The sequence below is a fragment of the Arachis ipaensis genome, chromosome B2 (assembly GCF_059453495.1).
Source record: "Arachis ipaensis isolate K30076 ecotype BB chromosome B2, ASM5945349v1, whole genome shotgun sequence".
Lineage (NCBI taxonomy): Eukaryota > Viridiplantae > Streptophyta > Magnoliopsida > Fabales > Fabaceae > Arachis > Arachis ipaensis.
The window spans coordinates 6,001,185-6,123,752 of NC_142437.1; the positions used below are offsets into that span (position 1 = coordinate 6,001,185).

At 34.1% G+C, this 122,568-nt stretch overlaps 7 protein-coding genes, 2 long non-coding RNA genes and 1 pseudogene across 13 annotated transcripts; 6 read left to right on the top strand and 4 right to left on the bottom strand.

Moving 5' to 3' along the window:
• Positions 1 to 13,610: 13,610 nt before the first annotated feature.
• LOC107624111 (uncharacterized) lies at positions 13,611 to 16,000 on the bottom strand. Its single transcript, XM_016326575.3, has 3 exons — positions 15,232 to 16,000; positions 14,092 to 15,144; positions 13,611 to 13,994 (listed from the first exon to the last, which is right to left on the bottom strand). The coding sequence occupies exons 1-3, from the start codon at positions 15,889 to 15,891 to the stop codon at positions 13,773 to 13,775; spliced, it is 1,935 nt and encodes a 644-aa protein (XP_016182061.1). The 5' UTR covers positions 15,892 to 16,000; the 3' UTR covers positions 13,611 to 13,772.
• Positions 16,001 to 17,080: 1,080 nt separating this feature from the next.
• On the bottom strand, positions 17,081 to 22,250 carry LOC107624098 (uncharacterized). Of its 2 annotated transcripts, XM_021116804.2 has the most exons (5): positions 21,371 to 22,241; positions 20,023 to 21,270; positions 18,963 to 19,607; positions 17,851 to 18,870; positions 17,081 to 17,604 (listed from the first exon to the last, which is right to left on the bottom strand). In XM_021116804.2, the coding sequence occupies exons 3-5, from the start codon at positions 19,575 to 19,577 to the stop codon at positions 17,275 to 17,277; spliced, it is 1,965 nt and encodes a 654-aa protein (XP_020972463.2). In that variant the 5' UTR covers positions 19,578 to 19,607; positions 20,023 to 21,270; positions 21,371 to 22,241; the 3' UTR covers positions 17,081 to 17,274. The 2 variants fall into 2 exon arrangements, with proteins under 2 accessions (XP_020972463.2, XP_088361061.1); XM_088504935.1 differs by having other exon boundaries at positions 18,963 to 21,270; positions 21,371 to 22,250.
• Positions 22,251 to 27,475: 5,225 nt separating this feature from the next.
• LOC107624196 (vacuolar-sorting protein BRO1) lies at positions 27,476 to 28,330 on the bottom strand. Its single transcript, XM_088505571.1, has 3 exons — positions 28,285 to 28,330; positions 27,852 to 28,222; positions 27,476 to 27,754 (listed from the first exon to the last, which is right to left on the bottom strand). The coding sequence occupies exons 1-3, from the start codon at positions 28,328 to 28,330 to the stop codon at positions 27,476 to 27,478; spliced, it is 696 nt and encodes a 231-aa protein (XP_088361697.1).
• Positions 28,331 to 28,351: 21 nt separating this feature from the next.
• Positions 28,352 to 29,716, top strand: LOC148572905 (uncharacterized). The gene is made up of 3 exons (XM_088505572.1): positions 28,352 to 28,553; positions 28,674 to 29,110; positions 29,192 to 29,716. The coding sequence occupies exons 1-3, from the start codon at positions 28,352 to 28,354 to the stop codon at positions 29,714 to 29,716; spliced, it is 1,164 nt and encodes a 387-aa protein (XP_088361698.1).
• Positions 29,717 to 39,937: 10,221 nt separating this feature from the next.
• On the top strand, positions 39,938 to 41,578 carry LOC107624211 (uncharacterized). Of its 2 annotated transcripts, XR_001616782.3 has the most exons (5): positions 39,961 to 40,075; positions 40,543 to 40,635; positions 40,714 to 40,828; positions 41,105 to 41,174; positions 41,303 to 41,578. It is a non-coding gene; the product is annotated as an uncharacterized LOC107624211 (long non-coding RNA). The 2 variants fall into 2 exon arrangements; XR_001616774.3 differs by lacking the exon at positions 40,543 to 40,635 and having other exon boundaries at positions 39,938 to 40,075.
• Positions 41,579 to 50,268: 8,690 nt separating this feature from the next.
• Positions 50,269 to 52,875, top strand: LOC107626686 (uncharacterized; annotated as a pseudogene).
• Positions 52,876 to 52,902: 27 nt separating this feature from the next.
• On the top strand, positions 52,903 to 55,836 carry LOC148572906 (uncharacterized). The gene is made up of 4 exons (XM_088505573.1): positions 52,903 to 53,305; positions 53,552 to 53,782; positions 54,656 to 55,281; positions 55,627 to 55,836. Exons 1-4 carry the CDS (start codon positions 52,903 to 52,905, stop codon positions 55,834 to 55,836), a joined length of 1,470 nt encoding a protein of 489 aa, XP_088361699.1.
• A 9,771-nt stretch (positions 55,837 to 65,607) lies between these two features.
• LOC107626687 (uncharacterized) lies at positions 65,608 to 68,167 on the bottom strand. 3 transcript variants are annotated; one of them, XM_088504933.1, is made up of 3 exons: positions 67,371 to 68,167; positions 66,274 to 67,278; positions 65,608 to 66,167 (listed from the first exon to the last, which is right to left on the bottom strand). In XM_088504933.1, the coding sequence occupies exons 1-3, from the start codon at positions 68,127 to 68,129 to the stop codon at positions 65,886 to 65,888; spliced, it is 2,046 nt and encodes a 681-aa protein (XP_088361059.1). In that variant the 5' UTR covers positions 68,130 to 68,167; the 3' UTR covers positions 65,608 to 65,885. The 3 variants fall into 3 exon arrangements, with proteins under 3 accessions (XP_088361059.1, XP_016185071.1, XP_088361060.1); XM_016329585.3 differs by having other exon boundaries at positions 65,795 to 66,167; positions 66,274 to 67,296; positions 67,371 to 68,151; XM_088504934.1 differs by having other exon boundaries at positions 66,049 to 66,167; positions 66,261 to 67,296; positions 67,371 to 68,151.
• An 8,027-nt stretch (positions 68,168 to 76,194) lies between these two features.
• Positions 76,195 to 79,416, top strand: LOC107628140 (uncharacterized). Its single transcript, XR_015905169.1, has 3 exons — positions 76,195 to 76,779; positions 76,859 to 77,182; positions 79,142 to 79,416. It is a non-coding gene; the product is annotated as an uncharacterized LOC107628140 (long non-coding RNA).
• A 7,452-nt stretch (positions 79,417 to 86,868) lies between these two features.
• Positions 86,869 to 97,793, top strand: LOC107626688 (CBL-interacting serine/threonine-protein kinase 9-like). Its single transcript, XM_088504819.1, has 15 exons — positions 86,869 to 87,101; positions 87,605 to 87,667; positions 88,502 to 88,573; positions 89,131 to 89,238; positions 89,911 to 89,985; positions 90,799 to 90,852; positions 91,278 to 91,403; positions 92,023 to 92,112; positions 92,649 to 92,771; positions 93,363 to 93,473; positions 94,678 to 94,794; positions 95,308 to 95,364; positions 96,621 to 96,695; positions 97,522 to 97,598; positions 97,691 to 97,793. Exons 1-14 carry the CDS (start codon positions 87,090 to 87,092, stop codon positions 97,594 to 97,596), a joined length of 1,158 nt encoding a protein of 385 aa, XP_088360945.1. The 5' UTR covers positions 86,869 to 87,089; the 3' UTR covers positions 97,597 to 97,598; positions 97,691 to 97,793.
• The last annotated feature ends 24,775 nt before the right edge of the window (positions 97,794 to 122,568 follow it).

Below are 122,568 nucleotides of genomic sequence, written 5' to 3' on the forward strand. Positions count from 1 at the left end.
TAGAGAACATGCACGATGCTTGCATGTGTTCCGGACACCATCCAAAGTATTGTGATAACATTATAATCACCTTCATTCCTCTTCATTCCCACTTCGTTACTAGTCCTTCTCCCTCTCTCAGCTCCTCCTTCACACTTCTTATCACAGTTTTTCCTTTTTCCTCTACATGGATATGAACGGGCTCGCCAACAGTTATCCGTCCACCAACAGTTATCCGTCCGCCAACGGCCATCCGAACAGGCCCGTCGAAAATGGTTATCCCAACGGCAATGATGGAGGGAACGACAATGACGACAGCGACAGTAGCAGCAGCGATGATGGAGGCAGACGAGGAGGACATCCTTGAAATTGTTACCTAGATTTTTTTTATCAATAGCAGATATATAAGAAGAGCAAGAATGACATCAAAGTTTCACTGCATTTTGTAAGAACAAATCTAATGAATGAAAACAAGGACATTAATGTGACATATTCCTGACTAATTGTTTCAAATTTGGCACCCATTACTGACTTGATAATATTTCATGATTCACATTATAAGTGTGAGTGTGTATAAAGGCGAAAAAGGTCACCAGAGTCTAATGTGTAACAATACATATAGTAAACCTGAAAACAGAGGCCCCCATGGTACACAATGCTATCTTTGCTCTTTGGCTCCTATCCCCGTGCTTACCTGTAGTAACAGAAGTGATGTGAGATCATTAATATATTTGAATACTGCATATTCAGTTATTCACCAATAGCAAAAAAAGCTAAACATTCTACTTTTTTAATGAGAGTACATACGGAGTACGTATATAAAATGTAATAACTCAACAAATATTTTTTAATGGGAATTTTTTTCATTCTCTTCAACAATGAGAAAACTTATTTTTCTTTCTTTCTTAATCCTTCTAATTCATCAAACCATCAACATCACAACTTAAACAGTTTAGAGCATGAGATTTCTTTCAGTTTTTTTTTTCCTCCCTAATGCATATTGTGCAAATGCCTCATTATTGGAAATAACACCAATCACACATGTCCTGGCATAAGACTTGATTTCAGAAATATTATATCAAACATGTTTTTTCCAGTTGTCAACTTGGAGGCTTTTGCTTACAATGTGTTTGATGAGACCGATCCCGAACCTTTAACGGATCAGTATGTGCTTTGGAATTGGGCTAAGTTCGAGATTTCTGAAGAAAATCTCATATCCTAAATTATTCAATCTGTGATATTGATGATTTGATGACCAAAACGAATTAAGAAAGAGAAAAATAAGTTCTTCTCATTGGTAAAGAGAATGAAAAAAATTCTCCTATCTGCTGAATTATTATACTTTATATTGTATGTACTCCTTATGTACTCCCACTAAAAAAATTACAATAAATAAAGCTACATTTACTATTGATAAAAAAAATAATCTAAATAACAAAAGTTACAAGTTAAATACAAATAGATAGAGAAAGTAAAAGAATGGATTTGACTTAGATCAAAACCTCATATTTAAATATTTACTGTTTTAGATCAAAGGTATAAATCTTCATTGTTAAGTTACCATGATGTGTTTTTGTTGTGACTCATGGTGGCTGCAATTTAAGAGAAATACAACTCTCTCTCTCTAAATCTTTTTTCCAAATGTTTGAATATATAAAATTGTTATCTATTTATGGGATGAAAGTATTGTCCCTTTTTTTTTTGACATTGTAGCTACTTCAATGTGCAATAAATGTAGCATGTACTGCACTCGTGTGTTACATTGTTAGTAGTTATTTAAAAATAACTAACTTGATGGAAGTTAGTTTTCAGAGAAAGAAAATCAGAATTCTAGTTTTTCTTTTTGCGAATGAAATTCCTCTTCTCCTTTCACCCATTAAGTAAAGTCTTGAAGAAGGAATGAAAAAGACAAAAGGATGGATAGATTAGCAAATTCTCCGAATAAACTCCAATCAATAAATCGGGTTAGTAGCTCTATCAATTCGTATTTGTGAGAAAAATAAATTTCAAAATTTTTATGACATGAACGGTGGTTTTAGAATGTATCATTGACACTATATTAAACTTGCATATTTTTGTGATAGGAGCCCTGCGGATTCTGAGTTCTAACATTTCCAAAGCTTCTTGACAAAAAAATAATTACTTTCTCTTTTAATTTGCTTTTTTTTTTCTTTTCCAGAGTTTTGCCTTTGGCTCTAAAGCATCCCGGGTTTCATCTTTTTCCAATGGTTGAAAGTTGAAACTTGGAACAAAGTCAATTTCATTCCCTAGTGCTTGTTTTAGTGCCAATAAGTTGATAAAAAAATATATTTTTTAATAAATATATTTTTTAAAATTTTTTTGAGTGTGTTTAGTAAATTTTTAGTAATAAAAATAAAAGTATTAAAAATAATATTTTTTTAAGTTATTTACATTTTTTTAAATAATTTTTTTCTTAAAAAAATATTTTTATATAATAAATAAACAAAAAAATATTTTTATATTATTGTTCTCAAATATAATAGATAAATAAAAAGATATTTTTGTATGAGATATTTAAACTAAAATTATTTTTACTTTTGCTAAAAAATCTTTAGAAAAAATATAACTCAACAAAATTATTTAAACTAAAATTATTTTTCACTCGGATATGACTAATGTTTTTCTTTAATCTGCAATCTATATGGTAAAATTCATTCCAAAATTCTAAAACCAGAACAACTTAGCTAACAAGTTCATAATTTTAAAGTAAATTCCAGGTTCGATTTTGCTTTGTCGAGTTTTCATCATATAAATCAAGTTTCACCATTTTAACCAAGCACTATGCATTTGAGGCTTGGTGTTACCATATTAGAACTTATTTATATTATACACATTTACCCTTTTCTTCGTTGTGCTTTTCAATATCCATACACTCCATATAGAGATTTCAGAGGTACTCATTACACGAAACATAAATTATGTAATTTAGTGGAATATATTGTAATTCTGCAGATTACTCTGCATCTCTATTAGACTATATTGTAATAGAGGATGGTATAATATGCAAGTTACTCCACTTGAGCTGTTGTTCAAGCTGTTACTTTCATCCCAAACATAAATTTCAAAAAAACACTTGAAAGGATTTGTACTCCACTTCAAAAAAACCTCTTTATAGTGTAATTACAGTCTTATTGGTGCTTATATGTGAACAATAGGTAAGGGAGGCTTAATGTAATGCTAGGGAGAAAAAAAAATTGTTGAAATAATTCAAAATTATCTTATTTAATATTTATTTACGAGAAAGTTTAGGGAGTCAGTATTTTTATCAAAATTTGGCCAGCAAAAAAAAAGTGAGTAATCTCATATCATTAGATAAAATCTCACACCATTAAAAATACTAATAATGATTAATTAATGGCTACAAAACACACAATTTGCTGATTTCTAATACTCCTCTTTATTTATTACAGAATGTATTAAATAAAACAAAAAATAATAAATTTTAACCCTTTTTTGACTAATTTTTTTGTTATAAAATATTTTCGATTCACGAATTAGTGAATTACCCAAACTCAAATACTGGATTTATCCAATGACACTAATGATGACCATAATACTCTCAAAACTCCTCTATGCAACCAACATATCCAAGGTTTGTTTAATATTTTTTAGGCTTTAGATTATACTATTTATCTTAAGTATGTAATAATTAGGATAAAGCACATTTACACAGCTACAAGCCTTCTCATATTTTGCATAAGTATGTATTTGCTAATGCATGTGATGATGTGAAATAGGTACATTTGGGTGTAATTTTATTGTGTTTCCTGTTTCATTCTGTCTGTATATTGATACGGTATTTTACAACCACACTTATTAATCAGAAGTGCATTGGGTCGTACCAAGTAATATCTTACGAGAGTAAGGGTCGATCCTATTAGGATTGATGGACTAAGCAACAATAGTGTTTGATAGGCTTAGTTAGACAAACAAAAATTGGTGTTGAGATGCAGTATAAAAGAGATTAAACAATATAAAAAATATTGAAGAAGGGCAAGTAATTAAGTTGGAAATAATATATGGAGAGGGCAGTTAAGGCTTTAGAGTTATCTATTTTCTAGATTGACTTTTCTTATTAACTATTTTAATTATGTAAGATTTAATTCATGGCAAACTATTTATGACTAGACCCTAATTCCTTAGACTTTCCTAGTCTCCTCTAAAATTCATCAACTGCCAATTTCTTGGTCAATTAATTCCAATTAGAGGGTGATGATCAAATCCTAGTTTATATGCCACAAGAATCCTAATTATTCAAAGATAAATGAATTATATGTCACATATCCCGTTAAATACAAACAATTAGAAATTCAGGATAATATGTTTTCAAGTTATTGTTCAAGTAAAGAGTTTTTCCAAGTTTTACAAAAACTCAAATAGAACGTGGGTCATACTTCCGTTCCACCCAAATTCATAAAATAAAGAACGAAAACAATTATTGAAATATAAATCAAAACATGAATTAAAATAGAAAAATAATATTATCAATCCATATAATAGACAGAGCTCCTAACCTTAACAATGGAGGTTTAGTTGCTCATGGAAAAGAGAAATTAAGGATTCAGGTAAAAATGTACCCCCCTTTGCAATCTGATGGCATCAGATCCCTTTTTATAACTAATCCTAATAAATTTAAAATCTAATATTTAAAATTAAACTTAAAATAATATCTTTTCCTAATTTAAGATTTGAATTTAAATTCAAATTAATTAACAAGTCTTCAGCTGATGGGTGGGGGCCACTTGATTTGTCCATTCTGCAGCTTCTAATATGTGATTTCTGGGCTAAGAACTGGGTCAAAACAGCCCAGAAATCGCCCCCAGCGTTTTTCTATATTTTCTGCACGTGGCGCATGTGACGCGTCCGCGTCGTCCATGCGTTCGCGTCATTTGTGCAGATTCCAGTCCACGCGATCGCGTCAGGCACGTGATCGCGTCATTTCGATTTTCTCCATTCCGCGCGGTCGCGTGAGCCATGCGTCCGCGTCGGTATTCGTTGGTCATCTTCTTGGCTTCTTCTCTTTCTCTGCAGAAACTCCATCAAATTCCGCCAAATGCTACCTAAAATAAACAGTATTGCACAAAATTCAAAATAGCATCCATAGTGGCTAAAATATAATTAATTCTTAATTAAACTCAATAAATTAGATGCAAATTCACTAGGAAAAGATAGACAATATACTCACGCATAATGTATCTTGTATTAAACGTGACAAGGTATTGTTATGAACCTCTGATTAATTAGAGTCGGTAACATGGAGTTCTTTAAAGTAGGAAACTGAAGCTCATCGCGAAAAAGAGAGTTAACTTCAATTAATTTCTTCAGTTTAGCAAGCAGTATTCCAATAAGAAAATGTTGTATCCACATATAGCTGCTCATTACTTTTGCAACTTTCATTTAAAAACAAAAATTTTAACTGTGTAAGCTAGAACATGTTAAATAAATCAAAGAACCAAAATAAAATTTGTTATTCATATATGATGTTAGACTAGGAATTTAAGAATGTAAACTGTTCTTGTATGGATACCTGGAGGGAGAGCTCGGTCTCTGGGAATCGACGCCGAGTTGTTATTTTCGGTGCCGACCTTTGAGCTTTGTGGTAATCCGAGCTTTACTCCAAGAGGATGTCCAATCGCATAGAGCTTTGAGCAAGAAACAGGGGGAGTGTACCTGCAAAGGCACTCCGAAACTTAAGTCAGTATTCTGTATTATTCGAACTTACTGAAGAAAATACTTTACCTTGCTTTATATGATGGACCTTTCGTCTGTTACGGTTTTGGCATTAAGGTCGGTCTTAAAAATGGTGGATAACGTATCCGAGTTATGTGCCGTTTGATCGTCGGTTATGATAGAAGCATTTATCTACCCGAGTTATAGCTTGTAAATAATGATCATATCAAGTCTGATTGTAATGTATAACGCCGAGTTATAATGTAAAGTGCCGAGTTATAGTGCATAATGCCGAGTTATTGTATATAATGCCAAATTATGATATCGGATTTGTAACGGCCGTATCATAGCCCCCAAGCTTAGCCTGACTATATTTTGATAAAGCATGTTGAGTTTTTTTAGTTATAACTCGGCGATTTGAGTTATAGGTATGGAGCCCCCAGATCAACTTACTTTATTAAAATAATGAATAATTTGAATTTCAGACGTGATTTGAAGTTAACATGTATTGGAAAGTGTAGTAGTCTTGTCATTGATTGTGCCTTTGATTTTTCCAATGTAATTTTGAACCGTTGATTTAATAGATGCAACGGTTAGATTTTTTCATGGAACTGAATAGTTAATTTGAATAGTTGATGAGACGATTTTGATAAAAGTGAATTGGTTGGACGAGAATATTGAGTTAGTTCACCGTTGTTTGGTGATTTGATTGAGTTTGATTGCGCATGTGTAAATGATGCAACTTTGAATTGAAGAGTTGTCGCAAATGGATCAGTGTTTGTACTTGTATGATATGTGATTGAGTTTGTTGACTGTTGATAGTCATAGTTCGGAATTGAGTATTGAGTTTGATTGCGCATGTGTAAACGATGCGACTATGAATTGAAGAATTATCGCGAATGGATAATTGATTAAAGATTGTGTTTGATTGCGCATGTGTAAACGATGCGACTTTGAATTGAAGAATTATCGCGAATAGATAATTGATTGAAGATCGTTGATATAGATCTGATGATAGTTGATATAGATTTGATAATGACTGATAATGATTGATATAGCTCGGATAATGATTGATATAAATCTGAAAACGGAGATAATAGATATAGATTTGAAAATAGAAAAAACAGATATAGGTCGGCGAATAGAGATAACAGATATAGGTCGGCAAATAAAGATGACAGATATAGATCGGCAAATAGAGATAACATGTAGATCGACAAACAGAGATAACAGATATAAATCTGCAAATAGAGATTACAGATATAGATCGGCAAATAGATATAACAAATGTAGATCGAAAAATCAGATATAGATCGGCAAATAGAGATATCAGATATAATTTGGCAAATAGAGATAACTGATAAAGATCGACAAATAGAGATAACTGATAAAGATTGGCAAAAATATAGATAATTGATATAAATTAGAAAGTAGAGATGATAGATATAGATCGGCAAATAGATATAACAGATGTAGACCGAAAAATCAGATATAGATCGGCAAATAGAGATGTTAGATATAAATTGGCAAATAGAGATATCAGATATAAATTGGCAACTAGAGATAACTGATAAAGATCGGCAAATAGAGATAACAGATGTAAATCAGAAAGTAGAGATGACAGATATAGATCAGAAAATCAGATAACATATATAGATCAGCAAATAGGGATAACAGATATAAATCGGAATATAGAGATTATTGATATAAATAAGAAAATAGAGATGACTGATATAAATCGGATAATAGAGATGACTGTTATAGATCGGCGAATAGAGATTTTTTATATAAATCGGCAGTTAGAGATGATTGATATAAATCGGACAATAGATATAGATCGGCAAATAGAGATGACTGATATAAATTGAAAAATAGAGATGATAGATATTGATCGAAAAAATAGATATAGATCGGCAAATAATTATCCCAGAGATGATTTAAAAAATAGAGATGACAGATTTTTTATCGGAAAAACAGATATAGATTGGCAAATAAATATAACAGATATAAATTGAAAAATCGAGATGACAGATATAGATGAGAAAAACAGATATAGATCGACAAATAGATATAACATATAAATTGGAAAATCGAGATGACAGATATAGATCGGAAAAATAGATATAGATCAGCAAATAGATATACTAAAGATGAATTGAAAAATACAGAGATGGCAGATGTTCTTGCTGAGATTGGCCGGTGTATAACTCGTCCGCCGGTGAATACTTGTAAGCTCTCGGTCAAGATAAGGTATACGTCGGCAATGAGAGAACAAGGGGGTGGGTACCTGCAAAAGACACTCCGACGCTCAAGTCAGTAAGTGTTTAAGAGGTATATAATAATTCTATGAATATAGAATGTAAGACATGAAATGAAAGTTATCATGTGTTATGTTGTGTTTATAATAATTCTATGAATATAGAATGTATTATTGAGATTAGATATAGAAGGTTCTTTTTATAGGCATAAAATTGATGAATAGAATTGATGTTATGACCGTTTGGTCATTAAGATAGAAATGATGGTCATTAAGTCGGTAATGAATGTGTCAGTTACAAGCAAAAGAATAAATGATAGTTAACGCCGAGTTATAACTCATAATGCATAATAAAGACTGAGTTATAAGGTGACGGATCACAGCCCCCAAGCTTTGTCTGCCGATCATATGATCCAGGCTAAGCTTAGAAAATAAAATGAGTTATAACTCGGTTAAAAGATAAGTGAATAATGATATGGTGAACCCCAAGCTTAGTCGGGTTATTATGTCGGCACTTATTCAAAAAATAATTGAGTGATAAGAGTTATTCAATCAAGATAGTTTGTGTGGGGGATACTTTTCCGCTTAAAAATAATTTTAGCATTTGATTGTATATGAACTGAAAAGTTCAGAAATAGACATCCATTGACGGAAACGATTGTATGATCCGAGGATATAATGGTTAATTGCTTGGAAATTTTTTCAGCCCACAACAACTTATTGATAAATTTCTCGCTCAAAGCAATTAGTTATTGAATATTTACAATTTATAGTGAAGGTCTAACATGAATAAGATAAATTGAGAAAATGAATAGGTATAAAGTCGCAACATATATTAAATAATATATATTGTAAAAGTAAAATAGTTCAAAGTAAAAAAATATACCTTGAAAGTTGATAATTGTAGAGAAGAAGACGACATATATGAATGTCATACATGTCAAATGTGAATATTTAAATTTTGTTTTGTAGGACATGCTTTAATTTGATAATAAAGCAATAAGATAACAATTATTGAATTATACATTTAGCATAATGTTTCTAGCAATTATAGTATGACAAGAAATATTCTTCGTGCAATAATAGTAAATTGTCTATTTAATTTTCTACAATAAACAAATAGTAACATAAAATTTAATAGCATAAAATGAATAGTGTAACAGTTATATATAATTGATATATAATTAATTTTTGATGGAATCTAATTTTAAGATTTGAACTCATCATTACTGTCATTTAATTGTATAAATAAAATCATTAAGCAATAAGAATATAGTACCTAATGAAATAAAAATTCAATTGACATGGTTGTTATATGTCATTATTGTATAAAACATATATTGAGGTTTGAATATAACTAATAAATCAGTAAATATTAGTTACACAAAATATAAATGCAATGAATAAAATAAATAATGTTATTTGTGTAAGTAGAGAACTTTGAAAAAGTAAGCAAAATTGATAAGTGAGTTTGTGCTCGGATTGATTGAAAACCGAGTTTGTTCTCGGATTGATTGAAAGCCGAGTTTATTTTCGGATTGGTTTATTGATCGATTATGAGATGTGAAATATTATGATACGTAAAAATGAAGCAATTTGAATGTATAAAGTACATACTTTATAAAAAGTTACGATAGATTAAAATTTGATAAGAGGTATTAAATAAAATATTAAATAAGATTGTTGAGATTGGTTCAAAAATTTGAATGTAAATCAAGTTTTATGAACCTAAGGGGAGTGGGAATTATTTTACTCGTCCCCACAGACGGCGCCAATTGTTCTTGCTGAGATTGGCCGGTGTATAACTCGTCCGCCGGTGAATACTTGTAAGCTCTCGGTCAAGATGAGGTATACGTCGGCAATGAGAGAACAAGGGGTGGGTACCTGCAAAAGACACTCCGACGCTCAAGTCAGTAAGTGTTTAAGAGGTATATAATAATTCTATGAATATAGAATGTAAGACATGAAATGAAAGTTATCATGTGTTATGTTGTGTTTATAATAATTCTATGAATATAGAATGTATTATTGAGATTAGATATAGAAGGTTCTTTTTATAGGCATAAAATTGATGAATAGAATTGATGTTATGACCGTTTGATCATTAAGATAGAAATGATGGTCATTAAGTCGGTAATGAATGTGTCAGTTACAAGCAAAAGAATGAATGATAGTTAACGCCGAGTTATAACTCATAATGCATAATAAAGACCGAGTTATAAGGTGACGGATCAGCAGATAATGATCGGAAAAACAGATATAGATCGGCAAATAGATATGCCACAGATGAATTGAAAAATAAAGATGACAGATAATGATCGAAAAAACAGATATAGATCGGCAAATAGATATGCCATAGATGAATTGAAAAATAAAGATGACAGATATTGATCGGAAAAGCAGATATAGATCGGCAAATAGATATACCAGATGAATTGAAAAATAGAGATGACAGATATTGATCGGAAAAGCAGATATAGATCGGCAAATAAATATACCAGATGAATTGAAAAATAGAGATGACATATATTGATCAGAAAAATAGATATAGATCGGCAAATAATTATACTAGAGATGAATTGAAAAATACAGAGATGACAGATAATGATCGGTAAAACAGATATAGATCGGCAAATAGATATACCATAGATGAATTGAAAAATAAAGAGATGACAGATAATGATCGGAAAAACAGATATAGATCGGCAAATAGATATGCCATAGATGAATTGAAAAATAAAGATGACAGATATTGATCGGAAAAGCAGATATAGATCGGCAAATAGATATACCAGATGAATTGAAAAATAGAGATGACAGATATTGATCGAAAAAGCAGATATAGATCGGCAAATAAATATACCAGATGAATTGAAAAATAGAGATGACAGATATTGATCGAAAAAATAGATATAAATCGGCAAATAATTATACCAGAGATGATTTGAAAAATAGAGATGACAGATTTTTTATCGGAAAAACAGATATAGATCGGCAAAGAGATATGCCATAGATGAATTGAAAAATAAAGATGACAGATAATTATCAGAAAAACAGATATAGATCGGCAAATAGATATGCCATAGATGAATTGAAAAATAAAGATGACAGATATTGATCGGAAAAGCATATATAGATCGGCAAATAGATATACCAGATGAATTGAAAAATAGAGATGACAAATATTGATCGGAAAGCAGATATAGATTGACAAATAAATATACCAGATGAATTGAAAAATAAAGATGACAGATATTGATCAGAAAAATAGATATAGATCGGTAAATAATTATACTAGAGATGAATTGAAAAATACAGAGATGACAGATAATGATCGGTAAAACAGATATAGATCGGCAAATAGATATACCATAGATGAATTGAAAAATAAAGAGATGACAGATAATGATCGGAAAAACAGATATAGATCGGCAAATAGATATGCCATAGATGAATTGAAAAATAAAGATGACAGATATTGATCGGAAAAGCAGATATAGATCGGCAAATAGATATACCAGATGAATTGAAAAATAGAGATGACATATATTGATCGAAAAAGCAGATGTAGATCGAGAAATAAATATACCAGATGAATTGAAAAATAGAGATGACAGATATTGATCGAAAAAGCAGATATAGATCGGCAAATAAATATACCAGATGAATTAAAAAATAGAGATGACAAATATTGATCGAAAAATAATATACCAGATGAATTGAAAAATAGAGATGACAGATATTGATCGAAAAAGCAGATATAGATCGGCAAATAAATATACCAGATGAATTGAAAAATAGAGATGACAGATATTGATCGGAAAAATAGATATAGATCGGCAAATAATTATACCAGAGATGATTTGAAAAATAGAGATGATAAATTTTTTATCGGAAAAATAGATATAGATCGGCAAATAGATATGCCATAGATGAATTGAAAAATAAATATGACAGATAATGATCGGAAAAACAGATATAGATCGGCAAATAGATATGCCATAGATGAATTGAAAAATAAAGATGACAAATATTGATCGGAAAAGCAGATATAGATCGGCAAATAGATATACCAGATGAATTGAAAAATAGAGATGACAGATATTGATCGGAAAAGCAGATATAGATCGGCAAATAAATATACCAGATGAATTGAAAAATAGAGATGACAGATATTGATCGAAAAAATAGATATAGATCGGCAAATAATTATACTAGAGATGATTTGAAAAATAGAGAGATGACAGATAATGATCGAAAAAACAGATATAGATCAGCAAATAAATATACCAGAGATGATTTGAAAAATACAGAGATGACAGATAATGATCGAAAAAACAGATATAGATCGGCCTTTTTCGGGCCTTAATGATTTACTATATGACCTTTGTTTACAAAGGTGCAGGTAAGTTTGAAACCATTGGAAGGAAATGGGACCTATAGAAAGAAGGGTGTTTATTTCGAGGCCCCACGGTGGGCGCCAATTGTTCTTGTATGGATACCTGGAGGGAGAGCTCGGTCTCTGGGAATCGACGCCGAGTTGTTATTTTCGGTGCCGACCTTTGAGTTTTGTGGTAATTCGAGCTTTACTCCAAGAGGATGTCCAATCGCATAGAGCTTTGAGTAAGAAACAGGGGGGAGTGTACCTGCAAAGGCACTCCGAAGTTTAAGTCAGTATTCTGTATTATTCGAACTTACTGAAGATAATACTTTACCTTGCTTTATATGATGGACCTTTCGTCTGTTACGCTTTTGGCATTAAGGTCGGTCTTAAAAATGGTGGATAACGTATCCGAGTTGTGTGCCGTTTGATCGTCGGTTATGATAGAAGCATTTATCTAGTCGAGTTATAGCTCATAAATGGACGAGCTATAACGGATGACGCCGAATTATAGCTTGTAAATAACGATCATATCAAGTCTGATTGTAACGTATAACGTCGAGTTATAATGTAAAGTGCCGAGTTATAGTGCATAATGCCGAATTATTGTATATAATGCCGAATTATGACATCGAATTTGTAACGGCCGTATCATAAACAATAAACATATACCAATGATAGTAATATGAGCTGTGAATTGAAGAATTAAAAATGGAAAAATATGAGTATGCGTACTGATGTGAAGAAAAAATATAACAATTCCCTCCTTAGAGTTGAGGGTGGAACTCCAAATGAGATCTAACCAAATTCCTGCCTCTACTACAATATTGTAGTCCTTATATATATTATTTTGCTCATCACTAATATTTAATTATTTTTTAATTAGTATATTATATATTTGTATCATATGAATCTTTTACACACAGATTAAAAGAACCAAAAAATAAAAACAGATTTTTGAATCAGTGCCGGAAATACCTTAGTTTAACTAAACAACTACAACTACTACTACATTAAATTGTTTTTGCAGTCATGACCATATCAATCTTGTAACTATATCAAAACTAGGATGTCTTATCTAAAATTCGTTGAAAGCCAAGCAAAATATATACATTATTGTTCTAAAAGTGATTCTCTATAGGAAAAGAAAAGAATAAACCACTCTCTTTATTACCAATTTACCATATGTCACAAAATTTGATACGTTGACTACCAAACATGCAACAATAACTAACAATGACTACGAGATCAGAGGCATACAAATCACTACGAATTAGTAGTGAAGAATAAGAAGGAATATATTCACAAATCAACAAACATAAAATTACGAGGATAATATATTCACAAAAATAGTTCTAAGCTTCTAGCTTGGACAAACAAAATTCCAACATCCAATTTAAAAAAGAAAATAGAAAGTTCATTCCTAAAGCTTGTTTAGTTTTTCTCTATGTCAACGTTGCTGCCTCAAAGGTTGGCCACAAGATTTCCATCCTTAATCATGACAGGCCCAGCCTCGGAGAGAAGGTCCAAGCATGGTGGCAGACATCCCTCTGAAAGCAGGGATTGAGCCTCACAATAACCTCTAAGAAATTTATGAGAGACATCAATACAAGTAAATTTAAAACGGCGGGTTTTCGACTTCATACTCCACAATCGATGTAAAGCTCTCCGAGAAAGATTTAAAACCTACATCATCCCGATCAAAAAATTCAACAAATGAAGATTAACAAAAATCAGATGCGCTAAGAAAAGATTAACTGAAAAGGTAGATGACGATTCATACAGGAGATGCAGCAGAAAATGATATATAACGGGAACCAGGAAATTTGCATTCCAATTCAGCAATCTGAGCCGTTAATATCTCGCGCAGCATCTGGACGCAGCTTATTGACAAGTCAATGGTGGCAGATGTCTTCTCAGCCTCATGCGTTAGTTTTAAGAACCAATGTGAAGCATCATTCAAGGCGTCTATGGCCATGCGCTGGCCAAAGGTGTTGGTGAGATCGCAGGAAAGAGCAATGTGGGTGGAGAGGGCTCCCAGGTTGAAGAGAACAGAGGCCTTCTCCAAATGGATATTGTGCTGAGAAGAGTCCTGTTGTGGGTTGAAGGCATCGTACCAAATAAAGATAGGTGGGTTGGGTGAGGTAGTCATAGGGAACAAAGGCTCAATCATGCAAAGGCATTTCAAATAGCGGATGAGGCAGTCACGGCGCATGGGTAGAGAGAGGTCGTCACGCAGCATTTCACCACGCAATTTGTTTAGCATTTGGAGAAGGCCTTCTACTCTCTCTGCCATGCTCTCAGAGTATTTGAGCACAAAGTAGTTGCGCAGGGACTCGTAGAAGTCTAAGGGCTCACTCTTCTTAAAGGGAAATGCCAGAATAAGTGACGAGGACGAAGAGGAAGAGGAAGAGGGAGAGGGAGGGGAGAGGATTGAGAAATTTGTTGGATAAGGAGGAGGCATGTCCCATGGGTTAGCCACCAGCTTTCCACCTTCCATAATCTTGAAAGGGCTGTACTCGGATAGGATGAGGTCAAGGTCTATTCCATCTACCTTGGGTATCGACAGGTCCGCGCGGCTGCAACTCCCGCTAACTAATTTTTCAGTTACAGATTCTGCATCATGATCAAGAGGACAGGATTGGACCAGTGAGGATGTTTTAGGTAACTGGGATTTGGGTAGGATGGATGATCGCCTCTGACAAGCCTCCACCCGAAAGAATTTCATCTTCTGGTAACAATGGGTTATCCAAGTTCGGTCAAATGAGAAGACATGTTCGGTTGCAGCCGAATCACTTAGTATCAGATCGTATGCTCTCTGATAATTCTCAAAAACCTATATCATCATCATCGTCGTCGTCGTCATATTGAAAATCTAAAATGAAAAAAATAAATGTAAAATCAATCAAGAGTCAAGACTGACCGATTTAAACGAAACGGCAATTATATGTTGTTGGAGAGCGGACCTGGCGGCGTTGTTGTTGTCGTGGAGTTGTTGCTGTAATTTGAGCTCGGAAGCCTGAGCGGAGAAGAGGTGGTGCAGAGTCTCGGTGAAGAGGAGAGTCAAGTCGAGGGTGGCGGAGATGTCCTTGGCGAAAACCTTCCAGAGTTCCGAGAAGAATTTGGCGGCGGCATTGAAGGCATCCATTGCAAGGTGACGGCCAAGGGCAGTGGTGCGGTCGCAAGAGGCTCCAATCTGGCTGTATATGGCGCCAAGGTTGAAGAGAACAGCAGCCTTCTCCAATTGGATGCTGTTGCGCTGCGAGGAGACTCCATTCTCATGCTCAGAGTAGAAGGCGTCGTACCAGACAAAGACGATGGGGTCGGAATGGGAGTCGGAGGAGATGGCGGTGAAGAGTGGGTCAACCATGCAAAGACATTTGAAGTAGTGAATGAGGCAGTCACGTTGCATGGGAAGGGAGAGGTCCCCTCGCCCCACCATGTCGCTGCGGCATTTGTTTAGGGTTTCCAGAATGCTTTCAACACTCTGTGCATCGCTCTCTGAATATTTTCTCGCTACCAAGTAGCGTAACGGCCGGTACAGATCCACCGGATCACTCTTCTTCAGTGGGATTGACAGCATCTTGTCCGGGTTCGGGTTCGGGTTCGGGTTCAGCAATCCCGCATCCCCTTGGTCGTGGCCATGGTGACGACGATTGAGTATATGATCAGGAAGGTGAAAATCGATGAAAATTGGAACCACTATGTATGTGATTTATTTCAAATTTATAAATAAAACTTCCACTAGTTAATTTATGTTAGTATTTAAAACTTTTTAACACAACAGTTACATTGTCTCAAAATAATAATAATTCGGGGCCAAACACTAGTTAGCAAATTTGGGACAAGTAAAACTGTAAAAGGTATAATGGATCAACATGAATAGCAAAATGATGTAAAACTACAATATTATTTTAGGCAATTACTCCCATGAAGATGCCAAAAACATCTTCTCATCATGATCTTTGTTTAAAAAGTATAATTTATTTATTTAGCAACACTTTAAATAAAGGTAACACTTTTACTTCAAATAAAATCAAGCCCTACAATCTATCATCTAATGGTCAAAATGATATATCTTCACATGATGATAATCATTAAATCTTCATTGGAGTAGCTACCATTATTTTACATGGTCCAGATATTATATAAACTGCAAAGTCAGATAATCAAACTTTGGGGATTATCATTCTTCACTAGTTCAACCAACAATAATACAAATCCTTTAAGTAAAGAGTTGCAAATAATAAATAATAAGACTAAAAGAAGAAAATATGCAGTTAATAACTATTCTAATGAAAAGCCAACAAAAGAAAAACTTATTTCAATTATACTTTTATGACTAAACTATGAACCGAACAATTTACTGAAATGAATTAAAGCCAAAAAAAAAAGTTTGAACAAAGCAGGATGAATAATCTTGATCCCACGTAACATCAATGTCATTATTAATCTCATGATCATCATCTCCTTCATAGAACAAATGTTGACAGAGGCAAAGTTTTTTCAAAATACAAAGTGGGGAAGCCCAAAAAATTAGAAGAAATTTTGTTCATCCACACAGTAAAATTGGATTTTGTACATAATTATTCAATACCAAAGAAGAAATTCATTATTTTTTTTGTTTTATTACTTTGAATTTGGGATTATCAAGGTTATCATAGAAACACATATCATCAGAAAAGAAATTTTTACCAGATGACATCAAACTAATTTAATCATGAATATTTACCAACAATACAAAATGATTAGTGAACCTTCAACCTGGGTAAGAAAGAAAACCGCAATAAACAAAGCAGAACTCATCAATGGATCTTGCAGCACATCATAAAATTGTGTAGATAGAAACAATAAATTTTGAAGGAATAGTTTTGAACAAGAGTAACTAATTCCTAAAGCTTATTTAGTTTAAAAGAAAAAAAAAAGTTAATTCCTAAAGCTCACATAGTTTTTCTCTATGGTAATGTTATTGTGGTGGTTTGGACTCCTGCAAGTTCATGTCCTTCAATGCCAACCTTAGTGCCTCTAAGGTTGCATTGGCCACAAGATTCCCATCCTTAATATTGACCGGGCTGATCTGTGAGAGAAGGTCCAAGCATGGTGGTTGACATCCTTCTACAAGCAGGGATTTAGCCTTACCATACCCTGAAAGAAATTGTTCAGTGATATAACCAAGATCAGTTACAACAGGGCAGGTTTTCATCTTCAGATATTGAGGTATCGAGGATTGAACAAGATTCTCAGCCAAAAGCTCAAGTGTCGACAGATCATAAGCTTTCTGATAAAGCCGAGGAACCTGCATCATCCCAATCACACAATTTAACAAATCAAGATTGATATCAATTAAAATAATCAGCTGAAGAGCTAGATGATGATATATACACGATAGAATTAATTTACTTCATGAAGGTTCAATTGCTTTTATTTAGACCCCAAAACTTTGCAAAGGTGAGTCATTAGCAAAGTTTGAAGATTAAACAGAGACAATTGAAATTTTAAGAACTAAATTTAGATTCACGTGCTAGTTCATATTATCGCCTACCGGAGATGATGATAGATCAGAATAGGAATGAGGACAATTCCATGTCAACTCGGCAATCTGAGCTGCTATTATCTCTTTCACCATCTTGGCCCGTTCTACTGACAAGTCACTGGTGGTGGCAGATACCTTCCCAGCCTCAAGCCACAGTTTCGAGAACCAATGCGAAGCATCATTTAAGGCGTCCTTGGCAAGGCGATGGCCTTGGATGGTGGTGAGATCGCAGGAGAGAGCAATTCGCTTGGAGAGGGCTCCCAGGTTGAAGAGAACAGAGGCCTTCTCGAAATGGATGTTGTGCTGAGAAGAGTTCTCTTGTGAGTTGAATGAATTGTACCAAACAAAGATAGGTGGATTGGGTGAGGTAGTCATGGGGAACAAAGGCTCAATCATGCAAAGGCATTTCAAATACTGGATGAGGAAATCACGGCGAACGGGTAGAGAGAGGTCATTACGCTGCATTTCACTGCGCAATTTGTCTACCGTTTTGAAAAGGCCTTCTACTCTGTTTGCCTCGCTCTCAGAGTATTTAAGGGCAACATAACTGCGAAGGGACTCATAGAGGTCCAAGGGCTCACTCTTCTTCAAACCGAATGACAGCATACCTGACGAAGAAGAGAGGATTGCGAAATTTTTTGGATAAGGAGGAGGCATGTCCCATGGGTTAGCCACCAGCTTTCCACCATCCATAATCTTGAAAGGGCTGTTCTCGGAGAGGAGGAGGTCAAGGTATATTAGTTGTTGCTTGGGTGTCCACAGGTCCGAGTGCCTGCAAATCCCTCTAACTAATTTTTCGGTGATGGATTCTGCATCATGATCAAGGGGACAAGATTGGACCGATGAGGATGTTTTAGGTCGCTTGGGTTTGGGTAGGATGGATGATTTCCTCTGAAGAGCCTCCGCCTGAAAGAATTTCTTCTTCTGATGAAGATGAGTTATCCAAGTTTCGTCAAATAAGCAGACATGCTTGATTGCAGCCGAATCACCAAGTATAAGATCATATGCACTCAGATAATGCTTGCAAACCTACATCATCATCATCATCAACATCATCCTTTTGAAAATCTAAAATGAAAAAACAAATGCAACATCAGTAAGTGTCAAGAGTCAAGACAGACCGATTTAAACGAATCGTCGTGGAGTTGTTGCTGTAATTTGAGCTCGGAAGCCTGAGCGGAGAAGAGGTGGTGCAGAGTCTCGGTGAAGAGGAGAGTCAAGTCGAGGGTGGCGGAGATGTCCTTGGCGAAAACCTTCCAGAGTTCCGAGAAGAATTTGGCGGCGGCATTGAAGGCATCCATTGCAAGGTGACGGCCAAGGGCGGTGGTGCGGTCGCAAGAGGCTCCAATCTGGCTGTATATGGCGCCAAGGTTGAAGAGAACAGAAGCCTTCTCCAATTGGATGCTGTTGCGCTGCGAGGAGACCCCATTCTCATGCTCAGAGTAGAAGGCGTCGTACCAGACAAAGACGATGGGTTCGGAATGGGAGTCGGAGGAGGTAGCGGTGAAGAGTGGCTCAACCATGCAAAGGCATTTGAAGTAGTGGATGAGGCAGTCACGTTGCATGGGAAGGGAGAGGTCCCCTCGCTCCACCATGTCACTGCGGCATTTGTTTAGGGTTTCCAGAACGCTTTCAACTTTCTCTGCATCGCTCTCTGAGTATTTTGTTGCTACCAACTTGCGTAACGGCCTGTACAGCTCCACCGGATCACTCTTCTTCAGTGGGATTGACAGCATCTTGTCCGGGTTCAGCCATCCCGCATCCTCCTTGGTCGTGGCCATGGTGACGTCGATTGAGTATATGATCAGGAAGGTGAAAATCGATGAAAATTGGAACCAATGTATGTATGTATGTGATTTATTTCAAATTTCAAATCTAAAACAACAAGCAAATTTTGGAATATATATTTTTCTTCTTTTGGTAACGAATATATATTTTCCTTATATCAGATTAATAAATAAATGGGCCATTTGTTAGTAAACTAGCTAATAATAATAATAATGGTCACTTTATTAATAAAAATCAGACTATATATATATATGGATGTATATGAAGGTACTGAAGTTGAAAGAGATGAAATACGGTTATTCATTGGAGAAATAGATCGTGTAAAGGGGGAGGTGTTTGAAAGAAATCCAGTTCCTTAATAAGTGCACAGTTTGTTATTTGGTGGAAACTCACTTCCAGTCGACACGTGAAGTTGATAGTTGAGAGTTGTTAGATGAACAAGTATAATCCATGATACCTAATTCAACAGTAACATCACATCACAACATATTACAAAGAACTAAATTATAAAATCCTGGTTTCATACTTCTGAGTTACTCTTCTAGTGGTACTAGCACTGACTTAGAAACTGCCAAAAACAGTTATTAGTTTATATGCACAACCAATTCACAGTTCAATTAGTTTAGAAACTGCCAAAAACAATTATTCACAATACACATATATGAATATGTTTGCCTGCAACACTATTGTTGAAAGGGAAAATTACTTTCTCAGTAGCAAAGAAAAGTAGAAACGACTCACTGTCTACTTCAGCCAATTCTAAAAACAGCTAATATACTAATTGTTTTTCATTAATTTCATCTGAAAACCACCACAGAGTGCACCATTTGTCAAACAATACTCACTTTATGATCCAAAGAGGATAAATTTCTTAGCGCAACAAAATACATAGTCACCAATACATGGAAGGATGAAAACATACTGCCAAATACTTGATAGTCAGTAGTAGTGTATGCTTGTAGGTAAATAACCTAAACTAAAATCATGGGTTAAATAAGTAATGAGTGAGCAAGGTAGAATGATCATGACAATAACAGTTTATAAAAAATAAAACACCAGTCACAATTCATAAATGATCATGACATAGCAGTTTCCTCAATTGAGAGCCTAAAATTCTCTCTCCAATTTCATTAATAGAATCTGACTACAATGCCAAAATATACTACCATTGCATCTCTAGTTTCTTCAGATCCAATAGAATATAAGTAATGAAGGCAATGTGACTACACATTTTTAACTCTATTCTAGTCATGTAAAATCATAGGCTGATGCTCTTAACTCGTTTGTAAGGTGTACTACCTGAAATACAATGGTCCTTAATTTATCAAACAATGAACACAATCCCTCTTTCAAAAAGTATAATAAAATAACTTCTATTTTTAGAAAGACTAAAGGTGAAAAGAAATAAAATGATACTACTCTAAGGAAAATTAAAAATCAAAAAAGATAACAGAAATGTTCAGTGAGTATATGAAACAAAATTAGGTCAATCATCATTAACAACCTCATGATAAACAACATAATGTGATTGAATGTATATATTAAGTAAGAAACAGCAAGCAGGCATTTCAACTTAATTTTGGAGGATACTCTCCTACTTGTCTAAAGAGCTCCACATACTGCAATGATTTTCCAAATACCCTGAAAATGTGAAAAAAGAAAATTAATACCATATGATGCCAAATATCTTAATACCATGATGTTATGACAGTTCAAAGACCCTAAAAAGGAACTACATAACTGATCTTTTTGCTGAACCCACACATTAGCAAGATAAAGGATTTCACTCAGTGAGAAACTTGATTCATGGAATCATCAGAAATCTGTTGAAGCTGCACAATTCTTCACAAACTCACTTGAAGATTCAAATTTAAGAAGGTTCCAGCTTTCAGCAGAACATTCCAAAAAACAGCATCACCAAAAGCACCCCACCATGAATCTTCAAATTGTTTAACCACAAAAGAAAAAACTGAAGCAGACCCAGAAATTCTGCCAGCAATCCAGCTCCAAAAACTCATAAAGTTTGATGCTTTATGATGTTTCCCTTCAACAGAACCAAACAAAGACTAGAACTTTGAATGCAATCCACTTCATATCTCAACAAACCAGCTCAAATCAGACACTGTGGTAGTGGTCCAAGGTTGTTGTTGTTGATGTTGATGTTATCTATGTTGGTGCAGCAGTCAGAGTGTGGCTTTTTATGTATATGATGATGAAAAGGGAGAGGTTGGAAGAGTAGCAAGGGCATTTGGGTGGGGGGTAATGGTAATAATAACTCACACAACAGCACAAGAAGCTGAATCAGAACCAGTTGTCATTTTGGCAATCTCACTGACTGAGACAACAATTTTTGTTTGTTGAGAGAATGAGGATAGCAAAGTGTTGTTCTTTTTCCAATAACAACCGCTTTCTGCCTCACTCAGCTCTGAACACCCAAAAGAAGCATCAAGTTTGGAACAAAAAAAATCTCAAAGAGAAAGGTTCCCATCACCACCTTGCAAATGCTCATAATAACTTCCATTTTTTATTTTTTATTTTCTCTCTCTCTCTCTCTCTCCGAGTTTGGTGTGCAGCATTTGAGTATGGATCATGATTATCTCATCATCTGGTGGGGAAGGTTTAACCAAAAGCAAACAAAAATTCCAAGATTATAAAGAGAAAGGCTAAATATTTTTGGAAGAAGAAAAGAAAAATGTTTTCATTGTTATTATTATTATTATTATTATTATTATTATTATTAATTATTAATAACTTAACTTATGTTTTGGTGTTATTAATTTAACCATGTTCACTCAGACATGACTAATATTTTTCTTTAATCTGCAATCTATATAGTAAAATTCATTCCAAATTCTAAAACCAGAACAACTTAGCTAACAAGTTCATAATTTTAAAGTAAATTCCAGGTTCGATTTTGCTTTGTCGAGTTTTCATCATATAAATAAAGTTTCACCGTTTTAACCAAGCACTATGCATTTGAGGCTTGCTGTTACCATATTAGAACTTATTTATATTGTACACATTTACCCTTTTCTTCATTGTGCTTTTCAATATTCATACACTCCATATAGAGATTTCATGAGGTACTCATTACACGAAACATAAATTTGTTCATCATATCATCTATGAACACCATGATAAGTAAGTCTTTCTTTCTTATTTTTACATATCTGATAATATATTTACTGATTAATTAAAATGCAAATAGTCTATAGTGCACACCCTCCATCTACATAAAAACTTATGAACATTTTTAGGAACATTTTTAATGTTGTTAGTGTGAGGGACTACAAGATGTAGAAGATCGACTCTTATTTTGGGTATGAAAGTAAAAGTAGTGATATACTCTAACATTGTAATTTTTTGTATTTTTTAAAATTGTGGAAGGTAAAATTTTTTATTTTTTTTTAACACAAATCGGACTGTCCGATTTATGTACCTCTCACAAATCGGCCAGTCCGATTTCTGTATTTTTACAGATCAGATAGTCTAATTTCTACTTCTCTAATTAAACAGTTTCACATTTGAGAATAATACTCCAGCGGTCCACATTTCAAAAAAACATCATTGCAACTCCAATATCAAAAACAAAAAGTGGTAGAAGATCATGTTCATTAAAAGCAAGATGAGGCTTCTCTTGGCTAAACTCATGTCTTTTAAGGGGACGGCAATCGAAGGATTCTGCATCGGATAATGGGTCAGTTCGAGAGATAACGGGTCGGTTTAGGGGGCATGGATCTCTGTTCTGGGCCTGGGCTAGTTTGTTGGCCCGGGTCCCCGTCCAAAAAAAAAAAGGGGGAAGGAAATAAGTCTTTCTCTCATTGTCATTATCAAATGCCCAACATTAGTAATTTAGTGGAATATATAGTAATTCTGCATATTACTCTGCATCTCTATTAGACTATATTGTAATAGAGGATGGTATAATATGCAAGTTACTCCACTTGAGCTATTGTTCAATTGCTGTTACCTTCATCCCAAACATAAATTTCAAAAAAACACTTGAAAGGATTTGTACTCACTTCTACGGAGTTAAACCTCAAAGTAGTCTCTGAGATTTACAAAATGCACCGATTTGGTCCCTGACTTCCCAATTGCACTATTTATGTCCTCGAGATTAAAAAAAATACACCTAGTTAGTCCCTTCCCCTTTTTCCGTACAAACTCCTTCCCAGCAGCAGTGATGTGGCAATTGATTGCCACGCTGGAGTGTCTAATAGTTACATGACGTGGCAATCAAAAGTGTGTAACCCAATGTGGTCCCTGAGCCCCTTTTTAACCCTAACTGCTGATGGAGTAGCGTACCACTTCTTCTTCTTCTTCTCCTTTTTAACCCTGGTCCCTGAGCCCCTTTTTAACCCTCCTCCTCCTCCCCTCCTCCTCCTCCTCCTCCTCCGTGTCTATTTCTTTGTCGTTGCTGTGCGGGTTGGAACGATGGTTGGACGTGCAAATGAATGAGATGGGAGTTCTATTCGATCAACGACAAGGGCGCCTAGTCGCAGCAGAGCCTCGCGAGTGCCAGAGCGGTGTGGGTGTGGGAAACGCCCTGTGTCCCGATGGTCTGGAACGGATACCCACCCAGACAAGCCATTCTTTGGATGTCCGAATTACAACGTGAGTTTGTCTTTAAGAATTGTTGATTTTTTTTATGCCAACTCTAAAATCCTTAAATTTACTGCTCATAGAGTAGTGGAAAAAGGTGGTGTAAGTTTTTCCGATGGGCAGACGTTGTAGAAGATGATAATGGAAATTTTGAAGATGCTACAGCATATAACAATGAAGAAATGAGCGTGAGTCTTGCTTTAAGGATTGACAATTTGGAGGTTGAATTAAGGATCTAGAAATATATAATACAAATGTTAGGATTGATGGTTTTTTTTCCTGTTAGTTGTTGTACTAGTTGTGATTGTAAAAATATAACAACTGTGTGTTGTTTATGAATGTATCGGCAGTGTTTGGATTATTGGTGTGGTCTGTGTAAATAGATTACAAAGATAATAACGAAACTGAATAAATAGAACAGAACAAATAAATTGATAATAGCATATTTTGATTATAATTAACACATTGTCAAACACTATCAATGAAGTAGCTCCTAATAAACACCATAATACAGCCACCAAAAAGGAACACAATTAAAATTCCAAGTTTAAAGATTTATAACTACCAAAAGTAAAAATAAACCATACAGTCTGGTTATGTGCTTTTCCTGAATGAAAATAACGAAAAAAACAACTAATGCCTAAATTCCATATGTAATCAATCAAACATCAGCAGCTAGTATATCCAATTATTTAGAGTTTTTCTTCCTTGGTGCTTTGAACCCTGGAGTTGGAACAAACTTCAGAAAGCTTGCCAACCTAAAAGATGTTGCTGCACTTGCTCTTTGCATGAGATCAACAGAAACAGTTAATGGTGGTGGTGAGTTTCTCCTTTTGCATTCAATAATTTTTCATCAACCAACACAAAATTTTCAACTCAAATTCACAACAATGGATACCTTAACAATATAAAAAATAAATAAAAAATATTTTATTCATTGCATGCATACCTCTGTGTCAGGGGGCTTCGCGAGGAAGTTTTGCTCCTTCCTTCACCGATTTTGAACCAACGATGAGCAGGTTTCGACAATTTCCAATTTGCTTCACCACATAAACCCTCACCAGGACTAGGGAATGCCAGGGTTATGGAGCTTTCAGTTCGAATGAGATGAAGAAGATGAAGTGACGAAGTGATCTCTTTGAATATGGGAATTTTAACTTTTGGTAACTCCTTCCTACTTGAAGCGGTGTTGTTTTCTTATTTTAGCACCAAAATCTAATACGACGCCGTTTTCTATTGTCCAGCGTGGCAATCAATTGCCACATCACTGCCGCCGGGAAGGAGTTTGGACGGAAAAAGGGGAAGGGACCAACTAGGTGTATTTTTTTTCTAATCTTAAGGACATAAATAGTGCAATTGAAAAGTTAGGGACCAAATCGGTGTATTTTGTGAATCTCAGGGACTACTTTGGGGTTTAGCTCCACTTTTACGTCTTTATAGTGTAATTACAGTCTTATTGGTGCTTATGTGTGAACAATAGGTAAGGGGGGCTTAACGTAATGTTAGGGACGGAAAAAAAAATAGTCAGCCTAAACAGTCTAAAGTTATCGTATTTAATATTTATTTATTGCAAAGTGCATTAAATAAAACTAAAAATAATAAATTTTAGCAGTTTTTGATTAATTTTTTTGTTATCAAATATTTTCTATTTACGAATTATCCAAACTCAAACACGGGATATATCCAATGACACTAATGATGACCATAACACTCTCAGAACTCCTCTATGCAACCAACATATCCAATAGTTTGTTTAATATTTTTTAGGCTTTAGATTATACTATTTATCTTAAGTATGTAATAATTAGGATAAAGCACATTTACACAGCTACAAGCCTTCTCATATTTTGCATAAGTATGTATTTGCTAATGCATGTGATGCTGTGAAATAGGTACATTTGGGTGTAATTTTATTGTGTTTCCTGTTTCATTCTTTGTCTGTGTATCTTATATTAAACGTGACAAGGTATTGTTATGAACTTTTGATTATATGGAGTTCTTTAAAGTAGGAAACTGAAGCTTATCGCGAAAAAGAGGGTTAACTTCAATTAATGTCTTCAGTTTAGCAAGCAGTATTCCAATAAGAAAATTTTGTATCCACATATAGCTGCTCATTACGTTTGCAACTTTCATTTAAAATAAATCAAAGAACCAAAATAAAATTTGTTATTCATATATGATGTTAGACTAGGAATTTAAGAAGGTAAACAATAAACATATACCAATGAAGTAGTAATATGAGCTGTGAATTGAAGAATTAAAAAAAATGGAAAAATATACGAGTATGCGTACTGATATGAAGAAGAAATATAACAGGGAAAAGTCTAGGGGGCCAGCAACTTTGTTAAATTCTGGCCAGTATGTAACCAGCAAAGAAAAGTGAGCCATTGAATGAAATCTCACATTAATCTCACACCATTAAAACCATCATTGATGGCTATTTAATGGCTAGAAATCACAAAAGTTGCTGGCCCCTAGCATTGCTCATACAACAGTTTTTTTCTTTGAGTTGAGGGTGGAACTCTAAATGAGATCTAAGCAAATTTCTGCCTCTATTACAATAGTGTAGTCCTTATATATACTATTTTTCTCATCACTAATATTTAATTATTTCTTAATTGGTATGTTATATTTTTGTATCATATAACTCTTTTACACATAGATTAAACGAACAAAAAAATAAAATAGATTTTTGAACCAGTGCCGGAAATACCCTAGTTTAACTAAACAACTACAACTACTTCTACATTAAATTGTAATTGCAGTCATGATCATGATGTTGTTCATTGCTGCGATTACCATCATTCATATCAATCTTGTAATTATAATAAGAACTTTTGGAATAATAAAAATTTATCAAGACTAGGATGTCTTATCTAAAATTCGTTGTACATTATTGTTCTAAAAGTGTATCTCTATAAGAAAAGAAAAGAATAAACCACTCTCTTTATTACCAATTTACCATATGTCACAAAATTTGATACGTTCTAACTACCAAACATGCAACAATAACTAACAATGACTACGAGATCAGAGGCATACAAATCACTACGAATTAGTAGTGAAGAATAAGAAGGAATATATTCACAAATCAACAAACAAAAGTACGAGGATAATATATTCACAAAAATAGTTCTAAGCTTCTAGCTTCGACAAACAAAATTCCAACATCCAATTTAAAAAAGAAAATAGAAAGTTCATTCCTAAAGCTTGTTTAGTTTTTCTCTATGTCAACGTTGCTGCCTCAAAGGTTGGCCGCAAGATTTCCATCCATAATCATGACAGGCCCAGCCTCGGAGAGAAGGTCCAAACATGGTGGCAGACATCCCTCTCGAAGCAGGGATTCAGCCTCACAATACCCTCTGAGAAAATTTTGAGTGATATCAATACAAGGAAATTTAAAATGTGAGGTTTTCGACTTCAACTTCGACAAAAGATATCGAGGTATCGAGGATTTAGCAAGATTCTCAGCTAAAGGCCCAAATGTCGACAGAAATAAAGCTTTCTGATAAAGCATAGCAACCTACATCATCCCAATCAAACAATTTAACAAATCAAGATTAACAAAAATCAAATCCACTAAGAAAACTTTAACTGAAAAGGTAGATGACGATTCATACAGGAGGTGCAGCAGAAAATGAGTTATAAGTGGAACCAGGAAAATTGCATTGCAAGTCAGCAATCTGAGCGCTTAATATCTCGCGCAGCATCTGGGGGCAGCTTATTGACAAGTCAGTGGTGGCAGATACCTTCTCAGCCTCACGCATTAGTATTAAGAACCAATGTGAAGCATCGTTTAAGGCGTCTATGGCCATGCGCTGGCCTTGGACGGTGGTGAGATCGCAGGAGAGAGCAATTTGGGAGTCAAGCGCTCCCAGGTTGAAGAGAACAGAGGCCTTCTCGAAATGGATGTTGTGCTGAGAAGAGTTCTCTTGTGGGTTGAATGCATTGTACCAAACAAAGATAGGTGGGTTTAATGTGGGATGATTTGCTGTTTAAACGTTTGAACTGCTATAAAGGAGATGGTTGGCTTTGCGTGCAAGGCATGCTGACAAAAAATAACTTTAACTGTGCATTCTGTTTGGTGTATGGCGCACATATTCGGAATGAGAAATTGATGATGTGGGAGGAGTTGTGCTATATTGTGGGTTTGTGTCAGGTTCCGTTTTGCTTTATGGGAGACTTTAATGAAATACTAAAGTTGGAGGAAAGAAAAGGCGCAGCTAGTTTACCGGCTTCTGCAGAAGACTTTAAGGAATGGGTGCAAGATTTACAGCTAGTGGATCTACCGCTTACTGATCGAAAATTCACATTGTTTCGAGGTAGTTCTTGTAGCCGAATAGATAGGATTCTTGTCAGTTTGGAGTAGCTTGAGGAGTTCCCAGATACTCGTTTGAGAGGTGGACCTAGGGGGCTATCAGATCATTGCCCATTGATTCTAGAAGATGCGAGACTTAGTGCTGGTCCAAGACCGTTCCGAAGCCTAGACTCCTGGTTCACACATGAAGGGTTTCTGAGGATGGTGAAGGATGAGTGGAGGAACTTGGGTGATGAACAGTTTACTAGTAAGCTGAAGGCGTTGACGGTTCCGCTGAGGAGATGGCACAAGGACAATTTCGGAGACATTGACAATAGGATAAAGAAATTCGAGGAGGAAATTAAGAAGATTGATGACGTGGTTAGTGCTGGCAGTCATGATGGAACATTGGAGGCTAGAAGGAAGGCTCTTGTGACTTGCTGTGCGAAGTGGTATGCCAGAAAGAAGGTTCATTGGAAGCAAATATCCCGATCTCAACATGCTAGGGACATGGACAAGAACACCAGATACTTCCATAATATAGCATCGGCTAGAAGAAGGAACAACAGAATCGAGTCCTTGGTAATTAATGGCAGAGTAGTGAGGAACCAGGCCAGAATAAAAGTTGCAATTACAGGTTACTATAAAGAACTATATCGATAGGAGCTCTATCTAAGGGTTGGAATCCGTGATGGGTTGGTAAGGAGGATTAATGAGGAGGAAGCAGAAGAGCTAGAGGTGATACCATCACCCGAAGAAGTTCGAGAGGCAGTTTGGGATTGTGGGTCCAGTAAAGCGCCAGGTATTGATTGCTACAATATGAACTTCATAAAGAAATGTTGGGGTGAGATTGGCCAAGAGTTTACTGCAGCTATTCTGGATTTTTTCCAAAGTGCGAAGCTACCAATAGATGCCAACGTAACATGGGTGGCGCTAGCTCCGAAATTTGTGGGAGCTAAGGAAATTAAAGATTTAAGGCCAATTAGCATGGTTGGTTGTGTCTATAAGGTGATATCCAAAATCTTGGTGAGAAGAATGCGGTCAGTAATGCCAGGCTTAGTGGGAGAGACGCAGTCTGCGTTTGTCAAGGGTCGTAAGATACATGATGGTGCGCTCATTACTTGTGAGACGGTCCAATGGCTGAAGTCGCGTAAGAAGCAGGCAGCAATTATCAAACTAGACTTTTAGAAAGTTTACGACAGAGTGAGATGGAGTTTTGTGGATGAGGTGCTCCAAAAAATGGGGTTTGGCTTTCGGTGGAGGGCTTGGGTGAAGGAATGTGTGACCACAGCATCTATGTCAGTGTTGATTAATGGATCACCAACCAAGCCGTTCAGGATGGAGAGAGGACTGAGACAAGGAGATCCGCTGTCCCCTTTTCTGTTCGTTCTGGTTGTTGACGTTTTGCATAGGATGGTGGGTGAGGCAATCAGGAATGGGCGCATCTCTCCACTGTTGGTGGGTAGGGACAACATAGAATTGTCGCATCTCCAATTTGCGGACGACACAATTTTATTTTGCCCACAGGATACAGAAACAATACTGAACTATAAGAGGCTTTTACGTTGCTTCGAGTGGATGTCTGGCCTGAGTATCAACTTCGAGAAGTCAAATCTGATTTTGGTTAACTGTGAGCAGGGCTGGGTGACGAATATGTGTGGTTTGTTGGGTTGCGCCGAAGCTACTTTACCAATAAGGTATTTAGGAATTTCGTTAGGTGCAAACCCACGGTTGGTGAAGACATGGAAACCGATCATAGACAAGGTGGAAGATAAGCTCAGTTTGTGGAAAGCCAAGTCCCTCAACAAAGCTGGTAAGCTGGTTCTAATAAAATCCGTTCTGAATAGTTTGCCGATTTACTACCTAAGCTTGTACAAAATGCCAAAAGCGGTTGCAGACAAGATTATCGGGCTACAGAGAAGGTTTTTATGGAGTAAAGAAGATGGGAAAAACGGTTTACCACTTGTGAAATGGGAGATGGTGCAAGCTCCGAAAAAGTTAGGCGGATTGGGGGTGGCGATGCGTTGATTAGAAATACGGCGCTTCTGTTCAAGTGGTGGTGGCATTTTTCGAAGGAAGACTGCCCGCTATGGAAGAAGGTTGTCTGTTCTTGTAATCTCTTGAATCCTTCTGTGATGTTATCAAAACAGTCATTACCTGCAAGAGGAGGGCCATGGAAAGATATTTGTCAGCTTAATTTTAAAGGGCCATAGGGGAGAGATATGATGATCAGTGGTTTGGCTATGGAGTTGGGAAATGGTAGACGTATTCATTTCTGGGAGGATGATTGGCTACAAGGTGGTCCGTTGAAAGATAGTTTTCCGAGACTCTTCTCTGCCTCAAATCAACAAGGATCTATGGTAGGGGATTGTGGGTTCTGGGATGTGATAGAGTGGGTGTGGAACTTTCAGTGGAGGAGAGAGTTATTCCAATGGGAACTTGAGTTGCTCAATCAACTTCATGATCGTTTGCGAGTAGTAAGAATGTCGCCTAGTAAAGAGGATACAATTGTATGGAAATTTGATAAAACATGTATCTATTCTACTAATTCTTTTGTGCAGGTGCTGCAGAAAGAGACTCTCCCAGAAGACATCACAAGCTACAGCTTCACTAGTGCCATTTGGAGAGGATTGGTTCCTCCAAGAGTAGAGCTCTTTGCGTGGTTTGTCCTAATAGGCAGGATCAACACTAAAGAGAGACTGAGTAGGCTAGGAATCATGCGACATAGTGATACGATTTGTGTGTTGTGTAAAAAAGAAATAGAATTTGTGCACCATCTGTTTCTAGGTTGTGAATTTTCTTGGCAGGTGTGGTGTGCTTGGTTGATGGGTGCAGGCAGAGCTTGGGCTATTCCGGGGACTGTCAAAGAACTGTTTGAGAGTTGGATGGAAGTGCCTGGTCGTAGTTCTGAGAGAAAGAAGTGGCAGATAGGATTCTTTGCGGTTATCTGGAATATTTGGTTAGAACGGAATACCAGAATCTTCCAGAAATTGGAGACAGGTGTTGATGGAGTCAAGCATAAGTCGTTTCTGAGTTATAAGGAATGGTGTGGCGTTGATCCGTTTGGTTGTTGATGGCAATGCCGGAGATGACAACGGATTCTACCCCAGAGTTATGTCTCTTTATTTTGGTTTCTGTTTTGTTATCTTTTCATGTTTGCTCCACTCTAATGTGTTGAGCTCACTTTCTTCAAAAAAAAAAGTCGCGTAACGGCCGGTACAGATCCACCGGATCACTCTTCTTCAATGGGATTGATAGAACCCTTTCCGGGTTCGGGTTCAACAACCCCGGATAATTGTTGCTCATGATGACGGTGTCTGACGATATGATCAGGACGACGAAGCAGAAAATCTACGAAAATGGAAACATGCATCTAATATATGCGCGCAAGTGTCGGATACTGTGATTTATTTTCAATGTAAAAAATAACTAAATTTTAGAATAAATATCACTATTTTACTTTTATTACAATAATTAAAATTAAAAAATAAATAGGTCATTTGTTAGTAAATGATTCAATAATAATAATAAGGGTAAAGTTCTGTATTCATCCTCAACGTTTTGGAAAAATCTTTGATCCTTAATATTTTAATTATTTTATTTTTATTTTAAAATATTTAAAGTAGTATTAATATTATTTTATTATTTATTAACATTATTTAATAAAATTGATGTATTATTAATAATATTTTTATTAAAATTACATTTACTAAACTTCTTTTTACCTTTTTAACAAGTTCAAATTTTATTTTGCTACTTCTTTTTTCTTCCTCCTCAAACTTCTTTTGGAGAATTAATAATATAAAAGAGAGAAAAAAAAGAAAATAGAAGAATAAAATTTGGGTTTGAGAAAGTAAAGGCAGGAGAAGAAAGTTGAGCAAACATAGTTCTAACAAAAACATTATTAATAGTACATCAATTCTGTTAATTGTTAGTGATGAATTTGACGGTAAGATAGCATCGATATCATTTTAAATATTTTAAAATAAAAATAAGATGATTAAAATATTAGAGACTAAGTCTAAAATAAAACTCATCTAAATATTAAGAACTAAAACCGTACTTTATTCTAATAATAATAATAATAATAATAATAATAATAATAATGTGTACATTTATGAATAGAAATGTATAAATACAACTATAATGACAAAGATATACCAATATAAAATATTAACAACCAAGAGTGAAGAGTGATACAACGAGACCACAGTACAAGCTAAGAAATGATGTAATATAGCTAGGTAAAGCAAAAACATTGGTACAAGAACTAGCTTCTAAGGTAAAGCTCAATAAGATCATCAGGTACATAAATAGGATTCTCACTAATGTATTTGAGGAAATTAGATATATTCTCTATACAATCACTTAGAAAGATTGCCCTTTCTCAAATTAGACAAGTCTAGAGTGCGAAACAAGTGAAGCTCAATGAGTGTCTTTAAATAAAGGAACAGTACTTCTTGGATGAGAGTGAAGTTCAGTGATCATTCGACAATTTTCATTACTAAAATGACTGATAACCATATGAAATGTCCCCTCCCTGCGTGCAATTGAAAAAGAATAATATAAATAAGGAATATTTAGGCAACATAAATAGAAATAAATAAACCATAAATGTAGCATAAAGAAGGATCACCTGCTTGGTTCAACCAATTCAACAATTCGAGATATGATGGCTGATCGAATAGTATAAAAAAAATTCATCTTATAAACTTCTCATCCAGCTAATTGATCTCTGAATCTGTTTAGCATAGGCCTGCAAATAATGGGATATAATATAAGGTGAATGCTATGGTGCCTATCACATTGTACCTAAGTTACTAAAAAGAGTAAATAAATAATATTTAATAAATTTTAGATGATTTACTTTTTACTTTAAATATTTTATTTTTTACTTTAAACAATAAGTTAGGTAATTTAGACACCATAACAAAAACACCATAGAACTCACTATAATATAAAGGAAACAGTGGAACGAACACATCCATATCTTATAAGTATGTCAATGATCACATACATGACTCACCTAACGATAATGCCTAAATTTAATACCCAAGAAAACAAAACAATGCATATGATACATATATATGATATAAACATGTTAAGTAATAATCAATTGATGGAACAATGAAGTTAAGCAATTTCAGGACCAAAAAAATGCATTCAACCAAATTGCTTTGATTAAATTTGAATATCAACTAACAAGTAAAGTGACATCAGAAGAAAAATTACTCTACCAGATGACATCAAACTCATTTAATCATGAATAGTCATCTATCAACAATATAAAATGAGAGGTAAATCTTCAACCAGGTTAAGTAAGAAAACCACATGATCAGATGATATGGAAAATTGGGTCAACAAAATCAGAAAAATTGGAAGAAAAAGAATTAACAAAGAGGCAAACCCAATTAAGAATGATATTAAATTATCCAATTTTAAATTAAAGAACTAAATGAGTCCTTCGATTCCAGAAGCAATTGCATTGAGAATTTATGAGATTAGACATATTTCATTTCTATTTTGTCTAAATATTTGAGAATAACTAAATAGGTAAAAGAGGAGAAAACATAACCACGGTCTACCTTCCAAAACTGCAATGAAGAAGGCAAACCTCATCAATGGATGCAGCAGCACATCAGGAAAATTGTGCATATACAAACAATAAATTTAGAAAGATTTGAGTAACAGTAGAAGCAATAGTTTTAAGCAGCAATAATTAATTGATCTCAAACAAGAAAAGAAAACGAGGACATTTGTTAAAATGAAAAAGAGTACTGCTAGAGAGCCAATGGTCTAAGTGTATAATTTGTACAATGGGCTAAATCTTTGGTCCAATATGAATAAAATGAACATCACCCATACTATCCAGAATAACCATCCGGGTAGCTGATTTTGGGATTCACTAAGGATTGAACTCTTGACCTTTCGAATCTAGAGCTCTGATGTCATATCATGAAACCACTCATCCCAAAAGTTTAACCTGATAGAAAAAGGTAACACTAATGATTATATCTCTAATACTGAATAAATCTCCATTGTACACATTGTACAAAATTTCCATTAGCTCCTTATACTTTCTCAATGAAAAAATATAACCACAAAAAGATATACTTTCTTCCACATTCCAGTCAAAGGAAATATCTAATCTACTATTTTGCAAGGGGAAAAATAGAAAATAAATTAGAGAAAGAAGGAGCGACCATACCTTGTCATAGTTTCACATAACTTTAAAATTGCTTTATTTGGAAAACAGTATTTAAGAGTATACGAGGGTCTTTTACCAATCTTTAGACACAGAGGAAGGTTCAAAAAATTATATATAAAATTGCAAAAAATCGTGAAAGAAAAACGAGAAACTTGGATTCGGTTAAGTGCATAAAGGATAAAGACGGAGATATTTTTGCTCAAAATGAGAAGTTCAATAAAAGGTGGAAGAGCTACTTCTACGAGTTATTTAATAAAGGACAAAAAACTCTTCCGAGTCTTGATCGGTTGTACACGAGAAAAGAAGATCAAAATTCTAACTACTACCGAAAGATTCGAGACTTTGAGGTAAAAGAGGCTCTAAAATGGATGAAAAATAACAGAGCAGTAAAACCTGATAATATCCCAATTGAAGTTTGAAAGGACCTTATAGAAAAAGGCATCAATTGGTTAACCAAGTTTTTTAATGAGATTTTAAGATAAAAAAAGATGCATGCCACATGAGTGGAGAAAGAGTATCTTGGTACCTATCTACAAGAATAAGAGAATATACAGAATTGCGAAAACTATAGAGAGATCAAACTCATTAGTCATATCATGAAGTTATGGGAAATTGTGATATAACGAAGGTTGAGACAAAAGACACAAGTAACAGAGAACCAATTAAGTTCTACACCAGGCAGATCCACCACTAAAGCTACATACCTGTTAAAAAAGATGATGGAGAGGTATCGTAGTAATAAAAGGGACCTACATATAATGCTTATTGATTTGGAAAAAGCATATGATAGGGTGCCAAGGGAGGTCTTATGAAAACTTTTGGAAATAAAGAGAGTAAGGATCGCATATATTCGTACAATTAAAGATATGTATGATAGGACTAGAACCGGTGTGAAGACTCAAGGTGGTGTGATAGAGGAATTTTTTATTGGTATAGGATTACATCAAGGATCATCCTTAAGTCCATATCTTTTCACATTAGTTTTGGAAGTTCTCACAGAGCATATCCAAGAACCTATGCTATGGTACATGTTTTTTGCCGATGATATCGTCCTTATGGAAGAGTCAAAGAAAGACCTAAATAAGAAGTTGGATTTATGGAGAGAAGTTCTAGAAGTGTATGGTCTGCACATAAGCCATAGCAAGATAAAATATATGGAATATAAGTTCGGTCGTCAAAGGAAAAACTCTAATGTACGAAAAGTTAAAAATTTTAAGTATCTTGTGTGTATTATACAAGATAATTGAGAGATTGAACAAGATGTAAATCATATGATTCAATTGCAGGTTGGACAAAATGACAGAGTGCGTATGGTTTTATGTGACAAAAACATGCTTTAAAACTTAAAGGTAAATTCTATCGCACTGCTATCATACTGGATATACTTTATTGTACATAATGTTGAGCGGTCAAATGGGAACACGAACATAAGTTAAGTGTAGCAGAGATGAAGATGTTGAGATGGATGAGTAGTCATACACAATAGGATAGAATAAGGAACGATTAAAAGTAGCATCTATTGTGGAAAAGATGTTAAAATCACGTCTCAAGTGGTTTGGACATGTGAGAAGAAGATCGATAGAAATTGGATGAGATGGAAAATATACAAGAGGAGAAGACAGAGGAAGACCTAGAATAACCTTTTATTGAGGTGATCAAATAAGATCTACATGTAAATGGTTTCTCTTTAGACATGATATATGATAGAGTTTAATTATTACATCGATTGATCTATATAGTCGATCCCACTTAGTGAGACAAGACTTTGTTGTTGTTAATATTGAAAAACAACATTCACATTTACCAAAATATATGCATATTTGTTGCTCTATCAGTAGTATCTCTAAGATAAAAGAAAAGACTAAACTACTCTCCGTAGTACATATGTCACGAAATCTGGTACGTTTTACCTACCAATATGCGACAAAAACTAACAATGACTACGAGATGAGAGGCATACAAAAGAATTTAGCATCAACGAACAAAATTTCAACACCCAACTTAAAAAATAAAAATAAGTTAATGCATATATTTAAGTTCATGCATGAATATAAATACAATTTTTCCCTTTTTGACAATGACACACATTTTGAGGATGTAAGAAATTGCTAAAGGAATTTGAAAACGGCAACTTTTTTAGTGTCATATATCAAAATAAATATTGAGTATATGCTAGCATATAAGTTGATAATTTTCCATGCTTACATATAATTACAACAGAAAGTCCCAAAGATCCAACCTCCAAGTTCCCTATAAATACCCACCCTCTATTAGCTCCCTTGCTTAAGTATTGAGTATTGGAGTCCATTGAGGTACCTCTTGCTCTTCTGAGCCATGACATGGAGCTAGCACTCCCAAAATTTGTCAGATAACCAAAGTCAAGAATATCATCAATGGATACATCAGCACATCAAGAAAATAGCATAAACACAAAACAATTAATTACGGTTTCACTGATTTTGATAAACATAGCTAGACTTTTATCTTTTAAAAGTTTCATAAATTTTTAATGATAAGTGCCAAATTAAATATTTATGTCTCACTTTTTTGTAAAAATTAACACTCATAATAATTAAAATTATTCACATCAAATACATTATCTTCTCTTAGCACTCTCCATTAACATCTTTTTTTGCTACACAAAACAATACCCTCTCTTCATATATATATATATATAAGCCACTGTTCTATATTATTTATCGATCTAAATTAATATTTTTTATATAAAATAACTAAAATACTCTTATTATATATAATAATGAGTATTTTAGTCATTTTTTATAACAAGGGTGTTCTTGTGTGAGTGGCCGACTCCAAGGTATAGCTCGTTTTTCTGATGCTCGAACTCGTTTTTTCTTGAAGTGGGAAGGTACTCCAACACTCAAGTTAGTAAGAGTAAGAGATAAATATGAAGTTATTCATTCTACCTGTGACCTAGTGAGTTACTTGTATTTATAAAGTTGTGTTTAGGACTGTTACAAGTATTTTCAAAGCTGCTCTGTAGAAAGATTTCTATGCAGATTTAAGTTGGCACGTGGTTGTTTGATTTTAACACATACTCCCCTTACTCCTGATATAGAACGTGTGTTTATTTAGTTTTAATAAGATTTCGATTTCTAGTTTTACCTTAATCGAGTTATAACCAACAGATCAAAAGGTATTGTAGTTATTTTTTTATAAAAAAATATTAATTTATACTGGTTTAAAATTTAGTTTATCGATTTTTTTGGACAAATCGATTTGTTCGATCTAATTTTGACAAAAATAATACGATTTAATTAATTATAAAAATTAAATTTTAATTATTAAAAAATATCTAAAAAAAAAACGTTTTACGCATCTTTATCTGAATCATCCTAATTTACATCCCTTCATTTTTATCCATGTATATTACCTTTCTTTGATAAAAATAAAAATTAAGAAGTCACTTGCTACCCCGCTGTCGCGGTTGTTTTCCTCTCATAATCGGTGCCGACATCATCATCGACCATGCTGCCAGCAATATCACCATTGCGGTCCCCACATGGGGTACATTTTCCATCTCGGTCTTGCCTTCCGCCTCCATCTCGCCCTTCGCCTCGACGCCACCCATGATAAAAAGTTATGAGTAGGTCATTGTCGAAGAGATTGCCGGCAAATATTCACCCTGAAATTTAAACATCAATGTGAAATTTTTATTTAGATTATTTTTTTTATCAATTGTAGATGTAGGTTTGTTTATTGTAATTTTTGTAGTGGGAGTACATAAAGAGTACATAATATATAAAGTGTAATAATTCAACAGATATTCTTTTAAAGGGAATTTTTTTCATTTTTTTTAACAATAAAACTCTTTCGATTTCTTCTAGTTTATTAAACCATCAACATCACAGCGTGAACAACTTAGAGCATGACATTTTCTTTAACTTTCTTCTTCCTCCTTAAAGCATATTATGAAAATATCTCATTATTGGAAGCGACAGCAATCACACATGTCCCAATAACAGAAGTTACTAGGGTTTTACATATACTATATCAGAGAGAGTTTTTTACTGCTTGTCAACATGGATGTTTTTGCGACCAATCCCAAACCTTTGCCGGATCAGTATGTGATTTGGAATCGAGCTTAAGCTTTTCTGAAGAAAATCTCATGTTCTTCAAGCGGTGATTTTGATAGTTTGATGAACCAGAAAGTATTAAGAGAGAGAAAAAAAATTATTTTTATTGTTGAAGAGAATGAAAAAATCTCTCTTAAAAATATCTATTGATTTATTACACTTTATATACTATGTACTCCTTATGTACTCCCACTAAAAAAATTATAACAAATAAATCAACCTAAAAAATGATCTAAATAACAAAAACTACAAGCTAAGTAAAAACAAAAAGAGAAGGTAAAAAGATGGATTTGGCTTAGATCAAAGACCCATATTTAAATATTTGCTATTTTAGATTAAAAGTATAAATCTTCATTATTAAGTTACCATGATGTGTTTTTGTTGTGACTGGTGGTGGCTGCAATTTAAGAGAAATACAACTCTCTCTCTCTCTTGAAATATTTTCTTCAAATGTTTGAATATATAAAAATTTTATTATATTCTATTGGTAAAAATTAATAAATAAATCTATTGGTAAAGAGAATTTTTAATGCTTTTTTGGGTGTATTGCAAATAAAAAAAATTATTAAAAAATTTATCGAAAAATTTGACGCTAATTATTGACAAAAAAAATTATTGATGAATTTGGCCAATCAGTGTTTCTCTAATAGATGGTCAGAACTGCATCTGGGTTTTAGAGATCAGAAATTGTCGAAGAAAGAACAAAATGTTTCTTTTGTTTTTTTCGGACAATCGAAAAGTAAAGAAATTGTTAATATATTTAAGATAATGATGTATTTACAAAATACTGTCTCAATTCATCCTATTTCATCATATCCGGGATGGGATATGGTTTCGAAGAATGAACTTGCAATTATGAATGAAAAATTTGTCAAAAACAAAAAAAAATTGTTAGTAAATTATAAACAGTAAAAAATTTGTTAGTAAATTAATATTTGTCAATAAACAAAAATTTATCAATAAAAGAGATAAAATTGTAATTTTATCTGTAATTAGCTGTTTTTTGGTAGTAAATAATCAAAGAATACTTTATCCTCGGAATAAATATTGGACCAAAATAAATATTCACTCTTAAATTTAAGACTAAAAAACTTTTATATATAGCTTTTTTATATCTTAATTTGTATCTGTCTACTCAACTCAAGATATTTTTTGAGTGGCTTTTAATTTTAGAGAAAAATAGTAATAAGAGATTCTCCTTTCTTCTGCCAGTTCCCAACCTTCTTGCTGCTGCCGACAAAGGTAGGCATCCTCTTTGCATCATTGACTCTGTCGATTTGATTTTACTTTTGGCTTTGATTTGGGATTGACTTTTTTTTTTTTTAATTTTAGTTTTTTTTTTGTGATTTTCCTGACTTGCATCATATAAATTCTTATCATCTAATAATTTACTTTTGTTTTTGCATGATACTATGTATTTTTTATAAGCTAATAATATTATTAATTAATTGATTAATTACGTAGAGGAATAATATATATACATAAAATTTAATTAACCTTATGGACCAACCAATGGAGTTGTGTGATTTTGATCCAGAACAAGACCTTGACAAATTAGTAATGACAACTATAACGAAAATGTTCCATTTTAAATAAAATAATAAATTTTGACAACTAATTTGATTGGTAAGAGATCAGATTAGGACAATGGAAATCACTTCCTATCTTTGTGATAATAAGGTTGTAATCTGAAGTTGCTTGTTATGCAGTGGTTTTAGATTGCCTACTTCTCATGTTGTTCATACTGTTGGACCAATCTACAATTCTAATAGTAACCCTGCTTCTCTTTCAAGTGCTTATAGGTAGCTTCACATTGTGTTTGTGTTTACTTACTCCATTTGGTGTGTGTTTGTTTATTATTATTACTCGTTGATTTGCAGGAATAGTTTGAGGGTTGCGAAGGATAAAAACATTCAGTATATAGCATTCCCAACTATATCATGTGGTGTCTTTGGACAAGTTAGTTCGCTCACAAATATGAATGGTCATTATTAGGTGCTCAATCTCATAGATTTAGGTTATTAATAGTGATTAATTATTGATGATCACACAGAATTAATAGTCGGTGGAAAAGTTTATGTTGTAATTCTTTGAAAAAAGTCCCATTTTTTTCCCCTGAAGCTAGGCAGTGAGAATCTGATATTTATGCTTCTACTTCTTTTATAAGGAAACTCTTCAGTTTCTTTTGGATATCCTTAATTGTTTTTTGAAATAAGAATATGTGACAAATTCATCACTATTACATAAGACTAAAATGCTGTATTATTTCAGATATCCTTATGATGAGGCTGCCACGGTAGTGATTTCTGTCGTCAGGGAGTTTCGAAATGAGTTTAAGGAGGTATTCCATTTCAAAATAACAATTTGAAAGCTAGGAGCTTATGCTTTTTGCATTGCATAGAATGAGATCTTTTACTATATTTGGTATCCAGATTCATTCTGTATTTAATGTTCAATATTTTGTTGCAGATCCACTTTGTTATGTTCTTGCAAGATATTTATCAAGTTTGGGTAAATAAGACAAATGATCTGATGAAAAATTAGCACCGTAGAATCATGGAGAGTCAACTATTTCAATGGCTGTATATTAGAATAATTAAGTGTAATTGTCCATGCATTGTAATCATTAGATGTTCATGATGCTTCTGTTCTATGAAAAATCATAGCCTTTAGTAAATTCATTATTTATTATTTTGTTAAGTTTGTAAATTCATTACCTAATATTTAGTATAAATTTTATTTTTATATTTAAAAGTTTATTTGTCTTGTTATCTATATTTTGTATAAATTTTATTTTTATATTTATTTGCATTAATTGTTTACTATTTTTCAAAGAAAAAAATAATTAAAACATATCTATTAAAATCGACGGAATAGTTGTCGCTTTTTAATTTTAAAATAGACAACAAAATCCAAATATAGACATAGAATTTGTCGGTATATGAATAATAAAGTCGATGGCAACTGTGACGACTTTATTGGATCCAATATCGACGGCAACGTTGTCGATTTTAGGGATCCAATATCGACGGCAACGTTGTCGATTTTAGTAAGCATATTATAGACAAAAATATTGTCGATTTTATTGGATCAAATATCGACAAAATTGGCGTCGATTTTATATAATAATATCGACGGCGATGTTGTCGATTTTAGTGAGAATGTAAAATTCTCAAATTCATATTATAGATAGAAGCGTTGTCGATTTTATTAAATTATTATCGACGGTCATCCAAGCTGTCGATTTTATTAGTATTTTACAAAATCGACAAGTTTAATAGCGACCAACTCCGCCGTCTATTTTGCCGTCGAATTTTAATATTATCGACGGCTAAGCCGTCAATTTTAACGATATTTCTTGTAGTGTGTGTGATAATTCTTTGGATTCGGTTTTGGAATAACAATTTCATTGTAAATTCAGTTTTTTTTAGCATAATTATTATTTAGTCTTGATCATAAAATAATATGCTGGTTGTGGTATTATACTTCTATCCAATATTATAACTAATTTCAAAGAAAAAGTATACAAATAAAAGTTTTAATCTCAATATATAGTTATTAGGGTTAGAAGTGAGTCAAGCCAGTTCATGAGTCAGTTTAAGTTTGACTCATTAATAACTTGATAAGCTAAACTTGTGAGCTAGTGAGCTAAGTTTGAGCTTAGAATTGAGCTCATAAATTAAATGAGTCGAGCTTGAGTTTGGATAAGCTCATCTCATTAGCTCGTGAGTTGGATCTATTATAATTATTAATACACATATCCTATATGCATTTAATCTATAAATAAAAAATTTTATATTTATTTTTTATATATAATTTTAATGTAGGATATAAATAAAAAATTTATAATTTATTGATAGATAAATAATACATAAAATTGATCATTTTGAATATTTTTAAAATATATAAGTTATAATTTATTGATATAAACTTATAGATTATGTTACTATTATTTGAGCCAGCTCGTGAGCTTTTGATGAGTCGAGTTTGAGTTTAAAAATAGGCTTCATTATTAATGAATCGAGCCGTGAGCCAAGCTCAATTTTTATGAGTCGAGTTTGAATTTGGTCTAATTCGACTTAGCTCCGCTCACTTTCAATTCTAAATTCTAATAGTTATCTTTTTTTTCTAAATCTAAAATAATTGTCCATTTATAATTACGCACGTACACACCTAAATTAAAAAATGTTAATAAGAAATAAAAGTAGAACGATGTAAAATTATTTTATTAATTATTTTACTTTTATGCTAACTCAATCTCTTTTTATTTACTATTGTAATTTACTTTCATTTAATATAGTAATTGGTGGAAAAAAAATTTAATATGTGTTACGGACTGCCACAGTCTAACTGGTTTACCCGATGGGTCGGAACACCACCTCCGACCCAAGTCCCGAAGCATCCTCCACATAGGGAGAACCCGACGGGTCGGTCCTCGGCACCCGACCGAAGCACGCGCGACTTGCCATCAAGCGGCTTAAGTCACCACACCCAGCAACCGGTCGGGTCGGTACCCTCGGGGCAGCACCCGAAGCCCCGATCCGAAAACCGGAACGACCTGACTCTATCCCCGTGAGGATTAGGATAGCTCACAGAAGCTTCCTGGCCAGTGGGCTAGGTCACCTACGGGCCCACCCAAGCACAGTATATAAGGGAAGAGGCCAGCTCTCCCCCCAAGGTACGTAACATCTTACCTAATTTGGCTGTCTCCTCAGACGGACACTGACTTGATCGTCAGAGTGTCCTTGTAGGTGGCCACCCCACCGTCCACACCGCCTCCGGCGACGCCAGCTCTCAGCCCGCATCTCTACACCTGCTCCGAGTCAGCCCATGGTCTCACCCGCTCATCTTCTCATCACCACTCGACCCGTCGAGCACCCAAGGTCTCCCAGGTAACGAACATTGATGCCATCTGTGGGGACCCTGGAGCAGACATGGAGCGACTCCCCACGTCGGAGGAACTTCGTGAAGGAGGAGGGGCCCGCCTGAGTAGGGCGAGTTTGACAGCTCGCGCCAGCGAACAACCACGATTCTCCGTTCAGCCAAACCAACCAATCTACACCAAGACCCTTGAAAGACGTCCCTTCGGAGGGACGGGAGCCGACAGTGCCAAGATTATGCAGGAGCTTAGACACAGAGTACAAAACCTCAAAAGGGAGCTAGCAGCGAAGAGTCGATCCCACGGAGACGTCAGCTGATCCCACGGAGACGTCATCCGATCCCGCACCCGCTCCCCCTCCCGAAGATACGAGAATCGAGAAAGGAGCCCGACAAAACGCGAAGATGAAGCACATACACAGGCGACCTCCCGACCTACCCAAGATAGGTCTGAGATCCGCGGGGAGTCCCAAAAGGGAAAAGCCAAGAAACGGCTGGAACCCATCATCATGGGATTTATGGATGCATACTCTGGTTATAACCAGATTTTGATACACCCAGAAGACCAAAGCAAAACAGCTTTCATAACAGAACATGGTAATTTTTGTTACAAGGTAATGCCTTTTGGCTTAAAGAATGCAGGTGCGACATACCAAAGATTAATGGACAAAGTATTCCAACAACAGATATGAAGGAACGTGGAAGTCTATGTAGACGATATGGTGGCAAAAACGCCTGCACAAGGGTCACACTGTGACGACCTGATAGAGGTCTTCAACCAACTCCGAGCATATAACATGAAGCTCAACCCAGACAAATGTGCTTTCGGAGTCCAAAGAGGAAAATTCATTGGCTTCATGCTAACCTCAAGAGGTATAGAAGCCAACCCAGAAAAATGCAGTGCAGTACTGACCATGACAAGTCCAAAAACAGTAAAAGAAGTCCAGCAATTGGCAGGCAGAATAGCTGCCCTATCACGTTTCCTACCCGCAGTGGCAAATCGATCTTATCATTTCTTCCAAACATTCTCCAAAGGCAAGAAATTCACATGGACAGATGAATGTGAAAAGTCCTTTACGGAACTCAAACAGCTCTTGACGTCACCTCCAATACTCCAGAGACCAGAGTCAGGTAAGCCGTTGTACTTATATTTATCAGTATCTAACCATGCCATAAGCTCGGTCTTAGTGATGGAAATAGGAAAACAGCAAAACCCAGTATATTTCATCAGCAAGGTATTACAACCAATAGAAACAAGGTATCCAAAGATAGAACAGCTAGCGCTGGCGCTAGTCACCACGGCAAGGAGGCTGCGACATTACTTTCAAAGCCACACAATCATAGTACGAACAGACCAACCACTAAGGCAAATATTAACCAGACCCGAACTCGCCGGATGTCTAATAAATTGGTCAATCGAACTATCCGAGTTCGACATTCAGTATGAGTTGAGAAAAGCTCTGAAGTCACAAGTACTCGCTGACTTCGTGTCAGAAATGACTAATGAGACCCAACACATAGCAGCCAGTTGGAGCATACATGTAGACGGAGCATCAAACAAAGAAGGAAGCAGAGCTGGGGTACTGCTAAAAGAGGGAGAGAAAGTGATAGCCGAGCAATCACTTCAATTCCGCTTCAATGCAAGCAACAACCAAGCGGAATATGAAGCTCTGCTAGCAGGACTAAAACTCGCCCAACAACTCAAGATATCTCAAATAACAGCCTACTGCGACTCAGCACTTGTAGTACATCAAATCAAGGGCGAATACCAGGTAAAAGATCCTTTTCTAGAGAAATATTGGCTCATAACAAAGGATCTCATTTCAAAGTTCAATAAATTTGATATTATTCATGTAAACCGAGAACAAAACACTAGAGCCGATGTGTTATCCAAGTTAGCCACAACAAGGCAGGCGGAGAACACACCGGCCCTGTCACAACTAACACTCGACAAGCCGAGTTTTGAGCAGGACACAATCTTAAGCATCATGCAGGTACCAGACTGGAGAATGCCTTTCCTCAATTACATCACCACAGGTGCAATACCAGATGATGAGTCGAACTTGCCGCTCTTCCAAAGAAAAGCAAGTTTCTATACAATACTCGAAAACACCCTGTACAGACGATGATACTGCCAACCACTCCTCAAATGCATCAGCAGGGAGGAGGCCGAGGATGTCATGGCTGAAACACACGAAGGAGTGTGTGGAAACCACATCGGCGGCCTAGCATTGGCTGGAAAGATATTGCGAACAGGATACTATTGGCCGACGATAAAAAAGGACTGCATCTCTAAAGTCAAAGCATGCGATAATTGTCAAAAGCATGCCACCCTTTCAGAGACCCCGGCCGAAGAGCTCCACACCATAGAGGTAAGCTAGCCTTTCGATAGGTGGGGATTGGATATCCTCGGACCCTTCCCGAAAGCACAGGCCAGGTAAAGTTTCTTTTAGTATCAATAGACTATTTCTCTAAGTGGATAGAAGCACAACCACTAGCACATATAACGGCAGAGAAAGTGCGATCTTTCTTATGGAAGAACATTATATGTAGATATGGTATCCCAAGAGAGATAATCTCGGATAACGGGAGACAATTTACCGACCATAAGCTCGCTTTCCTTTTTAAGAAATTTTAACATTAAACATCATTTCAGCTCAGTCGAGCACCCACAAACTAATGGGCAAGTTGAATCAGCTAACAGAATTATCTTGCAGGGCTTAAAGAAAAAGCTCGGCGAAGCTAAAGGGGAATGGGCTGACCTCATTCCAGAAATTCTATGGAGCTATAATACCAGCATCCAATCTGCTATAGGAGAAACTCCTTTCAAATTAGTGTATGGCGCTGAGGCATTGATCCCCGTAGAGGTCAGCATCCCAACGCTAAGAACCGAGCTTTACGATCAGTCGAATAACCGGCAAGCCCGAACAGCTAAGCTTGATCTCGTCGAAGAATAAAGAGACATCTCAGCCATAAAGCAGCGAGCCAGAAAACAATATATAGAATGAAGACACAATAAAAGAGTAATTCGTAGATCCTTCAATGAAGGAGACCTCGTGCTCAGACGGACAGAAGAAGCTCGAAAACCTCCAGCACATGGCAAGTTGGCAGCAAATTGGGAGGGACCTTTCCGAGTTCTCCAAAACCTGGGAAAGGGGGCTTACAAACTAGGAACCCTTAAAGGAGATCAACTCCCAGGAACATGGAATGTCTCCTCACTAAGGGAATACCAATCATAATATATGCTATAAATACGCAAATGATGGCACTCTTTTTCCCCTCCGAAGGTTTTTTCCCAAAAAAATACATGGGTTTTACTCGGAAAGGGTTTTAACGAGGCCGGACGCCCCAAATCATCACACCAATGTACCATACATTACAAATCAAAACCCTTTTTTATCTTGACAGGCACCATACAATCAAAGTAAATCCGAGCTTCATACTCAGAAGTCAACATGCGCATGCCGAGCATATTACTCAGAGAAATACAAACAAATAAAAACAATCACCAAGTTATCCAAGCGAATCTTAAGGGCTCATTCAACCACAACCCCTATATTAGAGCCTCTGCTCTCCTTATTAACAATTCAATCAGACAGAGAATGGCTTCAGCTATCTTCAATACATACACGCAATTGTTTTCATAATACGATATATCATTATAATAACTTATCCAAAATATCATATTTTATAAAACAAAATAAGTCATTATCAAAACCGAGCTATATACTCGGAACCCAAAATATCACTACCGAGAACAATACTCGGAAATCGTTCAACAAAGCCAAAACAGTCACAAGTTTAAAACCTACTACACCATGTACAAAATAAAAAGAGTTAAATGCTAGCAAAGCCTAATCTGCCTTATCACCCATGCTGGATCCCTCGCTCTCACTTCCAGCAACAGCCTCGTCTTCCACAAGCTCACCATTCACGACCACCTTCATAACGTCAAGCTTTGAAGGATCAGCTTCCGGGTATAACACCTTGACCTGGGAAATAGCGCGGTCAAAACCTTGAGCAAAAGCCTCATAAATCCCGCCTTCCAATACTTTTATTCGAGCAGAGAGCTGATCATTCTCGGATTCCACGACCTTCAACTTTTCAGACGAGGCCTTCTAGAGTTTCCTCTCATCAGCCAAATCCAACTCTTTCTTCTCCATGGAAGCAGAGAGCTCGGCAATCTTTTGGTCTTTTTTCTGGATGATCCCAGACAGCTCTTCTACCCGAGAAGCCTCCTTCTCCTCCCGATCTAGGGCAAGCTCCTGTGCTCGGCCAATGGCAACGATCCGGGAACCAATCACCTACAAAAATGAAAACAAGTAAATAGGTGACATCAACAAAAATTTACAAACACAACAAAATAACCTATACCTGAAGAAATCGGCTAACACCAGCTCAGCCAACTTCATTAATCATTTTCATGTCATCCGGGAAACAGCAAAGCTCATCAGCCATGGTACCAAAAGGATACAACTTCGCCCACAGAGATCTAGCGTGCATGTTCTGATCATACCCATGGAGCCTCTTCTGTGATTCATATGCAGACTCGACCATCTGCAGAATCATGGACGACTCCCCCTTACCTTCTAAAACCTCGGCAAGGCTACCTTGACCTTGCCCTCTCTTCCTTTTTTGCTTTTGCCAAGGGCCATATTGAATCAAAGCAGCAGGACCTTTCCCAACGTTAGATGAAACCTCTTTCTCCCCTTTCTTGCGTTGATTAAAGAAAAGCTTCAAACCTGCCGTGGTGATGGTAGGAGCTTTCTCGCCTGCAAATCAAAAACAACCAAGGTAAGGAACAACATATCAAAACATAAACATAGAACAAACGTAATGAAACAGATTACCTATGTGATCATACACAGCCTGCCTATCAGTATCCCATTTCAACATCTCGGCAACAGATAACAAACCTTTCGGACCCAAGGATTTAAACAAAAAATCCATCACAATATCATCATCAGAAAGCCTATCATCTACGTCCAAAGCTTGATACGGCTCGGCACACCAAAACAACGGAAATCTCTCGACTAAATGCTCATTCAAATAAAACGGGAAGTCTTCGGGAACACTCCTAACCCTAACAAACATGGATTTAAAATCCTTAAACGAAGACTTATATAAACCAAACACAGCACGACGAGGATAACTGCTAAGATTTACCCATAACCCCCTATTCACCCCTTTTGCCTAGAATAAAGAGAAAAACAGCCTCAAAGACGGCGGACGCTCCAACAGTTCCATCAAAACCTCGAATGTCCGGATAAAACCCCAAGAGTTAGGGTGAAGCTGGGTTGGAGTACAGTTCAACCAATACAACACCCCACACTCAAATTTGATAAAAGGAAGCCTCACACCCAACTCAGTAAACAAACAACTATACATAAAAAAGAAGGACCAGTCGTCAAGTCGGTTGCACACTCGATCATCTCTTTCACAAGGTAATAACTCTATTTTAATACCACTACCCACCCTAACCCAGGAATCTGATCCCAACAACCTCACTGACTCCTCATCGTCAAACTGGGAGACATACCCCTTCACTCTAGGATCCACCCAACCATACAGGTCACCCAGATTACAGTCCTCCATCACAGGGAACGAAACAAGAAAGACAGAAAAGCAAAAAAAGAAATAGAGGAGGAGTTAACACTGACCTTTCTTACTCATTCTCAGTCAGGCAGAAAACACAAACTTTTTTCCTTTTTCGAAACAAAGAAGTATGAGGGAAGGAAGCAATGAAAACTACCAATAACTCCCCACCAGGCACAAACGGTTACAATACCAAGCATTTAAAGCTAAAATTGTTAGAAACAAGGAGCATTAAACCCACTACAAAAACCAATGGACAGGGGTGCCTAGAAAAACGGAGCAGTTTCACATCAATCATGTCACAACTAAGCCGAGCTTGGGGGCTGCAAGGGGAATATGCGACAACAACTCAGCGACCGAAGATTACGCTACTCCTGGTCCGAAAGCTCGCCTTAGTCCTGTCCAAACCAAGGCAAGCTTGGGGGCTATGATACATCACCCTTATCCTTGGTCGACCGAAAAGCTCGGCACGTGGGCAACTAAGCTCGGTCCCGCATCAGCCGCCCGGAATACTCGGCACGAAAGCAGACAAGAACGGCCTCACCCATCTGAAAATAAGAGACGTGCTCAGCAAACCTAACCACCAAAATAGAATATCATAACCAACCTACAAACTAGGACTTATCCACAGCAAACGGGCAGAATAACGCCTATAAAGCCGAGCTAATATCCTCGGCTAAGTCTTAGGTTCCATTCTCAATCTTCATACTTACTTAATTACTCTCACTTGAGATTACCACTAACTTGAGCGTCGGAGTATCTTTTGCAGGTATTCCCGCCGCGGTGTTCGTTCCAGGCCGACGTATAGCTCTTCCTCTCCGACAGATGCTTGCTCGGAGTCACTAAGCTCGACCACCCCAGTGCCAGGACGAATCAATAATAATAATAATAATAATAATAATAATAATAATGGTCACTTTATTAATAAAAATCAGACTATATATATGAAGGTATATGTCTATATGAAGGTACTGAACTTGAAAGAGATGAAATACGGTTATTCATTCGAGAAATAGATCGTGTAAAGGGGGGGTGTTTGAAAGAAATCCAGTTCCTTAATTAGCGCAGTTTGTTATTTACGTCAGTATTGTTTATCTTGAATTTGAAATGCTTTCTGGTTGTTAGGACTGTGTAGTGGTGATTGACGATATATGATCAGGACGACGAAGCAGAAAATCCACAAAAATGCAATCATACCTGATACGTCACCCTTATCCTCGGTCGCCCGAAAAGCTCAGCACGTGAGCAAATAAGCTCGGTTCCGCGTCAGCCGCCCGAAAAGCTCGACACAAAAGCAGGCAGGAATGGCCTCACCCAGCCGAAAACAAGAGACGTGCTTAGCAAACCTAATCACTAAAACAGAATAACATAACCAACCTACAAACTAGAACTTATCCACACCAAACGGGTAGAATAATGCCTATAAAGCCGAGTTAATATCCTCGGCTAAAGTCAGGTTCCATTCTCAGTCTTCACATTTATTTAATTACTCTCACTCGAGATTATCACTAACTTGAGCATCAGAGTATCTTTTGCAGGTATTCCCGCCGTGATGTTCGATCCAGGCCGACGTATAGCTCTTCCTCTCCGACGACTGTTTGCTCGGAGTCGCTAAGCTCAGCCACCCCAGTGCCAGGACGAAACACTTGGTGCCCACCGTGGGGCCGGAATATATCTGACCTCACCATCTATTTTATTTAGTACCTTACCTTATTTTACAGGATTCCCTATCCTTGGACATGGCTGACAATGGGAACCCCCAACCCACATAGGCAGAGCTCTTAGCTCAAATCGCCGACCTCCAGGCAGAGGTGAGGAAGATAGCTGAACTCTCTGCACAGAATAACGAAAAGCACGAAGGAGAAAGCTCTAAAAGCTCGATGCAGGGCAATATAGATCCCCTGAATGTCACTCCACCAAAGGAGAAGCTCACCCTCGAGAACCCCTTTTCTGACGAGATCACTAAGTTCCAGATGCCGAAGAACTTTGTATTACCTACGTCACTAGAACCATACAAGGGGGTTTGGTGACTCCGGAGCTCATATAAAAAAGTTTCAATCCGTGATGTTTTTAACAGCGCTAACAATGAGCCCGTGCTTTGCCGGGCTTTTCCTACTTATCTTGATGGTGCTGCATTACTGTGGTTTTCTAAATTATCTGCAGGTTCGATTTCCTCCTTTGAAGAACTGGCGAGATCCTTTATTGATTATTTTGCTGCATCCAGAATTTATATCCATGGATCAGACTACCTAGGCACAATCAAACAAGGCCAACATGAGAGTTTAAAGAATTACATGACCAGGTTTTCCGAGGCTACCATGGAGATCCAAGACTTAGATCCGGCTGTCCACCTTCATGCCCTCAAGGCTAGCCTCTGACCAGGAAAATTCCGAGAAACCATTGCGATAACAAAGCCAAAAACACTTGAGGAGTTCCGAGAAAGGGTTGCAGGTCAAATGGAGATTGAAGAGCTCCGCGAGGCCCAAAAGCCGGATAGACCACCACAAAGGAGGGATGAGAAAAAAGCTTTCCGATCACCAGGCAACAGGGATACAAAGAAGCCCTTCAAGCTCACACCAAAATACAACACGTATACCAGGTTCAATACCAAGAGAGAGAACATAATAAAGGAGATTTTGAATGCCAAAATCGTGAAGCCGCCAGCTCGAGCAAGAAACTACCAAGACCAAAGGTTCGTAGATAGGAGCAAGCATTGCGCCTTCCATCAGAAGTTCGGCCGCACCACGGATGACTACATTGTCGCGAAAGACCTTCTTGAAAGACTGGCGCGACAAGGACTCCTCAACAAATACGTCGAAAGCCGGAAATCCAGAAGAGCAAGCTCAGACAGGGAAGAGAACAAACAAACAGTGACAGACAAGAACAAAAAAGAACAAACAACCCCTGACCCGCCAAGAGGCATCATCAGCCACATATCAAGAGGATATGCAGGCGGAGGTGAAACAAGCTCAGCCAGAAAACGAAGTTATAGGGCAATGCTGGCAATCGAGGGAGCTCTGCAACCAAAAAAGAAGGAAGACCCAGATGTCACAATATTCTTCAATCAATCAGACTTCAGATCGGCAAGTCCTAACCTTGACGACCCAGTGGTGATTTCCATCCAGGTCGGAGAGCTGTTGGTAAGAAAAACACTACTAGACCCAGGTAGTAGCGCTGATGTTTTATTTTATTCTATATTTAAAAAGATTCAATTATCAGAAAAAATGATACAGCCCTCCTCGGGAGAACTAATTGGCTTCTCCGGAGAAAGAGTCCCCATCATGGGACACATATGGCTGAGAACCACAATAAGAGAGATCCCTATGTCAAAGTCCATTGATATTCAATACCTAATAGTAGACTGTTATAGCCCTTACAATATTATAATCGGGAGACCCGCCTTGAATATATTCAAAGCGGTGGTATCCACATTACACATGTGTGTTAAGTTTCTAGTGCAGGAAAATAAGATAGCTACAGTGTACGCCGACCATCAAGAAGCTCGGCAGTGCTATAATGCTTGTCTGAAGCAAACCCATCCGAGGGAGATAACTCGGCCCCAGGTCTAATCCATACATAGTTCGGCTAACACTACAATGTTAGTCGATCTCGACCCGAGAGAAGACCTCAGCGAAAGACCTCAGCCAACGGACAACCTTCACAAATTAACATTAACGGCAGATGAAAAGCAGTACACACACATCGGAGAAGCATTAGAAGGGAATGAACGAGTAAGACTTGTACACATACTGCGCCAGAACGCCGACCTTTTTGCATGGACACCAGACAACATGCTGGGAATAAGCCCAGAAGTCATCTGCCACAAACTAGCAATTGACAAAACAGTCCGACCAGTGGCACAAAAGAAGAGAAACCTTGAAGAAGAGAAAAAACAAGCAGCACTTGAAGAGACCAAGAAGCTCCTCAACGTAGGTTTCATCAGAGAAATTCGCTTCACCACATGGCTATTAAACATGGTAATGGTAAGGAAAAGTTCAGGTAAATGACGCATGTGCGACGATTTTACAAATTTAAACAAAGCTTGCCTTAAAGATGCATATCCATTGCCTTGTATTGATAAGTTAGTTGATAACGCTTCTGGTTTCAAAGCCTTGAGTTTTATGGATGCATACTCTGGTTATAACCATATCTTAATGCACCCAGAAGACCAAAGCAAAACAGCTTTCATAACAGAGCATGGCAATTTTTGTTACAAGGTAATGCCTTTTGGCTTAAAGAACGCAGGTGCGACATACCAAAGATTAATAGACAAAGTGTTCCAACAACAGATAGGAAGGAACATAGAAGTCTACGTAGATGATATAGTGACAAAAACACCTGCGCAAGGGTCACACTGTGATGACTTGATAGAGGTCTTCAACCAACTCCGAGCATATAACATGAGGCTCAACCCAGACAAATGTGCTTTTGAAGTCCAAGGAGGAAAATTTCTGGGCTTCATGCTAACCTCAAGAGGTATAGAAGCCAACCCAGAAAAATGCAGTGCAGTGCTGACCATGACAAACCCAAAAACAGTAAAAGAAGTCCAGCAATTAGCAGGCAGAATAGCCACCCTATCATGTTTCCTACCCGGAGTGGCAAACCGATCTTACCACTTCTTCCAGACGTTCTCTAAGGGCAAGAAATTCACATGGACAGACAAATGTGAGAATTCCTTTACAGAGCTCAAACAACTTTTAACATCACCTCCAATACTCTAGAGACCAGAGGCAGGTAAACCGTTGTATTTGTATTTATCAGTATCTAACCATGCCATAAGCTCGGTCCTAGTGATGGAAACAGGAAAAAAGCAAAACCTAGTATACTTCATTAGCAAGGTATTACAGCCAATAGAAACAAGGTATCCGAAGATAGAACAGCTAGCGCTGGCACTAGTGACCACAGCAAGAAGGTTGCGACATTACTTTCAAAGCCACACGATTATAGTACGAACAGACCAACCACTAAGACAGATATTAACCAGACCCGAGCTCGCCGGACGACTAATAAAGTGGTCAATCGAACTATCCGAGTTCGACATCCAATACGAGTCAAGGAAGACCCTGAAGTCACAAGTACTCGCCGACTTCATGTCGGAGATGACTAACGTAACACAATACATAGTAGAAAATTGGAGTATACATGTGGATGGAGCATCAAACAGAGAAGGAAGCGGAGCGGGGGTACTGCTAAAAGAGGGAGAGAAAGTGATAGCCGAACAATCACTATAATTTCGCTTCAACGCAAGTAACAACCAAGCGGAATATGAAGCTCTGCTAGCAGGCCTGAAGCTCACCCAGCAACTCAGAATACCTCAGATAACAGTCTACTATGTCTCATCACTTGTAGTACATCAAATTAAGGGCGAGTACCAGGTAAAAGATCCTTTGTTAGAGAAATATTGGCTCATAACAAAGGATCTCATTTCAAAATTCAGTCAATTTGATATTATTCATGTAAACCGAGAACAAAACACCAGGGCAGACGTGTTATCCAAGCTAGCCACAACAAGGCAAATGGAAAGCACATCGGCACTGTCTCAGCTAACACTTGACAAGCTGAGTTTCGAGCAAAAAACAGTTTTAAACACCATGCAGGTCCGAGATTGGAGAACGCCTTTCCTCACTTACATCAAGACAGGTGCAATACCAGATGACGAGCTAAACTTGCCACTCTTCCGAAGAAGAGCAAGTTTCTTTACGGTACTCGAAAATATACTGTACAGACGAGGACACTCTCAACCACTCCTCAAATGCATCAGCAAGGAGGAGGCCGAGGATGTCATGGCTAAAACGCACGAAGGTGTCTGTGGCAACCACATCGGCGGCCGAGCATTGGCCGCAAAGATATTGCGAACAGGATACTATTGGCCGACGATAAAAAGGGACTGCATCTCTAAAGTCAAAACATGCGACAATTGTCAGAAGCATGCCACCCTCTCGGAGACCCCAGCTGAGGAGCTCCACACCATAGAGGTAAGCTGGCCTTTCAATAGGTGGGGATTGGATATCCTCGGACCCTTTCCGAAAGCGCCAGGCCAGGTAAAGTTCCTTTTAGTATCAATAGACTATTTCTCTAAGTGGATAGAAGCACAACCACTAGCACATATAACGGCAAAAAAAGTGCGATCTTTCTTATGGAAAAACATTATATGTAGATATGGTATCCCAAGAGAGATAATCTCGGACAACGGGAGACAATTTACTGATCATAAGCTCGCTGCCTTTTTAACAAATTTTAACATTAAACATCGTTTCAGCTAAGTCGAGCACCCACAAACTAATGGGCAAGTTGAATCAGCTAACAGAATTATCTTGCAGGGCCTAAGAAAAAAGCTCGGCGAAGCCAAAGGGGAATGGGCCGACCTCATCCCGAAAATCTTATGGAGCTATAACACCAGCATCCAATCTGCTACAGAAGAAACTCCCTTCAAACTAGTATATGGTGCTGAGGCACTAATCCCAGTAGAGGTCAGCGTCCCCATATTAAGGGCCGAGCTTTATGACCATTCAAACAACTTGCAAGCTTGAACAACCGAGCTCGACCTCGTAGAAGAAGAAAGATACATCTCAGCCATAAAATAACGAGCCAGAAAGCAGTACATAGAACAAAGACACAACAAAAAAGTAATTCGTAGATCCTTCAGTGGAGGCGACCTCGTACTCAGGCGAACAGAGGAAGCTCGGAAACCTCCAGCACATGGCAAATTAGCAGCAAATTGGGAAGGACCTTTCCGAGTTCTCCAAAACCTTGCAAAACAGGCTTACAAGCTAGAAACCCTTAAAGGAGATCAACTTCCAGGAACATGGAACGTCTCCTCACTAAGGGAATACCAATCGTGACACATGCTGTAAATATGCGAATGATGGTACTCTTTTTTCCCTTCGAAGGTTTTTTCCCAAAACAAAAGGGTTTTACTCGAAGAGGGTTTTAACGAGGCCAGACGCCGCAAATCACCACACCAATGTAATTTACATTGCAAGCAAATACATTTTTATTTTTGACAGTTAGCATACATTTCATTCAAAATTCAAAATAATCCGAGCCTCATACTCGGAAACCGAAATTCGTATGCTGAGTATATTACTCGGAGAAATACAAACAAACAATATCAAATTGTCTAAACGAAACCTAAACGGCCAACTTCGCCACACCTCCTGTACCAGAGCTACCGCTCTCCGTATTGTTTAGCCTGATCTTCTAAAAAATGGCCAAAGACAGCCATCTTCAATACATACGTGTAATCTCTATCGCATCACAAACATATTACTAAGAGCATACTTTTTCCAAAATATCATATCTTATAAAAGGCTAAAACAGTCACCGTCAAAATCGAGCTATATACTCGGAAACCAAAAGATCACAACCGAGAATAATACTCGGAACTAACCAAAAAAGCCAAACAAGACAAGTCTAAAAAACCAAAATACCACATACATAAGCTTACAAAATAAAGCATAAAACAAGAAAAGGGGTTGGGGGCTTAATCTGCCTTATCGCCAATACTGGACTCCTCACTACCATCTCCAGCAGCAGCCTCGTCATCCACAAGATGACCATTAACAACAACCTTGGTCCCATCAAGCTTACTCACATCAGACTCAGGAAACAAAACCCTGACCTGAGACACAGCATGCTCAAAACCCTCTGCAAAGAATTCATATACCTCAGCCTCCAATTCCTTAATCCTCGATCCCAAGCGCTCGCTTTCAGCCTTAGCCGTCTTCACCTCCTCAGCGGAAGAAAGCTGAAGACGCTTTGTCTCAGCAAGCTCTGACTCTCTCAACCTCAGAGAAGAAGACAGCTCGACAATAGTCTTCTCTTTTTCTTCCACAACTAGGGATAACTCGGCAGCATCCAAAGCAGTCTTACTCTCCCTTTCCAGAGCAAGCTCTTGAGCTCGCCCAACAGCAACAATACGAGCCCCAATCACCTAAAACGCAAAACAAAAGGGTCAAAATAGGATAAAACATAAATAGAAATCAGAAGACAAACAAAAACCCACCTGAAGAAAACGGCTTACACCAACATGTCCAACACCATCAATCATCTTCATATCATCCGGAAAACAGCAGAGCTCATCAACCATAATAGAAAAGAGATACCGCTTACCCCAAAGAGACCGGGCATGAACATCCTCCACATAATCGTGCAACTTTTTTCGGGATTCATATGCCGATTCCACTCTCTGCAACTCTAGAGACGACTCCCCCTTTTCCAAGAAAGTCTCAGCAATTTTTTCCTTTACATGACCTCTCTTTCGCTTTGGCTTAGGGGTCACCTCAGGCTGACATACAGGACCCTTCTCAGCATTAGTAGCCGAGCTTTCCTTCTCCACCTTTTTTCTTTGGTTGAAAAACAACTTCAGTCCAGCAGTAGTGATAGTAGGAGCCTTGTCACCTACACAATAACAGGAAACATGAAAACAAACCAAAAGCAATACAATACCAAAACAGTTAAAATCTGCATTACCTAGATAACTCAGAACAGCTTGCCTATCGGTATCCCACTTCAACAACTCGGATACAGACAACAGACCTTTTGGACCCAACTTCTCAAACAAAAATTCCATTAAAATTTGGTCATCAACCGACCTATCATCCACATCCAGGACTTGCATCGGCTCCGGACACCATGACAACGGAAATTTCTCAACAAGGTACTCATTCAAATAAAAGGGAAACTCCTCGGGAACGCTCCTAACCTTAACAAACATGGTCTTGAAATCTTTAAAAGAGGACTTATAAAGACCGAAGATAGCACGACGAGGATAGCTACTCAGATTAACCCACAACCCACGACCAACCCCCTTAGCTTGAAACAACGAGAAGAATAGCCTAAGGGACGGAGGACAATCCAAAAATTCCATCAAAATCTCGAACGCTCTAACAAACCCCCACGAGTTAGGATGAAGCTGACTCGGGGCACAGTTTAACCAGTATAGAACGCCACATTCAAACTCAGTGAAGGGAAGCCTAATTCCTAGTTCAGTAAACAAGCAACTATACATATAGAAAAAAGCCCAGTCACTACAATGATGAAAGACACGGTCATCAGAATCACAAGGCAGTATCTCTATCTTAATACTACTACCACTCCTAACCCATACGTTAGAACCTAGAACTTCAACCGACTCCCTATCACAAAACTGAGAAGCATAACCCCTAACCTTAGCGTCAACCCAACCATAAGGGTCACCCCCACCAACACCAGCCTTTTCTTCTTCCATGCAACAACATAAAAAACCAAAATGAGAAAGGAAGAGGGAGCAGGAACACGAATCAGCACTCACCTTTTTTGCTCATTCTCTCCAAATCGTAGATTCCCCAAACAAGAAACAAGAAGAAATCAAAATAGGCAAACAGGCTTATTACAAAGCAGAAGAAGCAGTTACATATGAAGCGTTACCTTCCAATCCAAACCATTCAAATACCCACGATCAAAAACTCCACCAATCACACGGTCAGGGGCGCCTTGAAAAACGTAGCACTAATCACATCAATCACTCATTAAAGGCGCGAAGAACAAAGCAAGCATTTAATGCTGTAAGCGTTTCAAATTCACCCATTGAACTAAGCCGAGTTTGGGGGCTGAGGGGCACGGACACAAAAACGAATCCTTGGCCGAGGTATAAGACATTGCCGAGGAAAAAGCTCACCTTCGTTCTGTCTAAACCAAGGCGAGCTTGGGGGCTATGATACGTCACCCTTATCCTCAGTCGCCCGAAAAGCTCGGCACGTGAGCAAATAAGCTCGGTTCCGCGTCAGCCGCCCGAAAAGCTCGGCACGAAAGCAGGCAGGAACGGCCTCACCCAGCCGAAAACAAGAGACGTGCTTAGCAAACCTAATCACTAAAACAGAATAACATAACCAACCTACAAACTAGAACTTATCCACAGCAAACAGGTAGAATAATGCCTATAAAGCCGAGTTAATATCCTCGGCTAAAGTCAAGTTCCATTCTCAGTCTTCACATTTACTTAATTACTCTCACTCGAGATTATCTCTCACTTGAGCGTCGGAGTATCTTTTGCAGGTATTTCCGCCGCGGTGTTCGATCCAGGCCGACGTATAGCTCTTCCTCTCCGACGACTGTTTGCTCGGAGTCGCTAAGCTCGGCCACCCCAGTGCCAGGACGAAACAATACCTATTCTTTGAGGTTAGATAGAAAATGATTTTTGTAAGGTGATGTCTATGGTGACTTGGATTTTGGTGACTAGAAGTGGCTAAACGTTGACTGACGAATAGTAAGATGACACCTGATAAAGAGTTTTAAAGTCAAATATGTAAAATGAGATAAAAAACTGATTATTACCGAAAGGATAAATATGTAAAAGAGATATAAAAAATTATTATTTTGGTGCGGGCTGTGATAAACATGGACCAAAAATAAGATCGAAAGATAAATTGGGCAGGTAAATTTTTATTGCAAAAAGAAAATGGAAAAAAATTGTCATTTTTTAACTTCGTCAATCCTAATGGTATATATGTTGGGTTGGGTAGTTTGAGCAATGAGAGGGAATAAATGAATAATAAACAATGCTACTCTTACTCTCATGAAAAAAATAGTATGTTTTAGTATGTTTTTTACCCAAAAAATTAAAATGAATATAATTCCACCAAAAACCGGCTCAAATAGGGTTATAGAAAAATACAATAAATGGTGACTAATATTTATTATAATAATTCTATGTAAATAAAGAAGTATAAATTATAAATGTATGACATAAATTAAAATAGGTGAATTATGCTAACCTTAATATTTAATGTATCACATATGTTATACGAGGAATGAGATATTTTTTGTTTTACAAAATATTTTAATCACAAAATTAAAAACAGACAATGATAAATTTAGAAACTTTTAATAATAGGGATAGAGTATATATAATATAATAATAATTTTTATAAAAAATATCATATATACATAAAAAATTAGTTATCAAATTATATATTATATATTTGTGTATAAATGTATGTGTTATTTAACTTATTTTTAATATATATTTTGTATTTAAATATATATTCTTATGAATAATTATTTTTTATGCACAATAATTATTATTATTATTTTAATTATATTTTGTTATTATAAAATAGCATTAATCTTCAAAATGTCTAATTATCAAATTAAAATACTAAAACACTAATATAAATAACAACATATAATTTAAAATTTTATTTTTTTTAAGTTTCATATTTTAAAAAGATTGAATAATTTTTTTTAATAATATAATTGAAATATCTTTTTTTCTACATATATCACTAAATGATCATTTAAAAATTCACATCCCATACAATTAGGTCTTGATGATATTCATAGTTTAGAAAGTTCTTTCAATTAATGTAGTTGTTACAAAAAAATAACTACGCAAAAGATTCGATGATCCCAGAAGGTTTGGACCATTAAATAGTTTCATAACAAAACATGTTTTTTAAATTTTTCAATCATTGCTAAATAGTTCGTTTCTAATTTTAATTACAAATTAACCCCATATATTTTATTTAATCATAAAAACTATATTTTATTTTATAAATTATTATTTCATCATTCATCTATTATGTTTATTAATAATAAAAAACAAAAAACAATAACGAATTAGATCTTACCTTGATTGTAATAACTTTTTGGCAATCCCAATCGATTAAAATTTTATCTTTGATCCATTACATTCTGTCGAAGATTTTGAAATCATGTTTCTTAGAAAATTAATCGATTGGATTAACAAAACAATCAGGTTTCCCATAACTCAATCGATTGGACTTCAGGTTACTAATGGTTTCATATCGTTTTTATAAATTTTGAATCGCACCGTGACTAATGGTTTTTAAGATAAACTTTTAATCGATTGAAATTGCCAAAAAGTTATTATGATCAATGGAATATCTAATTCGTTATTGTTTTTATTTTTTATTATTAATTAAACATTATAAACGAATGATAAAATAATAATTTATAAAATAAAAAATAATTTTGTTAATTAAATAAAATATATGAGGTTAATTTGTAATTAAAATTTGAAACGGACTATTTAGCAGTTATTGAAAAACTTAAAAAATATGTTTTGTTATGGGATCATTTAATGGTCCAAACGTTTTGGGATCATCGAATCTTTTGCGTAGTTATTTTTTGTAACAACTACATTAATTGAAAGAACTTTCTAAACTATGAATATCATCAAGATCTAATTGTATGGGATGTAAATTTTTAAATGATCATTTAGTGATATATGTAGAAAAAAAGATATTTCAATTATATTATTAAAAAAAATTATTCAATTTTTTTAAAATATGAAACTTAATAAAAAATAAAATTTTAAATTATATGTTATTATTTATATTAGTGTTTTAGTATTTTAATTTGATAATTAGACATTTTGAAGATTAATGCTATTTTATAATAACAAAATATAATTAAAATAATAATAATTATTGTGCATAAAAAAATAATTATTCATAAGAATATATATTTAAATAAATTTTAAAAGTTTTATTTTATTACACAAATAAATTTTCCGCATTTGTATTCTTAATGAATTTCAAATAAAAGCTTTACTGTCCAGATCTTTAGAAACTCATCAATTTTTTAGTTTACAAATGTAATAAAAGAAAGAAAATTAATTTTACATTTTCATCTTTAATTAAATACTTGAATTATTAAATTAATCTTAATTTATTATATTATTGGATAAATTATTTTAAATATTAAAGTTAACATAATTCACTTATTTTATATTATATATATATAATTTAGATTTCATTATTTATATAGAATTATTATAAACATTGGTCACTATCTTTTATATTTATCTTGAACTTATATATTTTGAGACGTCTTTTAATAAAATTATATTCATTTTATTTGTTTTGAAGACCTACTAAAAGTAGTTGCTTATTATTTATTTATTCTCTCTCATTATTCAAATTACCCAACCCAACATATCACCAGAGTCCACGAAGCAATAAAAAAATCAAATATTTTTCATTCTTTTTGCAATAAAAATTTTTCTGCCCAATCTATCTTTGGATCTTAGAATTTTTTAACACAATAATTTTTACATATCTCTTTTATATATTTGTCCAAGTAGTAATAACCAGTTTTATTCAACTTTATATATTTGACTTTTAAAGCTCTTCCCACGTGTCATCTTATTACTCGTTAATCAATCTTTAGTCATCTTTAATCACAGAAATTCAAGTCACCACAGACTTTACCTTTTTGTAAATAATATAAATAATGGAGTTTAGAATTAATTTAATAAAGTAAAAAAAAATATTTTATCTTAAATTATCTTATAAATTTTAATATTTGGATAATAAATTTAATAAATTAAACATCCAACTATTGTTAACTATACATGAATAAATCAAATAAAAAAATAATTATCTAATTAAAAATAATCAATATAATTATCTACATATTTATTGAATTAAACATTTAATATATCTATTATTTATATTGTTTAGTATTTTTATTATCTATCTATATTTCTTTTATTTCATTTTGTGTCTATTGAAAATTTGGAATCACACATGCTCGCATGTGATACTCTCATTTATTTAAACAACTCATGGTAAGTCTAAATCAAAATCATCAAGTGAAATAATTTATTAGTATAAAATATATATTAAAATATAAATACATATTAAAAATAAATAAAATTATATATATAATATATTTATATATAAATATATTAGTAATTAATTTTAATATATAAATAATATTTTTATTATTTTAAATGTAAAAAATAAGTAAATTTTGAAATAAATGTCAATAATTTAGTTTCATTACATTTAAAATTAAAAAATAAATGGGCCTTTTGTTATTATACAGAATAAACTTGGCCTTTTTAAATAGTCTATTAGTTAAAAGATTAGGGTATAAGCTTTACGAAAGAAAGTAATTGTTTTTTTTGTAAAAGTAAATTATTTTTAATTAAAATTTTTAACTATTAATGTATATTATATATAAAACAAAACAAAAAAGTTCAACAGCCAAGAATAGTTAAAATAGTAATTTTTATGTTAAAAAAATTTACAAATTATAAGTATAATTATAGTACGTGATTAATAATTGATATAAATAAATTATATTTTATAAATTATAAATTAAAATTTTTTATAACTTAATTTAATATTATTTAATTTTTTATTGTATTTATTATTTTAAATTCTAATTCACAAAATAAATTTTTTAAATATACTCGTGAGTTTATTAGATTTTAAACAGACAGATCTCAAATTTAAAAAGAAAAAAATTATAAAAAATAATAAAATTTTAATTATTTATTTATAATATGAGCTAAATTTTTAATCTTTTTTTTTTATTTTTTTAGTCACCAAAAAAAAAAAAAAAACTCAACTCAATCCATTTTTATTCGTGGAGCCCTGTGAGACCCTTCATTGATAGTGATGGCTATATGTGGTATACGAATTCAAAGTAGAGATTAGGATCCAATAAAAAAAAATGTAGTATTAATTAGAATTGTTTAATATTTTTTAGCCTTTTATCATCTTTAAATTTTTTTAAAATCTGCCAATGAGTTATCATTCAAATGGCATAGTCTTTCCATACTCAATTAAGATGTTGCGGGTTCGAGTCTCATATCTTTATTAAAAAAAATTAAATTAAATCTTAAAAAGTATTAACTCCTTTAGGTGTTACGTTACATATCCCATTTGATCAGACTAATTATGCTTATAAAATAAGAGTGTATCTAAAATAAGTTCAAATAATTTGTGCATATTAAATACAAATTTTTTTAATTAAATTTGATTTGTTAGTTTAGAATCGTGACTTTTCTACCGCATGTTATTTATTTTTATTTTTTTTCATTTCATCATTCCTTAGTCCTACAGATTTAATCCTATAAAATCTAATCCATTTTTTTATTGAGCAAAACGTACGAAATAAATTACATTGAGTTTTTTTTTATAAAAAATACGGTGAAAAATCTTCGGGTTATTTTTTTATAAATTAATAAATTATTAAATTTTATTAAATAAAAATTAAAAGATGTTATAAAAAAAATATTGATAGACTTTAATAAATATAAAATATATTAATACATAAATAAATAAATATTGTTTTTGTGTGATGCACTTTCGAAATATAATTCGTCTTTTGTGATGTTGTAATACGTCTATTTTTTAATGTATTTTTTTATAACATTATTTAATTTTTATTTAATAAAATTTAATAGTTTATAAAAAGTGACACATCTAATGCATATAAATTGTTGGATTTCATTTTAGATGCACCTTAAATAGAAGAAAATATTGCAGTTAATAACTATTCTAATGAGAGGCCAACAAAAAAGAGGTACTTAGTTCAATTATACTTTTATAATGACTAAACCATGAACCGAACAATTTACTGAATTGAATTAAAGCCGAAAGAAAGTTTGAACAAAGTAGGATGGCTAATCTTCATTTGGCCCAACATAGCATCAAAATTATTGTTAATCTCATCATCATTCAGAGAATGGCAATTGCTGCTTCTAGTTTTTCCTTCATAGAACTGTTGACACTGGTAAAGTCTTGCCTTACAAAATATAATGAGAAAGACTAAGTGGAGAATCTCCTATAATAGAAGAAATTGTGTGCATCCACACTCAGTAAGATTGGATTTTGTACATATATAGTAAAAAACCTGACAAGAAAATTATTCAATACCAGAGAAGAAATTCCTTTTCTTTTTTGTTTGTTTACTTTGAATTTGGGATTATCCAGGTTCTTATACAAACAGATATCATCAAAAAAGAAATTATTCTACCAGATGATATCAAACTAATTTAATCATGATTAGTTTACCAACAATACAAAATAAGTGGTGAACCTTCAACCTGGTTAGGTAAGAAATATGAATAATGCAGATCTCATCAATGGATCTAGCAGTACATCAGAAAAATTGTGTAGATAATAAATTTTGAAGGATTTGAATGACAACAGAAGCAATAATTTTGAACAAGAGTGATCACTTGATCTCAATTTTAAACCAGAAAAGATTACGGAAAAATTTCTTACAATAAAGAATAAAATCATAAAAAAATCTACTATCTTCTACATTCTAATTAAAGGAAATACTTAATCTGCTATTTTTCAAAGGGAAAAATAGAAAATAAATTAAAAAAAAGAGTGAGAGACTATCCCATGCCACTGTTTCACAGTAACTTCCCAACTGTTTTATTTGCAAAACAAGATCATTCACAACATGAACTGATACTAAAAAGAAAATGAAAGCTTTCATGACTAACTAGACAGAATTGCTTGCATATTTGGGAAAGAGTAATCACCCAAATGTTAGTTCAAAAGAAACACTTTGGTTTTCAAAAGTATATACATTGTTCTATCTGACATATCTCTAAAAGAAAAGAAAAGAATAAACTATTCTACTTATTAGTTACTACATATGTTACAAAATTTGATACCTTCTATCTACCAATATGCAACAATAACTAACAAAGGCTATGGGATAAAAGGCATACAGATCACTACAACTTAGTGAGGAATATGAAAGAATATATTCACACATTAACAAACAAAATTCCAACATCCAATTTTAAAAAGGAACTAAAAAATTAATTCCTAAAGTGGGTCACAAGATTTCCATCCTTAATCATGATAGGGCCAACCTCCGATAGAAGGTCCAAGCACGGTGGTAGACATCTCTTTGGAAGCAGGAATTGAGCCATAGAATACCCTGATAGAAATTGTTCAGTGACATCAATAGGAGCAGTTTCAACATGGCAGGTTTTCATCTTCCACTCAAGATATTGTCGCATCGAGGATGGAACAAGATTCTCAGCTAAAGGCCCAAATGTCGACAGATGATCATAAGCTCTCTGATAAAGCAGAGTAACCTACATGATCCCACTCAAACAATTTAACAAATCAAGATTGACATCAATCAAATGCGCTAAGAAAAAATCAGCTGAGAAGCTAGATAACGATACATAGAGGATATACAGGTAATGATGATCGAACAGAACAGGAATGAGGAAAATTCCAGTCCAAGTCAGCAATCTGAGCGGATACTATCTCACGCAGCATCTTGGCACAGTTTACTGACAAGTCAATGGTGGCAGATGCCTTCTCAGCCTCAAGCGACAGTTTCAAGAACCAATGCGAAGCATCATTTAAGGCGTCGTTGGCAAGGCGATGGCCTTGGATGGTGGTGAAATCGCAGGAGAGAGCAACTTGGGTGGAGAGGGCTCCCAGGTTGAAGAGAACAGAGGCCTTCTCGAAATGGATGTTGTGCTGAGAAGAGTCCTGTTGTGGGTTGAATGCATTGTACCAAACAAAGATAGGTGGATTGGGTGAGGTAGTCATGGGGAACAAAGGCTCAATCATGCAAAGGCATTTCAAATAGAGGATGAGGCAGTCGCGGCGAACGGGTAGAGACAGGTCATCACGCTGAATTTCACTGCGCAATTTGTCTACCATTTTGAAAAGGCCTTCTACTCTGTTTGCCTCGCTCTCAGAGTATTTGAGGACAAAGTAATTGCGCAGGGGCTCGTAGAGATACAAGGGCTCACACTTCTTCAAAGGGAATGCCATAATATGTGACGAAGACGAAGATGGGGGGATTGCAAAATTTGTTGTATAAGGAGGAGGCATGTCCCATGGGTTAGCCACTAGCTTTCCACCATCCTTAATCTTGAAAGGGCTGTACTTAGAGAGGAGGAGGTCAAGGTATATTGGTTGTTGCTTGGCTCTCCACTGCTCTGCGCTGCTGCAAATCCCTCTAGCTAATTTTTGAGTGACAGATACTGCATCATGATCAAGAGGACAAGATTGGAGCAATGAGAATGTTTTAGGACGCTGAGATTTGGGTAGGATGGATGATCGCCTCTGACGAGCCTCCAGCCGAAAGAATTTCTTCTTCTGATGAAGATGAGTTATCCAGGTTTCGTCAAATGAGCAGACATGTTTGTGTGCAGCCGAATCACCTAGTATCAGATCATATGCTCTCTGATAATGCTTAGAAACCTACATCATCATCATCCTATTGAAAATCTAAAATGAAAAAATAAATGTAAAATCAATCAAGAGTAAAGATTGACCGATTTAAACGAAACGGCAATTAGATGTTGTTGGAGAGCGGAACTGGCGACGGCGGCGTTGTTATTGTCGTGGAGTTGTTGTTGGAGAGCGGGACCGACGTCGTGATTGTTGTTATTGTCGAGTTGTTGCTGTAATTTGAGCTCCGAAGCCTGAGCGGAGAAGACGCAGTGCAGCCACTCGGCGAAGAGGAGAGTCAAGTCGAGAGTGGCGGAGACATCCTTGGCAAAAACCTTCCAGAGTTTGAAGAAGAATTTGGCGGCGGCATTGAATGCGTCCATTGCAAGGTGACGGCCAAGGGGGGTGGTGCGGTCGCAAGAGGCCCCAATCTGGCTGCATACGGCGCCAAGGTTGAAGAGAACAGAAGCCTTCTCCAATTGGATGCTGTTGCGCTGCGAGGAGACCCCATTCTCATGCTCAGAGTTGAAGGCGTCGTACCAGACAAAGACAATGGGGTCAGAATCGGAGTCGGAGGAGATAGCGGTGAAGAGTGGCTCAACCATGCAAAGACATTTGAAGTAGTGGATGAGGCAGTCACGTTGCATGGGAAGGGAGAGGTCCCCTTGCTCGACCATGTCGCTGCGGCATTTGTTTAGGGTTTCCAGAACGCTTTCAACTTTCTGTGCATCGCTCTCTGAATATTTTCTCGCTACCAAGTCGCGTAACGGCCGGTACAGATCCACCGGATCACTCTTCTTCAATGGGATTGATAGAACCCTTTCCGGGTTCGGGTTCAACAGCCCCGGATAATTGTTGCTCATGGTGACGGTGTCTGACGATATGATCAGGACGACGAAGCAGAAAATCTACGAAAATGGAATCATACATCTAATATATGCGCGCAAAGTGTCGGATACTGTGATTTATTTTCAATGTAAAAAATAACAAAATTTTAAAATAAATCTCACTATTTTACTTTTATTACAATAATTAAAATAAAAAAATAAATAGGTCATTTGTTAGTAAATGATTTAATAATAATAATAAGGTAAAGTACTGTATTCTTCCTCAACGTTTTGGAAAAATCTTAAGTTTGATCCTTAATATTTTAATTATTTTATTTTTATTTTAAAATATTTAAAGTGATATTAATGTTATTTTATTATTCACTAATATTTAATGAAATTGATGTATTATTAATAATATTTTTGTTAAAATTATATTTACTAAATTTTTTTTTTATCCTTTTAACAAGTTCAAATCTCATTTTGCTACTTTTTTCTTCTTCCTCCTCAAACTCCTTTTGAAGAATTAATAATATAAAAGAGAAAAAAAAGAAGGAAATAGAAGAATAAAATTTGGATTTGAGAAAGTGAAGGCAGGAGAAGAAAGTTGAGCAAACATAGTTCTAACAAAAACATTATTAACAGTACATCAATTTTGTTAATTATTTGTGATAAATTTGATGGTATCGATGTCATTTTAAACATTTTAAAATAAAAATAAGACAATTAAAATATTAAAAATCAAAATAGAATTCATCGAGACATTAAGAACTAAAACAGTACTTTATCCTAATAATTATAATGTGTACATTTATGAATAGAAATGTATAAATACAACTATCATGACAAAGATATACCAATATAAAATATTAACAACCAAGAGTGAAGAGTGATACAATGAGACTACAGTACAAGCTAAGAAATGATGTAATATAGCTAGGTAAAGCAAAAACCTTGGTACATAAGGTAAAGCTCAATAAGATCATCAGGTACATGAATAGGATTCTCACTAATGTATTTGAGGAAATTAGATGTATTATCTATACAATCACTTAGAAAGATTGCCCTTTCTCAAATTAGACAAGTCTAGAGTGCGAAACAAGTGAAGTTCTTGGATGAGAGTGAAGTTCAGTGATCATTCGACAATTTTCATCACTAAAATGACTGATAACCATATGAAATGTCCCCTCCCTGCGTGCAATTGAAAAAGAATAATGTAAATAAGGAATATTTAGGCAACATAAACAGAAATAAATACACCATAAATGTAGCATAAAGAAGGATCACCTGCTTGGTTCAACCAATTCAAGAATTCGAGATATGATGGCTGATCGAATAGTATAAAAAAAAAAAAAAAACTCATCTTATAAACTTCTCACCCAGCTAATTGATCTCTGAATCTGTTTAGCATAGGCTTGCAAATAATGGGATATAATATAAAGGAAACAGTGGAACGAACACATCCATATCTTATAAGTATGTCAATGATCACATGACTCACCTAACGATAATGCCTAAATCTGATACCCAAGAAAACAAAACAATGCATATGATATATATATATATATATATATATATATATATATATAAACATGTTAGGTAATAATCGATTGATGGAACAATGAAGGTACGCGATATCAGGACCAAAAAAATGCATTCAACCAAATTGCTTCGATTAAATTTGAATATCAACTAACAAGTAAAGTGACATCAGAAGAAAAATTACTCTACCGGATGACATCAAACTCATTTAATCATGAATAGTCATCTATCAACAATACAAAATGAGAAGTAAACCTTCAACCAGGTTAGGTAAAAAAACCACATGATCAGATGATACGGAAAATTGGGTCAACAAAATCAGAAAAATTGGAAAAAAAAGAGAATTAACAATAAATTGCATCATCAGGAAACTCTGCAGATACAAACAATAAATTTAGAAAGATTTGAGTAACAACAGAAGCAATAGTTTTAAACAACAATAATTAATTGATCTCAAACAAGAAAAAAAAAAAACGAGGACATTTGTTAGAATGAAAAAACATAACCACAAAAAGATGTACTTTCTTTCACATTCCAGTCAAAGAAAATAGAATCTACTATTTTGCAAGGGAAAAATAGAAAATAAATTAGAGAAAGAATGAGCGATCATACCTTGTCACAGTTTCACAATAACTTCAAAATTGCTTTATTTGGAAAACAGCATTTAAGAGCGTTAGGAGGGTTTTTATCTGTCTTTAGGCATAAAATAACGAGAAAAAAATATATATAAAATCGCAAAAAATCGTGAAAGAAAATCGAGAGACTTGAATCAGGTTAAGTGCATAAAGAATAAAAACAGAGAAATTTTGGTTCAAGATGAGAAGATCAATAAAAGGTGGGAGAGCTAGTTCTACGAGTTATTTAATAATGAACAGAAAATTCTTCCGAGCCTTGGTCGGTTATGCACGAAAAAAGAAGATCAAAACTTCGACTAATATCGAAGGATTCGAGACTTCGAGGTAAAAAGCTCTAAAACAGATGAAAAATAACAGGGCAATAGGACCCGATAATATCCCAATTGAAGTTTGGAAAGGTCTTAGAGGAAAAGACATCAGTTGGTTAACCAAGCTTTTTAATGAGATTTTAAGGTCAAAGAAGATGCCAGATAAGTGGAGAAATAGCACATTAGTATCTATCTACAAGAATAAGGGGGATATACAGAGTTGTGGAAACTATAGAAGGATCAAGCTAATGAGCCATACCACGAAGTTATGAAAAATGGTGATAGAACGGAAGCTAAGACAAGAGACACAAGTAATAGAGAACTAATTTAGTTTTACACCAGGAAAATCCACCACTGAAGCTACATATCTGTTAAGAAGGATGATAGAGAGGTATCGTAGTAACAAAAGGGACCTACATATAGTATTTATTGATTTGAAAAAAACATACAATAGGGTACCAAGAGAGGTCTTATAGAAGGTTTTGGAAAGGAAAAAAAAAGTAAGATATCATATATTCGCGTAATTAAAGACATGTATGATGAGACTAGAACTAGTGTGAAGAATCAAGGTGGTGTGATAGAGGAATTTTCTATTGGTATATGATTACATCAAGGATCATCCTTAAGTAGTCCATACATTTTCACATTAGTTTTGGAAGTACTCACAGAGTATATCCAAGAGCCTGTGCTACGATTTATGCTTTTTGCCAATGATATCGTCCTTATAGGATAGTCAAAGAAAGACCCAAAAAAGAAGTTGGATTTATGAAAAAAAGTTCTAGAAGTGTATGGTCTGCGCATAAGCCGTAGCAAAACGGAATATATGGAATGTAAGTTCGACTGCTGAAGGAAAAACTCTAATACAGAAGTGAAGATCGGAGAAAACATCATACAAAAAGTTAAAAGTTTTAAGTATTTTAGATGCATCATATAGGATAATTGAGAGATTGAACAAGATGTAAATCATAAGATTCAAGCACATTGGTCAAAATGACAGAGTGCGTATGGTTTTATGTGACAAAAATATGTCTTTAAAAACTGCTATCAGACTGGATATATTTTATGGTATAGAGTGTTGTGTGGCTAAATGGGAGCACGGACATAAGTTAACTGTAGCAGAGATGAAAATGTTGAGATGGATGAGTAGTTATACACGATTGGATAGAATAAGGAATGGAGATATAAGAGAGAGGGGGGGGGAGAGAGAGTTGGAGTAGTACTTATTGTGAAAAAGATGGTAGAATCGCATCTCAAGTGGTTTAGACATGTGAAAAGAAGATCGACAAAAGTTGGATAAGATGAAAGATGGATAAAGGGAAAAAGACAGAGAAAGACCTAGAATGACCATCTATAAAATGATCAAACAAGATTTACATATAAACGATTTCTCTATAAACATAATACATGATAGAACTCAACTGTATCATTTGATTTATGTAGCTAATCATACCTAATAAGACAAAACTTTGTTGTTATTGTTGTTGGAAAACAACATTCACATTTACCAAAATATATGCATATTTGTTGCTCTATCAGTAGTATCTCTAAGATAAAAGAAAAGACTAAACTACTCTCCTTATTACATATGTCACGAAATCTGGTATGTTCTACCTACCAATATGCGACAAAAACTAACAATGGCTACGAGATCAGAGGCATACAAATTGGCGAGGAATATGCAGGAATATATTCACATACTGACACATATCGACCGACAAAATTATGAGGATAATATATTCACAAAGAGTTTAGCATCAACGAACAATTTCAACACCCAACTTAAAAAATAAAAAATAAGTTCATGCATATATTTGAGTTCATGCATGAATAAAAAAAAAACAATTTTTCCCTTTTTGAGGATGTAAGAAATTGCTAAAGGAATTTGAAAACGGCAAATTTTTTTAGTCATATATCAAAACAAATATTGAGTATTTGCAAGCATATAATTTGACAATTTTCCATGCTTACATATAATTACAACAGAAAATCCTCAAGATTCAACCTCAAGTAAGACTGGAAGTCTGAAAGTGAGTCAAATCAGCTCATAAGTCAGTTCGAACTCGACTCGTTAACAGTTTGATAAGCTAAATTCGTGAACTGGTGAGCCAAGTTTGAGCCTGAAATTAAACTTATAAATTAAATGAGTCGAATTTGAGTTTGAATAAGCTCAACTCGTAAGCTGGTTCGATTATATATATAATTATTAATACACATATCCTATATGCATTTAATATATACTTTTAATATTATATATATATTAATGATCTTAATTATTTAAAATTTTATATTTTTATATATAATTTTGATGTAAGACATAAATAAAAAAATTATAATTTATTGATATAGAATTATAAAGTATATTCCTATTATTTGAGCTATGAACTCGAGCCAGCTCGTGAACTTTCGGTGAGCCGAACTTGAGTTTAAGAAATAGACTCGATTGTTAATGAAACGTGAGCCAAACTCAATTTTTATGAGCCAAATTTGAACTTGGTTTAACTCAGTTCAACTCGACTCACTTGCAATCCTACCGAGTTAAACCCCAAAGTAGTCCCTGAGATTCACAAAATGCACCGATTTAGTCCCTGACTTTCTAATTGCACTAATTAAGTCCTCCAGATTGAAAAAAATGCATCAACGTGGTCCCTCTCATATTTTCCGGTCATGTTCGTTGTCGGCGAGAGTGATGTGGCGAATGAGTGCTGGCTGATGTGGCAAATGAAAATTTTTATGACCCAATTTGGTCCCTGACCCCTTTTTAAACCCTAACTCACAAGTAGCATAGCAGTTCTTCGTCACCTACCTTCTTTCCTGGTCATGGAAGCACATCTCCCTTAATTCATCATCAGTGGTCAGAGCTCTCAATCCAACTTCCAAGCTCCTCTCCGGAACCAACCACCAGCACTCAACTACCTTGTCATATCCCAACTCCTTAAAATAGTTCCTGATGAAGAAGACATCAAGTGTATCCTCATCTAAATCTCCTAAGCAAGCTCTATTGTCAGGTGAGTAAACTAACTTTCCATCACCATTCTTCTTAAACGTTCCACCATGATGGAACATTATATCCAGCAACTTTTCCATCTGTAATGAAAAAAAAAATATACAACATTATTACTAACATATCGCATCAGCAAACAACAACAGATCATATTCCAAAAAACCCTAACTAACAACTACTTCAGTCACTATACCATTATAGAAATGCCCATATTTTTTGTTTGAAAACAGAGCATTCCGATAACCCCTACCCGCACCACCCAATGCAAAAACCCTAGCTACTAACATAGTATCCATGGTTTCCCATCAATCTACACCAATTTTCCAAGTAAAATCCATAACGATGGATACCTTACCACTATGTAAAACAGAACAAGACTATCTAATATACTGCATGCCTACCTCTGTCACAGGGGATTTCACGCAGAATCTTTGCTCATTCCTTCACCGATCTTCAGCCAACATTGACCAGGTTCCTCTGAATTCCAAATTGTTTCACTCCGAAAATCCACACCAGGGCTCTCCAATATCAGGGTTTGGTGCTTTCAGTTCAAGGGAAAATGAAGAAGACGAAGTGATCTTTGAATATTGGGGGAGGAGGGTTTGAACGTTTTGTACATGCTTACTTGAAACGGTGTCGTCTATTAGTGGGTTTAGCGCCAAAACCCAACACGACGACGTTTTACACTCCTCCAGCGTGGCACTCATTCACCACGTCACTCCCGCCGGCAACGAACATGACCGGAAAATATGAGGGGGACCATGTTGATGCATTTTTTTTAATCTGGAGGACTTAATTAGTGCAATTAAAAAGTCAGGGACTAAATCGATGCATTTTGTGAATCTCAGGGACCACTTTGAAGTTTAACTCCAATCCTACCTCCAAGCTCCCTATAAATACCCACCCTCTACTGGCTCCCTTGCTTAAGTATTGAGTATTGGAGTCCATTCAGGCACCTCTTGTTCTTCTGGGCCACAACATGGAGCTAGCACTTCCAAAATTTTTCAGATAACCAAAGTCAAGAATATCATCAATGGATACAGCATTACATCAAGAAAATAGCGTAAATACAAACAATAAAATTAAAAGGATTATCATCAATGGATACAGCAGCACATCAAGAAAATAGTGTAAATACAAACAATAAAATTAAAAGGATTTGAGTAAAACAAAAGCAATGGTTTTAAACAAGAATAATTAATTGATCTCAAACAAGAAAACCATAAGAGGACATTCCTTAGAATCAAAGAACATAACTAATAAAGACGTACTTTTTTTACATTCCAGTGAATTTATTACTTAATTAATCACGGTCAGATCGAATTTTATAACTCAAAAATATTTACTGAGTCCAAATATCACATTTAAATTATTAAATTATCATTATTAAAATTTTTAATTATTTTTATCTATATTTAATTTATTCTTTAATTAATTACGGTTTGATCGGATTTTATAAACATAGCTAAACTTTTATCTTCCAAAAAATTCATAGACTTTCAATGACAATTTGATAAGGGCCAAACCAAATATTCATGCCTCACTTTTCTATAGAAATTAACACTCATAATAACTAAAACTATTCACATCAAATTCTCCTCTTAACACACATATATATATATATAAGCCAATATTCCGTACACTTCTGCCAAATAGTGTACCTAATTTAAATTAAAAGTAGTTAAACATCTTATTTTATATATTATATAGCAGAAAATAACAATCTTAGTTGGAAGCCACTCAGACATTTAAAACATAAAGATGTTTTTTAGTAATTAAAATTTAATATACATAATTGATTAAATTGTGTTATTTTTGTTAAAATTAGATCAAATAAATTAATTTGGCCAAAATATCAATGAACTAAATCTTGAATCAGTCTAAATTAATATTTTTTTATAGAAAATGACTAAAATAATCTTATTATGTATATATAATGAGTATTTTAATCATTTTTTATATAAAAATATTGTAGTTATTTTTTACTAGCGGCTCAACAGACACAGTAGTGTCTGTTCAGCTACTTTTCTATTGTTTTAAAAAATTAATTTTTATATTTTATTTTTTAAATTATAAATTTCATAAAATAATTTAAAAATTAAGAATAAAAAATATTTCAAAAATAGATATAAAAATTTTTAGAAGTTATTTATGTAAGACCCTAAATTTTTAAAAGTTATTAATAAATTATTATGATGTATTATATTTATTTAAGACTATATTTTAGATATTTTTATATAAAAATTGAGTAAACTCTTATTTATTATTTAGAGTTCTTATAATTTAAAAATAATGAGTATTTTATATGCCTTAATTTTAATATATAAATTTTTAACCTTATTTTATAAATAAAAGAGAATTAATTTACTTATCTCTAATTTTTATTAAATTAGTATTTAATTAAAAATAATTTACAGATTAATAATTAAAAGATATTTTTAAAAATAGATACTTTATACTTAATTTGGTTTTTAATTATTATTTTATCTTTTTTATTTATTTTATAAAATTACATTATTACCCCTATCTTTATTAAAATTTCCTAATCTACCTCAAATCCTAACTAAATAACACCCCCATCCCGCACACGTGACACTCACTCTCTCACACCCCCCTCACTCACGGTCACACAGGCACACACCCACTAAACACGCAAACAATAACACAGCAACTTAGAAAGAAGAAAGAAGGAAGAAATGAAAGAATAAAGGGGAAAAGGGGAGGGGGCTGCGGAGAAGGAGAGGAGGAGAAGAGGGAGTCGTGATAGGGGAGAAGAGAAGAGGAGGGAGACGCACCGGAGCTGGTGGGCCTCGCCGCCGCTGACGCCACGCCGTCGCGAGACTAGAGGAGAGGGAGATAGAGCGCGACCTTGAGAGAGAGGAGTGGTCATCGTCACTGAAGAGGAGCCGCACTGCCACTGCACCACGCCTCGCCGCCACCATCGCGTCATCGCCGCCAGCTTCATCGGATCTCTGCCGCCGAACCCGTTCATGCTGCCGCCGTTGGAATCGCGAACAGGGGAGGGTGAAGATGCGCGAAAGGGGGCGTCGCGGAGTTGCCGTCGCCATCGTATTGCTGGGCTCGCCGTCGTCGCGTCTGGGTGGCTGTTGCGCCGCCGTTCATCACTGCCCAGTCACCGTCGAAGCTTTGCGTCGCCGTTCTGACCGTCAGAAACCGCCGGTGGAGCCACTGTCTTCTTGGTAAGCGTTATCGTCTCTGAAACCTTTGAAATCAGTTTTCTGTCAGCCTATTAGAGTAACTGAGATGATGTTAATGTAGGGCTGAGTTGTGGTTCTTGCATGCTGAGTTCAGTAGCCGTGCATGCGACATCAAGCTGCCGCGTCGTCAACGGAGTCGCCGCCGTTCCGTTTTCTCGGATACTCGTAGGTTCAGTAAGCCTTTCCCTGTTCCGATTTCTTTTAGTCACTATTCTGTGATATGTTTCTAAGGTCCTTGCAAAGTTAATGCTTTAGGTTTGAGTTCGGTTCTTGCTTGCCATGATTAAAGTTGCTGTGGTTGAGGCTGTGTTGTTGAGGGCTGTGAGAAAAAGAGTTTCTGTCGCGTGAAAAAGAGTTTCTGTCGCGTGGTTAAATCGTAATCGAGGTAGGGGTTTTTTTTATACAAACTAATTTATTTTAAATTGGAATTGTTTTAAATAGATATGACTTGCTAAATGTATCTCTGGTGATTATGTAAGTCTTATGCATGATCTGATTTGTCTTGGATGAATATGGTTGTCTGTTGAATTGAAATAATGTCTGATTTCGTTAAATGGAGGTTTCTGATTGTTTTGATTTGAAATGATCTTTAATATTTGAAAGTTTGAATTCGGTCTTATTGGAAATTGATTTGGTCTTGAACCCATTAGAAAGGGGTTGCGGAAAGGGTTGGTTGGGACCCGAAAAGGGTGGCAAAGTCCAAGTTTTAGGGGAGATGCTGCCAAATTTTTATGAAAATTAAGATTCTGTTTTAAAATATGATTTAGAAAAAGAATGAATTTGAGAGGTTCCATTGCTTGGTTCTTGATTTATTAAGAAATAGATATTTCGAATTTAATCTGTTTACAGGAAGTTTATGTTTAAGATTGATTTAAATATGAAAGAACCTCTGTTTTAAAGTTTTACTAAAGAAGTACTTTTGGGAGAATTTTTAGTGAATTTTAGAAGAAATTGAACCTTGAGTAATTAAGTTCGTTTTTCTTTTAAAGTACTTTTTAAATTTTGATTTAGCAAGATTAAACAATTCCGGGCCTTTGGGAAGGTTACCGGTTTAAGAATGAAATGGAATTGATTTGGAACTTAGTATTTTAAACATGTTTTGGTTTTTGTTTTAAGTCTCTATCTCAATTGACTTCAAATTAAGTAACTATGATTTTAGAGATTTCTAAAGAATTTAAGAAACGATGTAGGCTATTCTTCCATAGAGTCTTGAGTCTTTGCCAAGGTTATTAATTGACAACTCTAATTTAAAATAGTTTAACGGATGATTTAAAAAGCAAAAGATTTGTGTCTTTTTAAAGAGGATTGATTTTAAAAGAAAAATGGAATATGAATTTGGAACAATTGAGATATGAGGATTCTGAATTTTGAAACAAAAATGAGTTTGTTTTTCTGGTTTTAAAGAAAAAAGTGACTTGTGGCTTGAATGATAATTGATTTGATATGAATTGTAATGAAGTGCGGAAATGATGATGAATAAATGAATATGTGGCATTTGCACTTCTTTTATCTGAGATACGAGTTTCCTTGGGTAAAGTACCGTGGCTTGCCACCACGTGTTTCAGATTGAGACTCGATACTCTGTTGACCCTACAACGTAAGGGTGACCGGGCACTTATAAATTTCCGGGAATGGTACCCCCATTGAGCGATTTGATATATATATTAGAAAAAGCTATGCATAGACTCATGGGGATGCGCGTCGGGGGACAATCCAAGGGTTTAGCAAACCGGACTTGTCGAGTTGGCTTGATAACTGACAGATGAGACTCATCAGCCATAGGGCAGGCATTCATCATATGCATCTATGTGACATTGTTTGGGTGTGTATATTGTAATTGGTTTGCCTATGTGTATAATTATGTCTAATTGCTAATTGCTCTATTTGATGTAATTGCTTGATTGTGCTTAAATATTCCTACTTGTGTTTGTGACTGAAAATTGGTTGGATTGACTGTTGTTTGAATTGTTTGGGCCTAGGGTCGTGATTGGTTATGAGATGTGTCGAAGGCCGTGCTTGGTGTGTGTTTTTGGTTTAGAAAAGTATGAAAAACTAAACTGGTTCAGCATAGACTTAATGAACCTATGCTTGGAACAGTTTGGTCATTCCTGCTGTCTAAAAAAAACTTTTAAGAAGGCTTTTGGATTTCTGAGAAATTAATAGCTTTTTCTTTTAGAAAGGATTTCGCATTTTGAATATTAAATCTTTGGCTTTTGAAAAGAAGCATAAGGCGGTTATTAATCATTGTACTTTAAAAACAGTTTTATTTTCATATCTTTTTATAGCAATTCTGTAATCCTATAGTGAGAACCCTTTCGATGATGATGTTCTCACTCCCCTACAGGTCTTTTCTTTTTAGGTTATGGACGACGAAGTTCGGAAGATCTTAGTTAATTCGTTTCTGTTTAAATGCTATGTTGTGTTGTATTAGTTACTTTTTTTCCCTCGCCTTTATTCTTACAAGTTTTTATAAGAGGGATAGGAATTTGATTATGTAATGTTTGTAAAATTAATTTTATGTATATATATTTATATGTATCCTTTGTAAGTATTGATATTCGTATGGATGTATGTTACTTGTTAAAAAAATCCTTTGAGCGGTTATACGATTTAAGTTTTAAACAGGCTCATATTTCAGTATTAAATATTATAAGAGTCGTCGTAACACTCGAATTATCAGAGTGGCGTAGCCGGAAGCGTGACATTCTGATAGTTAAGGTGTTATATTATGGTATCAGAGCGGTCTTTCCTGTAGAGCATGAGGAATGGACCGACTATACTTCAATTGCATACGCTGAGCGTTTGTCATGTAATAGGTCTCGTTCAGATAACGAGAATTAGAACTTTATGCACATGACGGTTTATTGATTAACTCCATTAGTCTTGCATTGTATAATTCCTGGTATTAAGTTTGGCCGGCTTAACACTAGTAAATTATGTATATGAAAGTACCAATGGGTTATCATAGACGATATGCGAGTCATAAATAACGCGAGTCGCGAGTTTTGAGAACGTTAGAGTTTTGTATAAGATTATTAACTAGTGAAAAAGTATAAGATGAGGTATACGTTATTTAGAGTGAATATCGTACCTTTCAAGTAGTTAAAGTTTTGTATTTATAGAGATGTGTTATAAGCAGTTATTTAACAAGTCTAGTATTCCGAAATTGTTAAGAATGTCAGCCTAATTTTGTGATAACTGTTCCTGAATATATTCAAATGATTCTATTATAATTGAGATTCTCTCTAACTAAATATAAGTTACCTTTATTATTTCACTTGGATTCTGATTTATAAGTATAAGTCACTTAATAAAACAAGACTCTGTTGTTTTTATTGTTAAAAAACAACATTCACATTTACCAAAATATATGCATATTTATTGCTCTATCAGTCGTATCTCTAAGATAAAAGAAAAGACTAAACTACTCTCCTTAATACATATGTCATGAAATCTTGTACGTTCTACCTACTAATTTGCGACAAAAACTAACTATAGCTACGAGATCAGAGGCATACAAATTGGTGAGGAATATGGAGGAATATATTTACACACTGACACAGACGAAATTATGAGAATAATATATTCACAAAGAGTTTAGCATCAACGAGCAATTTCAACACCCAACTTAAAAAATAAAAAATAAATTAATGCATATATTTAAGTTCATGCATAAATATAAATACAATTTTTCCCTTTTTGATAATGAACCACATTTTGAGGATGAAAGAAATTGCTAAAGGAATTTGAAAACGGCAACTTTTTTAGTGTCATATATCAAAACAAATATTGAGTATATGCAAGCATATAAGTTGACAATTTTCCATGCTTACATATAATTACAACAGAAAGTCCCAAAGATCCAACCTCCAAGTTCCCTATAAATACCCACCCTCTACTGGTTCCCTTGCTTAAGTATTGAGTATTGGAGTCCATTGAGGTACCTCTTGCTCGTCTGAGCCACGACATAGAGCTAGCACTCCCAAAATTTGTCAGATAACCAAAGTCAAGAATATCATCAATGGATACAACAGCACATCAAGAAAATAGCATAAATACAAAATAATTAATCACAGTTTGACCGAATTTTATAAATATGATTAGACTTTTACTTTTTAAAAAGTTCATAAACTTTCAATAATAAATGCCAAACCAAATATTCATATCTCATTTTTCTAAAGAAATTAACACTCATTATAATTGAAATTATTCACATCAAACGCATTATCTCCTCTTAACACCTTCCATTGACATCTTTTCTTTGTTACACAAAACAATACCCTCTCCTCATATATAATAAGAACAACGCATTATCTCCTCTTAACACCTTCCATTGACATCTTTTCTTTGTTACACAAAACAATACCCTCTCCTCATATATAATAAGGGTGTTCTTGTGTGAGTGACCGACTCCAAAGTATAGCGCGTTTTTTTATGCTCGGACTCGCTTTTTCTTTGACAAGAAGAATGATACGTCGGTTTTCTCCAAGAACGGCGGGGTGGTGGGCACCTACAAAGACACTCCAACGCTCAAGTTAGTAAGAATAAGAGATAAATATGAAGATGAATAACGTGACCTAGTGACTCACTTATATTTATAAAGTTGTGTTTAGAACGGTTTACAAGTATTTCCAAAACTACTTTGTGGAGCTTTACCTAATAACTGTGTAAGGTGACCTTGTTTAGAGAAATTTGCAAATAGATTCCTGTGCAGATTTGGGTTGACATGTAGTTGTTTGATTTTAACACGTACTTCCTGTACTCCTCATACAGGATGTGTTTATTTAGTTTTAATAAGATTTCGATTTATAGTTTTACCTTATAGCCAACGGATCAAAGGGTATTGTAGTTATTTTTTATAAAAAAAATATTAATTTATATCGATTTAAAATTTGGTTCATCGATTTTTTAGTCAAATTAATTTGTTCGATTTAATTAATTATATAAATTAAATATTAATTATTAAAAAATATCTTAAAAAAAAGATGTTTTAAGCATGAGTCATCCTAATTTACATCCCTTCATTTTTATCCATGTATATTACCTTTCTTTGATAAAATTAAAGTCACTTGCTACCTCACTGCTGTCATGTTGCTTTCCTCTCATAATCGGTGCCGACATCATCATCGACCATGCTGCCGTCAACGGCCTCAATATCACCTTTGAGGTTCCCACATGCATGATGTCGTCGTTGTCCTTGTCGTCGTTACCCTCGCCCTCGCTAACTGGCCTCGTCTATCTCAGCCTTGTCCCTGTCCCGCTTCGGGCTCCACCTCCATATCTCACCCTCCGCCGCGATGCTGCGCATGATAAAAAAGTTGTAACTAGGTCGAAACATCAATGTGAAATTGTTACCTACATTAATTTTTTTAGTGGAAGTACATAAGGAGTACATAGTATATAAAATGTAATAACTCATATATCTTTTAAAGGGAATTTTTTTCATTTTCTTTAATAATGAGAAGAACTTATTATATCAAACATGTGTTTATTCCTCGTCAACATGGATGTTTTTGCCAATGTGTTTGATAAAGCTGATCTCCGGATCAATATGTGCTTTGGAATGCAGCTGAGGCCATAGATTTTTTAAGAAAATCTCATGTCCTAAGTTGTTCAAGTTGTAATGTTGATGGTTTGATGAATCAGAATGAATTAAGAGAGAGAAAAATAAGTTCTTCTCATTGTTGAAGAGAATGAAAAAAATCTCCTTTAAAAGATATCTGTTGAATTATTACACTTTATATACTATGTACTCTTTATGTACTCTCACTAAAAAAATTACAACAAATAAGACTACATCTACTATTTATAAAAAAAATAATTTAAATAACAAAAGTTACAAGAACTTATTATATCAAACATGTGTTTACTTCTCGTCAACATGGATGTTTTTGCCAATGTAATTTTAGAGGACAAGCACGATGCTTGCATATGTGTTCCGGACACCATCCAAGATATAGACTTATTTGTTGTAAGAAGAGTAAGAATGACATCAAAGTTTCACTGCATTTTGTAAGAACAAATCTAATGAATGAAAATAAGGACATTAATGTGACATATTCCTGACTAATTGTTTCAAATTTGGCACCCATTACTGACTTGATAATATTTCATGATTCACATTATAAGTGTGAGTGTGTATGTATAAAGGCGGAAAAAGGTCACCAGAGTCTAATGTGTAACAATACATATAGTCAACCTGAAAACAGAGACCCCCATGGTACACAATGCTATCTTTGCTCTTTGGCTCCTATCCCCGTGCTTACGTGTAGTAACAGAAGTGATGTGAGATCATTAACATATTTGAATACTGCATATTCAGTTATTCACCAATAGTAAAAAAGCTAAACATTCTACTTTTTTTTAATGAGAGTACATAGGGAGTACGTATATAAAGTGTAATAACTCAACAAATATCTTTTAATGGAAATTTTTTTCATTCTCTTCAACAATGAGAAAACTTATTTTTCTTTCTTTCTTAATCCTTCTAATTCATCAAACCATCAACATCACAACTTAAATAGTTTAGAGCATGAGATTTCTTTCAGTTTTTTTTTTCCTCCCTAATGCATATTGTGCAAATGCCTCATTATTGGAAATCACACCAATCACACGTGTCCTGGCATAAGACTTGATTTCAGAAATATTATATCAAACATGTTTTTTCCAGTTGTCAACTTGGAAGCTTTTGCTTACAATGTGTTTGATGAGACCGATCTCGAACCTTTAACGGATCAGTATGTGTGCTTTGGAATTGGGCTAAGTTCGAGATTTCTAAAAAAAATCTCATATCCTAAATTATTCAAGCTGTGATATTGATGATTTGATGAACCAAAATGAATTAAGAGAGAGAAAAATAAGTTCTTCTCATTGTTAAAGAGAATGAAAAAAATTCTCCTATCTGCTGAATTATTATACTTTATATTGTATGTACTCCTTATGTACTCCCACTAAAAAAATTACAATAAATAAGGCTATATTTACTATTGATAAAAAAAATAATCTAAATAACAAAAGTTACAAGTTAAATACAAACAGATAGAGAAAGTAAAAGAATGGATTTGACTTAGATCAAAACCTCATATTTAAATATTTACTGTTTTAGATCAAAGGTATAAATCTTCATTGTTAAGTTACCATGATGTGTTTTTGTTGTGACTCATGGTGGCTGCAATTTAAGAGAAATACAACTCTCTCTCTCTCTCTAAATCTTTTTTTCAAATGTTTGAATATATAAAATTGTTATCTATTTATGGGATGAAAGTATTGTCCCTTTTTTTTCTTGACATTGTAGCTACTTCAATGTGCAATAAATGTAGCATGTACTGCACTCGTGTGTTACATTGTTAGTAGTTATTTGAAAATAACTAACTTGATGGAAGTTAGTTTTCAGAGAAAGAAAATCAGAATTCTAGTTTTTCTTTTTGCCAATGAAATTCCTCTTCTCCTTTCACCCATTAAGTAAAGTCTTGAAGAAGGAATGAAAAAGACAAAAGGATGGATAGATTAGCAAATTCTCCGAATAAACTCCAATCAATAAATCGGGTTAGTAGCTCTATCAATTCCTATTTGTGAGAAAAATAAATTTCAAAATTTTTATGACATGAATGGTGGTTTTAGAATGTATCATTGACACTATATTAAACTTGCATATTTTTGTGATAGGAGCCCTGCAGATTCTGGGTTCTAACATTTCCAAAGCTTCTTGACAAAAAAATAATTACTTTCTCTTTTAATTTGCTTTTTTTTTTCTTTTCCAGAGTTTTGCCTTTGGCTCTAAAGCATCCCGGTTTTCATCTTTTTCCAATGGTTGAAAGTTGAAACTTGGAACAAAGTCAATTTTGTTTATCTATACTACTCTTTTCTTAGTTTGATGTTATGATTAGCTTGTTTCTTTTTCTGAACAATCAGCCATAATTAATTCATATTTGTTTTGTATAAAATAGGTTTAGTTTGTGACCGACAAAAAAAATTTTTGTATTCTGTCGGTAAAAATTAAATAAATTTGTCGGTAAAGAGAATTATTAATGCTTTTTTGGGAGTATTGCAGACAAAAAAATATATCAAAAAATTCATCAAAAAATTTGACGCTAATTACTAACGAAAAAATCATAAAAAAACTTGATAAATTTGGCCAAATCGTAATGCAATTACCAATGAAATTAAAAATTTGTCAAAAATAAAAGAAAATCTGTTAGTAAATTATAGACAACAAAAAATTTACTAGTAAATTATTATCTGTTGAAAAATTTGTCAATAAATAAAAATTTGCCAATAAAAAAGATAAAATTGTAATTCCGTCCGGAATTAACTGTTTTTTGATAGTGAATAATCAAAGAGTACTTTATCCTCATAATAAATATTCAAAGACCAAAATAGATATTCATTCTTAAATTTATGACTAAAAAACTTTTGTATATAGCTCCTCCATATCTTAATTTGGATATATCTACTCCACCCAAAATATTTTTTGAGTGGCTTTTAATTTCAGAGAAAAATAGTGCTAAGAGATTTTGGAGTCTGAACATGTAATATTGAACATAAATATTCTATGAACTACCATGTGTGTGTGACAATTTTTTGGATTCGGTTTTGGAATAACAATTTCATTGTAAATTCTTTTTTTTTAAGCATAATAATTTAATCTTGATCATAAAATAATATGCTGGTTGTGGTATTATACTTCTAATCCAATATTATAACTAATTTCAAAAGAAAAAGTATACAAATAAAAGTTTTAATCTCAATATATAGTTATCCTTTTTTTTCTAGATCTAAAATAATTGTCCATTTATAATTACACACACTACAAGAAAATAGAGTTATTTTAACACTTTATTTTTTAACACCATAATTAAATGTCAAAATTAATATATATTTTTGACAAATATCATAAATGCCAAATTTTTTATGTTTTCTTGATGAATAATTTGACCGTAGAAAATTACTCATCAATTTTGACACTCATTTATTTTCAATTTACTCCACTATTTTTCTTCTTCTTTGGCTCTGTTAATTTTGACATCACACTGCTCTCAGTTTAAGATTATACTACTCATTCTTTATCTTCAAAATCTCAAGTTATTCTTTAGTTTCAAGATCTCATCTCATTCTTTGTTAAAATTTTTTGTTGAGAATATTTTATAGTCAATAAGTGTCAAAATAAATAGTATTTTTGACAATTAATAAGTATCACAGAAAATATGTTCTCAAAATTTTCTAACAAATTATTTTTGACAGTTAATATTTATCAAAATAAGATTTAAATTTTTTTTACAATCACTTATATGTTAAAAATACTATTTTTGACAAAACTTTTATTAACATATTTTCATAGTTAAAATAGTGTCAAAATTTATTTTTTTGACAAATTTTAATTTTCTTTTACACATTATAACCCTCAAAAATAATCTATATTGTTGTAGTGAGCACGTACACACATAAATTAAAAAATGTTAACAATAAATAAAAGAAGAACGATGTAAAATTATTTTATTAATTATTTTACTTTTATGCTAACTCAATCTCTTTCTATTTACTATTGTAATTTACCTTCATTTAATATAGTAATTGGGGGAAAAAAATTTAATATGGTATATTGAAATATGAATAGTTGTAATAGGTGGTTTTTCATATTGTTAGACAAATCTAAATCGGTATATAAAAAATAAAAAAAAGAAGAAAACAAACAAACAAACAAAAAATTTAGAAAAAAAAAAAAAGGAAGTGTAAGAACACATGGTTGAGGAGAGAAAGGAGAGGCTGCACTATTGCCGCTGCCCGCCGGTCTAGCCACCGCTACCGAAGCCTGTTGAGCCTCCGCCAGCAGCCTGATTCAGATTGAGCCACCTTTATAATAACATGATATATACATGTTCTTATAACATATTTAATGTATGTTTTAAAAATATTAATAACTATTATTAGTTTTATACTTTTTTTGGTCAAATCATTTTTTCACTATTCTCTATTCATCTTACAACAATTTTGGCTTTTTGAGCTTGCATATATTCATGAACCGAAAACCTGAATATTTTTCTTGAAGAAAAAGAAAAAAAAAATCAATAATGATCTCCAAGAAGAAGGGTAGAGGAACGGAAACAACAAAAATTACAAAGACAACGACAGCGACAGCAACAACGAAGTCTCGCACCCGTGTTGGCAAGTATGAACTTGGAAGGACTATTGGCGAGGGAAGCTTTGCGAAGGTCAAAATTGCAAGAAACGTTGATAATGGCCAAAGTGCTGCCATTAAGATCCTCGTCAAAAATCAGATTGTGAAACACCCTAGGATGATGGAACAGGTAAGAAACCTTGCGCGTTATATTATGAAATTATTTATCCAAAAATTTGATCAGTTAAATAGAATTAGGTAAATAGTTATATATTATTAGATACAACATTTATAACATCTGAACTTTGTAAATAAGAGATACATAGATCTTTTTGTACTGAATTCGAATTGTCGCTAAAAAAATCAATGTATTTCTGTAATTAAATTCAATAAGGAATTTAATTCTCTTTATAACAAAAAATAAAAATTTATTTGTCTTCTTCGTTCATATAATTAACAGAGAGTAACATGTAATTAACATGTCAAATCAATAAGTCGTGTTAAAAACAAAAATTTGAGAAGTATATTTTAAAAGATTGAACATTATCAGAATAACTTGTAAGGTATTACATTCTTTGTAGGAGCAGGGATTTTCTTTCAATATATACTTTTGATTATTATTATTATTATTATTATTATTATTATTATTATTATTATTATTATTATTATTATTATTATTATTTCTTTTGGCAGCTGAAGAAGGAAATCTCTACGATGAAGATGGTCCAACATCCAAACGTGATCAAAATTTATGAGGTATGTACCAATGCAGTTTTACTTGAATCTTCTTTACAAGAATAACAGAAAGTGTGCATTTTGAACAAATATTGCAGAAAGCCAGAAACTAAAAGTAGTCTTTTCAACTGGGGCTTGATGCCCTGTTTATGTCTTAAAATGAATTGTATGGTGTCTATTATTTAGTGTATATTTTTTTATCTAAATTATTTTTTATGGTGTCTTAATGTATAAATTTGTAATTGTCTATTATTTATGACCTATTTTTATGTTGTCTGTACTATAAATCATTAAATCATAATCACTAAAAACAAATCAGTAATAGTAACTGACCCCGTCAAAATATTAAATTATTAATTCAATTGATTGATTCGATAATAATAAAATAATTATGTAAGATTATATTTTATTATTAAATTTATTTGTCTTCAAAATAAAAAGTCAATGAGCTATTTATCGGTTTCTCTAATTTTAAAATCGCCAATTCCACAAGTGACAAGTCTTATATAGCTTACTTCAGGTTAAAAAGAAGTCTTTATAAGTCTTATGTGCAGCATTTCATAGTTGAATTCAGGTTGGATCACTGCTAACCGGTTTAAAATTCTTTTAGAAAAGTATATATTACACATAATTTCTTTATTATTTTATTTTATTTTTATTATAAAAAATTCAATCTTCACTCTTTACCAAACTCCATTTTTCACCGTAGTATTATTCTTGCATTTCACCATATACATGACATCTTAAAATGGTGTGTATGCTATTCCATTTCCTTGTATCTTAACAAATTGGATCATATAATATTACTAAATATATTATTCTAAGTCAATATATGTGGTCTCTGTTTAAGCATAGGTGATGGCAAGCAAAACAAAGATTTACATTGTCTTAGAGTTGATCAAGGGAGGAGAACTATTTGACAAAATTGTAAGTTTCTATAAAATCAAAGTAATAAAAAATATATAAAATTAAAGTAATGAAAAAATTATATTATTTATAAAAATAAAGTTTAATTACTTCATCAATCTTTATAATTTTACTAAATTTTTAATTAAGTCTTTATATATTTTTTTTTTCAATTAGATTTTTATACTATATCAAATTTTGTAATTAAATCCCTACCGTAATAAAAATGTTAAAATTAACGGAATATTCTTTTAAATAAAACGAATATGACTAACATTCGACTGAATATTCCATGTTGTTTCACAAAATATTTTATTAATTCTAATATTTTTGTAATTTAGTTACAAAATCTTCTATAGAGACTCAATTGAAAAAAAAAACCTATAAAGATGGACCTAATTAAAAATTCGGTAAAACTATAAATACCGACAAAAAAATTCAAAATATTGAAACAACAAAAGTTTCAAAGATAGCATTTCTTTTAGCTTGTTAACATTGATGTTTTTACTTTTTACATGGATCTTGCATGAAAATCCATAGAAATAATTCCTCTGTTAAATCTTAATTTGATTATCTAGGCCAGAAAAGGGAGACTAGAAGAAAATGAAGCAAGAAGCTATTTTCATCAATTAATCAATGCAGTTGATTATTGCCACAGTAGAGGAGTTTATCATAGAGATTTGAAGGTATATACCCTAACTACATTAGTATTTTTTTTCCCACCTTGTAGTTGAATTAATAGACTGAGAGTATTATTAAAATGTCCTTTCTTAAATAATTTTGTTTGATATTTAATTATTTATATAAAGTCGTTTTAAATTTTTTTTGGGAAATTTAACAAGGTATTTTGATAGTAAGAAAAGGAAAATTCAAATCCTCTTTAATGAGATAGAATTTACAATTTTTTTCATTAGAAAAGAAAGATACAAATATATTTTTCCTTTTTTTTTTGTTTCCTCTTATATTGGTATTTGGATGTGTATCCAAACTAAAAATTTTTAAATTAATGCAACTGATTTAATTTAATTACTTTTTAAGTTAAATTCCAAAATATTTTTAAAATTCTCTATCCAAACATACTCTGAGGGGGTTTTGTTTCAGCAATTTTCTTTTTTCCCCGCTGAAAATATCAATAATTTTATATATTTGTATAAATTTCATAAATAATAGAAAAATATTTCAATTTTTTGGAAAAAATTAAACAGGATAGCTTCTTAATAATTAGTGTTTTTTAAAAAACAGAAAGAAGTACATTTAACAATGATGTGAGTATGAGTAGGAATCAAATTTAGCCAATTGTATGTACTTAAAAAATAAATAAATAAATAAGAAACACTCATGTTCAATGTATTTTGCAGCCTGAAAATCTTCTTCTGGACAAAAAAGATATTCTTAAAGTTTCAGATTTCGGATTGAGCACATTCGTACAGCGAGTAAGATAATGTTTTTATGGATGTTATGAAATTTTACTTTATTATTGCACCTGCCAAAAATTTATAATTGGGTTTAAATCTTATTTTCAAGAAAGAGAGATAGAACCATACATCTTTGTTTCTACTTTTATAAATGAACAAAATACAGAAAATATATATAAAAAATAAATTCTCTAACTTTGTACATAGGAGTGTTTCCATAAATTTAACCATATCCACAAATTCACATTATTTATCTGTATCTAATTTTTAATTTACGCATATGATCCAATCCACAGAAAAATAAGATCAGGTCCACTCTCTAATCGAATCGAATCGGATCGCAGATCTCACATCTATATCCGCAATTCTAATCCACATATCAGTAGATCCACACTAAATAATAAATAAATAAGTAATCTTTATGTTTTATTTTAATTAATAATTATTATTACTCATATATGTTATATTATTTTTTGTTATTTAAAAAATTAGTTTAATAATATTTTAGAATAAATATATTTAAAAATTTGAAAAAAATTTATTAGAATGAAAAAAGAGGTTTTATTATTTTTTTATAAAAAAAATATTTTAATATATTTTTATTTTACAGATATATTTGATATCTAATCCAAATATAAAAATTATAAATATAGAATCCGATCTAATACAATAAATTTAGTGTGGATTGAATTTATATTTTGACTATATCTAATCTAATTCGATAAACAAACACCCCTATTTATAAGTATTTATGTTCATGTCTCAATAACCAAACAAGATCTTGCTTATAATGTGTCCTAATTATCTTAAATTATTGGTTATTTGTTGTAGGAGGATAAACTTCTGCACACTACCTGCGGAACCCCTAATTATGTTGCACCTGAGGTACCTATTTTGTGTGCTTATACCTACAATTTAATTACTTCTGTAGACTCATATAAATTTATTCAATTTTCAATTAGATTTTAAAAATTATAATTAAATTTTCATATATATTATATAAAAAAATTGTAACTAAATTCGCATAATAATTTAATTTTAATACACTTATAATATAAAGAATTTTATATATACATTTATTCAATCTAATTTATGTATTTAAATAATTTTTTTAAATAATAAATTTAAAAATTAGTTAATTTTACTAATGGGACAAGTAATATACGACTAATTTTATTATATAAATATTTCTAATTATATCTATTTGGTTGAAAAATTGTAATCAAGTGTCTATATTAAATATGTAAGTCCATTATATTAGAATGCACTATATAAATATATAGAGTGAATTACATTTATACCCATATTAGGTGATCCATAATGGAGGTTATGATGGTTCTGCATCTGATATATGGTCTTGTGGAGTCATTCTCTTTGTACTCATGGCTGGATACTTGCCTTTTGATGAACCAAATCAAATTGCACTTTTCAGAAAAGTAAGTACTATGTCTATCATATCATATTGAAGTTTCTTTATGCATGTTATTTCATTATAGGGCCAATATATGGAGATTTAAGGGCGAGTTGGTTTTTGTTTTTGTTTTTATTATTTATTCATATTGTTTTTTATATTTTTGTAGAAAAAAAAATAGAAAATATGGATAGAAAGTAAGATGTTATTTTTTTTCATTTTTTGCCAAAATATTTAAAAAATAAAAAAATACTAAAAATAAAAAAAAAACATTTTTTCAAACTAAGTAAATTGATTCAAAACAAGTATCTATTATAATTGAGTCAAATAAGTATGATTTTTTTGTTCTTTGTCCTATGATTTTACAAGATAGAAATCTTTTTTTTTTTTTGCCATGTATGTCTTTTATTATTATTATTTTTTAATAAAAGATGGTATATATACACAAAAAATAGTTATTAATTTAATTATTATGTATTTATGTATAAATATATATGTTATTTATCTACATATTTGAGCCAAGTAATGTTAATTAAGCCTCATGGAATTGATCATTTGTATTGCTTATCCTTTGAACTTCAATCATTTCTTCATTTATCAGAAAAAAAAAAAAAGAGCATCTCAATTTTGTATATTTGTTTCAGATTGAAAAGGCTGAATATGTTTTTCCACCGTGGTTTTCGAAGGAGGCAAAGAAACTACTAACTCGCATTCTTGATCCAAATCCTCTCACAGTAAGTCTTAAATTAGTTCTTTTATTTTTAGAATAATTAGATAACTAGATTTTTAAAGAATTTTGTGATAGATTTATAAATTTTTACAGAAAATAAAAGCAACAAAAAAAATTTAAATAATTTTTAATGGATTAATAATTTTTTTTATAAAAAATACCAAGTAAATTCCCAAAAATCACAATAATAAATTTACATGTTCTTAGAAAAAAATTATCATTTAATTAGTTTATTTTGTGTCCATTCTGTCAAGGACTTAAAGTCCAATACTCCAACTTTTCAAGGATTGCTAATTAATTTTTTAGAGTCTTATAGTTATAATTTTATTTATTAAGAAATTGTTTATTAGAAGTTAAAGTTACTTATTATATTATTAATATTTTTATATGCTTGATTCTCTTAGTTGTTAACTTGTTAATTATATATAATATACCCATCATGTTGGTTATCGATTTTTGTAATTCTAATGTGGTAAAAGAATTTTATGTTCTATGTTTATACTTATTTTTCCTTCTAATGTAAGGAGCTGCTTTTTGCAGAGGATAAAAATTTCAGAGATATTACAAGATGAATGGTTTAGAAAAGGATACAAGCCACCAATATTTAAAGAGGAAGAAGATATAAATACAGACGATGTGACTGCTGCTTTTGATGATTCTAGGGTAATTTTTTTCTCCCCCCTTTTTTTTTCTTTCTTTTTTAAAAAAAAAACCATGTATATAGTTAAAAATTAAAATGTATATTTCTTCCGGTTATGAATGTAGGAAATTTTTTATTCAAACCTTTTATCTAATATTATAAGTGTTTTGACTAGCTCAAGAATGTTTTAATATTTTTTTAGTAATATCCTAAATTAATTCTTAAAAATTTTTTATTTGGATATTTTAATTCTTAAAAAATTTTAATCATTAAATTGGTCTTCAAATTTTTACTATAGAAAAAACGATAAATAGTTCAATCTTTTATCTTGAAACAAATAAATTATCGATTAATTGAAAATACAAAAGTGTATACCGACTTCTAAAATGTAAGACATCTAAGTTCTTTCGAAAGATTTATTTATTTTTATATATTTTAAATAGAAAAATTTAAAAATTATTCATTTTTTTTACTTTATTAGATAAATTAGTTTTTACATCGGATTTAAAGAAGTGATTTCCTAATCTATGTGTTTATGTCAAAAGTAACTTGTATTTGTGCATAAGCAGATTTGTTCATAAAATATTGTAAGTAAAATTCTGTCTGATTTGTAGGAAAATCTGGTGACAGAAACAAAAGAGAAACCGGCCTCACTGAATGCTTTTGAGCTCATTTCAAGATCAAAGAACTTTAACCTTGAAAGTATGTTTGAGGAGAAATCACTAGTAAGTAAAAACAATGATATAATTTGATCACATAAAAAAATTGAGGGAAAAATGAAAAATTTCACTAAATTTATAACGAACATGTACATAGTACATGATAAAAAAAAATTTATAGATTTTTGGTTTAATTATTATGTTGGTCTCTATAATTTTGTAAAATTTTTAATTAGGTCTCTGTTCTTTTTTTCCTTTTAATTGAGTCTATGCACCAAAATTTTTTTTAATTGGGTCTCTATACTTTTTTTTTCTTTTATTTGAGTCTTTGCACTAATTTTTTTTAGTTGGATCCTTATAAAATTAAGTCAATTACTGCTAAGAGGGACCTAATTGAAAAAAAATTAGTGCAGGGACCAATTAAAAGAAAAAAAGTATAGAGACCTAATTAAAATTTTCGCAAAACTATAGAGACTAACAAAGTAATTAAACATAATTTTTTTAACTAAAAGAAATAATCTTTATGTTTTACCAAAATTGTATTTTTTACCGAAATATTATCCACTATATAATAAAGGCATAGTTTTTATTTATATTTGACAAACTGTATGCTCAATTTGATCCTTATGTGTGCATCAATTTGGTTTCTAAATTTTAAAATTTTATGGCTTTTAACATCGAGACTTAACATTTTAAAGATTTCAAAAAGCAAGTTGAGTCACACGTGTTATTTCAAATCCTAAATTTATTATGAATGGGAGTTTACTTGAGGCGAAAATTACTATTACTAATATAGAAGTGTCTAATTGAATCTTAGTATATAAAAACCTTTAATATTAACATTACATAATAATTAAACTCATTCTTTTCTTTTTACACTATAGGAAGTTGTGAAGTATGCCTAATTGTCACTGTAACGGAAAATATTTTTAATGAGAATAATATAATAATATAATGGTTATTATATATTTTATTAATTTTATATTTTTGTGATAATTATATATTTGTTGTTATTATTATATGTTATAATGGTATTTATGTATTTTTTGTGACCACTAAAAAGATTTTTATTAACAATTGTATAATTGTCGTTAAAAGTTTTTAGTGACAAAATATATAGGACGATTAATGTCAAATTTTGTCGGTAAATATATTAGTGATTATTTTTATTATCGTTAAAAATAAAATAAATAACCGTTAAAAGTAATTTTTTTTAGTAGTATAATATTTAATTATTTGTCAATTTTATTATTTAAACTGAATATTACAGGGAATGGTGAAGAGAGAAACACATTTTACCTCACAGTGCCCTCCAAATGAAATTATGTCTAAAATTGAGGAAGCTGCCAAGCCTCTTGGATTCAATGTTCACAAGCACAATTATAAGGTAATTAATTATGCATCTCTAAACACTAATTACACACAAATATTAAGTATTAGTTTCGGTGGAGAAGGAGAAGCATTTCAGACATTTAGAATGAATTTGGATAGTTCCTGTAACACTAAAAAAACACCATTATTTCTTTTAGTTAATTACTTTTTAGTAATAATTATATATTTGTTATTATTATCATTATATTATAATGACAAGTAATAGATTTTTATGACCATTAAAAAAGATTTTTTTTCTGACAATTATTATAATTATCACTAAAATTTTTTTATGACAAAGTATAAGATAATTATTGTATAATAAGATAATAAAATAGTAAAAATTAAATAAAAATAAACAATATCATCGTAAAATTGGTTTAATATCTTCTGTATCTTTATTGTCCACAAATTTTAGGAGGATAAAAAGAAATACAATTATATGTATACTTAATTATCTCAATTATCAAATTGGTCGAATTGTGCAAAATGTCAAATAATATTCTAATAACCTAACATCAATTTGCAGATGAAGTTGCAAGGTGATAAGAGTGGAAGGAAGGGGCACCTTTCAGTGGCTACTGAGGTATATTGCATGGTTTGAATTTTGAAATCTTTTTAATATATGAGAATAAATCACATTATTTTTCTAGAGAAAAATTAATTAGCTTGATGCATTAAGAAATGTAACGGTACGTTTAGTTTAATTTGTATTTTTATTTTTTTTAAAAAATTATGAAAAAACAAAAGAATAATTAAAATAATAAAATTATATTTTTTGGAGTTTATTTTTTATTTTTTTCATAAAATTCTGAAAATAGAAAACACACTCTAAAAGTGTGTTTGGGACTTTGGGTTGTGTTTTTATTTTTATTTTTAGTATTTTCAGTTTTTAAAATTTTGTAAAAAAAGAAAATAAGAAAGAAAAACAAAAAAAAATATTTTAATTATTTTTTTTATAAATCCTAAAAACAAAAAGGTTTAATTACTCTGTTGGTCCCTATAGTTTCATGAAATTTTTAATTAGGTCCCTATACTTTTTTTTTCTTTTTAATTGGGTCCCTGCACTAATTTTTTTTTTCAATTAAGTCCCTCTTAGTAGTAATTGGCTTAATTTTATAGGGACCCAACTAAAAAAAAAGAATTGGTATAAAGACCTAAATAAAAAGAAAAAAAGTGTAGAGACCCAATTAAAAAAAAAAGTTAGTGCAAGGACTCAATTAAAAGGAAAAAAAAATATAGAGACCTAATTGAAAATTTCGTAAAACTATAAAGACCAACAGAGTAATTAAACCAAACAAAAAATAAAAAACTAAAACATAAACCATACAAACCCTAATTTTTTGAGGCAAGGATTCTGCCTCCCTTTTTCTAACGGCATTGACAAAGTTGTGTTCCTAACTTGAAAATTGGTTAGTTATATTTTGGATTTCATTGTACTCTTTTATTTTAGTTTTTTTTTTTTTAGTTCAAAAATACTATATATATACTAAAAATTAATTATTATATATTTATATATAAATATATATTATTTTATATTTTTATATTTTAATATATTTTTTTATACGAAGAAATAATTTAATGACTAATTTTTTTATATATACACGTAGCATAATTCTTTTATCCTATAAATAGTTGCAATAAAAGATATACTATCGCCGAGGTTGTCACAACTGCAATAATATTATGATTGAAAGCGCAATTTAAAATCATGACCTTAATTATTCAACCACTTAACAACTAAATTGTTTGAAATAAATGTTAAATAAGAGTTTTCTAAACCTTTATTTTTAATGTGTACTTAATATTTTTGCATAAAAAAATTATTGCCTATGGCTACAGGTTTTCGAGGTAGCACCCTCCTTGCACGTGGTGGAATTGCGAAAAACAGGGGGAGATACGTTGGAGTTTCACAAGGCATGTGTTTAACACTATTCTCTGTTTCAAAATTAAATAAGAGTTTAATTAGAGATAGAATTTTGAGAAAAAAAAAATAGATAAGTCCCTAATTTTATAATTCAAAAATACATAAATTTTTTACTAATTAAAAATATAGAAATGTCTCTCACGTTTTAAAATATGAGATATTTAAGTTCTTTAATTTAAAATATCTAAAGTCAAATAAATTTTTCAAAAGAATTTAAATGTTTCACTTTTTAAAAAGTGAAGGACATTTTTGCATTTTCAATTAGTCGAAGACAGGAAAAGAGCTAAGTTAAATTTTAGAGAGAGGCTAAAAATTAATTTCACAATAAAAAAAGAGAAAAATAAATTTTTTAAAAATACCAAACTAAAATTTATACACAATTTATAAAAAAAAATTTTGAAGTTTGGGGCCGATTACCCCCTTTTGTTGCATGTTGCATGAGGCTCTGTCCCCCATTGAGAACTTATTTGTTTTCGTGATAAAAGTTTTGGGACTATTTGTTGTTTTATCTAAAATTTTTCAGTTAATGAGAATATATCTTTTTAAAATTATATTTTATTCTAAATTTTAAATTTTTAATTGTAAATTTTAAACTCTAAATTTTAATTTTAAACACTAAATTCTAAAAAAATAAAAAAATTACAATGAAAAATAGACTAATATAATAATATTGACTAATTAAAAATTATTTATTTATTATTCTTTAACTAAATCGCCCCTTTCAGCTTTTTTGATATCTTGAAAAATTAATTCACTAGGATATAAATTAATGATTAAGTTGGTGACTTTACTCAATGTTGATTTACATATAAGCAGTTCTACAAAAGCTTTTCATCAGGGTTGCAAGACATAGTGTGGCATTCTGAAGAGAACAAAATTGACGAAGAATGAAGGTATGCACTTCTATGATATATTCTTTTTCCTTAAAAATGGGAAAAAAATTTGGTGTTTCTAATTTATTAATTCATGTGTTAATGTGCCGCAGGTGTTATATATATGTAGATATGAAATTAACCCGGTTCTTGGGAGAGTATGCGTTAAATTGGGAGAATTCTGAAAATAAATTGGTGCATCATTTTTGGATCTGCATTCTCTCCAAGATATCTCCTGAGCTTAAGTCATTAGCTTTAAGTAATTTTTTTTTTCAAAAAAAAAAAAAGATAACGGGATTTATTAGCTTGATAATTCTTTGTATTTATTTTTGAAACGATTTAACTGTAAATATTTTTGGGAATTTCTCCCAATACCTATACTTTTAGTGAAGGTGTCCATATTTATTTGTGTATTCTATTTGTTAATTTCAAAATTTTAATTTTAATCTACAAATTTTAAAATTATTAATTTTTTTTATTGTTTATGGTATTTTTTCATTAGAGCTTTAATCTACATTCCTTATTTTTAAAGGATTATATCATTCTTATTAAACGTTAAAAGTTAAAATCAATCATTGTCTACTCGATGCCGTCATAACTCATAAAGCCGTGTTGTGGATGGATTATATTAAAAAATAAAATAAATTACTGTGAAAAAGTTTATGATAAATTTATATTGATTAAATTAAATGTATTTATTTCATACTATCTAAAAATTGTTACAATTTAATTCTAAAATATTAATTGATCTCTATGTATACACAAGTGTATTGTTACTCTTATAAATTAATTAGCATTAGCAGTATGGTAAGAATTTTTTTTCTTACATAATGTCAGCTTTCCTCGCTACAAAAAAAGGTAGATAGCGACGGTTGTTTAGCAGCGGTTGAAACCGCTGCTAAATAGTATTTGCCAGCGATTCTTATAAAAAATTTGGAGTAGGCTACTAAATGATCTCATTTTGCAGCGATTTTGTTATAATCACTGCAAAATGTCGAGTAGATAAATACTTAGATACCCGTTTTACAGCGATTTTTGTGGCGTATTTAGAATAAGCTATCAAATTATCTCATTTTGCAGCAGTTTTGCTGTAATTAAAAAAAAATACTTTATCTATAACAGATAAATAAGATTTTAGCTTAAGTAAAATTTATTATTTCTTCTAATTAAAAAATCACTATTTTTTTAGTTTTTTGTATATTTTTTACTTTGATTTGGATTCGTACAAATTTTAAAATATTTAGTTTACCCTTAATTAATTTCCGTCATTAATTTATTTATTATTAATTAGGAATTAGCTAATTGTCAAACAATTATCTGCTTTATAATATTTAAATTATTATACAAAGACACGTAAATAATTTCATATTTAAAATATTCTCGCAAAAGAAGAATCTCAAAAATTTAAAGAGTAACTAAATATGTGGTGCAACCATATACTATTATTAATAACTATTTTATTATTATTAACTAATTAATTATGGCGTGTATGTGATTGATTGGAACTTATTATTCGTCCGCATCATGAAGTTGATGGGGTTGAAGCTAGCAACAAGTAACTATCAACCACAGTCCATACATAGATACATCTGAAAATATATTTAGTTGTATTTATAATGATATTGATATTCATTAATTAGATCAGTTTGTAGTTGTAGCATATAGCATTTATATATTGCAAGCGTGTGTACAATACACCACATCCAGTAACCTCTAGAATTAAAGGAATAAAAATAAAGGGAGTTGAATTAAAGGAATAAAAGAAATTGTGATTTTAAAAACCGTAAGGGTGCGTTTGTTTTTGAGAAAATGACAAGATAAGACACTAAGAATAAAATATAAAAAATAGAGATACAAAATTTTATATTTTTATATTCTGTTTGATGATAAATTAGAACAAATTTTAAAAATATAATTTATTCTCATTTTTTTCATTCAAAAAATTTGAGAAAAAAATATAATAATAAAAAATATAATTATAAAAAATCAACAAGAATAATGAAAGAAAAAATAAAAAATAAGTTATATTTTTTTGTTAGTATTTCTGTGTCCTTTCTGTTAAGATGGACACAAAATACACTAATTCAGTGTCTCTGAACATAATATCTCTATCTATGTCTCATCTGTCAAATAAAATTTTATGTCTCTGTGTCCCTGTCTCACTGTTCCATTTCTAAAAATAAATACAGTCTAAATGCTCTAGTGACGCCCAACATAAAAATGAAGAGATTTTTTTTTTCTGTTTTTGTCTCATTCTAATAATAATAATAATAATAATAATTGTAACACCCTCACTATCAGAAGTCACGCTTCCGGCTGCGCCACTCTGATAGCAAGAAGTATTACGACTACTTTACATACTAAATACTAAAATAGGAGTCTGTGACTCGACACTGTATCGCTGATTTCTTCGAAAACCGGAAATAAATACTATATCTTAGAAAAAATACAAGCAGGCATAGATTCATATACAAAACTCCTTATATAATAACTCATAATACAATTTACATATAAAACATACAACTCCTATCCCTCTTACAAATTTGTAATAACAAAGACGAGGGAAGAAAATAAGCTAATTAATACAAAAATATATAAACCAAACGCAGTATAACACTCCTTAATGCCTCTTCATTTGGTTCCTGAAAAGGTAAAGCTGTAGGGGGGCGAGAACCTAACCACACGGTCTCACCACGGAGTTTCAAAATTGTCATAAGAAGATATTTTATAAGAAAACTGTTTTCAAGCTCAGTGATTATCATTGCCTTATGAATCTTTTAAAAAAACCAATAGGTAATTGTTCAAAACCTTTTCAAAGAAACAATGTTTAATCTTTCAGAAATCCGAAACCTTTTCTTTCTTATAAGAAACTTACAATCAGAAACCAATCACGCAATCAAACAATACAATCATTAATATAGCACCAAAGTTCAATCTCAAATGTAGCACGCTAGGACAAACACAGGCAAGGCAGACAAGGAAAGCACAAGTAGGCAGCAGTTACAGCAAATAGTCCAAGTAGCAGTTACGAACAGTTTAGCAATTAGGCAAACCAAAACAAGTTCAAACTCAAGCAAAGCATACAAGTGCATATGATGCATGCCTGTCCTATGGCTGATGAGGCTCATCTGTCGGTTATCCAGCCAACCCGACAAGTCTGAATTGTACTTAGACTGTCCCCCGACGTGCATCCCCAAGAGTCTATGCATAGTTTTTCTCAAATAATCAATATTACTCAATGGGGGTAACATTCCCGGGAATTTATATAGTGCCCGGTCACACACTTACATCGTAGGATCAACAGAGTATCGAGTTTTCAACCTGGTACACGTGGTGGCAAGCCACGGCACTTAATCCAGGGAACCTCGTATCCCAGATATTTCAAATTCATAAGCCATATAAATAATTCAAAGATCATATCTCAACATTTTTAACATCATAATCATTCATCAATCCAAATCTCATTTCCAACTTCATTCAAAAACCATATTTCAAGGAAAATCCTCATCAATCCTCATCATCCTTCTTTCCATCCCATTCATTAACAGTCCTAATTCAAAACATAATTCTTTCTTTGATAAATAAATCAATCTTGAAACATAGAACGTTTAAAAACAAATCTTTTTAATTAATTACTTCAAATAAAGCTCCCAATTTTATAAAATTTCGGCAGCATTTCCTTTAAAACTCGGACACTGCCACCCTTTTCGGGTCCCATCCAAACATTTCTCAAATCCTTTCTCAACCATTTCCAAATCTCAATCACTTTCCAAAATTCAACCAATTCCAGTATCAAAGTATTTTCAAATCAGACGAATTCCAATAATAAAACTCTTTTTAAAGTCAAACCAGCTCAAGTATTAAATTATTTATAAAATCAGACCGACTCAAAATCAAACCGGTTTAACTTCAAACCAAGAAAAACCACTTTTCATAATAACCAAGTAAATAACTTTCCAAATCCATTTCTTATCAACAACCGTACTTCACTCAAGCAATCAAACACCCAATAATTCAGTCCAACAAACCATCACATCCACAAGACAAATGTAATCACAAAAATATATCTCTTTGCATCAATATCTATTTATCACAACTCTGTAATGTAAATTAGATTTTAAGAAAAACCCCTACCTCGATTTAGTCAAAGCTCAGTAGTTAGACTCATCAATTCCTCTTTTGTTTATTTTCAGACAATATCAACAGCGGCATCAAGAATCGCGGCAACAACACTTTTCTGACATAAATTGGAATTTAAAGCGAAATTGATATTGAGCGGAACAGAACGAAATTAGTAATGGAACATTTACGATAAATTGAAATAGAATCAAATAACCTCACCACGAGAAACAAAGCAGCAGTGACTCTCTGAACCGATCAGGCGGCAGCTCCGGCACTTCCCGAAGCTCCGGTGGTTCAATAACAACCTTAATTACAACGCGCAAATACCGGAATCCAAACCTACGGTACCAGCATCTCAGAATCTCCAACAGATTGCAACGGAACATTGATTTTCAAGAAGTTTCAGAAACAAAGTGCTTACCAATAAGACAGGGGTTCCGGCGACAGTTTCTAACATACACAGGCTTCAAAGGCGGTTTCCGTGGCAGCAGCGCTCTCCGGCGGCAGAGGCACGGTCAGAAATCGTGGCCCGAAGCTTCGGAGGCGGCGGATTTGATGAGGATGGCCGGCGATAGGAGCGGCAACTGTGCGCGGTGGCTGGACAGGTCCCGATCCTCCCTTCCTCCCGGATCTCTCTCCTCTGCCTCACCCATAGACAACGGCGCTGACAGCAGCAGCAACGGCGACGGACTTCGTGGCGGGGACGACTGCTCCGCAACAGTTTCCTTCACGCGTGTTCCCCTGTTCACGACTCAAACGGCGGCGGATCTGAAGATGATAACACGTGGTGGTTGCAGCGGCGTTCAGACTCCAGCGACGGCGTGTAGTTCTGGCGGCGATAGAGGCGCGAATGGCGGCGACGGGCTTCATCGCCGACAGCGGCAGCGACTGGCGCAAGGATGGCGACGCTACGACGACGACGACGTGAACGCGGACCGCAGTGGCGGCGACTTCTTCCTCTCAACTCACTTTTCTTCTTCTTCTCCCTCTCCGCTTCTCTTTCTCTCGTCACTCGCTTTCCCTTTCTTCCTTTCTCAGTTCCCCACTTCTCAAGTTCCCCCCTGCCTTCCTTATTTCCCCTTTCTTTTCTTATTTCCCCTTTCTTCCCCCGTTTTCCTTATTTTCCCTTTCTTTCCTTATTTCCCTTTCTCCCGTAGGTTAGGTTAAGAAATAGGAAAGTGAATGACGGTAGGGTTAAGTTAGGGGGTTCGGGTTTGATTTAATTAAAGTTAGGATTAGGGTAGTTTAGGTAATTTTAATAAAATTAGGGGTATAGAATATTAATTAAAAATTTAATTTAATCCTTTAGAATTATTTGAAAATGTTATTTGATTATTAATTTATTAATTAACTTTTAATCAAATATTTTAATTTAAAATTAAATTTAATATAATTAATTTTCTTTATTTATAAAATTAAAGTATTAAATTATAGAATCTCTATTATTTAACTAAATTGTATAAAATTTTTATTCTTTTACAACTGTTAAGCTGCCTAATTTAAATATAGAAAATTATTCAATAATTATAATATTAAGTAAAATTTCTAATTTAATTGTCAAAATTTAATTTAATTATTTTTAATAAAATATTTTCTGAAAATAAAATTTTTAATGAATAAATAAATTAAAATTAATTTATGATAATATTTTTTTTGAAAATTATGGATCTTACAATAATAATAATAATAATAATAATAATAATAATAATAATAATAATAATAATAATAAATTACGATATATTTTGGTTGAATCTCACAATGTGAGAATAACGACTATATTATTCATCCATATATAATTGTCTAAAACCTTTTTTGTTTATTCATTAATTAATTTTAACTAACTAAACTAACCTTTATTCTTTTTCTCAAACTCACTATTAGTTCTGAGATCACTCTAAGTTTATAATTTAAATAGTTGAATATGACCGCTAAAAATAATTTTTTGAGGATGTATACTTTTTAAACCTTAAGTATGTAAATTACATGTAATAGTCTCTTATTCATTTTGTTCCTTACCATTTGAATATCCAATTGAAAGTGTTTTATTTTATCGTATAGAACTGTATTGGTAGTTAACATGATTGTGCTCATATTATCATAGAAGATTGTAAGTGATGCTTGAAGACTAATATGCAACTCTTTTTTTTTGAATTAAAAGGAGCTCAACACAACAGAGTGGAGCATTAAAAAGAGCTACAAGTTCATGAATTAGGAAATAAAACCAACTCTATATATCTTATGAAAGCAACCACCTCCTTGTTAACTTTGACTTGGGATCAACAACCAACGGTTTTACCTCCAAACTATTTCTCAGCAGAAGCAAAAGACTTGTTTATAATTTCCCGCAAGCTGGATGCTTTGTTTCGAAACAGCCTGGCATTCTTTTATATCCAGATTGTCCAGACAACAGCAAAGAACCCAAGGAACCACCTCTTTCTCTCGACCTTCCATATTGCCATGTTTGTCCAGCTTTCGAAGTGGTCCTTTAGAGTACCGGGCGAGCACCAACTCCTACCAAACGCATGCAGCCAAGCACACCACACCTGCCAAGTGATATCACACCCAAGAAACAAATGGAATACAGTTTCATCAGACTTAGAACATAATACACAAAGCCTGTCATTCTGGTCAAGAACCCGTAATCTACTCAGACGATCCTTGATGTTCACCCTTCCAACCAACACAAACCAAGACAAGAGCTCAATCCTTGGAGGAACGAATCCTTTTCATATGGCGCGCGTGAAGCTATAGCTACAACTCTTTTAACAAGTTTTGTATCTAGACCATCTCTACTTTACATGCTACTAATGAAATTTTATTTCTGTAAAGAATCTACTAATTATGGTTTCTTTTCTGCAAGATCATGAAATGAGATTAGTTTTTTTTTTTTTTTTTAATTTGACATTGATTTTTCATTTTCTATTGTAGCTCAATCAGAGTAAAAAAAACTATATAATCTATAATTCCTAAATTTATTACACAAAAACCATGATGTTTTGTTCTTTGGAATACAAAATTGTAATTGTCCTTGGTTGTTACTATTTATACTCTAACCTAAAACATAAAATTAGGTCTAATAAAGATAAAAGGTCCAACCAAAAGAAATTACTTCTACCGTTTATCTGACCTCTTTAAAAAGTCGGACACGACAAAAGGAGTCTAGCCCTACTTATCCAAATAAGTAACTATTTTTCTGAATCTCTCCTACTATTTCTACCTTCACTAAAAGATAGATCTTAACAAACTTTTAAGATAAAGGAAACAGTTATCCACCAACAAATTTAGAACTAATCTAAAAAGTGGTTATTAACTCTACTATAAATACACTGACACCGCTCAAGTATATTCACGTTCTAATCTACTAAAAAAATCTGCCTAAAATCCTTGCTAATTTAAGTATCAAAGACTCTTAAAAGTATCACCCCACCTCCTCACGAAGAATTCGGACGACAAAACCTCGACATAAGAACAAGTCAAATACTACCTCAAGTCCAAATTAACGTTTCAGGTAACCCTCGAAACAGCTACTATATATTTACTTCAATTCTAAAAGATAGTTTAGCATGCCCAAATCTTTTAAAGTAAAAACACTAATAAGTTGTTGAATTAATCATGTGTTCTATTTTAAAGAAGTCATTTTTTATGATAATTGTATCATCAACATAACATAGCATATAAATAATTGACTTAGGATCATATTATTTAATAACAAGAGAGATATCCGAATTGGCATTGTGAAACTAAAAAAATAAAGAGTATTACTTAATTTTATAAACCATTCTCCTCTAAGTGCTTGTTTTATACAATAAAGGCTAGGGGTGTTCAAATCCAAATCGATTCAAATTAAACCGTTCATCTAATCCAATTTAAACCAAAAATTGATTAAAATCACACTAATTCAGATTTGATTGATTCTATTTTTTGCAAACCGCTGGATTGGATCGAATTTTGGATCTATTTTTCATAACCGATCCAATCTAATCCAAACCGCACAATGTGCTATAATATTATTATTTTATTATTATATTTACAATTATACTTATAACATGTTCAATTTGTTATACATTTTTCTATTATTCAAGTATTATTATTATTTAATAAATATTTTATGTTCAAAATATTATTTATTTATTTATTTTAACTAACCTATAATTTTATTTCTATTGTTATATTATCGTTGGCTTTTTAAGATATTGTTAAGACTTGTTATGACTTGTTATGTCATTGTTGGTTATTTAAAATTTGATATTGAGACTTGTTATATGTATTTAAATTTTTTATTTAAAAAACCGTAAATCTAAACCGATCCAAACCGTTTTTAATCGGATCGGATTAGATTTCCAAAAAAAGTTCATCTAATCCAAACCGTACCGCACATAAATTAAGCGTTCGGATTGGATGACTTTTTTTCTTAAAACCGAATTAAACCGCACTGCGAACACCCCTAATAAAGGCTCCTATTCAATTTGCAAACCAAATTGGGTGGACTTTCTTCAAAACAAAGTGGTTGAGACATAGATATTTTGATGCAAGTCCCAGTTTAAAAAGGCATATTAAAATTGAATTGGCTAATGGTCCAGTTTTTAGAGAGAACAAGAGTTAATTAGGCCAACTCTTGCTCTGGTAAAAATCAACGCTTTCAACATGATGAAACTCTTTAGCTACCAAACGTGTTTTGTACCTTTAAATCTTGCTATTTTTCATCATAAATATTATTTTAATATTATTAGTATTTTTAACAATTAACGTGTACTTTTTATTTTTCTAATTAAAAAATAGTTTAATTATATAATTAATTAATAATAGTTATATGTTTTATAGAAATATTCAAAAAGTTTAATATACAAATAGCGTTATTAATTTTTTTAATTATAAATTGCATGCAGTTAATAAAGTCTAATGTATTAGTTATTTTTTTAGGATAGGCAATATTAATTATATCTGTGGTACTCAATTCAACTAAATTTATTTTGATAGAGTTGGCAATTTGATTCGCAACTGGTCAAGTTGATAAGAGTAAAGTAGATTGAACTACAGGTAGAGTCAGATATGAATTTAGACCTAATCTTATTCGACTTATTGGCACCCTGCTATATTATAATATATAGTAAAAATTATTAAGCATGTATAATAAAATTGATGGAGATTAAAATCACATCTTCTTCTTTTTGTAATTTTAACATGAATTTCATTATAATTTTATTACCTTTAATTTTAACATGAACTTAATTTTATATTTTTTATTTTATTAATATTTTATAAAATATGCAATAATTAAATATCACGTTTGATTGAAAAAAAATAATTTATTATAGATAGAATTAAATGGAATCAAATATAAAACTTTAGAACGAAAATAAGATTAACATAAAAAATTTATCAATCTACAGATAATATAAAATTAAATTAAATTTTAAAGAGAATCTAAAACTACAAATATAATTAGAATAAAATCTAAATCTTACTCTATTTTACTGGTTACTAGCCCTACATTCCTTAGCTTACCTACTTCATTTTTTTGTTACTATTAGGGAATAAAATAAATCCAAGAATACAGAAAAGAAACAAAGTTAATTTGATTAGTGTAAAGAAAAATGAGTAAAAAATCACAATATATTTCTCATTTGTGTATTAGGACGTCAAGTCATGGAACTCGTGTATAATTGTACTGTACTTGGAATTTGAGAAAAAGACAAAGTGAGACTTTGATATTTTGTCCTATGGATATTTAAAGTTTTAAAAATTGAAAAATGCATTTAATTTTTTTATTTTCTTAAAATTTGAACACTTGAATTTTTCTGTTCATATGGGATTGTAAAGAAATATTTGACGTAGATGTTGTTCTATAAAAATGATCGTTATGATAAAAAGTTGCGTTTAGGAGTTTGCAAAGAGAGAAATCATGCATAGAGAAGAAGCAGAGAGCTATGAACGCAAAGAGAGAAATTGCTCTCTTGTATTCACATTTCTATAATAATGAATCTCACTCCTCTAACTAGTTACATGTAGGTTTATATATACAGTGTCTTGTAATACAAATATCCAAAAGGCTTAAATTAATCTCTAACTAACTAGTGCCATGCTGGCATTCTCCTAACAAACTTCCAAACTATCTAACTAACATGTACATCATGCCGATTCCTAACTAACTGTGTATCGGAAACCATCATGAGTTCGACTCCCTTCTATCAGCCTCCCTCAAGCTTGGAACATGAATGTCATGCATTCCAAGCTTGCAATGAATCTTTGCAAATGGCCCTGGTGCCAAGCTCTTGGTGAGAATATCAGCAACCTGTTCAGAGGAAGGGACCGGTAACAGCTTCAAAGAACCATCCTGCACTCGATCTCAAACAGTGTGGCAGTCAATTTCGATATGCTTGGTACGCTTGTGAAAAACTGGGTTCGAAACAATATGAATCGCTGATTGATTATCACAGAACAGGGTAATCGGCCTACGTAAAGGGACTTGCAAATCTCTGAGAATGTACATGAGCCATCTCCCTTCGCATGTCACCAACGCCAATGCACAATATTTTGCCTCTGCAGAAGAACGTGCCACCATAAGCTGATTTCGACTCTTCCATGAGACAATAGAGGAACCCAAGAAGAAACAGAACCCGGACACCGAGCGCCTTGTATCTGGGCACGTTCCCCAATCAGAATCAGAATAGCCAATGAGGCATAAGTCGGAGGCGGTGGATTATAAAATTCCTCTTGCAGGAGCGCCTTTGATATACTTCAAAATGTGCAGCCCAGCCTTGAAATGTACGTCCGTGGCACAGTCCAGATATTGGCTGAGCTTGTTGACAGCGAAGCTAATATCTGGATGAGTATTCGTCAAGTAAAGCAGCCTCCCTATGAGCCTACGATAGGGAGTTAAGTCGGACAAAGGTGAACCGGCATCCTTTGACAGGGGAGCAGTATAATTCATCGGGGTGGAGGTGGGCTTGGCATTCAGAAGGCCAAACTCATCTAAGAGATCAATTGCATACTTACGTTGGTAGAGAAGGATGCCTTGGCTACTCTTTGCAACTTCAAACCCAAGGAAGTATTTGAGAACCCCCATGTCCTTGATTTTAAACTTGGCATCCAAGAGGGATTTCACTCTTTCAATTTCTTTCATGTCATTTCCAGCTAGAACAAGATCGTCAACATACACTAAAAGGGTAGTGAAGGCAGTTGAGTTGCCTTTGGTGAATAGAGAATGATCAGCTTGCGATTGGGTGTAGCCTGACGCCTTCAAAACAGAGCACAATTTATGATTCCACTGCCGACTTGCCTGCTTAAGACCATAGAGAGAATGCTCAAGTTTGCACACACTGTTGGGAGGTGCGGAGAGACCGGGGGGAAGCTTCATGTACACAGTCTCAGGAAGATCCCCATAGAGGAATGCCGTGTTCACGTCGAGTTGGTGAAGGAACCAACCCTTCTGGGCTGCGAGAGCTAGCAGAACCCGAAATATGGACATTTTCACCACAGGAGAAAATTTATCAAAGTAGTCAAATCCAGCTAATTGAGTGTAGCCCTTTGCCATCAACCTGGCCTTATGGCGATCTACCGATCCGTCTGGCTTGAGTTTGGTCTTGAAGACCCACTTGCACCCAACGTCATGATTTCCCTTTGGAAGAGTGGTGATTACCCAGGTTTTGTTGGTTTCGAGGGCCAGAAGTTCATCCCTAATTGCCTTGCGCCAACAATCATGTTGAATAGCTTGCTCAAAACTTTGAGGTTCGGTGAGATTGTTGATGGCGACGGAAAGGGCTTTGTGAGACGGGGAGAGATGTTCATATGAAATGAATTGAGAGATAGGATGCCGTGAAAATGAGGATGAGGCACCAGAGGAAGAATCTGATTCACATAGAACCTACATACATTGAAAATCTGCTAAACGTGCAGGTGGCTTTCAAATCCTATTTGAGCACCTAAGATGCTGGTCTACATGAGGTTGTTCTAAAGCTACATGATCATGTGATGGTGAGTTAGATGGGGGGCTTGAAGCAAATGTTGTCATGTTGTGATCAACATGCAAGTGTGGAGAATGCAAGGGTGACACCTACTGATTTAAGGATGCATAAGTAGGGTGATGTGTTTGTGTGCTTGAAGGTATGTGTGAACAAACTGGCAGCATTTGAGGCACAATAGAGGAGGATTGTGCAGAAGCATGATGTGCTAAATCATTATGATAGAATGGAAAGGTATCCAAAATAGATGCACCATGTGAATCATTAAAAGCATTGTATTGGTGAAAGGGAAAATTTTTCTCATAGAAGATGACATCTCTTGAGAGAAAAACCTCTTTTGAGTATAGATCCATCAATAAAAAACCTTTAGTATTCGTTTTGAACCCCAAGAAAATAGCCTTTCTTGCTCTCTTTTCCAATTTCTTTCTGTGAGCACTTAAAGTGGAAGCAAAGGCCAAACACCCAAGAGTTCGAAAATAAGAGATGTCAGGTAAAGAGTGGAACAATTCTTGAAAGGGGCTTGATGCATTTATAGAGCTAGAGGGAACTCGGTTCAAGATATGTATGGCATGAGCTATAGCAAAAGTCCAAAGATGATGAGGCAAATGACTTTGAAAAATAAGCGCTCTAGCCATATTTAACATATCTTGATGCTTGCGCTCCACGACTCTATTTTGTTGTGGAGTTTCCATATAAGTAGTTTGATGAATGATTCCTTTTGATTCATAAAAAGAGTACAGTAGGAACTCTTTGCCATTATCACTTCTTATGCATTTTATTCGTTTTTGAAATTATGTATTAATTAATTGTACAAAAATGAGAACTAAATGTGCTACTTCAGCTTTGCTCTTCATGAAATATGCCCAGGTGAACCTGCTCTTGTCATCCACAATGGACAAGAAATATTTATGGCCTTGACTAAAAGCAACAACTAATGTCCCCCAAATGTCCATGTGGATGATATCAAAACAAGAAGTGGATTTTGTTTTGCTAAGAGGGAAAGGAATGCGCTTTTTCTTAGCAAAATGGAAGGGTTCACAAGGGACATGTTTCATTTAGCTCTGAAGAAAATCATAGTGCTTTTGCATAGCCTCTATTTTATTATTAGCAATATGTCCTAGTCTACTATGCCATAGGGCTACCAAATCGGACTTATTTACAACATTATTGACACAACCTTCCTTATTGACTAATTGAGAGTGTTGTGAGAGTAAGTGTAGTGTATGCATGTGGGCAGAGTCCAAGATATATAGGTCTGCAGTTAGTTCAGCAGTGCCAATCATCCTCAAGCTCATCTTGTCCTGGATCTCACAATTCAAATCATTGAACGTGAATCGGCATAAAAGGGATGCAGTAGCTTTTGAAATAGAGATAAGGTTGAAAGTAAAAGATGGAACATATAGAACATTTTGAAGTTGAAATTTGGTTGAAAAATTAATTGTCCCGCTGATGGCAGTGACAATTCTTGAACCATCTGGCAATTGAAGTGTGATTGGATTTACTCTTCGAAAACTAGTGAACAATTTTAAAGAACAAGCCACATGTGTCGTGGCACCTGTGTCGACAATCCAATCTGTGCACTTCAATTTATGTTTGGAGATAGATAGAATTTTGTATATACCTTTGGATGGAGCATAGACTTCAGTAGCCAGATTGATGTTTTGAGCAGGCTTGCCACCATGGTTGTGGAACAACTCAATTAAAGCTTGTTTTTTGTTCCTTCGAAAATAGGTAGTCCAAGCTCTCACTATCTTCCAAATGGGGCTCACTGATCTTTTGCAAATCTTCATCAGTGTTCACATTGTTGATGGTTTTTAGGTCAGAAATATGCTTATAGTGAGGAGGGAAACCATGCTTATGGTAGCATGTGTCAACTAAATGTCCAGTCCTCCCACAGTGTGAGCACTTCCTCAATTGACCACATCCATTAGTGCCTCTCCCCCGGTTGGAGCGCCCCCTGCCCTGCCACGTGAGTCATCTTGCCTACTTCCACAAAAACGATTGTTGGAGGGGTTATTGAAGTTCATGGCAGCATTTATTAACAGCTTCCCATCGCCATGGCTTGAGCGTGGTAGCTGGCGCTCTTGCTGCAACAGTAATGAATAAACCTCATTCACATCAGGGAGTGGCTTAATGAGCATGATCTGAGATCTGGCTGTTGAGTAATCGTCATTCAGTCCTCTCAATAATCGAACAATATGAGTCTGAGACCTATACTTCTTCATAAGCTCAATGCCGCATGAGCATGAATCATCACATTCACATTTTATAATTGGTTGGAATTCATCTAGTTCCTCCCATAAAACTGAGTCTTGTAAAATAAGATGTGATAGAGAAATCACCTTGTTTAATCGCAAACATTTCCTCTTCCAATTCTACAATTCTAAACAAATTTCCCTAATAAAATCGGTGCCTAAGATCTTTCCAGAGATCACACGCTACATTGCATGATAGAACACTGTGCAAAATTTCACTACTAATAGATGCGTGCATCCAATACAAGACTAGAGTATTGCACCTATCCCAGGCGTGAAATGAATCGTCAAATCTGTTCGGTTTTGGGAGGGAACCGTCGATGAAACTTAGCTTGTTCTTTGATTTCAAGGACAACAAAACTGACTTCGACCAAGAGTGATAGTTTAGAATTGTTAATGGATTCGTTGTGAGAGGTATACCTGGATTGTCGCCAGGCTGGAGATAAAATGGACTCAAAATATCTTGTAGCAAGTTCCAGCTCGTCTTCCCTGCTTGAGGCATTTGATTATGCATCAGTACCAGCTGAAGATTCATCAATTTCGCCAGTTTTTGAAGATCTGAAGCCGAGAATTGTTGATCTTCCTTATTCGAGTTGCCTTCTGAGTCGGCCATTACATAGTCTCAAGATCTGAAGGTCGCGTGTTTGATCCACGCTCACCGCACCATGATAAAAGGTTGCGTTCAAGAGCTTGCAAAGAGAGAAATCATGCATAGAGAAGAAGCAGAGAGCTATGAACGCAGAGAGAGAAATTGCTCTCTTGTATTCACATTTCTATAATAATGAATCTCACTCCTCTAACTAGTTACATGTAGGTTTATATATACAATGTCTTGTGACTACAAATATCCAAAAGGCTTAAATTAACCTCTAACTAACTAGTGCCATGCTGGCATTCTCCTAACAAACTCCAAAACTATCTAACTAACATGTATATCATGCCGATTCCTAAGTAACTGTGTATCAGAAACCATCATGAGCTTGACTCCCTTCTATCATGTTACGACATTCTACTAGATGATATAGAAAAGGTTTAAAGACAAAAAAAAATTCTAATATATTTTTATCAACAGATAGAATCGAATAAACCGATCTGACCCAAAACACAGCCAAAAGAAACACTACGTTCGAATATTAATTAGTGTGCCTTCTCACCCTCTCTTTTGAGCAATGTAAAAAGAAAATGAAGAAAAATCCGCTAATCCTAAAATAGTGTAATATTAGAATTTTTTTTGTCCTTAAACTTTTTTTACACTGTCTATGTAACAGGTTGTAACGGTCACCTCTGCCAAACGACATCTATATCAAATATCTCTATTATGTTTTGCAGTTTTATATAAACGAAATGATCAAATGTTTAAATTTTAAAGAGATCAAAAATTTAAATATATTTTTTAATTTTTAAAAATTTAAATGTTTCTCAGACAAAAAATTAGAGACTAATTTATTTTTTTTATCTTTTTCTTTTTATTTGGTTAGAGAGTTTATCAATTATCAAAATATATTTATTTGTATATGTTCCTGTCTCAGCTCTTGATCCAAGGTATAGGTCGGTGACGGCTACTGGAATGCTTGTGATATTCTTCAGCTGAGGGTCGTGCCACCGGTTCTAGCCTCGTCCGAGTAGTGTGGAGCACCTGCAAAAAGGACTCTGATGCTTAAGTCAGTCTCTACACAGGAATACTAATAATATCTTAACAATTATCACAATAGTGGAGTTAGTTTCGTCCTGAGTCTATCTGAGTAGCGCTATTTAAGATGAAGAGGTACGTTAGTCGGTCCGAGATCCTCGGCCCCGTATCCAAGCTTAAGCACTGATACTTATCCTGAAGCTAACTGGCCTGATCTTTGACCCAATATCTCGCGTTCTGTTTGTTGGACATGGTCTTTCCGGGGTATAACGTCGGGACGGTTTTGTGGGTATGGTTTTGTGGTCTTTGTGGTGTGTGGGAGAGTTTTTCACTTTACTTCTTCAGGGGAGGATGGCTTCGAAAGGTTAGTGTTCTTTGTTTTCACCTTTCTTCTTTATTTTTTGTGATGATGAAACCAGAAGACAAAGTTGTCGAGGTCAAGGATGACCTTTACAAATGGGTTTATGTAGACGTTAAGTGTCGCGCATCTCTTTTTCAAAACCCAAAGATGCTAGCTTCACTTAGTGTTTGTGACTGGGTTCGTAAAGGCTCTCATTGTGGCGTTGAGTTAATTGCATGTAACGAGGAAGAGAGGGTCTGCGAGAGGAGGGGAGATTGGGCATATTTCTACGCTTACACATGTCTGTTTTCTGAGTTGAATGTGAAACTTCCATTCACAAAATTTGAGTGCCTGGTTTTTACTCAATTGAACTGCGCCTCCTCCCAGCTTCATCCCAACTCCTGGGCTTTCCTTCGTGGTTTTGAAATTATGATTGCCTTTTTGGACCATACGTCCTCTCTTAACTTGTTTTTTTCACTTTTTCAATCAAAAGGAATGTGTAAGGGCCTCTGAATAAACTTGAGCAGTTATCCAGGGCGTTCCTTGTTCGCCTTGTTTAAATCCTCTTTTAAAAGCTTTAAAGAGATGTTCGTGAAAATTTGATCCTTTGAGACTGAGTATCCTTTTTTTCTTGATGAGGAGTTGTGTGAGAGATTTCCCCTCTATTGGTGTCCTGAGCCTATGCAGGTTCTTGATGCCTTGGAGAGGTCTGAGGAGGAGGATTTTGTTTTGGAGTATCTTATTGAATGTTTTTCTTCTGGTAAGTTATTGTCCACTGCTGAGCTTCTTCAGCGTGAAAATGACCCTGATGGGTTGGCCAAAAATATTGGTGAGTTGCTTTTAGAGGATTTTCACTGTTTTGACTATTTGCTGTGTTCACTTACCGAGCTTTTGTTGCATGTTTTCCTTTTCAGGTGGCAGGGTTCCGAGCTTGTCCTCGGCGAAGATGCAAACTTTCTTTGAGAAAAAACGGGAAGGAAAAGGAGCTTCAGTTAGCAATGTCTTGAAAGAAGTGGTTGCTGAAGGTGCGCAGTCTAGTGCGATTCCTCAGGGTGAGAAGAGGAAATGTCCAGAGCTTGAGGACTTGCTCGAGGTTCTTTTCGGCTTTGATTTCGCCAGCGGTGGTCGGGTTAGGGGTAACTTGAAGAACCAAATGTGTTTGCATGGTTTTGTTACTGGTGGGAGTTCAGACTCGGTTTGGAGCGACTGTTTCCCTTATGCCGCGCTTTCTGAGAAAGTTGCTCAAAGTTCTTCTGACTTTTAGCTTTTGAACAGTGCTGGGAAGGAAACAGTTGGCCAATATGTTCAGGTAGGTTTTTGTGATTTTGTTTTTCCTTATTTGCTTAGGATATGACTGACAAATACCTGATGATTTTCGTAGGTTGTAGCTGCCAGGCTCCTATGTGTTGGTCGTGGCCTGGAGCTATCTGGTGCTCAGGAGAAGAAGGAAACCGAGAAGATAAGAGATCTTGAAAAATCACTGAATGAGGGGGATGGTGTCATTATGGATCTGACGAAAAAGATGAAAAACTTGGTGGGTGAAATAGGGACTCTGCAGGACCAAGTCCGCACTCTTCAACATCAATCAAAATAATCTGATGTTGAAAAAGGAAGTTTGACTGCTCGGATTCAGGAGCTTGAAGATGGCGGTTTAGAGATGTTCGCTGCCGGATTTGATCGAGTAGTTAGTCAGGTTCATGTGTTCGCCCCTAAATTTGACGCTAGTCAATTTGACGTTACCAAAATTGTGATTGCGGGAAAATTGGTTGACGATGAGCCTGGAGATGAAGTCCAGGATGAGAATGCTAATGTAGATGAGAAATGAGTTTGTGACTTTTATTTTGTATTTTGGCGGATCGTGTCCGTCGAGAGAACTCTTTTTGTTCGTTTTGTAGTTTAGTTGCCAAACAAGTATGACTTTGTTTGTGATGTATGTTGTTTATTTTTGAATGCATATGAATGTTTATGACTGTAGAAATTCTGCTAGAGTAGATATGATCTGAAAATGGTGTCTTGTGCAACCTTGTATATTGTTTAAATGATTTTGAAGTGGTCGGCCTCGTTAAAACCTCCCCGAGTAAAACCCTTTTCAGGATAAAACTCCAGCGGTAGGAAAAAGAGTACCTTTCGAGCTTCAAAATGTACAAGTGACTAAGTATGATACAATCATAATGAAGAGATGTTCCAAGTATTTGGTAAGTCGACTCCTTCTAAAGTTTGTATCGAGTATGCTCCTCGGCTGTGTACTTTGGTAATTTGGAAAGGTCCGTCCCAGTTAGCGGCGAGCTTTCCTTGCCCTGGTGGTTTTCGAACATCTTCTAAGCGTCTGAGGACTAGGTCTCCTTGTTGTAACGTCCGAGGCCTGACCCGCTTGTTATACTTGTTCCGTATTATTTATTGCATTGCTTCGCTTCTAATCCTTGCTTCGTCTCTTACTTCTTCTAGTGTGTCCAGTTCGGACTTCCTTGTTTGGTTGTTCATGCCGTCCTCTAAGTGGTTTGTCCTTATTGATCCCTGAGATATTTCAACTGGGATCATAGCATCGGATCCGAAGACCAGCTTAAAGGGTGTTTCGTTGGTCGACCTTTGCGGGGTAGTGTTGTATCCCCAAAGTATCTCGGGTACCAGTTCGGCCCATTCTCCTTTTGCTAATGTTACCTTTTTCTTAAGTGCCTGCAAAATGACCTTGTTAGCTACTTCGGCGAGCCTATTAGTTTGTGTGTGCTCAACCGAAGAAAAGTGATGTTTTATATTCAGATTGGATAAGAAAGAGACTATTTTCCTATCTGTGAACTGCCTACCATTGTCAGTAACAATATCCATAGGTAATCCATATCGGCATATAATAAACTTCCAAATGAAATGTTTTACCTTGTCCGCTGTTATCTTAGCCAGGGGTTGAGCCTCTATCCATTTTATAAAGTAGTCTATTGCTACTAAAAGGAATTTTACTTGACCCTTCGAGATTGGAAAAGGCCCGAGTATATCCATCCCCCATCTATGAAATGGCCATCCGACCTCTGTTGTGTGTAACATCTCGGCTGGGTTGTGTATGATCGGTGCGCACTTTTGGCAGCTGTCACATTTTCGTACTTTCTCGAGGCAATCTTTCTTTAACGATGGCCAGTAGTACCCACGTCTCAGTATCTTTGCTGCGAGACTTCGGCCTCCCACATGTGTGCCACAGATTCCTTCATGAGCCTCGGCCATAGCCAGATCGGCTTCTTCTTCTCCCAAGCATTTAAGTAGAGGTCGTGAAAATCCTCTTCGATAGAGGTCGTCACCAATGATGCTGAAGGAACTCGTCTTCCTTCTGAAGAGTGTCTATTTTGACTTTTCCTGTGGTACTTCTCCATGCCTTAAGAAGTTGAAGTATGGGGTCCTCTAGTCTGTTGTCTGTGATAAACTTAAAACAAGATTGTTGCAAGTACTGGGATGTTCCAATGTTATTTGTGACAAACTGGTTTCCGATTTTCTTGATGTAGCTAATTTGGACAAAACATCTGCCCTATTGTTCTGATTTCTATTAATATGTGTTATCTAAAAACTTTGGAATTGTTTAGCTAATTGTTTTACCTGCATATAGTATTGTTTTAATGAAGGTTCGCGTACCTGGAATGCGTCTTTTACCTATTGGACCACCAGCAGAGAGTCGCAATAAACCTTGATATTTTTTATTCCACATTCTCTTGCCAAACGTAAGCCTGCCAAGAGTGCTTCGTATTCGGATTGGTTGTTACTGATAGGGAATATGAACTTTATTGACTGCTCGGTTGTCAGTCCATTGTTGTCTCAAAGTACGATTCCGGCTCCTCCCCCGTCTTCATTGGAAGCTCCGTCCGTGTATAGTTCCCACTCTGGGTAGGTGTCTATGGTGGTGGTAAATTCCGCTACAAAGTCAGCTAGTGACTGGGATTTTAAAGAGCCCCGAGTTTCGTATTCTATGTCGTGTTCGGATAACTCGATGGACTATTTGGTCAATCTTCCTGCAAGGTCAGGCCTGGTCAGTACTTGTCGTAGTGGTTGATTCGTTCGTACTATGACCTTGTGGCTCTGAAAATAGTGCCTTATGCGTCTCGCTGTGATTACTAGGATGTAGGCTAACTTTTCGATGGTCGGATATCTCGTTTCTGCGTTCTGCAGGATTTTGCTGACAAAGTAAACTGGGTTTTGTTGTTGGCCTATTTCTGTTACAAGCACAGATGAAATCGAATTAGCAGATATTGAAAGATACAAATATAACGAGTTACCAGGTTTTGGCTTTGCCAATATGGGAGGCGATGATGATATCTGTTTGAACTCGACGAACGCGTTTTCGCATTTCTCTGTCCATTCGAATTTCTTTGATTTTCGTAATGTGTTGAAGAAGTGATCGGACCTTGCTGCCATTGTTGTTAAGAATCTTGATAGGGTGGCTAGCTTTCCTGTAAGTTGGTGCACCTCTTTGATTGTTGATGGCGACTTCATGTCCAAGATTGCCTTGCACTTGTCAGGGTTTGCCTCTATTCCTCTGTCTGTTAACATAAACCCTAAAAACTTTTCTCCTTGAACTCCGAATACACACTTCTCTGGGTTGAGGCGCATGTTATATTTTCGTAGTTAGCCGAAGACTTATCTGAGGTCGGGTAAATGCTTTTCTTGAGTGTTTGATTTTACAACCATATCGTCCACGTATACTTCTATGTTCTTGCCGATCTGATCCTGGAAGACTTTGTCCATCAAGTGTTGGTAGGTTGCACCGGCGTTCTTGAGTCCGAATGGCATGACTTTGTAGCAAAAGTTCCCCTGGTCGGTGATGAAGGCTGTTTTGTCCTTGTCTAAGGGGTGCATGAGTATCTAGTTGTAACCTGAGTACGCGTCCATGAAACTCAATATCTGATACCCAGAAGTACTGTCAACGAGTTTGTCAATGCACGGCAGTGGATACGAGTCTTTTGAGCAAGCCCGGTTAAGATCAGTGAAGTCTGTGCACATTCTCCATTTTTTCGAACTCTTTTTGACCATCACGACATTCGCCAACCACGTTGTGAAACGTAGTTCGCGGATGAAACCTGCGCTTAATAATTTTTGTACCTCCTTAGTCGCTGCTTCAGCTTTTTCATGTCCGAGGTATCCTTTCTTTTGCTTTATCGGCCGAGCTTTGGGATCCAGAGCTAATCTGTGGCATATGACCTCTGGGTGTATTTCCGGTATGTCTGCCGGGGTCCAAGCAAAGAGGTCAGCATTGGCTTGTAGCAAGTCTGTTATTTGCTTTGTGTATCCTGCAAGTAAAGTGGAACCGATGTAAGTATATTGACTTTCATTGTTTGTTAGACTTACCCTTTTCAGGTCGTCTGTTAGGGTAGGCCATTGATCATGGTTGACGCGACGGTCAAGCTCGGCAAGTTCTGGTACGTTTTTGATGTTGTATACCGATTTTATTCTCGTTATCGGCGCATGCTTCATTTTTAGGCTTGCATTATAACATTTTCTTGCTTCTTTCCTGTCTGAATGTACTGTTTCTATGGCTCTTTTCTCTTAACAAAACTTAACACACAAGTGAATAGTGGAGACTATAACTCCAAAAGCATTTAAAAATGGTCTCGCTAAAATAATATTATAAGGACTAAAACAATCAACAATTAAATATTGGATGTCTAAAGTTTTTGAGTGAGGATGTTCTCCTAAGGTCGTCCTCACCCAAACGTAACCTGTTACGGGGACTCTCTCCCCTGAAAACCCGACTAGTTCGCCGGGGGATGATTGTAACACTTTTTTATTCAATTGCATCTTCTTGAAGGTTGATAGAAACATAACGTCGGCACTGCTTCCCTGATCTAATAGGACTTTTCGGATTAGGAGGTCTCCAGTTGTTACTGAGATGACGATAGGGTCATCGAGGTTAGGAGTCTTGGTCTCAAAGTCCTTGCTTGTGAACGTTATATCAGGAATTCTGGGTACAGGCGTGACATCTTATACTGTTAACATAGTTCTGTAACTTCTTTTTCTGGCCGAGCTTGTTTCTCCACCGCACGCGAACCCTCTTGAAATATAATTAATGACTTTCTTTGGTGGTTGACTATTCTGCCATTGGGACTTTTCGTTGTTTGTCTTTGGATGTTCTACCTCGTCCGAGGTTGACAGCTCTTTTTGCACTTGTCTGCCGATGTATTTGTCCAGCAACCCTTGTCGTGCCAGCCTTTCTAGTGTGTCTTTAGCCACCATGCATTCATCAGTGGTGTGGTAGAACTTTTGGTTTAAGGCGCAGTGTTTTGTTTTGTCGACGTACCTTTGGTCTTGGTACGTACCTGCTCTGCTTGGCAGTTTTATGAGCTTATTGTGAAGGATTTCTTTGATAATGTCCTCCCTTTTGGTATTGAACTTGGTGTATGAATCGAATTTCGGAGCTAGCTTAAAAGGTTTTTTAGAATCTTTATTCTGGGGCCTGTAGGGCCTGTCTTCTTCCTTCCTGAACGGTGGTCTCTCATTCCTCCGAGTTTCGCGTAACTCCTCTATTTCGATTTGTCCAGTAGCTTTGTCTCGAAATTCCTCCAATGTTTTCGGTTTTGCAACGGCGATAGCTTCCTAGAATTTTCCAAGTCGGAGGCCACTCTTGATAGCGTGCAACTGCACTTCTGGATTATGGTCAGGGATCTCCATGGCTGCTATTGTAAAGCGTGTCATGTAGTCCTTCAGGCTTCGTGCTGTTCTTACTTAATTGTGCTGAGGTAGTCCGAGTCTCGCACATAGATTTTAGATGCTACAAAATGATTTATGAATAACTTGGCAAACTCGTCGAAACTGGTTATGGTTCCTGCAGGTAAATTAGAAAACCATAATAGGGCAGCTCTATCTAAAAAAGTTGGAAAAGACCGGCACAAGATGGGATCGAAATCACTATTGAGAAACATCATAGACTCGAATTTCGTGATATGAACTTTAGGATCTCCGATCCCCTTATATGGTGCCAAAGTCATGGAGAGTGTAAAATTCTTAGGCATTTTAAAATTCATTATTTCTTCGGAAAAGAGATTAGTTTGTCGTCTTCCTGTTTTGGGGGGTGTTTCCCCTGTCTTTGCATTGGACTCTGACTGATGCTCTTCGTGTTGATCGGCATTCGGCTTCTTGCCATTCTTTCTTTCTCCATTGTTCTGCATTGTCGCTAACAGCTCGGCCATCCGTTGATTTTTTGCTAGCAGGACAGCATTAGCAGCCATGAGGTCGGCATTGGTTCGAGGAGGTTGCTGAGTCTCTAAAAGGTCCGTCATGCTTCAGTTTTTGCAAAGAAAAAAGGGGTACAAGGCGAATACAGAGGTGTTATAAAAATTAAAAAATGAGGTGAGGGCCCCACGGTGGGCGCCAAATGTTCCTATCTCAGCTCTCGATCCGAGGTATAGATCGGTGACAGCTACTGGAATGCTTGTGATATTCTTCAGCTGAGGGTTGTGCCACTGGTTCAGCCTCGTCCGAGCAGTGTATGTGGAACACCTGCAAAAGGGACTCCGATATTTAAGTTAGTCTCTACACAGGAATGCTAATAATATCTTAACAATTATCACAATAGTGGAGTTAGTTTTGTCCTGAGTCTATTTAAGTAGCGCTATTTAAGATGGAGAGGTACGTTAGTTAGTTCGAAATCCTCGGCTCCGTATCCGAGCTTAAGCACGGATACTTATCTTAAAGCTAATTAGCTTGATCTTTGACCTAATATCTCGCGTTTTGTTTGTTGGACATGGTCTTTCCAAAATATAACGTCGGACCGGTTTTGTGGATACGACTCAGTATAGATATATCGTTGCTCATGAATTTGTTGACCTAAACCAATATATATATTTCCCCCGACCTATTAACAATAATATAGTTAGATATTTAGATCAGCTACTGCATAATTTCAATATTTAATAGATGCAAAAAATTCAGCTTCTAACTCTGAAATCTTGTGATCAGATTGATTGAATTCACAGCAGATACTACATATAATCAAGTTTTAAAAATTTTTTGGTTTTCAAGTTACTAGGAGGAGAGTTGAGCTTTTCCATAAGTTAGCATATATATATTTAATATGATATTAATTGTTCCTTGATGGCCAGCTCCCAACAACCACCGTCCATGTACCATTAAATTTTCCAAAACTACCTTTCTCTTTCACCCCCTTACTTGCATTAGGCACACATGCCCATAAAATTAAATAGTATTGAGGTGTTACTTGGACCCTACAAACACATATATTTTCTGTCAAAATTAAGCTATATATACAACATATGCCGAAAAATATAGCACAAAAAGACGCCAAGGACCTTTATATATAATCTATAATAATATTAAATTAAATAAGTATATTGTATATTGTTTATTGTTTAAGCAGAGACTAATCTGGCATCATCCCATTTGGGTAGGGATAAATTTAGACACAAAATAATAAAAAAAACCAATAACCGGTTAACATGGATTTTAAATATATAATTTTCAAAATTTTAAATGGGTAATTTTTTTTAATTATATGACGTATGCACAAAAAATTAATTATCAATTCAATCACCATATATAAAAATACATATTTAGTATTTTATAAAAAAATTATTATTATACTATTATAAACATGTTTAATATTTTATTATAACAGATTTGATTATTCTAGTAATTAAAATATATATATATATATATATATATATATATATATATATATATATATATATATTTTGCC

Excerpts from the sequence above, each read along its gene's own strand:
- LOC107624111 (XM_016326575.3), bottom strand. The coding sequence starts at position 15,891 with ATGCTGTCAATCCCACTGAAGAAGAGTGATCCGGTGGATCTGTACCGG. Across the intron at positions 15,145-15,231 it reads TTGCCGTTTCGTTTAAATCG|GTTTTTGAGAATTATCAGAG; the intron begins GTCAGTCTTGAC and ends ATGATGATATAG. Across the intron at positions 13,995-14,091 it reads CATTTTCTGCTGCATCTCCT|GTTTTAAATCTTTCTCGGAG; the intron begins GTATGAATCGTC and ends GGGATGATGTAG.
- LOC107624098 (XM_088504935.1), bottom strand. The coding sequence starts at position 19,622 with ATGGCCACGACCAAGGAGGATGCGGGATGGCTGAACCCGGACAAGATG. Across the intron at positions 18,871-18,962 it reads ACGACGATTCGTTTAAATCG|GTTTGCAAGCATTATCTGAG; the intron begins GTCTGTCTTGAC and ends ATGATGATGTAG. Across the intron at positions 17,605-17,850 it reads CTGATCTATCATCATCTCCG|GTTCCTCGGCTTTATCAGAA; the intron begins GTAGGCGATAAT and ends GGGATGATGCAG.
- LOC107624196 (XM_088505571.1), bottom strand. The coding sequence starts at position 28,330 with ATGTGCGCCATACACCAAACAGAATGCACAGTTAAAGTTATTTTTT. Across the intron at positions 28,223-28,284 it reads CACAGTTAAAGTTATTTTTT|CAAATCATCCCACATTAAAC; the intron begins GTCAGCATGCCT and ends ACGTTTAAACAG. Across the intron at positions 27,755-27,851 it reads CATTTTCTGCTGCACCTCCT|GTTGCTATGCTTTATCAGAA; the intron begins GTATGAATCGTC and ends GGGATGATGTAG.
- LOC148572905 (XM_088505572.1), top strand. The coding sequence starts at position 28,352 with ATGTGGGAGGAGTTGTGCTATATTGTGGGTTTGTGTCAGGTTCCGTTT. Across the intron at positions 28,554-28,673 it reads AAAATTCACATTGTTTCGAG|AAGATGCGAGACTTAGTGCT; the intron begins GTAGTTCTTGTA and ends CATTGATTCTAG. Across the intron at positions 29,111-29,191 it reads ACAACAGAATCGAGTCCTTG|GAGCTCTATCTAAGGGTTGG; the intron begins GTAATTAATGGC and ends CTATATCGATAG.
- LOC148572906 (XM_088505573.1), top strand. The coding sequence starts at position 52,903 with ATGTTAGTCGATCTCGACCCGAGAGAAGACCTCAGCGAAAGACCTCAG. Across the intron at positions 53,306-53,551 it reads AATGGTAAGGAAAAGTTCAG|GTGCGACATACCAAAGATTA; the intron begins GTAAATGACGCA and ends TAAAGAACGCAG. Across the intron at positions 53,783-54,655 it reads CTTCATGCTAACCTCAAGAG|TACATCAAATTAAGGGCGAG; the intron begins GTATAGAAGCCA and ends CATCACTTGTAG.
- LOC107626687 (XM_016329585.3), bottom strand. The coding sequence starts at position 68,129 with ATGAGCAACAATTATCCGGGGCTGTTGAACCCGAACCCGGAAAGGGTT. Across the intron at positions 67,297-67,370 it reads TTGCCGTTTCGTTTAAATCG|GTTTCTAAGCATTATCAGAG; the intron begins GTCAATCTTTAC and ends ATGATGATGTAG. Across the intron at positions 66,168-66,273 it reads CTGTTCGATCATCATTACCT|GTTACTCTGCTTTATCAGAG; the intron begins GTATATCCTCTA and ends GGGATCATGTAG.
- LOC107626688 (XM_088504819.1), top strand. Across the intron at positions 89,239-89,910 it reads TTTATCATAGAGATTTGAAG|CCTGAAAATCTTCTTCTGGA; the intron begins GTATATACCCTA and ends TGTATTTTGCAG. Across the intron at positions 90,853-91,277 it reads CTAATTATGTTGCACCTGAG|GTGATCCATAATGGAGGTTA; the intron begins GTACCTATTTTG and ends TACCCATATTAG.